Source organism: Cynocephalus volans, chromosome X (genome assembly GCF_027409185.1).
Source record: "Cynocephalus volans isolate mCynVol1 chromosome X, mCynVol1.pri, whole genome shotgun sequence".
Classification (NCBI taxonomy): domain Eukaryota; kingdom Metazoa; phylum Chordata; class Mammalia; order Dermoptera; family Cynocephalidae; genus Cynocephalus; species Cynocephalus volans.
Genome location: NC_084478.1, coordinates 26,331,420 through 26,469,558, shown reverse-complemented (window position 1 = coordinate 26,469,558; position 138,139 = coordinate 26,331,420). Strand labels below are relative to the sequence as shown.

The 138,139-nt window shown below is 44.4% G+C and overlaps 1 protein-coding gene across 2 annotated transcripts; it reads right to left on the bottom strand.

Annotated features, from left to right (window-relative positions):
• Nucleotides 1-39,194: 39,194 nt before the first annotated feature.
• Nucleotides 39,195-99,765, bottom strand: RAI2 (retinoic acid induced 2). Of its 2 annotated transcripts, none has more exons than XM_063083595.1 (2): nucleotides 99,571-99,765; nucleotides 39,195-41,194 (listed from the first exon to the last, which is right to left on the bottom strand). In XM_063083595.1, the coding sequence occupies exon 2, from the start codon at nucleotides 41,168-41,170 to the stop codon at nucleotides 39,563-39,565; it is 1,608 nt and encodes a 535-aa protein (XP_062939665.1). In that variant the 5' UTR covers nucleotides 41,171-41,194; nucleotides 99,571-99,765; the 3' UTR covers nucleotides 39,195-39,562. The 2 variants fall into 2 exon arrangements, with proteins under 2 accessions (XP_062939665.1, XP_062939664.1); XM_063083594.1 differs by lacking the exon at nucleotides 99,571-99,765 and adding an exon at nucleotides 98,980-99,331.
• Nucleotides 99,766-138,139: the final 38,374 nt, after the last annotated feature.

The window sequence follows — 138,139 nt, the reverse complement described above, 5'->3', positions numbered from 1 at the left end:
CCTTTGTTAAGTAGCTGGCAGTCTCGAGCATACATCACCGTCCTAATAGCAGCACATAAGCCATTGATACCTCCTTTAAGGTTGTCAATTTCCTCGTGACACCCCACTTTCCCCATTACGCTCACATACTTGGCTCCTCTTACCCTCCTTCCCTGCTTCATTTTCTCCGTGTCACTTAAACTATAGTGGTTGGTTATATTGTTTGCAATAATGGACTCTTCCCTGCAAAGGATATTGCATCCTCTCCATGGCCGGGACTTGCAGTTCTTCCCTGAAGGGACAGTCTATTGCCTGCCCCATCGTTACGTTTTACCCTGAACCCTGCTTTGGCCCATGGGACATGAAGTGGACCTGAAGAATGACATGTCCGTGTAGAAGCTCTGCAGTGGCAGAGATCATCTCTCTCATTCCTCTCCTTCTGCTATGAGAATGGCAGGCACCGAATTGGGACTGCTCCTTCAGACTGGACCAAGAAGGCATGTGGGGCTGGGCCCGACCCATCCTATCACCTCCTTCTTATGATGTGAGCAAGAACAGATGTTTATGGTTGTAACTTCTGGGATCTGGGACTTACTACCACAGCTCAAAAATGTGGTGAGTTGTAACTGATACGCTTCCTGATACCGCATACAAGTATGTATTTGCATATTGGATGTCTTTTCCCACTAGAAGGAACTGTTCGTAAGGGCAGTGAGTTTCACTAGCTTGATTCCTGCTGTCCCCAGTGTGCAGATTGGCACCTAGCACATAGTATGGCTCAGTTATTTGTTGATTGAGTCAGCATCCCGGGAATCAGATGTAGGTAGAGTTTTTGATTGCCGAATACATTCCTGTATCTTTCCACAAGTATGAGAGTTAATGACAATTTGCCGTTTGGCCTTTGGATGGTTTTCTGGTTGGTTTTACTTCTGTGTTGTCAGGCATTGAAACTATAGGAAGAAAGGGTGAGTTACTGGAGAACACTGTGGCTTCAAGAGAATTAAAAACTAATGTCCCCAGCCAGTCATCTGGTTTCACGTGTCATCTTTCTGGCAGCCATTGAACCACTCCCTCTTGCCTTCTCAGTAAATACCTGTAAGAAATGAAAATGATGAAAATACATTGTACCCCTAAAACTAAGATGAGCAGGCAAGCTTTTGCTAGTCTGGGAAATATTTCTACTACCTCTAAGGTTCTTGAAGCTGGATTGAGGAAATACCTACATCATCACTCTAAGATGTACTCCCCCGCCCCGTGCATGAATATGTTTCATTGCTGAAGATGTTTTACAATCCGTGGCATCCTCAGATTCCATGAAGTACAGTCATTAGCGGCTCGGCTTCACCTCTTGCTTTTTCCTTCAGGTTCTGTTGATTCCAAAACAGTTAGCAAATGCTAGCCCGGGGGGCAGATGAGACTGATGCTGTTCTTGGAGGTGGCGCATGGGAATCATACATCTGACCCCACAAGTGCAGCGCCCCAGGTGGAAGCCGAAACAAGAACGGCTCTGACAGGAGCAAATGCTGCGAAGCATGTTTTTTTAAAACAGTGTCAAAGAACTAGGAAGTGGGATAGGAGAAAATGCCCCCACAAAGGTACTGAATAGTGACAGACAACTGGGCATGGAAGACTGAATAAAGTAGGTAAGATCCCTGTCCTCAGGAAGCTTACAGTCTATATGGAAAGGCAGCATTAAAAAATACAAATACCTAGGTAATTTATAAGTGTACAAACTGGCAAAGTTGAAGCAGCCATGAGAGAGACACCAGACGACCTTTACCTGGTGGAGAAGATATGAACGGCTCACTTGATGAAGTGTCTTTTTTGCCAAGACCAGACGGATGCCAGTGGCAGGAGTGAAAGGAGGTGTGTCTTGAAGGCCAAGGACACTGAGCAAGAGTGAGAATCTGTCAATACTCAATGGTCTCTCAACTTGTAGGTGTTGTCAAATACATCTGGTGATCATTTTACTGTAAAGCTCCTGTCTTTTTCCCACATGGCTACCCAATTGTTCCTACATCATACACCGAATAAGTCAGCTTTTCCAAGTGGTAAAAATGATCACCTTTATTACATATTCAACCACTATAAAGTACTTTAAAAACATAATGTATTTATTATTTGTGTGGAACCAAATTAGCCCCAAACTTAGCAGCTTAAAACAACAAACATTTGTGATCTCACATTGTGTGATGGTCAGAAATCTGGGAGGGGCTAGGCTGGGTGTTTCTGGCTCAGGGTCTTATAGAAGGTCATATGCAAGATGTTGACTAGAACTGCAGTCGGCTGGAGACTTGACTAGGACTGGGGGATCTGTTTCCAGGATGGTTCACTTGTGTAGGGTGACCAACTCATCCAGTTTGCTCGGGACTTCACTGGTTTTGGCACTGAAAGTCTTGTGTCTTGTCTAACCCTTCCGTCTCGGAATGGGTGGTGACCCTACTCATATGCATGTCGGCTGCAACCCTCAGCTCCTCACTGGCTGTTGGCAGGAGGCCTCAGTTCTTCTCCATGTGGGCCTCTCCATAGGGCTGCTCACAACGTGGCAGCAAAGTCCCTCTAGTGCAAGCAATCCAAGACTGAGGCAGAGGACAGTCAGAAGCGATGCGAGAGAGAGGCAGAGGCATTCACAGAACTTTCACAAAACTGAGCACATATTAAGCTACAATGAACGTGTGAATCATACAAAATAAAAAATGTCTTGTAACCTAAGTGTCAGAAGTGACAGATGACCACTTGTCTGTATTCTACTGGTCATGCAGATCAGGCCTGATCCACAGTGGGTGGGGATTACACAAGAATGTGAATACCAGGAGGCGAGAACCATTAGGGACCATCTTGGAGGCTGAAGACTCTTGGACACATGAAAAATGTCAGACTTAAAGAATTAAGGAAATACGAAGCAAAACAGGATGTATGTAATTCTTCACCTTTTATAAATGTAGCAAAGGTCAAAACCAACAATAAATGTTCATACTAATAGGACATAAATTTGGTGTAACATGTCCAGAACGCAGTTTAGCATTACATATAAAAAGCCTGAAAAATGCACATGCCTCTTGACTTAATAATTTCACTACTTCAAATGTATCCTGAGGAACTAACCATCTGCTAAAAGGATTAATGTTTTAACAAGCCTATTCATCACAATATTGTTAGTAATAGGAAAGAGTTAATAAACGAGTCCACAGTAGGTGAACTATGTGTTGAAATTATGTGTTTAAATTATGATTCATCCTTTCAATAGGATACATTGCAGGCGTTAAAAATTATACATGAGAAAGTTATTTATTCGCATGAAAAGGTATCATATGATATGTTGATCAAAGCAGGTCTCAGATGCAGATGTGTAGCATTACTTCTCTAGTGGATTCTATTTTGTGTTTATATACAGATGTGTTTACATGTCTAGAAGATATACATGAACCTGTTTACAGTGGGCATCTCGGAGTGGGTGAGATTCTGGATATGTTTCACTTTACTTTCCTTATCTTTACTTTCTGATTTCTCTGCAGTGTATTGCTTTTATAATAATTGTTTAATTATAAGGATACAGGCCATATCATGTCCTAATCACTGTGGAAGATAAAAGGAAATAAAACATTGCCTTTTAGCAGGCAGCAGAAACAGCAAAAACATAAGGGAAAAGGCATATGTCAGAAGACCAAGTTAATTTAATGACAGTACTTATATTTATAAATAGATTAGACACCCACATTAGAAAGACTGAAGGATCGATTTGAAAAAACAGTTATATAATTTTACCTGATGTCATTTGCCTTAAACATTAAAAATAAAGGGCTGGGCAAAAATTGATCAGCAAGTAAACAAAAAGTAGGCCACAGTGATAATACTTACCCAGGCAAGGTGGAATTGCAGGCAAAAAGCAGTCAATGCATCAAGACTCATTACATGGTAAGAGGTTCAAGTACAGATCAATAACTTATGTATGATCAATTACATTGAATCAAAAAGTAGAAAGCAAAACCAGGTAGACCATATGGATAATTTAAGGGAAATGCAGCAGAAATGAAAGACTTTATTGTAATGTTTCAGCCTTTGGCAGAAGTAAGCAAAATTAAATGACAAATATTGATACAATTGGAAAGGCATTATTAATAGACCTCACATTCAAAAAGGGAATATACTCTTATCAGGAATCCATAAAACTTTCACAAAATTAAGTACCCACTACTCTACAAAGAATACTCTGGGTTACAGAAGACACAGCATAGATTACAGTCTGGGACATAAAGCTAGAAGTTAATGAGACTCTTTTGTGACACTAACAATACAATCAACGATCACCACCAGTACCTTCCTAGTCACGGTTTCTTTCCTGAACTTTCTCCTTGGGTTCTAGGCCTGTGGCTGCAACTGTCCACTTCTGCCTCCACCCCTGCCCATGCAGGTGTGTGCCGCTCACCTTGCCTGAGTCTTCCTGTCTTCACTTCGCCAGTCTGCCCCTCACCAGTCCCTGCTTTGTCACTAGCACCCTTACCTACTTGTGCATCCTGTCACCTGACGTAGTGACTGCCAGTATGGGCCTCAGGTCCTTTACCACAGCCTGCACACAGTCCTGAGGTCACCAGGTCTCAGGCACCTCACCTTCCACGGAGCTCTCTGGTCTTAGGGTCCCCCCGGTCTGTTGTTCCTGGAGCTTGTGGCCAGATTGACATTACAGAAATGGTAAGTTTCTTCCCTGTGAGCACATCGAGGGCTGACATTTACTTACTTTTGTATTCCCAGGGTTTAGCACAGTGTCTCCTACATAGTAGACACTTAATGGTTGAATAAATAAAAGGACACAAAAGCAAATTTTCTTTTAAACAACATGGCCATTTTGAGTACATCTCCTATTTTAAAATAAAATAATTGTCGTTGATGTTTGCATTTCATTAGTCTGGTGTGGCTCTTCCCAACTCCATGGAGCATGTCTGATATTCAAACAGTAGTGGAAGACGGGGGATCAGAGGACTCCATGTCGTAGAATGGAAAGAACCCTAATCTTTAAGTGTGAATATCCTGGAAGATTTCGCAAAGACGTAAACCAAGTGCTCTAAATAAAGAGGTCAGTGTTTTGCATGTGTGGTTAAGTAGCATTTGAACATCTAAGTATGAGGTATAAAAACTTAAAGGAAGTTTTAATAAAGCTATCCTAGGTCCTATAGTCCATTTATATCTTATGTCTGCAGACAAACTGCTGGGTGATTCCACATTTATCGAGCCAACCTTTTATTCTTACCTGCAATTTAGGGATTGCCTTTTTCATGCTTTGGAATTGAAATTTAAAAATTAAAAAATAGAAGGTCAAAGTTGTGCTTGGTGTTGGTATCTACTGTAAAACCCCTATTTCCATGAGCAAATATTGGCTCTATCAAATATTCCCTTCTTGTTTAAAAGCTTTATTGTAGGATATTTTAAGCACATACAAAAAACAAAAAAAAACGAAACAAAAAAAGTAGTAAAAGGAACCCTCTATCCATTACTCAGCTTCAATAATGATCAGCTCATGACCAATCGTGTTTCATCTATATGTCTACCCACATCCCCATTTCTATGTGATTTTGAAGAAAATCAGACTTATAATTTAATCTGTAAATAAGTCAGTATGTGTACTTCAAAGATAAAGTTTTTAAAAAGTAACCACACCATTATCACACTTTAAAAATTTCAGACTTTAGGAGAATGAGAAGTAGTCTGGGAAAGTCAGAGTTTCAAGAGTGAGAGTCCCGCGACCTGGACGTGAAAGAGAACACACGTTTTGGAGGCTGGGAAGTTCACAATCCGGGGGCACATCTGGTGAGGATCTTCCTCTTGGAGGCAACTCTCTGCAAAGTCCCATGGAGAGGCAGCATATCACATGATCAATGAATCCAACGTCGGCCTCAATTCAGGTACAAGACCAGAAAATTTTCTACCAATTCCATACTTTCCTGTCCAAATATGTATTATTAAACTCTGCTGAGTTAACTGCAGTGAGTCTTTATTTTCCTGGCTGTATTTGTAAGCCAGGTCTTACCAGAAGCTTGGAACATACAAAGCAGAGTGCCTGAGTGGGTGTCAGTCCAAGATTGGACTCCATCTTCCAGTTTCCAGCTTCTCTGGAAGCTGATGCTGGGGAAGAGGCAGTGGCAGCAGCGGAAGAACCAGTGGCAGCGGAGCCGGCGGCAGTGGCAGCAGCGGAGGAACCGGCGGGGGCGGAGCCGACGGCAGTGGCAGCAGCGGAGGAGCCGGCAGCAGCGGCAGCAGCGCCCTCGACAGCAGTGGCAGTGGCGGAAACAGCCCCAGCGGTAGCGGCAGCAGCGGCAGCAGCGGAGGAACTGGCGGCAGCAGCAGCAGCGGAGGAACTGGTGGCAGCTGCAGCAGTGGAGGAGTCAGCAGCGGCGGCAGCAGCGTAAGCGGCACTGGTGGTAGCGGCGCAAGCGGCAGCAGCAGGGGAAGCGGCACCAGCGGTAGCGGCAGCAGTGGTGGGAGCGGAGGAAGCAGCGGCAGTGGAGCCGGCGGCAGCGGAGCCAGTGGCAGTAGTGTGAGCGGCGGCAGCGGCAGCACCGAGGGGAGCGGCATTGGCAGGAGCGACACCTTGCGGTACCACCCCGTCACCCAGCAGCCTGGCAGAGTCCAAGCTGACCAGAGAGGCGGTTCCCCGGAGAAGCCGAAGACCCGAGGCAACCACACACGCAAGGCACTAGTGGCCAACTGAATAGTCACTGAGGTAGCAATACCAAATTGGCAACCACAGCAACATCTTAGTCAATAGTGTCAAACCTGTGGACTGTGAAACCCCCTGCCACAATGAATAAACATCAAAGAAAAGATACCAGAAATATGAAAAATCAAGAAAGTACACCACCCAAAATAATAAATCTCAAGCTCTAGATCCTGTAGAACAAGAAGCCCTTGAAATGACTGACAAAGAATTTCGAGTGATAATTCTAAGGAAACTGAATGAGATACAAGAAAACTCAGCTAGACATCATGATGAAATGAGGAAAAGTATACAGGACCTGAAAGAGGAAATGTACAAAGAAATCAATGCCCTGAAAAAAAATATAGCAGAACTTGCCGAACTGAAGAAGTTATTCAGTGAAATAAAAAACACAATGGAGAGTTTAACCAGCAGGCTTGTCGAAGTTGAAGAGAGAACCTCTGAACTTGAAGGTGGGCTGTTTGAAATAACACAAGCAGACAAAAAAAAAAAAGAAAAAAGAATCAAAGACATTGAAGAAAATCTGAGAGAGATATCACACAACCTTAAGCGCTCAAATATCCGAGTCATGGGTATTCCAGAAGGGGAGGACAAAGGAGATTGCATTGAAAACATATTCAACAGAATAGTGGCAGAAAACTTCCCAGGTATAGGAAAAATCGTAGATCTTCAGATCCAGGAAGCTCAACGATCTCCAAATGTATTCAACCTAAAAAGGTCGTCTCCAAGACATGTTATAGTCAAGTTGGCAAAACTCAAAGACAAAGAGAATCTTAAAAGCTGCAAGAGAGAAGCGTCAAATCACCTATAAGGGAGCTCCAATCAGGCTAGCATCAGACTTTTCATCACAAACCCTAAAAGCTAGAAAGGAAGGGTATGATATATTCAAAATACTAAAAGACAGAGATTGTCAGCCAAGAATACTCTACCCTGCAAGGCTATCCTTCTGAAATGAAGGGCAAATAGTATATTTCTCAGACAAATAAAAACTGCGGGAGTTCATCACCACATGACCACCCTTACAAGAAATTCTCAAGGGAGTACTGGGTTTGGTTCCTGAAAAATAAGTACCACTGCCATAAAAACCCAAGAAAAATCAATACCCACTAGTATAATAAAAATGGTATTCATGAACAGAAAACAAACAAAAACGCTATCTACAACCTAAGGAACCAACAAAAACAGAAAACAAACAGTAAATAAGAAAGCAAGGAACAAAAGACACCTAAGACAACCAAACAACCAATAAAATGCTAGGAATAAATCAACACCTTTCAATAACAACTCTTAATGTAAAAGGCTTAAATTCCCCAATCAAAAGACACAGACTGGCTGACTGGATTAAAAGGGAGGACCCAACTATATGCTGCTTTCAAGAGACCAACCTCACCCATAAAAACTCACATACAATAAGAGTGAAAGGATAGAAAAAGATTTACCATGCAAACAGAAAAGAAAAACGAGCTGGAGTAGCTATTCTTATATCTGACAAAATAGACTTTAAACTAAAAACCATAAAAAGAGACAATGAGGGACACTACGTAATGATAAAAGGACTGATCCATCAAGAAGACATAACAATCATAAATATGTACGCACCCAGTGTTGGAGCAGCCAGATTTATAAAACAAACTCTATTAGACCTAAAGAAGGAAATAGACACTAATACCATAATAGCAGGGGACCTGAACACCCCACTGTCGATATTAGACAGATCATCTAGGCAAAGAATCAGCAGAGAAACACAAGATCTAAACAAGACTCTAGACCAATTGGATTTGGCAGATATCTACAGAACATTCCACCCAACAACCTCAGAATATTCATTCTTCTCATCAGCACATGGATCATTCTCCAGGATAGATCACATATTAGGTCACAAATCAAGTCTCAATAAATTCAAAAAAATTGGAATTATCCCTTGTATTTTCTCAGACCATAATGGATTAAAACTAGAAATCAATAACAAACGAAACTCTGGAAATTATCCAAACACATGGAAATTAAACAGCATTCTACTTAATGACATTTGGGTCCAAGAAGAAATCAAGCAGGATATCAAAACATTTATTGAAACTAATGAAAATAATGATACATCATACCAAAACCTGTGGGATATTGCAAAAGCAGTATTAAGGGGGAAATTTATTGCATTAAAGTGCTAACCTCAGAAGAATGGAAAGATGGCCACTGAACAACCTAACACTTCACCTTAAAGATCTAGAAAAACAAGAACAATCCAAACCTAAAGTTAGCAGATGGAAAGAAATCATTAAGATCAGAGCAGAACTGAATGAAATTGAAACCCAAAAAACAATTCAAAAGATCAATGAATTAAAAAGTTGGTTTTTTGAAAAGATAAATAAAATTGACAAACCATTAGCATGGCTAACAAAAAAAAGAAGAGAGAAGATTCAAATAACAAAAATTAGAAATGAAAAAGGCGATATTACAACTGATTCATCTGAAATACAAGGAATCATTTGAGACTACTATAAAGAACTATATGTGAGCAAATTTGAAAATCTGGAGGAAATGGATAAATTTCTGGACACGCACAAGCTCCCAAAATGGAGCCATGAAGAAGTAGAAAATCTAAACAGACCAATAACAATAAAGGAGATTGAAGCTGTTATCAGAAGGCTCCCAACAAAGAAAAGCCCAGGACCAGATGGATTCACAGCAGAATTTTACCAAACATTCAAACAGGAATTGACACCGATTCTTTACAAACTATTCCAAAAGATTGAAACAGACGCAAATCTCCCAAACTCATTCTTTGAAGCAAACACCATCCTGATACCAAAACCAGGTAAAGATATAACCCAAAAAGAAAACTACAGGCCGATAACCTTGATGAATATAGATGCAAAAATCCTCACTAAAATACTAGCAAACAGAATACAGCAACACATACGTAAAATTATTCACCACGATCAAGTGGGATTCATCCCAGGGATGCAAGGTTGGTTCAACATACGCAAATCAATAAATGTGATACACCACATTAATAAAATCAAACACAAGGACCATATGATCATCTCTATAGATTCTGAAAAAGCATTTGATAAAATTAAACACTCATTCATGACAAAGACCCTCTATAAGTTAGGTATAGATGGAAAGTAACATAATCAAAGCCATATATGACAAACCCACCGCCAATATCATCCTGAATGGGGAAAAGCTGAAAGCTTTTCCTTTAAGAACAGGAACTAGACAAGGATGCCCACTCTCACCACTCCTATTCAACATAGTGTTGGAAGTACTAGCCAGAGCAATCAGAGAAGAGAAGGAAATAAAGGGCATCCAGATTGGAAAAGATGAAGTCAAACTGTCCCTGTTTGTAGATGACATGATCCTATATATCGAACAGCCTAAAACCTCTACATTAAAACTCTTGGAGTTGATAAATGATTTCAGCACAGTAGCAGGATAGAAAATCAACACACAAAAATCAGTAGCATTTCTATTCTGCAATAGTGAACGTGCAGATATGGAAATCAAGAAAGCCTGCCCATTTACAATAGCCACCAAAAAAATAAAATACTTAGGAATTGAGTTAAGCAAGGATGTGAAAAATCTCTATAATGAGAACTACAAATCACTGCTGAGAGAAATTAGAGAGGATACAAGAAGATGGAAAGATATCCCATGCTCTTGGATTGGAAGAATCAACATAGTGAAAATGTCCATACTACCCAAAGTGATATACAAATTCAATGCAATCCCCATCAAAATTCCAAAGACATTTTTCTCAGAAATGGAAAGAGCTATCCAGACATTTATATGGAATAACAAAAGACCATGCATAGCCAAAGCAATGCTGAGCAAAAAAAATAAAGCTGGAGGCATAACGCTACCTGACTTTCAACTATACTACAAAGCTATAATAACAAAAACAGTATGGTACTGGCATAAAAACAGACACACTGATCAATGGAATAGAATAGAGAATCCAGAAATCAACCCACACACTTACTGCCAACTGATCTTTGACAAAGGCACCAAGCCTATACACTGGGGAAGAGACTGCCTGTTTAGCAAATGGTGCTGGGATAACTGGATATCAATATGCAGGAGAATGAAACTAGACCCATACCTTTCACCATATACTGAAGTCAACTCAAAATGGATTAAAGAATTAAATATACACCCTGAAACAATAAAACTTCTTAAAACATAGGAGAAACACTTCAGGAAATAGGACTGGACACAGACTTCATGAATATGACCCCAAAAGCACGGGCAACCAAAGGAAAAATAAACAAATGGGATTATATCAAACTAAAAAGCTCGTGCACAGCAAAAGAAACAATTAACAGAGTTAAAAGACAACCAAGAGAGTGGGAGAAAATATTTGCAAAATGTACATCTGACAAAGGATTAATATCCAGAACAAACTCAAACAAGTTTACAAGAAAAAAAAAAGCTACCCAATTAAGAAATGGGCAAAAGAGATCAGTAGGCATTTATCTAAGGAAGGTATACAAATGACCAACAGACATATGAAAAAATGCTCAACATCACTCGGCATCCGGGAAATGCAAATCAAAACCACACTGAGATACCATCCCACCCCAGTTAGGATGGCTAAAATCCAAAAGACTCTGAACGATAAATGCTGGCGAGGTTATGGAGAAAAAGGAACTCTCGTACATTGTTGGTGGGACTGCAAAATGGTGCAGCCTCTGTGGAGAATGGTGTGGAGGTTCCTCAAACATTTGCAGATAGATCTGCCATATGACCCAGCTATCCCACTGCTGGGTATATACCCAGAGGAATGGAAATCATCAAGTCGAAGGTATACCTGTTCCCCAATGTTCATCACAGCACTCTTTACAATAGCCAAGAGTTGGAACCAGCCCAAATGTCCATCATCGGATGAGTGGATATGGAAAATGTGGTACATCTACAGAATGGAATACTACTCAGCTATAAAAACGAATGAAATACTGCCATTTGCAATAACATGGATGGACCAGGAGAGAATTATATTAAGTGAAACAAGTCAGGCACAGAAAGAGAAATACCACATATTCTCACTTATTGGTGGGAGCTAAAGATAAATAAATAAATTCACACACACACACAAAAAAAACCCAGGGGGAGGGAAGAAGACATAACAACTACAATTCCTTGAAGTTGATACAACAAGTAAACAGAAAGGACATTGTTGGGTGGGAGGGGGGAGAGATAGGAGGGAGGGGGGTTTTGGTAATGGGCTACAATAATCAACCACATTGTATATCGACAAAATAAAATTAAGAAAAAAAAAAACGATGTAAGCTAGAATGTAATGAAGGTACGCCTTCCAAATTTTGAGAAAAAAATAAAATTCTCACCCAGAAAAACTAGATATCAAGGATGAGAGTAGAATAAAGATGTTTTCCCATGTACAAGTTCTGAATACTTTACTTGCTAAGCTCTCTTTCTTAGGAAGCTGTTGAAGGATGACATCCTCTGCCAAAATGAGTGAGTAAATCGAGAATAAGGAAGACGAGGATATAGAAAATACAGAAGAACTGACATAGGAAAGAGGTCAATGGAATCTCCAGGCAAAGTGAGACCCTGGATGACAATTGGAGAGGTGGTGTAGGGGACCAGCTCCCATAGGAGCAGAGCCAGAATCTCTGTGAGAAGTTTCTTTAAGTAAATGAAACTGACAGAGTAACTAATGCACCTGAAGATAGTGAATAGAGTTTTATACAATGAGGGGAGTAGAATGAGTTGAGTCCATGACAAGTCATAAAAACTACATGAAGATGACAAAAAGACAATTAAAACAAAAACCTGCAGGAGGGAAAAAAACTTATAGTAAACATTATTAGATTGTTGAATCATGTGACATTGCCGGTATTCAACCATTTTAAATACTAAGACAGGTACTTTATGTGGCTCAATGAAACACATGAGCCATCCGTTAACAGCATTTACAGAATCATAATTCTGTGAACATTGAATATTGATCTACCTAAAATTTTGATAAAATGGTTTTGGGAGATGCAGGTTTGAGACATGTTTATGTATTTGTGGGTTAAGGATGGACCAAGGTATGAAACAGCTAAATCCTCAACTGTCATTATGGGAAGTCAATAAATGATGCATATAATTAAAAAATCAAGAAATAATAATAAAGAAATATTATTTAGCAGTATAGTAATTTTTAAAAGCTTAAATGGAAATGAAGGGAGTTTATCATAAAAACCTTGCCAAACATTTTTGCTTTTTAAACTATGTTCTTGTGTACCTTGGAGAAAAATACAAATGAAGTTAAAAAAAAAAAAAAAAGTTGCCTAATAGCCTTTAACATGCTTATCCAGCCATAAAAATCTGATTGTGGAGATACTACCCTCAGCTCATTTGATGAACAGTTTCATGCAGAGTGCAGTGTTCCAGGCACATGATATGTACTCCATAAATGTCATTGAACTGGAATTTTTTCTGCCTCTTTGGTTTTCCACAGCTTATTTGTCTCTACGCTCTCCCTAAAGCATATGTATAAGTGAAAACTATTTCTCTTCCTTATTAGAATAATAGGATAATAATGGACAATAAGAAATTGGAAATAAAAATATGTTCTAAACAGTCAGCGAAATTTACATACATTTGCTATTTACATCTAATTAATAAAATGTTAGAACTTAAAAAAAATTTTTTTTTTTCAGACTTTAGTGGAGCACCAAACAATAAAGAGGTTCAATGTGATAAAATCATAATGGAAGACAAAAGTAATTTGTTTTATTCTTCTTGGAATACTACCATGTTTTTTAAATTGAACCAATTGATTATTCATATTTGTGGGATACAGAGTTGACTATTAGTATATGTGCACAGTATGTGATGATCACATCAGGATAGTTGGCATATTCATCTATTAATAAATTTCTAACACCATTCTCTAATAAAAGGAACTGGGTGTCCTTAGAGAAATGGCTGGTTCTAGGCCTGGGATGTGGAATACACAAGGTGAGCCTGCAGCATCTTCTAGTATGAGAGGGTTTTGCTCAAAGGAAGCACAGTGATGGGGGGATGTAAAAAGGACACAGGAGTTAACCCAGAAAGTCCCCAATGTCTGAATCTGGAAGAATTGAGCAACAAAATTAATGAAGCAGCATTGGATTAGAACCCAAGGCATAAAATGAATGTGCATGAGTCCATGCCATCATCAATAAATGACTGAATACATAAACAAATGACGGTGAATACACAAATCTGTGCAGGGAATTCCAAATAATTTATGTAGTTACTGTGCCCTCAAGGATGTGGAGCATAACTGCCCACTCCTTAAGTGTGGGCTGCCCATAATAATGTCCTTCCAAAGAGCATGGCATGTAAAATGGAAAAAAGAGTACCTTTAGAGTGTAGAAACCTGAGAAACACTGTGTCAGCCAGGTGATCAGGGTCAGCATCGACCACGAGAAGTCCTGTTTGACAGCCTGGATCTTTAATGTGATGTGATGAGGACACTTTGTGGTCTTCCTCCCCCAAACCCGTAACTAATCTAATCATGAGAGAAACATCAGACAGATCCCAGTTAGGGGCATTCTGCAAAATACTTGACCAGTCCTCCTCAAAACGGACAAGGTCTTCGTGAACAAGGGAAGTCTGAGAAACTGTTGAAGCCTGGGGGAGCCCAAGGAGACATGACGACTTAGTGTAATATGGGATCCTGGAAGGGGAAAAGGACATTAGGTAAAAACTAAGGGAATCTGAGTAGAGCATGGACCTTAGTTAATAATTATGTATCAACATTGACTCATTAGCTGTGGCAAGGGCACCATACTAATGTAAGATATTAATAATAGGGGGAAAGGGCTATGGGGTAAATGTGTGCTCTCTCCACTATTTTAGAAACTTGTGAATCTAAAACTATTCTAACCTTAAAAGTTTATTTACAATTTAATAATTCCTTGATATCATCAAACATTTGTGCAGTATTCAAATATCTAATTATCCCACTCATTTATTTTTCAGTTTGATATCCTACTTCTTTTCATTGTCTGATACAGCACTATTCAATAGAAATATAACGCAAGATGTATAATTACAAATACCACAATAGCCACATTAAAAAGAACAAATAAGTGAGATGGATTTAATAATACTTATATATTTTCTTTACGATATTTAAACTATTTTCTTTTCAACTATTTTCTTATTGATATAACATTTTTAGAGATATTTGACCATTTTGTGTTTGTGTGTGTGATGTCTTTAAAGCCTGATGTGTATTTTTCACCTAGGGGACATTTGCCTTCAGACCTACCCTCTTCAAGTGTCCATTAGTGCATGAGCTGGTGGCTGCGCTATTGTAAGGTCCAGGTCTAAGAGATCAATGTGGGTCTCACAATATGGTCCCTGTACCAGCGGCACCTGCCTTGCCTGGAACTTGCTAGACATGCAAATTCTCAGGCCCCACTCCAGACCTGTAGAATTGGAGAGTGGTAGGGGGCCCAGGAATTTGTGTTTTAACAAGCCCTCCAGGTGATACTGATTCACATGCAAGTTTGAGAACCACGGCTGGGGGTTAGAAGACATAAGAGATTTAAATATGTTTAGCCTTAAAAAAGAAGAAAATCCTGCCATTTGCGACAATGTAAATGAAGGTGGAGGACATTATGCTAAGGGAATAAGCCAGACACAGAAGGACACGTACTACATGATACCACTTACGTGCGTACGAGGAATGTAAAACAGACTCAGAGTAGCAGAGACTAGAAGAGTCATTGCCAGGGGCTGACAGAAGGGGGAATGGGGACGCATTAGTCAAAGGGATCAGAGTTTTAGTTATGCAAGATGAAGAAGTCCTGGAGATCTACTGTACGCCATAGTGGCTATAGGAGACAATTCTGAATTGTGTACTTCAGAATTTACTAAGAGGATAGATCTTAGTTTGTGTTCATTCTTTATTCCTTTTTCTCTCCAGCTTTATTGTGGTATCATTGATAAATAAAAAGAGGATATACTTACTGTGTACAATGTGATATTTGGATATATGTATACATCATGAAATGATTAGTGTTGTATTCTTTATCTCTTACACACACACACACAAATACACACGATTGAAATGCTAGTCTGAAACAACCAATTAGCTACTGGAGAGCAAACGCATATACAATTTTCTATCCTCTAGATCAAGGGCCACATGGAATTTAGAGGCAGAAAAAAAATTCTTTTAAACGGAGCAAGTAGGGTTTAAGTGGGTGGAGATGGGGAGCGGGCTTTATAATCTTCAAGAGAAAGAGCACAGAAGAGCCACACGGGGAGTGGGTCAGGTAGGGAAGGGCCTTCCTCCCCCAGTCTCATGCCTAGGAGACTGGGGAGTTGTGGAAGGAGGGAACTAGGGATGGAGGTCAGGAGACGGGAGGAGCAGCCTGGAGGACCATGGTGAGGAGGTTCAGTCAGCCCAGAGCCTGAGGAACACCTGTGGGGCACTTCTGGGGAACCGCAGTGCTATGATTTGAATGTGTCCCCAAAAGTCCACATATAGGAGTTTGATCCCCATTGCAACAGTGTTAAGAGGGTGAGAAATGCAACTACGGTATGTGGAAGGTGGAGTGTTTAAGAGGTCATTTGACTGTGAGGACTATATCTTCATGAGTGGATTAATTTATTCATGAAATATGGGTTAGTGGTTTAATTGGTTATCAGTGAGTAGCCTGGTGGCTTCACAAGGTGAGCAAGTGAGTGGGTAAAATCGTTCTTGCCATCTTTGCCAGGTGATAACCTGCATTGCCATGTGATAAGAAGGCCCTCAGCAGATGCACCCCCTGGACCGTGGACTCCCCAGCCTCCAAAACTGTAAGAAATAAATTTCATTTTCTTATAAATTACCCAGTTTCAGGTATTCCATTATCAGTGACAGAAAATGGGCTAATATTGCAGGAAAGCCATGACCCCATGGGAGGAGTCTTGTCGCGAGTGGGGATTTTCCATTTACTGCTACTTGCAGCACACCCGCAAATCATCTTTCAGGACACCTGGCTGAGCCCCAAGCTACCTGTGTTGACCTTCCCATTTTCTCAATGGCCTTGGAAGCCAAAATGCCCCTGGAGGGGCGGGGGTGGGGAGGGAAGGAGAGCAGGGAGTGGTGACACGCCTACCTCCTGCCTCCTCCCATTGTTACTGCAGTAGTTAGGATAGCCTTTGGCTACTTTGACAGAGAGACCCCAAATCTCAGGAGCTTCCAAAAGTGGAAAACCCATTTCTCTCTTGTTTCCCTGTTGGCAGTCTGAGGGTGCTCCACATAGAACAGGGATCCATGCCCCTTCCTCTTGTTCTGCTTTCCTCAGCTTATGGTTTCCATCTCATGGCCCAACACAGTTGCTTCAACTCCTGCCATCACATCCACATCCCTACTCAGTCACTCCTAGCTTCTGGGGGGTCTTTCAATGAGGTGGCCACATGCCCAGTGAAAAGGCTCTTAATCTAAGAAGAGGAGAACTGAATTAGTGGACAAGCACATTCTCCGTCACACACTTATTTAATTATCATACAGCAACACATGATGGTTGAAGCTTAACTGACGGGATGAAATCTGTAAGGTAGAAAAGGTGACAAGGACGAGGATTATCTGTGGATTCATGGTATGGGAGGCTGTGGGGAGATGTGGGGGAGTGAGAGCTGGAGAGGACGGGGATTTCCAAGGGGATACAAGGAATCGATGATTTGTGGCCCCTTCAATGATAACGTAAAGTCCAGTAGGAGTTAGGATTTCTTTTCTAGTATTTTTGGTTACAGAATGTTTCTGTGAAAACCTCACCAGGTTAACACTGGACATAATTGTGGGTTATAAACTAGAATGAGAAGAGCAGAGCGGCAGAGAGTGAATCTTGGGGGAATTTTCATAATCCAGGAGTGACTCTAGCCGAGGTGTGAGTAGAGAACAGAAGATATAAGAAAAACATCAGATTCACGAAATCACATCTTTCCTCCAGCTTCCATGCCACCAGTGGCACCCAAGCAACGGTCACCTGTGCCCTGGACAATGACAGCACCCCCCAGTGGTTTTCTGCTTTTGCTCTTGTCCACTGCACTCTGGCCTCCATAAAGTAGACCGAGGGATATATATATATTTTGAAATTTTATTTTGTCGATATACATTGTGGTTGATTATTGTTGCCCCTTACCAAAACCTCCCTCCCTCCTCCCTCTCTTCCCTCCCCCCCAACAATGTCCTTTCTGTTTGCTTGTTGTATCAACTTCAAGTAATTGTAGTTGTTATATCTTCCCCCCCACCCCCGTTTTTTTTTTTTTTTTGTGTGTGTGTGTGTGTGTGTGTGTAAATTTATATATTAATTTTGGGCCTCTCCAGGGAGCCCACCTCTGTGGTCAGCTTGGACTCTGCTGGGCTGCTGGATCACGCGGCGGTACCGCAGGGTGTGTGGTCTCTGCTGAGCTTCTACTTCCCGTGCAGGACTTCTCCCTGTTCCGTGCACTCTGGCCCGGGCTGCTGGATCACGCAGTGGCGGCCCCACAGGGTGTGTGGTTTCTGTCAATTCTCCGCCTCCCTAGTCAGACGTCTCCCCGCTCTGTGTGCACTGGGCTGGACTGGGACGTGTCTTCTGCAACCCTCGTCTATCAGCCGGGCCTTCAAGACCCTGCTCGATACCGCCTCGCCCAGGAAGTCTACCAGGTTTCTGCTAGGCGCAGACGACCGGTCGCTGTGGGTGCCTTTGTAGCACTGTGTAGATCTTTCTCGGGACTTATCACCTTCCTCTTGGTATCACGGTTATTTGTGTACTTGTCTTATCTCCCACACCAGAGCATGAGCTCCTCGGGGGAGGAGCCCGCAGCACACGGTTCACCTTTGAATCCCCCCGGCGTGGACCGACTCTGGTGCCCGCCTGCAGTCAGCTCTCTGGCAGGTTCACGCGAACTCGGGAACACTCTGACCACACTATTCCTAACCAGAAATCGGTTAGGCGTTTTTCCGAACTGGTGGCCACAGAGATGATATCTGCCTCCCGGTAACAGGAAGTTTACCGGGGGCCAGAGCCCAGGGTGCGGTGGAGTGACAGTTGGCCCAGCCCGTACTTCCTTGCCCTCCCGACGCTGGCCGGGGATGCCCCACGCCACCAGCCCCGCCAGAGAACCGCAGAGGGAGTGGGAGGGGAGGCCGGCCTGCAGGCCCCGGGAAGCCCTGCGCGGGGCTAGCAAGTGGGAAGGCTCAGTGAGGAGCTGAGCTGGGGGAGGAGGACAGGCCTGGCTGAGCCGGGCCGGAGCCGCCACCACCTGAGAAAATGGAGGCAGCCCCGGGGCCAGTGAGTGGCCTGGTTGGGCAGGCGGAAGCCAGGTGGGCATCCGCCCCCTGAGCAGGGCCGGGCTGATGGTCGCTCATGGGGCTGGGCCGGGCCGACGTCTCCCTCTCTGCCTCTGCGTCGTCGCCGTCCCCGTCCTCGGCCGCCGCCGCCTTGAGCTGCTCACTCGGTCCCGCAGCGCTGCTCGGGAGCTCCCAGGAATCTTCTTTTATGCCGGCCTGAAACCTCGAATCCTGAATAGGGCAGTTGGCCGCCTTCAGCACGGCCCCGTCCTCCGGGATCCTGGCAGCGTCGACAGCGGCCCCTGTGCCGTGTTCCCTGTTTAGAGACTCACTTTTGCAGCTAAGAAACAGTTCTTTTCCTGCTCCACACTTCAAAGCTGTTGCCTGTAAACGAGGCAGCCTCTCCTGCCAAGGGCAAAGTGGCGGTCAGCCCCCATGACCGGCCACCAGCAGCGGTCCTCCCTTACAAGATGGCAAGAGGAAGGTCCACAAGTTTCCTGGCTGCCTATGGCCCAGTGGCCACCTTTTCCACCTCAGCTACTCAGTGCCAACCACCGCAGCCACCGCCATCTTAGGATCCGCCGTGAATCATGATTCCCGAGGGATATTTTTTAAAGTAAACATTTCCTTTGCACTACTCTGCCCACCACTAGCTTCACATTGTGCTTTGAGCGAAACCCCAAATCACTCCTCATGGCCTACAACAACGTACATGATCTGGTACTCCACATCACACTTATGATCCACGCCCACACATGATCTGGTGAGTCTGCCCATGCCTTTCTGACTTACTTGGCTCAGTGCATCACTTTCTCTCTTCCTATGATCCATACTCATCTCCTTCTATCTCACTATAATCCATACCTACATGTAATCTGAACCCTGCCCCATCTCTTTCTTTTTCTGTGTATTCCATACTCACACATGATTTGGCTTCCTGTGATCCATACACATAAATGACCTGGTCTCTGTCACCCTGGCTATCTTTTTGTGGTTCGTATATATCCACACATGGTGTGGTCTTTGTCCATCTCCTTCAAAATTACTGATCCATATCAACACATGACCTTGCCCCTGCCCATCTCTTTTTATCTTCCTGTGATTCAAGCCCACACATAATGTACCCCTGCCCATCTCTTTCTGTGTTCCATACACAGATATATCTGATCTAACACACATCCATTTCTTCCTTCCTGTGATCCATACCCACACATATTCTAGCCGTATCCACCTATTTTTGCCTCGTTGTGAGACATGTTCACACATGGACTGGTTCTATTTCCTTATGTCTTCTTGTGACCTGTACCTACTCACAATATCATCCCTGCTCAAATCATTCTGTCTAATAATGATCCATAAACTCCTATAATCTGGTCTAACCCTACCCATCCCTTTCTTACTATGATCTGTACCCACATATAATCTGGCCTACACATCTCTTTCTGTCTCACTGTGTTCCATACCCACAGATGATCTTGCTCTACCCATCTCTTTCTGTCTTCCATACCTGCACGTGATATCATCCCAGCCCATATCTTTCTGTCTTACTCTGATATGTACCTACACATGTACCACTCCTTGCCCATCATTTTCTGTTTTACTGTAATCTATTCTTGCATATAATCTGGATCCTGCCCATCTCTTCCTTTCTTACTGTGATCAATAACCACACATGATCTGGCTCTGCCCATCCTTCTGTCTATATGTGATCCATCCACACACATGATCTGGTCTGTCCCTATCCATTTATTTCTTTTTGTTCTTACCCATACCCACACATAATCTGGCCTTACCCATCTATTTCTGTCTAACCATGATCCCTACTCACATATAATCTGGCTCTGCCATCTCTTTCTGTCTTCCTATGATCCAAAACTATATATTATCCCTGCCCATATTTTTCTGTCTTAGCGTGATTCACACCCAACCATTAGTTGACTGCTACCCATTTTTTTTAGTCTAAATGTTGTGACCCATACACTCAAAAGATCTGTCTAACTAGCCCATCCATTTTGATTTTCCTGTGAGCCATACCCGCACATAATACGACTCTGCCCATCTCTTTCTGTCTGACTAAAATCCACACCCACACATGATCTGGCTCTGCCCATCACTTACTGTCTTCTTATGGTCCACACCTAAACGTGATATCATCCTTTCCCATATCTTTCTGTCTTGCTGTTATCCATACCCAGTGCTATGGGTCAAATGTGTCCCCCAAAAGTTCACGTGTTGGAAATTTAATCCCCACTTTAATCTGTCTGTATGTGATCCATCCACACACATGATCTAGTCTATCTCTACCCATTGCTTTCTTTTTTCCTGTTACCCATACCCTCACATAATCTGGCCCTGGCCATCTCTTTCATGCTTCCTGTGATCCATACCCACACATAATCTGGCCTTGACCGTCACTTTCTGTCTTTCTGTGATCCATGACCACCTATGAATGGGTTCCAGTGCATGACTTTCTGTTTTACTATAATTAATACCACATATGATCTGGACCCTTTCCCATCTCTCTCTCTTTTTTTTTTTCTGTTACTGCGATCAATACCCACACATGAACTAGCTCTGCCGATCTTTCTTTATAAATGTGATCCATCCACACACATGATCTGGTCTATCCCTATCCATTTCTTTCTTTCTTTCTGTGATTTATATGCACACATAATCTGGCGCATCTCCTTCTTTCTTCCTGTGATCTATACTCACACACGTTCTGGCTATGCCCATCTTTTACTGTAATCCTGTGATCCAAATGTATAGGATATACCACTGCTCATATCTTTCTGTCTCAGTTAGATCCACATCCAAACATGAACTAATCCCTACGCATCTCTTTTGGTCTAAATGTGATCCATTCACACATATGATTTGATCTAAACTTATACATCCATTACAGCCTTCCTGTGATCCATATCCACACATAATATGGATCTGCCCATCTCATTCTGTCCTCCTGTGATCTATAGCTACACATGGTATGATCCCTGCCCATATCTTTCTTTCTTACTATGATCCATACCTAGGCATTATTGTGTCTCTGCCCTTCTCTTTTGGTCTTCCTTTAATCCGTACTTAGAAATGATCTGGTCTCCGTCACTTTCTCTCTCTTTCTCTCTCTCTCTCTCTTCTTGTTTTCCATATCCACACAAGGTCTGGTCCTGCCATTCTCCTTCTAAATTATTGTGATCCATACCAACACATGGCCTGGTCCCTGCCTATCTCTTCTGTCTTCCTGTGATCCATACCTGCACATGATCTGGCTCTACCAATCTCCTTCTGTTTTCTTGTGTTCCCTACTAACATATGATGACATCCCAGCCCATATCTTTTGGTCTTACTGTAATCCTTACCTACCCATGAACTGACTCTCGCTCATCTCTTTTTGTCTATCTGTAATCCATGCAGCCACATGGTGTGGTCTAACCCTACCCATGTCTTTCTTTCTTCCTGTGATCTATACCCACACATAATCTGGACCTGCTATTACTTTCTGTCTTATTTAATCCATACCCACATATGATTTGGGCCCTGCCCCATATCTTTCTTTCTTACTGTGATTCATACACATACATGATCTGGTCTAACCCTACCCATCTCCTTTTGTCTAACTGTGATCCATCCATCCAGTTGGTCTGCTCTTAACCTACCCATCTCTTTCTATTTTCCTGTGATCCGTACCCACACATAATCTGAACCTGCTATTTATTTCTGTCTTATATACCCTCACATGATCCAGCCCTGCCCATCATTTTCTGTTTTACTATAACCCATATCCACATGTGATCTGAACCCTGCCCCTTTCCTTTCTTTTTTACTGTTATCTGTACTCATATGTGATCTGGCTCTGCTCATCTCTTTCTAACAGTGATCTATACACTCATGATTTGGTCTAACCTTGCCATCTCTTTCTTTCTTCCTCTGATCCATTCCCACACATGATCTGGTTCCTTCTATTTCTTTTTGTCTAACTGTGATCCATACCACACATGATCTTGCTCTGCCCACATCTTTCTGTCTCACTCACTGTGATTCATACTCACCCATGTACTTGCCCACATACTCACCTGTGATCTGGCCAACCCGCACATGATCTGGCTCTGTATATATGTTTCTGTCTTCTTATGATCCATTCTCACACATGTTATAGCCATGCCCCTCTTTCCAACTATGATCCATACCCATACATGATCTGTCCTGCCTATCTCTTTCTGTATTCCTATGGTCAACACACACACATGGTTTGTTCCCTTTCTGTTTCTTATTGCCTTACTTTGACCCATACCCTCACTTGATATTGTACCTGCCCTTCTCATTCTCAGTCACTCTTGTCAAGCTGCACTGGCCATTTCTCTAGTCCTCCATATGTTAGGCTTTTTTCTGAATTCAGTCCTTGCCCTTGTTGTCCCTTTTCCTGGATTTCTTTGTCCCCAGGTATTGGGCCTTCTTCCTTTGTGTCATTCATATCTCAGTTCAAATATCACCTCTCAGAGAGGTCTTCTGTGACTGTCCAGTCTTAGTGTCTCCTCATTTCTGTATCATCTTCTCTTATTTTTTTCACAGTACTCAATACCACCTGACATAATTTTGTCCATTTCTTTTGTTACTTGCCTTCCTTGACCAGAATGTAATCTTGCTGAGGTCACGGACTGGTAGGTTTGGTTGACTGCTCTGTTCCAGCCTTACAATTGTGTGTGGCACTGTGGAGGTGCTCAGTATTTGTTAAATGAATAAATGAATTCCAGGATAATTACACAGCTAGGCAGGAGTCGTCACTAGCTTTAAAATCCATGGAGACACCAAGGAGGAACAAAACAGAGTAGCCAGTGAATGTGGAATTTAGACAGCCATTGGCTACCTATAGGCAAACTCTTATAGGAGGATGGAGGAAGTGGAAGGGAGTGGAGGAAAAAAAAGGAAGGACTAGGTGGTAGGTTCAGTGAGGAAAAGCAATTAGAGAATTTAGGTGGCCAAAAAAGAAGAAACATAGCCCTAAGGGGTGAAGTGAGCATTTGGCCAGGGGTTTTGTTTTCCTTTGGGGTAGGTTGGCCTTGCTCTTAGGTGCCAGTCAGGGCAGCGTGTCTGGGGTTTCTGGTGTGCAGAGGGATGGCTTGGCTTCAGGCAGCACGATCCCCAGTCTTTATACAGACAAGAAGGAAGAGCAGCTGGCCGGAATGGAGGTGTTTAAAGGAGAACATGCCCAGAGGGAGATTTAGAAGCAGGAGGATGGTTCAGGTGGAATTCACTAGTGACAGCCTTGAACTCAGAAAAAGGGTTGGGAAGCTTTGTGAGTGAGCTTGGAGGTAGATTTCCATCCCACCACCCATTGAGCCTTCAGATGAGACCACAGTCAGCATGACTGCAACCTCATGAGAGATCCTGAGCCAGAACCACCCAGCTAAGTTGGGGTTGGATTCCTTACCCATGGAAATTGAGATAGTAAGTGTTTGTTGTTATATAGCAATGCATAACTAAAACAATGGCTTCCTGCATTTTCTGTCTTATTTTTAAAGACAAAAATTGTGTTTGGTTATTATTCCATTTTCTCCAGACCTCACTGCCAAGACATTTTCCCCCTGATTCCCTCCCTCCACTGATAATAACTACAGAATCTGGTGGAAAACTGCCTGTTGCCTATGAGTGCATAGGAAATTCTCAATGGCTGGTTTCTGCTTAAGTCCTGATCTGTCAATCTGAACCGTGGAAATCTTTGCTTAAAGTCGTCAGTGAGATTTTGAAGGAGTGAACGCACTTCCTTGAAAAAGAAAATACACAATTTCTTCTTAGTGCATGAAATATTTGATACGTGCAACCTGCTCTGGTAGTTATTTTTAGATCTTCTCTGTTGTGGAGTGCTTGGGTCTTGTTTTCACTTGTCATTCAATGTTTGCATGTGACTGAATGAGGTCAATTCTAAGGAAGAATAAGGAATTACTGCACATGCTTTAGGGGGCAGTTATGTATGTACATATAGATTTATTTCTTCTTTTTCTTTTCCCTCTCTTGTTATTTTAAAATATTTTCTTGCTCTTTGCTTTTTCTATACGTGAGTATACATCTCAATTCTATATGGGAAGTTTAGCTATAATGTATAATCAGCATATGAGTGTCACCATTTAGAAATAATTCATTGAGCAAGGATTACTGGTTTCTAGTGCTGCATCTTGCTTTATTAATTTATGTATCAATATATTTCAGAAGTTAACATGGATGCTTGCAAAATCAATAGCAATGCTTCTGGTGGGAATGGGGCAGGTACGCCAGAAGTGACTGGTCAGGAAAGAGTGCCCTTATATAACCCTTTCTTGAGATACTTGCTGTAGTTGGTGACGTTTGAGCATCCCTCCGTCAGGAGACTGTTAGGAGACACTGGCCAGGGTGTGGAATGGTGGCAATCAGCATTGAGTTCTACTCCAGCCATTGACAAATGTTTGTATTACCTGCTAATTGGATGCACTCCTGACTATAGTGTAAAGGATTTGAAGCTTTATTTGAAGCCTGGTTAACTTGTGGTTTTGGTCAATATACTTATATTGGTCAGGATAAGCCATGCTATGCTGTGGTAACAAATCAACCCTGAAATCTCAGTGGCTTTGCTTGTTCTCTATGGCAAAGTCTAGTTCTCTATACCTGCTGCTTTTGTGGGGCTCTGCTATCCTAACACATGACCTCCAAGACTGTCACATCAAGGGAAGAGAGAAGCTGGATGGGAACTCAGGGTCTTTTGGTTGTCTCAGCCCAGAGGTGGTATGTGGCAGTCCTACTCAGAGCCCACTGGTAGAATTAGTCACAGGACCCTGATGAAGTGCAAGAGATGTGGGAAGAGTGGTTTTCCCAAGAAGAGGAAGAAAACTATGACAGATTTAGTGATACACGTAGCATTGTTTCTGCTACAAGGCTTTAAAACTTTTTCAGGCTAAAATGATGGCAGACATGCTTTTGGGCACAGGTGACTGGAGGGGGCTGCATCTGGCTGGAGCTTCCTGTTGCTCCTAAGGAGAATAGTAATCCTTCTAGTTTTTCCCATACAAGATTTTGAGCCTTATGTTACAGATCTCTCAACTTTTCAAACAAAAGTGGAAATGCAGAGTTTAATGTGAAATCCCCAAATTTAAAAATGTAGGCTTAACTATATGAGAATACAGGCCAAACAAAACATGCTTGCAGGACTAATTTGACCTATGTGCTGCCAGCATAAGATCTTAGCTCTTTGGCTTAGGAACTTGGGATCCTGGATGGCCCTTTATTTACCTGTGCAGGGAAGGAAGTCCCAAATTTCTCAGAAGAATCTTGGCTCTTTCTATGAGCATTCTCTCAGTCTACCTTGGTTCAGGTTCAAGTCCTTCATCCTCACATTACTCCATGCCCAGTTGACTGCTGGAGTACTTGGGGCCACACTTAAAGTTCAGCACAGATTTTCTACATTCCAGGTCATTAGGCAGACTGTGCAATCTAGAAACATTTGGGAAACCACAAAATGTTGAGAGTGATTGGAACACAGGATAGGTATTGAAGAGTCATTATGAATGTAGAGAACTGAGCAGGGCCTGGGACAGGATGGACCTTGCTTGGGACAGCTTTGGATGGGATCCCAAGAACTGTGGGAAGCAATTAAAAGATGATAAGTGGGGGGAGGTCACACAATCAGATGTGCATTCTAGACACACCATTGTGGCAGCTACTGGGTGTGGGGATGGAGCTCTCGGCAAACAGGAACTGAACATCCCCTCTGTACCCGGACATGTATGTCCCGTCCATGTGTTTTCCTTGGGGTCACCTCCAGCGATTTCGTCCTGCCTTTTCCTGGGCTATTCTCAGAAGTGGTGTCTCTGAGGGTAGCCCAGGTTGTTGGGTTAATCCTAGTGAGCAAACAGTTGAGCACAACCACCTTTCTCTTTAAAACAATAGAAGAAATTACTCTGAAGATCGCCTGAGGCCTGAGAAGCTGAGCTCTTGGCAGTGGTAATTTAAGCTGAACGTCTGAGTAGAGGGTTTTAACGCCTGTGTTTCCATTGGCTTTCTCAGAATTGAAATGTCAAGGTGAAGAATGCAGAAAGGCAACCAGAAGCCCTGATCATTTGCCATCTGGATTCGAGGCTGCAGACTTCTTGTTGAACCAGCCTCAGGAGCAGAAAGCTCAGGCCGGGTGGGAGGGGAGAGTGCGCTGCGGCCCCCCTCTTGGGGAGGTGAAAGGGTGGGATGGTGCGGACTGGTCCCCGCCCTCCGCCCCCAAATGGAGGCGCCCAAGGAGGACACGTTGTCCGGAAGATGACGGGGGATTCGCTTCACCACCAGCAACAAGGCAAGTGAGAAGCAGGTCCCAGAGCTGTGCACCTGGCAGCTATCAGTGGGGCCTGACACTATGAGAGGAGGTGACAGCTAAGGTCACTTCTCTCTGCACCTCCCCCCAGGGGTCTCAGTCCTAGACTCAGCCTGGGAGACGTGCAGATTCCCAGGCAATTTTACTTCATCCAAGGCGACCTTCTGTGTGTAATACAAAAATGGAGAGTTGTAAGCCTTTTACTCTGTCCGGTTCTCAGCCCCCATCTCTCCCTCAATCTCTCTCTCTCACACACACGTGCGCGCACATGCACACACACGCGCACACACACACACTCTCGCACACACACACACGTACACAGGTACACATGTCTCTGTGTTAATGAACCGATAGGATCCATTTTCTCAGCCACTAGGACATAACCTTGTGGTGTCCTATGGCCCTTCTGGGCCCTTCCCTGTCTTTACAAAAGAATCCCACGTTTGTTAAACATGCCCTTGGAGCCAAAAAGCCCCTCACGGACCCAGGGGAGGCAGCAAAGCAGCGAGAATGCAGCATCTCAGTCAAAGTGGGGGCTTCCCACCTCGGCCCTGCCACCCCGAGCTGCGTCCAGGGTTTCCGCACAGGCGGCGACCCTGATGCTTGTGAACTCGACCCCCCCGGGCTGCAGTAGTTTAATGGCGTGGATCAGAAGTGATCAGAGGACACTGCCCACGGTAAGTAAGCCATGCTCTGTGAAATGTATTCCTCATATGTCTTGTGGGCACACCTGGTTGCGATGCTGTAGGTTGCATATAAAATTGACTTCATCGCATCCTCTTGCTGGCACAGCAGGCACGGCCTGCTGGCTTCAGCTGCACGTAAACCAGGTTGATGACAGGAGGCCGCGGCAGCTGGTGTGAGAATTCAATGTTACGATCCCGTGACTGACATGCGTGGTGCAGAGAGGCTGGATCGCAGCCGGGCTGCCCGGGAGAGGCACCCGGAGCGTTTCCACCCCAGCGCCCCTGGCCGGGGGGGGGGGGGGGGGGGGGGGGGGGGAACGGGGGGGGGGGGACATGGGAGTCTCTGGGCTGGCGCTGGGCGTCAGGAGGCTTTACAGCTCCCTGGTGATCCCAGGGTGTAACCAGGGAGGAGCACCAGGCATCGGGCAGGGTGACCAATGTCCCCTGTGATATGGTGGCCCCTGACCCCATGTTCCCAGCCGCCTGTCCTCCTCCAGCTGCCTTGGGGAACGCGCCTTTCCCTCCTTCCCCTCCGTTGCACTCCAAGATCCCCTGCCACCTCTCCCTGCTCTGTTTCTCTCGTCCCCGGCATCACTGAGTCCGTCATTTCAGCTCCACACACTGCAGTGTACGGTGTCCTCCAGCTTTTGTTCTAGCCTGCATCGGGAGCCACGAAGTCGTAGGCCGGCGAGCTCTGTCCCATGCTGTGCTGTTACACGGTTTCCCATTCGTGAAGGGTGGGGAGTCTCCCTTCTGAACATTGGGTCCCTGCAGCATTTTCAATCTGGACCCTTCCCACGCATGTGCTAAGATGCTCACAGACTCGCTTCCTACAGAGGACCAAGATGGCTAGCCAGGTGCCTGTGTCACAACCACTATGTCGGGAAGTTCCCTGTGGTTGTTGCCAAGGTGTGGCAGCAGAGGGCGCTGTCTCCCAGCATGGATGGAGCCAGCTGAGGGTGGTTTCTCCCCAGCAGGTGGGCAGAGAAGCCTTGGCTGTTCTGATTTCTTGAAACTTCCTTTCCTGCAAAGGATTCTCTTCCCATGGCAAAGAGGTCAGCAGCTCTTAAACAGGATAAGCAAGGGATTCCTCTTCTCAGCTCTTTTCACAAACCCTTTTCTGCAGTTATTTCAAATGCAGTTGCCCCTAATTTATATAGCAGATGTATTCCTGAGAAATTGCCCACTTGCTAGACTGTGTTTAAAGTGCACTCAAGAAAGCTCCCTCATTTAAAAAAGAAAATGTTGTTATCGCTTGTAAGCAAGTTTTAGATTTCTAATTTAAATAGTGTTTTTTCTGCTCTCTAAAACAGCAGATTCTGATAAGAAGGGCATGAGGAAAGGGAGTTCAGCTCTATGGTTTACTTCTGAGGAAGCCCCCATCCCCCTGCACACCAGGATGCAGACTTCTGAGGCTGCACAGCCTCATGGGGTCAGCACAGAGCTTCCCCTGGGGCATGGCCTTCAATGGGCCTTGAGACCGGGCAGTGGCCTCTGGACAGGGGCCTGTCCCTCAGGGGAGATAGGTCCTGAAAACTCCATCCTCAACTGGGGATATCCCCTGCAAGCAAGAAAGGGAATCTTGGCCCGCGGGCGCTGGGTATGTGTGTCATCTCATCGATGCCCAAGAGAAAGGCAGCTGAGTGGTGGCTTGAGGGACGAGGGATCCAAAGCAGAGAGGGGCTTAAGGACATGCGTGACTTTGATTCCATGGCCAGTCTTGCCTTTGGATTTCTTTCTCCCAGCCTGTGTTTCTTTTTCTCCTTTTCTAAGTAGTCCATTTTCTTGCTGACAGCCAAGTATCAACCCCTCTCTCGGACCAAAAGGAAGGAAAACAGAATGACATTTATATTGTACTATTAGTAGTGTGGAGGAAGTCAAGAAAGTGCCTAGCTAGAAACTCATCTTTGTGGAATAAAGCAGAATCTAAAAATGTGCTAGTTGCGACTAAAGGCTTTTAAAAATCAGGAACGTTGGTGACCTTTGCTGGCCCTGCTCTTTATCACTATCTGCAAACCCAGGCATAATAAGAACAAGTGTATAGAGCACTCTGTCCTCGGCACCCCAAATGCTCTAACTCATGTACTCAAAGATATTTTATTACTTCCATTTTAAGATGAGAAAATGGAAGCAAAGAGGTTAAGTGATTTGCCCAAAGTCACACAGCTGGAAAGGAACGGAGGTGGGAATTGAATCCGGACTCTGTGGCTCTAAAATCAGCCCTCCTGACTTCTCCTACTCAGGGTCCCTAGCCATCCCATTACTTAGGTGTAGTGACATAAACTGTTTCTAGTTTCTGATGCAGAAACAGCTTGTGCTTGGGTATATTCCATATTTTGAGATAAAGGATGCCTCGATGTACAGGAGGATTTAAAGGTTCATTCAGCCAGTTGAAAGACTTAGAATATTCTCATTATAACCTACATACATAAGATGATAAATTGGGGTGTAGAAAAAATATTGAACCTATTTATATGTGTATTATTCTTTTAAAACATTGAGTTTTGCACATATTTTATAATGTACGCATTTGTTCAGTAGTCCATGCATGTCATTTATAAATAAATCCCCAAACTCTGGGGAGGTGAATGCACAAACATTTTCTTTGTGTGGCAGGGATGAGATTTTGACCATTGCTTGCTTTATGTTCTATGTATATTTCTATTAAAGTGCAGAAACCACTTTATCTGTCTTGCTTTGAAAGCACAGTGAACCATACGATTTAAAAGAATCCAGTAGTGCATCTTTTTTTTTTTTTTTTTTCATGATTTCTGTTTTGTACGTCTGGGTTTCTGTGTGCTGTATTGGTTTGGCTAAGAGGGGCACAGTTGTATTTTCCCCATGGGTTCAATCCAGTCCACACGCACTCACTGAGAGGCCCCCAAATGCCAAGCTCTGCACTAGGGTGTGAGATACAATAACCATGACCTTGGCCCTAGAGGAGTTTATGGTGTAGGGGGGAAGACAGAAATATACTTCTAATTGAATGAGATGGGTGAGATTATATATGTGTGCTCATGTTGCTATGGGAGGGCAGGAGGGGCTCCTAGCTTGTGCTGGGGCAGTCATGGAGAGCTTTGTGGAGGCGGTGTTGTTTTGAGCTAAATCTTGAAGGATTAGCCAGACTGAGAAGTAGGGGAGGGAGCGTCAGGAGGAAGGCACTGCAGGGTGGAAGCCTCGAGAACTGCTGACCCTTCTGTATTCCTGGAGCTTATGCATGGGGTGAAGGGGGAGTTTGCTCAGGGAGCCGGGAAGAGGGCGGCGTTTGAGGATGTGCACTGGACCTGGGGGAGGCGGGGAGCAACGTTTGGTTTTAGGAATGAGGAGTCTGAGGTGGAGACAGAAAGCGAGAGAGAGGGGAGAGAGAGCCGGGGCTGGAGATAGAGAGGAATAAACACAATAAAGATTTTGGAAGCAACTAAGAGAACATGTGAGGTCCCCATAGGGGAGCACGTGCAGCGAGAAGAAGCGTGGGCCTGGGACAGAGTCTCTGGTGGCAAGAGAGAGAGAAAGAGGAGGAAGAGGTGGCACTTCAGATTGCTGTCTGAGGAGAGCAAAAGGAAGAGAGACGACCTGAGGGACAGGGCATGTGGGGAGGGTCGTGCCAGGGAGGCCATGGGGGACAGAGGGAGGGAAGCACCCGGGAGCTCCCAGAGGCCGGAAAGATGAGGCCCAAGCAACAGCCTGGCTCCCGGGCAATTATGTCACGTGTAAAATTAAGCAGAAGCAGCACTTCTGGGAGGTTTTTTTTTTTTTTTAAAAAAAGAATGTTCTCACTCATAAGAGAGAAAGAAGGAAGGAAAGACAGACCACAGTGGTGCCTTGGACTTGCAGAGGGGAGAGCATGCCTTGGGCTACAAAGTAGAGTGGGGGGAGAGGGGGAAGGGGAGGGAGGTTGGGGGTGACTGGGTGGGGACACGGGGTACAAGCGCAATTTGTGGTAAAGGGGCATGCTGCCCGTATGGATCTGGCCCTCACATCTTGGGCACGAGGGGTGGCAGTCAGCTCTGTATCTCATGAATATTCATAACCAATAAAAACAAAGAAAAAGAAAAGAAAGAGGGAAGGAGGGAGGGTGGAAGAGAGGAATGGAAGAAAGAAAAGAAAGAAAATCTTCAGTAAAACATGAATTGAAACTTCAATAATTTGGCCATTTGTGACTGCTCAGACGGGCGCTGCTGGATTTTAACCTTCCTGGCCACAATAGGGAAGGGTCTAAAGAGTAAATAAATAGGACAGGTGGGCTATAGGGGAAATCTCTAAAACACCATGTCCTGTTCATCTGATGCCCATGCAAGTCATTTTTGACCAGGACCCCAAACAGGCCCAAACCAGTAAGACTTGACAGTGGCCGAGCATGGGGCAGGGGACAATACAGCCACGAAGTGAGACAGGAAAACAGAAAAGGCACTCTGGGTTTCAATTCAATAAGCAGTTATTGAGGCTTTACCAGCAACAATGTACTGAGGACCACAAGCTGAGGACACAGTGCTCAGTCCGACCACAGGGATCTTACGACCCAAGGGACGGAGACCGGCTCAGTCACACAGGACAGGCCTTCCCTAGCTGTGTCGCCCCCTGCAGCGGGGCTCAGAGAAGTGTGGAGAGGAGAAGGGCTGGGAGGCTGGGCCTTGCGGTGTGAGGGGGAGGCACTTACCAGGGTAACGGGGACCATTCCATGCTATGGGTCAGTTTAGGGATGAGAGCCAGCTGGCCAGTGATGGCTGTCAAGGCATGCCCAGGTGTCATGGAAGCCGAGAAGGGACAGGATTGGAAGAGATTTTAAAAAACAAAAAGGAAAAGAAGAAAGGCGCTAATGTGGAGTGGGCACTGGGGAAAGGAGAGCCAACACTGGCTAGAGACAAAGAGCCCCGCTTCCCTGGGTGGCCTGCAGGGCAGCCTGTCACCCCAGCCCAGGCCAGTCACCAATGCTCACAACAATGACAGAATCAAGAAAAGGTTTCCTATGCCGAGATGCTTAATGCACTTTGAAAAGATTCCCATTGAAAACAGTTGCAATAAAAGGTTTCAGAGCTTAAAGAATTAGCCTTCCATTATGTGGCTCTCCCAGTGCCTGCCGAGTCACATTCCCCAGCCACACAAAGAAAATAGACTCTTCTCACCCGCCCTCAAGTACCTTAGGAACACCCATTCACTCACCAACAGTTGATACCCTCTTTACAAATAATGTTCTCCATGTGTTAACACGATTTCCCCAAGGACTTCTGCCAGGCAAGACCTTGTTAGCTGGTTTCCATCAGTACTTGAAATCATAAAGCTGCATTTAAAAAAATCACTTGTTAACAAAAAAAAGCCTGTTAAGTTTGTATACTGGCTCTGCCCCCCTGAAGACTGAATTCCTGAGCACACTGCAAATCACTTCAATGTTCTCCATTGCTATTGTGGCCCCCTTGGGGCCTGACACCTGCTGACATCAGGGGGCTGAGTCTTTGTTTTGTGGGCACAGTGCTTGGATCCCTGACTGTTACTTTGGGTCCCAGCCCTCCTTCGGGGGAGGGAATAATGGTCGGGAACCTGGTCTCCTAATTTTGAGCCCACAAGTCATTAGACTCCGTGGGTCCTGAATGTCCTCTCTATTCCTGGCTAAGATGTAGGACAAAATAGCGGCAGGCACATTGCTCTGGTGTCCAGATCCCTGATGGAGAAGGTGGCGAGCGGCTGGCATAGAGCTGCAATACTTTATGTATACAGTGCCACCACTGTGTCATAGCTCTTCTCAAGCACGCTTGCAGGCCCTAGAGGACCAGGGGGCAGACCAGTGAACCTTCAGGCCAGAGCACCTGCTGTTTTGTGATTTTTTTTTTATACACTAGTCTTCTTCATGAGATTTTGCTTGAATTAGGAGGCCTGTGGCCGCATATAGTTTGAACCCTGATAGAGGAATGGTGAGGACCAAGCCGAAGGCCTGGGAAGTCCTGTTCAGGGCAAACCATTTGGGGGAAGGGATTCCAGATTCCAAGAAATGAGACACAGGGGATGATGTTCCAAGCAAAGTTCTGACAGTAAAGAAAAACGTGGGCAAGTGAGATAGGTGGGGCCCAACAGGAAAGAGGATGTATTAACATGCATTTAACCTATCAAAGATGGCGGGGCCCAATGGGAAGTGGAGATAGCATAACAGGGATACAACTGATCAAGGATGGGAAGTAACTACTCAGTGCCAGAAGGCTTTGCTGGAGCCCATAGTCAGCTCCCAATTTCTATCTGGGGTTCTTTTATTATTTTTTAAAAGATAACAACTTTATTGAGATATAATTCACATACCATACAATTCACCCATTTTAATGTGTACAATTCAAAAATTTTAAAGTATATTCACAGAGTTGTACAGCCATCACCACAACCAATTTTAGAACATTTTCATCACCTACCTGGAGTTCTTGACTCTACAAAGTAGATGGAGAAATTGGGGAAAGAGCAACCAAGATGACGGAAGGATTATAAAGTAGGAACTCGGAGAAAGTGAGAGGAGACTGGACTCTCGAGTTAAAGGAAAGGAGGCTGCAAAAGGATCTGGTGCTTAAATAGAAAATGACTAAAAGAAGGAAATTTGGCTTTTGTTTCCATTAAAAACAAAGAAAACACTGGACTGGATTACAGCAAAAGGGATTTAGGTAAAACATGAGGGAAAAAACCCGACTTCCTGGCAATGTTTATAAATTCCTGGGTTCTGCTGGGCTTGGAAATAAGATCAATGAACAGTCATCATGGGGTGAGTTTTGAATAATGGCTCCCTCAGTGGTGTTGGTAAAATGATGAGACATCCATCAGGACTGGTGAAGTGCCTGCCCTTTCTGTGAGGTGGGGCAGTCCTGCTGAACCCCGTTTACTAAAGAGAAACTTCTAGAGGGTCCTTAGCATGCCAGATGAATGACAACCCTTTGGATGGGTGAAAGGTGGAAACAAATAAGAGTTTCCTGGTCAGATCAGCCTCAAGGTAGTGAACCAGAAAATATGAGTGGGGCACCAGAGACCACAGCGACAAATCCCTCTTCCTCAATGTTCCTGGATTACGTCCATTCATCAAGGAATTTTGAGCCCCTGCTGTGGGCCAGGTGCCAGACGGGCCCTAGAGGTAAAGCAGTGGGTCTGGATCAGGGGTGACTTTGCCTCCCAGGGAACACTTGACAATGTCTGGAGGCACTTTTGTCATCTTGTGGGAAGAGACCAAAGATGCTGCTGGACATCCTACAATGCATAGGGCAGTCCCCCACAACAGAGAATCAACCAGCCAGCCACAAACATCAACAGTGCTGGGGTTGAGAAACCTTGAGATTAAAAACTGAGTCAGTTCCTGCTCTTCAAAGAATTGTCTGTTCATAGTGGCGTTTCTTAATGTGGCTTGAAATATGTCCTAATGAAAATTTCTGCACCTAAGAAAAATCTTCAGTAAGGTTCATTGCATTCTTACTAATTATCTGGCTTACTAAACCTTAGCTTTAAAAACTTATTTAGCAGAGGGAGAACTGTTTCCAGATAAACTTTATCATCTTCATCAGCAGAGGGCCTACAGTTTCATCTGAGTGTACATACGATGGAAAATAACCTACAAGTTGAGTTAATACAGTAAACCTGAACAGTTCATCTGTTCGTAATCTTGGACTTGTTCGTAATCTAGGCACGGCATAGCTAAAATCTCATGTTGCTTAGAAATCCCTGACTTAATAACAGTTGCCAGTGGATTATTTGCAATATTTTGGAACTAATTCTTTCAAGCATTCATATATACTACTTACTATAAAATCAACCAATCTGTTAATTAAAATAAATGATCAATGTATTAAAATGGCACCCTAAGGACCTCAAATACACCCTATTTTATCTCTCTGATGTGGGAAGTCAGTTATTTGACCTGGTAAGAGTGAGCTGTTGTGGAAATCTGCCTTTTTTATTTCATTTGGAGTCAAGTCTGCCAGGATAACCTCTAATGCTTTCTTCCCTGCTGTTAAAGTTTTCAGCTTAGCAGCTTTTGAGGGTGGCTTTTAGAGGCCTGGCGTCCCACACTTCAGCTTGAAATCTCCCCTTTACTATCATGCCAAATGCTCTGGGCATTCCAGTTAACTGGAGTGGTCTTGAAAATAATCAAAAACAAATCTGTAATTCAGACTCTTCACTAATTCATACTGGTTTTTGCCCCCAAAGGATCCAAACTCCTGCTGGGTTCATTGGGCTTCAGACCCAATATTTAAGAATACTGCAAAATACATACTTTTGAGTTGTTGATTCTTAAAAACTGAAAGCAGAAAACTCTTCCGAGCCTCAATTTCCTCACTTGTAAAATAGAATCTAAATCCTTTCCTGCTCTGTTTTATTAATTATGCTATTTCTCTCAGTAATTGGCTTCTCTCTCTCTCCCCGCCCCCCACCCTCTCCTTCCTTCTTTCCTTCTCTCTTTTTGTTTGGAGTTATCACCTGTACAAACGTAGTTTTTCATGCTAAAAGTATGAGAGTTTTGCCTTTGAATCTAAACAAATCTTTGATCTCACTTTAGCATTTTCTACTCACTGTCAAGGACTTCCTTGGTTAGGACATTAACTGGATCCTCTTTAAATATTTTTTTCTCCCTATAGATCAACTAGTTTTTACTCTACCAGGAGGATGACTACCCCCAAATGTGGATCTTCATGTTCCAATTTTTTATCATTTCTGGAGCCAGATGAAGCCATCTTGACGAGTCTGAGCAAATATCAACATTCTGACTACTGACATTTCCTAAAAGACCCTGAAAGGCTGATCTTTAGGCTAGTTGGCCCTAAACATTTTTGAAAAACGATGGGAAATTAAGTCATGAGAAAAAGCCTGATGGAAATCCTGCATGTCTGGAACCTGAAATTAGGTTAATCGGAGAGCACGTGAGGGGCGGGGATAAGAGTGACCGTAGCTGCCTGAATCAGACAGAAAAACGATGGGGCCTGAGAGCTGGCTGGTGGCCCACTTCATGAGCCCCCTGAGGATCATATGCCTCAGACCGGGAACCCCGATTCCAGGCTGATGGCTCTTAAAAGTTTGTGTGAAAGGCTGCAAACTTCTAGCTGGGGAAGAGGCATGGAATTGAACCCCCAGGGAACCCTAGGCTCACTCTGGCTACAGCAATGGGCCCTTTCCCTTCTCCTGATTCCCTGGCATGCATGTAGCCAAATGGATTGGGTTCCAGTTTCCATCAAAGGCTGGGAAGGGTGACAGGCAGAGGGTGTCATTGCCCCAGTAGCACAACTCTGGTCCCAGCACAACATTCCGTGTGCAGCCTTCCCAGATCTCAATGGGCAAGTCTCCCAAGTCTACAGCCAGTCCCCATAATAGCCTCTCCCCCAAAGGCCCCAGTGACGAATGGCAAGGACCATGGATGGGTATAGCTGGGGTGGCCTGTTCCAGGAATCCAGCCCTGGGCTGGGGGTTGGTCCACACTGGCTCAACACTCAGGGTTGGCTGTGGAGCTGGCCCTTCTCACCCAACCAGAGCTGCCATCTAATGAGAAAGGAAGGGTTTGGATCCCTGTATTGGCCAGCTGCCAAAACAATAAAAAATAAAAATAAAATAAGGAGAAAGGGGCATCCCAGATACAACAAAGAGAAATGTGTGGCTTGAGGTTTAGAAGGTAATTACAGGCTACAGATGCCTTCCTTTCCAATCGTATGTCGCTTGCTTTAAGCACTTGCTTCTACTGCAAATTCTGTTCCCTCAGGAGGAGCGACAGCCCTCCCCAGCGCATTGTGAAGACATGGGCCCTACTGGCTAGTGCAGAATGGGCAGAAAAGACAGCAGGCCAACGGCAAATGCTAGTCCTTCAGCACGTGTGTCTTATTTGGAACAAGAATACACTTGCCATGGAAACATGGCCAGAAACCCACACTGGGAATAAAAATGAGAAAAGACTGTACCATGTTCTGAGAGGATGGAGTCTGGGTGATGCTGTAGACTGAGACTAGTTAGCCTGACAAAAAACAGCTATTTGGTTACACTTTGAAAAAGAAATTTTAACAACACAGGAAAAGAGTAGGAAAAAGAAAATCCACTCTGGGTGTAGGATACAGAACCCGCTGAAACTGTAATCCTATACACGGAGTGCCTGGTAATAAAAGAACAGTCTCGCGACTGCTTTCCCTCCTGTTCATGTTCACAGTAACAGCTGGATACATACTAATTGCAAGAAGCAAAAGAAAGAGCTTTAAGTTTAAAAGCAGGCGTGCGGCAATCAGTCTCTCGCCAGCATGGTTTCAGACACAAGTGTGATGTGCCACCTAGCAGCTCTATTTTAAACGTGTGCTCACAGTTCCTCATTTGTGTGGGTGGCTTTATGCTATCAGGAAAGAGCGACACGCCGTTCTCCCATCCAGGTGCGCCGCTCCGGTCCATCAAGGAATGGCCTAAGCAGGGCTTCTTAGCCTTGGCACTATTGATATTTCAAGTTGGCTCATTCTCTGTGGTGGGGGTTGTTCTGTGCATTATAGAATGTTTAGCAGCATCCCTGGTCTCTACCCATTAGATGCCAGTAGCAACCCCTTCCCCAGCTGTGACAACCCAAAGTGTCTCCAGGCATTGCCAGATGTTCCTTGGGGGACATAATCACCCCCATTCGAGAACCACTGGGCTAAGCTAACAAGAAATGACTTTCTCTTTGCTCTCTGACCTCACCCCCAAAAGGCTGGGGAAATTTTGAGACGTCTCCCAATCTCCTGACAACTGACTTTCCTCTGGTTCGGAGTGGACTGCAGGAATACTTTTGACTTGCAAGATTTTCAGTCATTGAGAACATGTTCTTATTGCCCTTGAAAAGAAGACCCATTCCAGCTAAACTCTGGGGTGTGGGGATGAGGGTCAGGGGGAGGGAAGCAGGTTACTTTTTCTTTTAGAGACATTTTTCTGTTTTAGTCCAGGTACAGAATTCTACACACCCAACAACTGTGTGAATTGCAAGGGGCCTTGGGTACTTGAAACACCTCTCTGCCCCCTCTTTTTGCTACATTTTTACAAAGAAACAGAACAAAACAAAAAACCCGAAGCCTAGAGGGGGAAGTGACTTGCTCAAGGTCCTTCATATTCCTAATCCTCCTTTTATTGAGACATAGGGCAATATTTCCCAACATGCCTGAAGAGCTTAGATCTCTAAACACTGATAACTCAATAGCTCTTTACAGGCAAGCGTTTTGGCCAAATCATGCCAGCTAAGCAATGCAAATTTTATAAATGACAGAATACTGCAACCAATTAGTGCAAACAAACATTTATTGTGAAATATTCATCCTACCCTTTATTAGGTATTACATCATCAAAGCACTTTGTGGCAATGAAAATAGCTTTTTTACCCCTTTGATTCACCCAATATTCCATTAAAGCTGCAAAAAATGTGCAATCTGCTTGAAAAATAGGTTGCTCTTATTTACTCATTTGTGAAAAGTCAAAAATTAAAAAAGAAAATGATACTGGCTTACAGGGCCTCTAGAGCCAATTCACCTTTCCACTTCCCAACTACTCCCCAAAATAATTAACAAAGATAATTTGTCTTAAATGCCTTTTTATAAAACAAATGCACCTTTCCCCATATTATAATCATAAAAATTTTAAAAAGCCATTATTTACTTTCTAGGAAAAAAGGTGGCCAGCCGTTGTTTTTTGATTGGGAGCATGTGTATTTCCTGGGAGTTCACTTTCTTTAACTTTATGCCCCGGTTTTTGACGGGTTTCCTAAGGGGCTCCGAGTTTCCCATGGATTCTTCTCCTTGGCTGTTGATGTCGTAGCCCTGAAGCATGGAGTCTTCTCTTTTGAAGGAGAAGTTTTTGGTGGACACCCCCGAGAGGCCTTTGATCTTGCCACAGAATATGGTAGGCACAGCGTCTTCGACTGAGACGATGACCTTAGCTGCCTGGGACTCGCTCCCAATCTCAATGTTATTTTCAGCCTTGACCTCGCCGCTGGGGTGGCTGGGGTGGCTGGGGTGGCTGGGGTGGCTGAACATCTCGGCGGTGGCGCTGCTGCTGCAGTGGCTATCCATTGTGGCTGAGGCCTCGTGGGGCGTGGCAGGGGTGAAGGGCATTTCCATGGCACTGGGTAGTTTCTCCATCACGGTGTGACCTGGGCTGTCGGCTGACCCACTGCTGTCATACAGTGTCTCAGGGGTAGGCTCAGATTTCCGGTGGGCTGTCAGTGACAGGTCTAGGGCCGCATCTTCCTGGAAGACTGGAGGACTGACTTCACCAGCCTTGAGCCAGGGCACCGACTTCATGGAGAGGTCCAGGGCTTCGTTGTCACTCCCCATCTTGATGACAGTGTGGCGGCTGAGCTGGAAGTACTCCTTGGGCTGGAGGATGTCGAAGGGCTTCAGTTCATCCTTTTCCAGAGGAGTCTGGGTGCCTTTAAAGGAGTGCAGGCCGAAGGAAGACGGAGACTTGGAGAAACTGGGACTAAACTTGGATTCAGAACTCTGAGGCACTGGGATGGGGATGGGAATGGGGACTGGCACAGGCAAGGGGACAATCACAGGGTAGGGCACCAAGAGGGTGGCCGGTGGGACCAGGGGGGACAGAGGGGAGTTAAAGGGCTGGGGAGGCACAGGGGCATATCCAGGAGGAGGTTGGCAGGGTGGGGGGCCAAGAGTGCCCTGGGAGGGAAACAAATTCTGGAGCACAGCCTCAAATGGCAACGTGGGCTCCTGTGGCTGGCTGGGGATCCTCAGGTCCAGGAGCTGGGGCTGAGCCTCAGAGTCCTCGGCTCCCTGGAAGAGGTTGTTGTGGATGGCATTGGAGGAGCATGGGGCCTCCTGTGGCAGGACCAGGGGGGAGTTGAGATGCTGAAAGACGTGCTGCTCTAGCACCACGGGCAGCTGCACGGGGCCCTGTGTGGTCATGACGTAGGTGGCATTGCCGTTGGGGTTGAGCTCCGGTGGGGAGCTTCCCTCCACTTGCATGTGAATGGGCATCACCACCGGGCTCTCCCCGAGGCACAGGGGCTGCAGCACGGTGGCCGCCACCTTCAGAGCCATGCCGCTCTGGGACTCGGCAGGAGGGTTCAGAATGGACGGGGCCGGCACGGTCACCAGAGCCTTCTTTACCAGGTCGGTGGAGTTGATGTTCCAGGCCTCAGTGGTGATCAGCTGGGCCATGCCATTCTCCAGTCTGTTATTGGCCAGGGCGGGAGGGGAGTCGGTCATGTCCATGGGGAGGTTCTGGGACTGCAGGTCGTCCATCACTCGGCTCTGACGCCCCTCGGCCTGCAACACAGAACACGCAATATGAATCTTCCTTAAGAGGCTACTTATAATTGCCTTAGGAGTGCTGTCCACATCTTTAAAAAGTTTCCATATCTTAGTTAAAACCAGGAGGTGCATATGAATATTCTATGAACATGGAAGGGGACATTTTAAAAACCTTTGCAGCAATAATTATGGAATTATTTTAAAATTATGGAAAATTCCCAAAAGCATTTAAAAAACTCTTTGTAGCAATAATTCTTCCAAAAGAGGTTTGGCAAGAAGGGCAGTGCATTTACACCTGGGTCATTAGAGTTGTCTGTCTCCTTCCAACCAGTGACAGCCCCTTTCTCCCCAATAACAGGAAAATCTACTCCCTGGAGCAAGGTGAAGATGAGATGATGTATATGAATGGTCAGTGGGTCAGGCATCACTCCCAATCAGCTCATCTGTGTGACCTGTGGCCTTTCCTAATACCTGGCTGCAAGAGGAGGGGACATCAATGAGTCTAGGGCTGGGGAAATGAAACACTTGTTGGCAACAGACATCCTCAAAGGTGAGATACGCTTTCTTGATGTCCCCCGCACCTCCCTTCTGAGAGGCCGAAAGAGGCCAGCTCGTGTGCTTCCTGGAGGAAGCAGGGCTGCAGTTGCAATGTGGCTCTCCATGGAAACACGTCCATATTTAGCCTTGTTACCATGGAGAAGGCAGGCACCATGTCTAACTCAGGGATCTGTGCAGCCCTGGAGTCTGGTTGGGCTCAGTAATAATTCAATAATCCTCAGTTTTGCTGGGCAGGCCTTGGGCAACTCAGATTCTGGACCTCACCTGTCCCAGCTGTCTAGACTTTAGTCCTGTGGTCATCTTGTCCTCCTCTCCTTGCCCCCAAATTACCAACATAACCTCCCAAACAAGAAAGAGAGGCAGCCCAGCACACCATGGGGTTAGGAATAAACAAATGACATCTCACTACAGGAAGGCAGCTTTAACAAATGAGCAACTCCGTGATAGTTCCAGGCGATCAAAATGTGTCAAATGCACAGAACAAGGAGTTTCTCTGAGGCAGGAGGAAGGGAGGAGAAGGGGAAGATGCTGTCTGTGCAAACAATTTATGCAGAACGACTGGAGGGCCATGCCCTTGGCAGGACTCCAGAGTCTGTCTCCCTACGAGTAGTGTGCCCTCTGGAAACCACCAGGTGACCCAGTAGGCTGGCCAATAAGCCCCTTGGGGCAGAGTTGGGAGGCAGTCTGTCCCCAGGGAGGCTGAGGGGCTTGGCCCTGCTGAAGGGCCTGGTTTTTCGTGAGATGAGTCTCCCTGATTCAGCCCAGCAAATGCCACGTCTCTAATACACCATCCATTCCAGCAGGCAGGCGTGTATTCATTCATTCATTCATCCAAACAATTAATTTGCTGAAAGCCCACTGAATGCCGGCACTTTGCTGAAGGCTGGAGAGGCGGTCGTGAGCAAGACAGACGAGGTTCCTGCTTCCATGGAGATTCCAGTCTAGTGGAGGCGTGTGTCTCTGGTCAGACAGAGATTAGCTGGCATGAGGAAGCATCAAAGTGATGCTAGGGGTGGCATCCCTGGTGAGGACAAGGACAGCAATGGTCATAGGAGGCAGAATCCATTCGAGGTGGATTCTGATGCCATTCCTGGGCTTCCTGTGGGGTTGGACTATCCAGCTGTGAGGCTGCTTTCTCCTAGCGGCTGCATCTGTCCACCCTTCCAGAAATGGCGGCCTCCCTCCCCCTCTGTCTGTTTCCCTCAACCCCCTCCCAAGGGAGAGAAGGCAAACTTCCAGACCTCCTCCACCTGCTCCTCACACACACCTTCGGCTCAGGTGCCAGCCCCGCCTGGCCCTGCTCTAGGCCTGCTAACTCCCCCAGGGCCCTCGTGCTGGGAGTGTGAGGAGGGGACCTTGCCAGGGCGGGGCGCCTCCCACAGATGGCAGGAGCTAAAACTCACCAAGAACTTCCCAAGCATTACCTCATTCCATCCTCAGAACAACTGTGCCACAGGGCTCCTATAATTATGCCCATTTTGTTGAAGGGAAAACTGATTTCCACAGGGAGGTTAAATAACGAGCTTCAGGGTACAGTCGAGGCTAGGATTAGTTCAGGGCCAATCTCAGGCTCCCTGTCCTCTGTGGGAGCTGTGAGGGCCACACCCTTCCATGCATTTGGTTTCCTGGCAAGAGCGGTCCCACAGCCTGCCCTTTGCCACCACATGCACGTGCCTGCAGAGGCGTGCAAGGAAGAGCGCCCAAGCATAAGATTTGCTCAAAGTGGAGGCCGGGTCCTTTCCAGTAAATTCATTGAAATGCTATTCTTTCTTTTTTACTCCGCTGTCCCCCTTGTCAGCAGAGTTCCTGTGCTCGGAGAGTGCAGCCCGAAGCAGCTGTGGTTCTGTTACAGGAGGGCTGGGGGCCTCCATCGCCACGGGTGGGAGGGCACCCCAACACCCATGAGTTACAGGGGGGCCCTCAGGTCCCCTACTAGGGCCTCCCAGGCTCTGGGAGCAGGGCCAGGGCCTGACGGGATGCAGGCGGAGGGGAGCAGTGTGCAGTATCTCAAGGATGAAGGGGAAAGGAAACCCCTACTCAAAACATCACTTCCACCTCCTGTGACATGACAGCTCTGGGCCCGCCTGGCTGCTCAGCTGAAGTAGGCTCATGAGCACCCCTTCCCTAGAGAGCCATCAGCCCGCTGTGACAGGCTTGCAATCTTCCACCCGCTCCCACCAGGGATGGTGCCAGGCCCAGGGATACCCAGGCAAAGGAAACACGAACTGTGCTGTCATCGAGCACCCTTCCACCTCCCAGAGAGGCCCTTTCCCTCTTTCCCTCTCTCTGTAACCCCCCCCCATGTTCAACCTGCCAGCAGCAGGCACCTCCAACCCTGGGCAGCAGCTGGGGGGTCTGGGCGCACCTAGCACGGGCACGGTGGGCGTCGTGGCTGCAGGGGCCGGTACTGGAAGCCCTGAGATGCCTTGAGAATAAAAACCAGCTCATGGAGTGAGGGTTCAAAGGGTGCATCTCTGACCCCCCAGGAGAAGCCAGGTAACAGCTGGAGAGGTAGAGACCCGTTCTTCCGGCTCAGCTAAGCTGCTGATTGGCGTGGACAGAGGGTGGGCTGGGGACCTCTTCAAATCAAGGAGTATACAGGAGCCACCAACTAATGCTCAAGTAGATGGGGCATGAATTGCTTCAGAGGTGACAGGGAACATTTTGTTTGGGTTTTACAAAACATCATTCTCAAATGGATTTAAATGAGATTGCCCATCCATTCTACCCATGACCATTATCACTGGGGGTGGAGATGGGGTCAGGAAACCATGGCAGTGTGGCCGGGTGGGAAGTGGGCTATCTGGATCTGTGGGTCCTTGAAGACCTTCTCTCTTGGCCCTCAGCCAGTTGCCAGGGCCTCTCCCTAGAGTAGCCCATGTGACCCCCAGATGGAGACTTTCGGGGAAAGCCTCAGGGTGCAGGGCAGCTGGGGAGGTGGGAGGGACAGTCTGGGCTTGGAGACTTATGAGGTCACAGAATTGTTATCTGAACTCCTCAGCTAATTATTACAAAGATCTAATTACACCAGAGGCTGTTCTCCCTAGATCTGTCCCTCAGCCTGGAGCCTGCTCTGGCCTCTGCCTTCACCCAGCCAACTCCTGAACATCTGTCAGACTTTGGGGGCTCAGCCCCTAAGTCGTGTCCTCTGAAGTCTTCCCCCACCCTCACTGAGCCCCCAGAGGACCCCAACTTAACCCTGTCTAGTCCTGCCCTCGCCCCCCACCCATACTGGGATTGCCTAGTTATTTGTTTCTCTAGGAGCAGGGGACTGTCCCCCTCCTTACACCTGGCACCGTACCTGGTGAATAGCAGGTGTTTTGGAAGCATTTTCTGGATGAACTGGTGCATGAATGAATGCCCAAGCCTTACCTCAGCCTGCTGTTCTCAACCTCGTCCTCTTGTCGCAGGCATGCCAGTTATAGAATCATGGCATGTCAAGGCAGGCGGGGGCATTAAAGCTTACATCTCCTCTAACCTCTTCCTGACCCTTCTTTTTACAGATGAGGAAACTGTGACCCAGAAAGGCTGACTAAAACTCACCCAAAGCCAGTTATTACAGAGGTCACCAGACTCTTGTTGTGGGAAGAGCAGAGGGGTGGGCCCCACAGGCTCCATGGGAAGAAAACATGGCGGCCACTTGCCTTCACCAGTCAGTGGGAGACTCTGACGAGACAGTAGAGGTGAAAGCCCTTTGCAGAGGTGGGGTGTGGATGAACCCATCCTGTGTTTCTCTGCCACACCCAGGAAAACAAAATCAAAGCGACTGCTTTCCTTATAAGGAGCCACATTGGTGAAGAAGCCGACCTTGGGCCTAACTCCCTGGCAGTCAGGCAGTGACCTGCCCCATGTCTGTGTCCCACACTCCAGCCTGCCTCTCAGACCTCCTCTTCCAGAGCTTTGCACAAAGCACCCATTTCAGCCTATGGGCTTCCGTACACGTTGACGTTTTTACAACGAGGACTCATTTACGGCTTAATTTAAAAAGCAGAAACACTTGACCACTTAGAGAATTTAAACTATTCAAAAGCCCATCTATTTCCTAGTTGTGGGCATTTAGCACTAAGACACACACACACACACACTCACACACCCCATAATAACCTCACCCCTAATGCCCTCAGCCACATCCTAAGTGATCCTAGCGGGGAAGGAAGCTCAGCATGTGGCTGTGAACTCCACACTGACACAGAGCAGCGTCCTTGCAACCACCTCAGGTTGAGCCTAGTTTCTGAGCCAGGAGTTTGGACGAAAGCCCTGGGCCATGCTGGGAGGCCCTCTCAAAGGCCCGATCACCTTCTAGAGAGAGGTTTGATTTTATTTTGTGAATTGGAAGCATTTTCACTACAGAAGTAGCTATCAAGATGGCCACAAGACCCCTGGTCTGCAGCAAAAAGCACCCCTGAGCAAGTGCTTTAGGAGCGTACAGGTACCCCCATGTGGTGGGGAGGTGGGGAGGGGTTTACCTCATAGTAACTCAAGCCAGGGGCCATTGCTGCTTGAGGGCACTGTGAGGCCCCTGGGATTACTGGAGTGAGGTCACTGGGAAGGTCCGCTCAGCTTTAGGAAAACCGACCTTAGTGACCTGGGCTGCCTTGGGCAGATTCCACCCCCAGGACCAGGAGGCTCTGGTGCGGGCTTCAAAGTCTCTTGCTCAGGCCTCCGTCCCAATTCAGGTGTTCTGGAGGAGCCAGGACCCTGGCCCCACTCCTGGGGATGCCCCCTTTGTCCCCAACAGGCTGCAGATGTGACCTGCTTTGCTCTCCTCTTCCACTAAAGTAAGACTCATCTAGATTCTTCTATCAAGATAAGTTTCTTCTCCTAAAAAATCATTTAAAAATATATATCTTGAAAATTCTCTCAAGATAAGTGTTCCAACTGTAAAATTTTGACAGCTTTGCTTTTTATGGAGCATGCAGACAGCTATCAATTATTTCTGGTCAAAACTGGATTGTCTATGTCCTGGTTGCTCAAAGTGGGGCCCTTGGAGCAGCAGCAGCAGCAGCAGTATCACTTGGGAGCTTGCTAGAAATGAAGAGCCTTAGGCCATAACCCAGACCCACTGAATCAAAATCTGCCCTTCAACTAGATCCCTGTGTAATCTGTGCTCACATTAAAGTTTGAGGAGTGCTGGTCTACCAACTTGGTTGTGCTTTAACAAATATCACTGCCTGGGTCCCACCCCCAAGACTCTGATTCAGTTGTCCTGGGATGCAGCATGGCAGTTTTAAAAAGCTCCCCAGGTGATTCTAATGTACAGTCAGGCTGGGAACCCTTAATCTAAAGGCCAGAGCACAGGGCCTTCTAAAAAGGTCAGCCAACTTTCTTTTCAGTGGCTGATCTTTCTTCTTACTTCACAGAAAAGACTGAAACTCAGCACTCTTGTTGGGAAAATGTAGGAAAATAGTCAGGGCCCCTCAGATGTTCAGAATTTTGTGGAGTACTTGATGTAAATATGCACGGGCACCCAGGTGTTCCTTGGCTATTGACTAATGTAATTGCGCATGTGCACCCAGGTGTCCTGGGTTATGACTTAAGTATAAAGGACGAGTAGCTCTGATCCACATGGTCCCCCCACCCCTGGGATGCCCTCTGTGGGGGCGCATAGGGAGGCCGCTGCTACTGCTGCTAGTGGAGGCTGTTGCTGCAAGCTCTTACTGCCAGTGTCCCCAGGACCCTCCAAGAGGCTGCTGCCACTGCCAGACCTGTATGCTACTGCTGCCGTTGCTGAGGACTGAGCTCATGTCACCTGCCAGCAGTTCCCAGGAACTTTCCCAATTACTTGGCATGGACCTGTGCGTTAGGGGTCTAGTGACCCCAGGTGGCATGTGAGGGGTTTGTGACCTGGTCTGTACAATGGGTGTGAAGGGTCTGAGCCCTAGCCCGACAACTGGCGTAGTTGGGTAGCTTTACAACCCTCAACTCCCTCAACTACCCGCCAGCCCTCACAGTGTCTGCCCATGTGCCTTCACCCAAGGAAGAGGTGATATGTCTCTCCCCCTTGCAAGACTGACTTCCCAGAGACTTTTGCTAAGAATCCTGCTCGCTTCCCTCCTCTGCACCCTATTCTAAGTCTATTTTCTCCTTTTGATCTTGTACTTAAACCACACCCTCAATGACTGACCTAATTCTGTATAAAAATCACTAGCCACTCACTGTGAGCCAAATGAGAAAAGAACGATTTTCGTCCTTTAACACAATGTGGATGTAGTTTCACCATTCAGGACCTGAGATGCATTAAATATCTAAGAAATAATTCCTACTGGATAAAAAATGGTTCTTCTCTCCCCATAGGGTGTAATAATTGTCAATCACTTGCCCCAATGATTAAATTTTCTGAGCTTTAAACATCAGCACAGGGCCTTTTTACCAAAGCTGTGAACATAATTACCACATGAATGTGTTCCCAAATTGGCTAAAATACGAAGAATACATGAAATAGTCACTCGTCTTAACGGTTGATCGCCTTTTACATCAGAGATCTACGCATCCCTCCAAAAGAAGTGCGACTACCCAGATGAGCTTTGGAAATGAGTTCCCCAGCACTACTTAATTTATTAAAGCAGTGATGGCTGTGCAGATTACAACTGGGACTAACCCTCATGGGGATGGGCAGTGGCTATGGGAAAATGTCATGACTCAGCAGGAGGGATGGAGCTCTCAGGGCCCAGTGAGACTTCCAGGGTCCCCTGCTTGAACAAGTCTTAGGGTCAGTGGCTCAGTTCACCCCTCCTGTTTTGCAGAGCAGGAAGCTGAGGCTCAGAGGTCAAGTGACCTGCTTGAGATCGCACAGCATAGTGTACACTGGCTCCCAGACCTCTGTTTCTTCCTCAAAAGCACACTACCTGACCCATTGCCTTTGTTTCAGATTTCAAAGGATGTTGAAGAGCACTTGAGTCTAACACACTGACTATAGAGTCAGCAGTCAGCCAGCTGGGATTAGAACAGCTCTATTGTGGCCACCATCTAACACCAAAGTGAGATTAAACCGTCAAAATGTCAAAAAGAGTTTGATGGGCGAGTAGCTTGATAAAAAAGAGGGAATACCCCCTTGAATTGGTTATACCTAGTAGACAAGTCATTGAAATAAAAGGAAGAGATTCAAAACACACACAAGCTTTTCGCGACTATAGGAAAATCATCTCTTACTCGTAGGACTCAGTTTCCTCTTCTGTAACATGGGGTATTGCCCTACTCTCACTGAGGCCTGCTGGGAAGGAGTCAAACCTAGCCTTTTGGGAGTTGCCAAAAGAGGGACTGCTGTGGGCCCTGAAGGATGGCAGTTGAGGGTGACCAAATAGAACTGGAGGGAGGAAGCCAGCCGCTCACAGGCCTGCAAACCTTTGCTGGGTTCTACCAGAGCACAAGCGGGAGCTGGGAGAATGGTTGGGGTGGACACCAGGGAGCTGCTCTGCCTCCTTTCTCGCCCTGAGAATGTCAGATGTCTTTGCATTTATGATCTCATTTTGCATTCCCAACTACCTTTAGCCTGCCCACAAAGGACCTACGGCGGCCCTTGGGACCACGAAGGCCTGAGTGTGGGGCTGGAGTAGGGAACTAGATTCACGCCCATTCATTTATTCATTCCTTCCAAAACGATCTGGGCATCTACTGTGTGCCAGGCCCGCATTTCCTGTTCCTCCACCCTGGCACCTCTTTCTCCATAGGCATGTTGCCTTCTTTTCCAGCTCATTTCCCATATTCTCCCAGGGTTATCCACTTTTAACAGAGCTCCTTCAAGGTCCACATTTCTTTCTTTCTTTTTTTTTTTTTGGCAATACACTTATTTTTATTTTTTACTATACATACATGTGGGGTACAATGTTGATTTTCAGTAAATGTGTAGAACGTGTGGTGGTTAGATCAGTGTAGTTAGCTTACTCATCATCACAATACACAATCATTCTTTGTGTCCATTGACCAATTCCTCATTGGCCCCCCCACTCCCCCTCCCCTCCCCTTTTCCACCTCTAGTTTTCTAAAAGTTCAACGTATTACTGTGATTGCTGTTTCTTTCTCTCTCTCTGTCTCTCCTTATTGTTCATTTGTTTATTTATGGATTCAGTTCCTGGTTATGAGTGAGAACATGTGGAATTTCTCTTTCTGTCCCTGGGTTGTTTCACTTAGAATAATTTTCTCCAGGCTCATCCATGTTGCTGCAAATGGTAGAATTTCACTCTTTTTTATGGCTGAGTAGTATTCCATGGTGTAGATATACTACAATTTCCTTATCCAGTCATCCATCGATGGACATTTAGGTTGGTTCCTTTGCTTGGCTATTGTAAATAGAGCTGCAATAAACATGGGAGTGCAGGTATCCCTTCGACATGATGTTTTCCAATCCTCTGAATATATCCCCAGCAGTGGGATTGCTGGATCACATGGAAGTTCTATCTGTAGTTGTTTACGAAACCACCATACTGTTCTCCATAATGGCTGCGCTAATTTACAGTCCTACCTCTCTCCACATCCTCGCTAGCATTTGTTTTTCTCTGTCTTTTTTATAATAGCCAATCTGATGGGGGTGAGGTGATATCTCAAAGTGGTTTTGATTTGCATTTACCTGCAAATCTATATTCTCCCAGGGTTATCCACTTTTAACAGAGCTCCTTCAAGATCCACATTTCTTGAAAAGGTAGAGGAGTAAGTCTCTAAGGGAAGAATGCCAGTCCCTAGACAGCTACAGGAGGCGCTGTTAGTGCAAGGACCTCTCCGAGGTGGAGCACAAATGTGTGTTTTCCAGAGAGGGCTGCCTCTGACACTAACAGGAAAGAAGTGCCTTCCTCAAGTCTTGGCGAAGATCAGTGGAATGTGACAGGCGAACCTCAGCATCGCAGGGAAAGTCATGAAGAACTGCTGTGGGTGGAGGAGACACCTGGACAGTGGACTGTGACAGTCAGCAAGTGTTGTCCCTGCATTTAGCCAAGGCCCCACAGCCTTCCGCTGAATACCCAGAGCCCCACACGCCCTCAGGTACCAGTGCTGGGGCGGCCGCCTCGTGCAGGAGCACAGGGCACACTGAAGGTCTCGGGCCAGAGTCTAGCATCTCTTTAAGAGCTATGGTTTTTGGAAAATTTTCTGGCAACAAGGAAACCTCTTAAGTTTGGAACAAAGAGGGGGAGAAAAACCTGCCTCTGAAAGAGAAAATACTTCTAATTAAATTGAGATACAAAGGTTAAATTTTTGTTCTGGGAAAAGGACTGTTTATAATACCGTGTCATTAGCAGGACATTTTCCAGAGACCAGTGTGCCAGAAATAGACCCTCTGAGGGTCACTGGAAGAAAGGGGTGCAGATTTCTGAAGTACAAAGGACTGGAGTTCAGATTTTCCTCTTTTCCTAATGCATGTGGGTCCCTCCCCAGCCATTGGCATGGAGACAATGCCACCCTAGCCCTGGACCCTGGGTCCCCCACGAGAGTAGTTAGGAGTACAAGCTTTGAACTCAGACAGGTCTAAGTTGAAGCTTCAGTTCTGCTTAACTCTGCTAGGTGTGTAACCTTGGACAAATCAGTTCTACGTCAGTTTCTTTCTGCGTAAAATGGGGATTAAAAAATCCTATCACATGGGGTGGTCATAATAATGCAAGGAGCTAATCCAAGTACTTGGCACAGTGCCTGGCACATGGAAAGTGCTGGGTAAATCATGGCTATCATTACTGTCATCGTTATCATCACTGGTACCATCACCATCATCGCCATCAGTTGTCACCATTGTCATTGCCATGATCATTGTCTTCATCTTCATCATTCTCATTGTCATTGCCATCATTCTCATTATCGTGATCCTCATCACTGTGGTCATCTTGCCACTAGCATCACTGTCATCATAATCAGATCCACTGGCCATCTTTCCTCTGAGCGTCTTGAGCAGTATCACAAATGCTCTCTTTGCATCTGAATGGGTTTGTGCATTTATAACCCCGTTTGTTTCAAGGTTCATTTTTAAATGAGCTGCTAGGATCTGGGAAGGCACCTACTGTAGAATTAGTGTGTGCCTGATGGTAAGATTTCCAGGCCAGCCCACAAAACTCCACTTAACCACCAACATAGCTGACAAATTGAACATTTCAGTACAAATAGAAAACAATGCTGTTGCAGTATCGGAAATTAAAGATGGTGGGAAAACAATTACATAAATACAGTTACTGTTGATTGGCCGTGCATAATTTCACTTTGTGTCCTTCAATTTTCCTTCTCCTTTGTACAAGGGCCTAAGTAGCTCTCCTCCCCTATTTATCAGTGGCGATTAGGAACATTTTCTCTCTCACAAAAACAAGGGAGCAGCAGAGGAGGAGAGGAAGAGGGTAAGGATAAGAGGGAGAGAGAAAGCAAAGAGATTTTCTGAGATAACCAAGCAAGAGTTGTAGGAGAGAAGATTAAAAAGTAGTATAGATCCAAATGAGGAAGAGATAGCTCCCCTGGAAGAGTGATAAAACAGAGAAACTGAGTAAAGCCGTCAGGGAAACACCGAGTGAGAGTTCTTCAACTGGCCACAAGGTGGTGCTGTTAAGCTGCACAGCTTGGTAGAAAAGGTGCGGTGGAGGGAGACGTGGGACCGGAGCTTCTCAGCACAGTGAGGATACGGTAAAAAACACGATACTGTTCACAAGTACAAGTGCTAGAGGTCCATTCTGGCCGAACTTCTCCCATACTTTTATAATTACCAAGCACATTCACTTGTGACTTGGTTGTACTGTCAGTCCTAGAAAAAAAATGTAAATGTATATTCTTTTGGTGTCTGATCTTTATTTTTGCCTACCCTAATCCCAACCCCTCCTTGGGCAGTCAGAATTGGGTTTCCCCCATCCAAATTGGGTTTTCCAGAAAGAAGCTGATAAACTCATTCTCAATGAGGTGTATGACTGATACGTCTCAAGTATTATGTTTTCTTTATTGGTATAATAATCATAATCCAGTCAGTGATAAAGCTATGGACAAAGAAATGAAACTCTAATCAATGAGTTCTGACACCAATCAGGGGCAACAACCTTCCTAACTGTCTTGAAATCTCTCCACAGAGACAAGAGCCTACAACTATGACCAAGTTTCTGGCTGCATTAAAAGGCACCTGAGTTTAAAAAAAGGGGAGGGAGACATGGCCTCAACCCTTAAGCGCTCAGAGCTAAGAAAGGACTGGAATGTGAGTCAATTATTCATTCCTTTATAGATTCAACCAGCAAACACTTGTTGCTCACCCAACAGGAACCCTGTGAGGATGTGCCTCCTGGGTGCAGAGATTTTAGCAGTATCCAGAATTGTCTTTGCCTTGTGGTAGGGGGCCCTGTTACTGAACTGGCCACCTCCTGAAACTCCAGTTTCTGTCTTACCAGGTTTCCACACAGAAGTTATGGGCTCTCACAGGACTGTACGCCCATGCACGACATGCTATTGCAATGCAACAGGCACAGTGGAAACTTAATGACCATCCCCAGTAGTGATGAACATGGTGAGAGAGGTGAAAAGGGGAGGCAGCTGGTTTTCGGTGAATGCAGCTGGCTAGTTATCTTAACTTGGGTTGCCCCACAAACAGGCCCTAAGGCAAGGATTTGACTGAAAGTAGTTTATTTGGGAGAAGATTCCAGAAAACACCACTAGAGGAGTGAAACAGTGAGACGGAGAAAGGAAGGAAACCAATTTATCAAGCAAGTTACCACTGCGGGCAACTGGAGCTCAATTCCACTGGGGAAAGCTGCAGGACAGTGTACAGCACATGCCTCAGAATTATCTCAACTGAGAGGCTAGGAAGTCAAGTGTTTCTTCACCAAGCCCCATCCATCACTGGTCAAGGGCTGCTCCTGGAGGAGGTGTTCATCCCTCGTCACGTCTAGGTAGCCCAGCATGCAGGCCTAGAGGCTCGTGAGATAAAAAAACAAACAACAAACCCTCAGACACAGTCATGGGTATTTGCAGGGAGCAGCCTTTGGTGCATGGAGGCGAGTCTGAGGGGACATGGCAGGGCACCAGCAGTGTCTGCTACACCAGCCAGGCCCTGGAAAGTTCCAGTGCTTATTATGTGAATACATAAACGTCTCTAATTGAGGCCACTGTGACCAGGTGTTTCCCCGGGGGATGGGACCTTCTATCACCCCTGTGAAGAAGACTCTGTTATACTGACACTGTCCATGCCACAGAAGAATCAGCTTATGAGGAGTGTGACTCAAGATCTCATAAAATCAAGGAACACAAGGAGGCCAGAGATGACTATCTTTCCAAAAGCAAAATGTTTAAGAGATGGTCAGCTTTGCTAATGTGTTCCTTTGCTAAAATATAACTGGGGCCCTCCAGAAAGTTCTTTTAATCATATTTGTGCTGGCTGGAATGCAAGATGTTCCTGGGATGAGTCACAGAGGGAGTTTCTTTTCTGGTGATCTTGTGTTCCAACTCAGGGACCAAAAAACAATAAATAAATAAACACTACTCCACTTCATCAGCTGCACACTGCCTAAACATAATAATAATAATAACCTCGACCCACAAAGTATGCAGATGTTGCAGGAAAAAGAGGGTGGGTCGTGCTCATCTCTTAAACAGGGAGACTGCTTTCTGTTTTGTCAAAGGCACCCCTCTGCCTGCAGGCACGCTTTCTCAAGAGCAGAACAGAACTCTGTAGAATCTTCAGGCTGGTCAGTCTTTTGAAGTCCCTCAAAATTCACTATATTTGTTTTAAAGCAAGTATCGTGGTTGGAGCTAACATGGCATAAACAGTGCAAAGTTGGAGTGGGGGAAAGAGAAAGACCAACCACATAACATCTGGCTAGTTGGGAAGATTATAGGTGTTATTTCCTATTTTCTTTAGAGGAAGAGTTCTTCTGGAATGCATGTGTACACACACACACACACACACACACACACACACACACACACACACACACACACACACACACACACACACACACACACACACACACACACACACACACACACACACACACACACACACACACACACACACACACACACACACACACACACACTGGCCAAGTTGAAATGAAGCCACCTGTTGTCCCTCTAATAGTCAAAGAGGATCCTCAAACCGGGATTCATGTCAATTCCCTTCTTCCTCACCCGCTCAATCTCTGGTATTTTCCCTCTGAATTCCCCTAATCAAAACTTTAGTACTGCAGGTGACATGGGAACTGGGCCTTGCCACATGGGTAGGATTTCAGCAAAGGAGAGGGTGGAATGGAGGAGAGTTTTCCAGATGTGCAGGACAAGAGGAAAGGCACCAGAGGGCAGGTGTGTCTGGGACAGGCCAGCAGGTTGGGTGGCTGGAGCCCAGGGCTGGTGAGGGCTTGGGGGAGAGACCAGGATGCTTCAGACATTGGAGGGGTGTCCAGCTCTTCCAAAGGGTGTTCAGAGTCGCCCTTTGGCAATTACCTTCTGCCCTAAATAACTGCCAACTCAACCAACACAACAGTGATGTCTTCACAAGTCCCGATGAGCAGAAGGCCGGCAGTCCAACAGCCAGACCAGTAGGAAAGGAGGAAAAGAGGAAGGAGTCGAATTTGCAGGGCTCTGCCAGCTCCCTCTTCTCTTTCCCTCTCCTCACCCCCCCCCCCACAGACCATGACGATAATAAACCATTTACTAAGCATTTACTTACGTACCAGGCACCCCACTAGGTACATTCCATTCATCTCTCATCTCAGTTTCTCAGCAACCCCAGCAGATCGGTACCACCTTGGTGTGACTTGGTTTGTAATTTCCCATCCCCAAGAACTGAGCTGTGAATCCCTAGGGTATAGCTGTTTGGATCGGAGGGAGGGACAGAGCTTTCCAGAACATGAACAACATTCACTGCAGGGTCTGGGGGAGGTGGAGAAAGAGGGAGCAAAGGTTCCTGGTAGCATGTGTGGGGGCATGTGGGGGTAAGGAAAGGCAGGAAGTGAGGGAGAAGTGGCATGCGTCCTCTGTCTTCACCCAGACCTAGAATTCCCTGGCCTGCCTCCGTGCCCCAGGCAGGCCTGCCTAGCTTTGCTTTCTGGCCCAGTCCTGCCTGAGCTCCCCTCTCCACCATTACCATCGCATCTAGTGAGTATCGGCCCCTGAAGGTCATGGTCTGGGACAGATGCTCCCTTTTCTTTTCGGATCTCAACTCTTGCTTCCCATGCCTCTGGACCCACTTGCAGATAGGGGTTCATTCCTGACCTTCCCAGGAATATTTCATCTGTGGCTGACTGGCCAACTGTCCACTGAACTCTTTTCCTCTTCTTCCTGGACTGCATTTCCCAGACTCCCTTGCAGCTGGGTTTGGCCACGTGCCTGGGTTCTAGCCAATGCCATGTGACTGAAAGTGCTGGGCACCACTTCCAGGCCCGGCTCCTACAAACCTTCCTGCCACACATGATGCTCCAATCCCTTTCTCCTTTCCTCGGCTTGATGCACCTTTTGGAGGCCACCTGTTGAAGATGGTGGAGTCACAAGATGGAAGGGCCTGCATGCTTGAATCATGGCTTAGACAAGGGTCACCTGCCATCAGAACATCCATTTGGGGCTATATGTGAGTGAAAAATCAACTTCTATTGTGTTTGAGCCATGACACACTTTCAACTTGTTAGGAACAGCAGCTAGCATTTCTCTAGCTGACGCAGTGCTTCCTGGGACACCCCCACTGCTCCCGCACACTGTGCCAGGGGCAGGTAGCCTTGTCCCTGCCCACTGGGAGCTCCTTCTCTGTTATTTCCTCCATGCTCAGAGCAGCCTGAAACCCACTGGCTGAAAAGCAGCACTGCAGAAGCAGCCCGAGTACCCAGAGCCCAATTCCGAACTCCCACATGCTGACTTTTCTGCAGTAAAAGCACCGAGCACCCTTGGCTACTCTTCCTGACTTGAATCAATTTATTAGCACCGAGCACCCTTGGCTACTCTTCCTGACTTGAATCAATTTATTAGCATGGGTTCAGGGACATGCTTTGCTCAGTAACTGCATAAATATCTACTGAAAGTGTCCATTTCCTCGGCATTCACAAAGCTGGTGGGGGCAGGAGAGCAGGCAAGACAGGGCTTTCAACAGCCTTACTCCCTGGGACCCCGCAGCTCCTCAGGTGGCCCTGGCCTGTGTGAGAGGGTGGGGGTGTGGGAGGGAGCAGTGGACGGTCTCTGGCACAACACAGACAAACATACCTGGGAAGCTTCTGGCCAGAGCAAACTGCTAGGGACACAACACCCCCTTCTCTCCTTTGCTGGTTTGTTGGTTTACAGAGCAGGAAGGCCTCGGATTGCTGCCCTTTCCCCATGCCAAAGGTCCCTCTGGATTGTCCTTTGGGGGAGTTCATCTATGGCTCAAGGGTCTAGGGCCAGCTTTCCCTTGGTATCCTACATAATTAATTTTCTAGGCAAAGATTGCCCATTCAAACATATTCCACCTCTCTGCTGACCACTGACATCCTACCATAGCAAGCCCTTGACTTGTCTTCAACACAATTACCCTCTTTCTGTTTCCTGTCCAACAATACCAATTCTTCTAAAGACACTGGGTCCCTGCCATAGGGGCACGACCAAACTGATCAGAACCCTTTTTACACAGTGGGGGCTTTTGTGTGAAAAGGGCTCATCCAAATATCTTTTTTTTTTTTTTTTTAAACAAACAGCTACTTTATTTATTTTTTTGTCTTTTTCGTGACCAGCACTCAGCCAGTGAGTGCACCGGCCATTCCCATATAGGATCCGAACCCGCGGCGGGAGCGTCACCGCGCTCCCAGCGCCGCACTCTCCCAAGTGCGCCACGGGCTCGGCCCATCCAAATATCTTCTGCCACCTTCACAACCACCTCTGGAGGTAGGCAGGGACCATCCCCATTTTATAGATGAGGACGCTCAGTCTCACCCCAAGCCCCACAATAAATATCACAGCTGACTTGAACCCAACCCCTCTACCACCCCAAACCGAGGCTGATAAAATTCTCCCTGGATCCAGAGATACTTGACTCAGGACCACGATGTCTGTAATTTACCGTAAAAGACACCAGCACCTACAGTGGGGCACTAACCCAGTCGGCCACTGTTCTAAACAGCAGCACCCAGTCCAGGGAGGGGCAGCTCAGGTTCTGACCGGGAAGCCCCATCCTGAGGCTGCTACTTGAAGTTCCAGTTCTCTCCTTATCTCCACTAGTACTGGAGGCACCTGGAATGTTTGAGATTTTTTTTTAAATTTAATTTTATTTTGTCAATATACAATGTGGTTGATTATTGTGGCCAATTACCAAAACTGTTTTTTTAAGTGGTGAAATTGGTGGCTTGCTAATTAGTGTGATGACTCTAAGAAAAGAATAAACAGTGATATTCAAGCTGTATAGATTGGCTGAAATATTTTTGAGGCAGCCCCCACCCTGTGTGGACAGGGTTGGAGAATCTAGAAAAGCAGGTGGCTGGCACCTGCAGGGATGGTTCCAATGCTTGTCACCTAACTGGTCCCCTGCTTGGCAACTGGTTTTGGAGGATTTCTGGTTGCCTATGCCAACTAGAAAGTAACAAAATTCTGCCTTGGAAATGTTGTCATATCTGCCTTGAGTGGCCACAGCCACCAAAAGGAGAGCCGCTGGAACTCCCTAAGCAGGCTTATGAACTGGTCTGTGCACGCTGGCTGTGTCTGCGTTAGATTATTGGTGTCTGTGTGCGGCACAGTTTGCCCTGAGCATTGTCCTGTGGCTGTCACAGCGGGATTCTCTACTCTGACTCTCTTGCCTGCCTCCTTCCCCTTCCCTAGCTCCCTTCTCTGGGGCTTTGACCTTGAGCTTGCCCTGCAGCAGCCCACAGACAGCCCTCGGGGCTGGAAAGACTCTGCTTTAGGGACGGGGATGATGAGTGGAAACCTCCTGCCCACGAAAATTTAACACCCGGTTTTCCTCCCACAGGACCTTTTCAGGGTATGAGCTGGCATTAATTGACGTGCTTGAAAATTCTTAAAAATGTCCTTTGAAATTAAAAAACCCCAAAAACTAAATGACCATACCACATCCATTAGAATGACTAAAATTAAAAAAGACTATAATACCAAAAGTTGGTGAGAATATGCACCAACTGAAACGCTTGTAAACTGCTGGCAAAATGGTACCATCTCTTCAAGAAATGTCTGGAAGTTTCTAATAATGAAGTTACAATAAATGCCTATTCTATGTTCAGCAATCCCACTCCTGGGTATATTCCCAAGAGAAATGAAACCATGTATTCACAAAAAGTCTTGCACACAGATGTTCATAGCAGTTCTATTCCTAAGAGCTGCAAACCAGGAACAACTCAAAATGTTTGTCAACAGGTGAATGGACAGCTAGGCAATGGAATACCACTCAGCAATAAAAAGCAACAAGCTTGGGCTGCAGGCAATGCTATAGATGCATCGCAAAAACACTGTGTCGAGTGAAAGAAGCCAAATACAAAAGTGTACATACTGCAAGATTTCATCGACACAAAATGGAAAAACAGGCAAAAAATATTTATAATGCTAGAAATCGGCAAGTGTTTGCTCTGGGGAGGGAGAAGAGGGAATGGATTGGAAAGGGGCCTGAAGGGCCTTTCTGGGGTGATGGGAGTGTTTTATAGCCCCTTCTAGGCAGTGGTTTTAGACAGGTGCTTACAACTGCCAAACTGATCCATCTGACCACTTTCAAGTCATTTTATTTTATGTCAATTGTCCCTTGATTTAAGAAAAGATATTTAACACGCTATTGAATAACTGCAGCAAGGAAAAAAGCCCTCAGTGGTTGTGTGCGTGTGCATTGTGAGTTTCCACCCCTCCTGAGAGCCACGTGGAGAGGGGAGATGAGCAGAGGCAGCTGGTGGCAAGGGGGCGGAGACACCTTCCAGGACACCTGCCAGGGGGCCCTCTACCTCAGGTACAAAGAAGGCAGCAGCGTGAGCCGCCAAACACAAACGCTCAATGAAATAAAGTAACAGAGGCCCCAAGGAAAGCTGGCCCGAGAGTGTGGGCTAGATATCAGGCTTTGAGCCAAAACCACTTTCCAAGAAATGCCAATATTTTTTGTGTTTGGGAAAGGAGAGGGAGTATTAAGGAGAGCAAGAGCCAAAACGTGTTGGTCTCTGGACAACAATTGCTGCTCAGCTGAGGGGCCCTGTGGGAGAGACTTCAAAGTGCTGCTACCGAGACTCCTCCCAGACGGACAGACACGGCACCCATAACCATAAAAGCCCGACTGGAGTGGAAAGTCAGAAGTTCCTTAAAGGCAAAGATCTCCTATTTTGCATGGTGGAGAGGAATCTTCTATTTCCTTAGTAAGAGGCTGGCCACAGTCACACCCATTCACCGCATTCAGCCCTCAAATAGCCGATGGAAGTTTTATGACCTATTGGCACAGGCACGAGCTTGCCAGTCACGCCTGCGCACAAATCTTGGTTCTGCCCCCTTGAGAACTGTGTGGCCCTGGGAAAGTGACTTGGCCTCTCTGAGCTGCAGTTTCCTTGCCTCTTGCCTGTGAAATGTGGAAAATGACACCTACTGCTGGCAAAGTAGAAACAGTCTGATGCCTAGTGAATGCTCGACATAGAATCATGAATGGGCACCAAGGGCCTTTCCAGATTGTCTATGCCAACCTCTCAGCTGGAGGAGGAATCTCCTCCAGCCAAATTAGCATCCTTTTCAAAAAAATTTTTGGACCTCATGTGCACAATCATAATCATAGAATTTGCATCATCATAATCCTTGGCTCATGTCACTATTCCATGCATGGCCCACTTTTTTGTTTTATTTAAAAAACTTTTATTTTTAATATTATAAAATTTAAAATAATACAATAGACCTTTGTAAAGCCATCCCCCACCCAACAGCATGTGGGTCTGTCTCTGGGCCATTGGTTCCTTCATCTACCCCTGCGCCAGTGCCACAGTGTCGTCTTGTACTTTCTGATGGCACTAAGTGCTAGGAAGAAAGTAAATTATGTCAACAATGCCGTGACTCGGATGGGAAGAAAGTAAATTAGGGCAAGTGGATTGAGAGTGACAGGGAGCAGTGGGTGGGGAACGGACCACTTCAGGGAGGGTGAAGGCCCCTCTGAGGTGGTGTCATTTGAGCAAAGACTTGAGAGAAGTAAAAGAGACATCATGGCATGACGACATTCCAGCGCTCCAAGAAGATGTGCACGTGTGCGTGTGTGTGTGTGTGTGTGTGCGTGTGTGTGCTTGTGTGTGTGCGTGTGCGTGTGTGTGTGTGCGTGCGTGTGTGTGTGTGTGCGTGTGCGTGTGTGTGCTTGTGTGTGTGCTTGTGTGTGTGTGTGTGTGTGTGTGCATGCGTGTGTGTGTGCTTGTGTGTGTGTGTGCGCGCGTGTGTGTGTGCGTGTGTGTGAAGGACGGGAGGGAGCAAATTCCAGAGTGGGAGGAAAGAAAGGCAGAGGCTACATTACGTATGGGCTTCTAATTTGCATTTTGTATAGACACTCGAGTAGAACCTCTAGTGTGGATGAGAAAACAAAGTCCCAGAAAAGGTGATTTGCCCCAGGCCATTGCATCGAATTAGGAGCGGGGTTATGGTCAGGATTCAAGACTCAGGGCATCTTCTGCGACACCACGTTGCCCCTCTGGGCCCTCAAATGATGTGAATTTCATAAAATGCCTCCAAGTGGCTTTCAGGTAATGAGGTGACGAATAGTATATTGAAATTGTGTTCTTCCAAGCAGAAGTTCTTTATCTCGAAAAAGATTATTTGAAGAGTAATTAGGATTCTGACATTCTTTAATGGCTAATTCCTTAGGGCCATGTCCAAATCCATGCGAATATTTCCAAATTATTTTCTTATCATAGGTGATATTTATGCTGAAGAGAAAAATCAAAGATATGCCAGTGATGTTCTCTGAAATTTGAATTGGGTACTATGATCACGTAAACAGAAGCAAGAATTTGTCTTAACCTACAAATAGCTGAGAAATATACAAGTAGTAGTAGATGGATCATTTTCCATGTATTTTAATACCATCTATTCAATTCAATAGAAGACAAGAGTTATTCTTCCTAACAATGTGGATGGAAATATTAAGGTCAAGGGTTTAAAGGTTCATCTACCCCCTTTCTTTTGAAATTCTGAGCTGGGTACAAGATAAAAACAGGAGAGAGCCCCGTGACTAAAGACATTTGAGTAAGTCTGACCTGCATTCCCTATTAAATCTTCAGGGTAAATGGATTTCTCAAATCTGTTTTCTTCTTTGGCTGGCTAATCCCTTCCTTCCAGGAGGAGATTTCAGCCTCTCCAACTCTCCCACTCGTCTACGGCAACAGACCCACGTGCTGTTTCCATCTTGCGTCCCCACACTGGGCTCTGATACAACTGCAGAAATTATGACTCAAGAGATCACAATTACTGACTTCCAAGAGCCTCTGGTTTCTCCCAGGAGAATAGGCGGATGAGAAGTTCTATGTATTTTCAAAGACAGACGTATTCAGGCTGTTTCTGAATCACGCCCCGGCTTTCCTCCGCCTCTCCTTTTTTCTGGTGAGGACGATTCTGAAAGTACGCAGATGTGAGAGTGCTCATGGCAGAGGGGCCGCCGTCCCTTGGCACAGGTAGGAACCATCTGCTTTTAGTTACTTACGCTGTGTCTCCACAAGACCAAGACAACCCAGTCCAGTGGATGCAACAGAAGTGACTCAAACTGTTGGCTGATAATTCTCTTCCTGAGCTTTCTGTCCTAAGCCACTCTATCATTGTGAGCATAGGATCGATGGCAGACCTCAGGGGTGTACACTCACTCGACCCCATAGCAGCTCTAATTTAAGGGAGAAAATACAGTGCAAAGGCATAGCAAGTCCAAGACAAGTCCTTCCGACTTGTAGAGAAGAGGCCCTACTTAATGAAATGAGAAGGAGATGCTCAGTTCAGCCACTGATAGGCTGAGTGAGCACAAGCAAGTCCCTTAACTGCTCTATGCTTCCGTTTCCTCATCTGTAAAAGGGGGATGATAATGGTGTACGTGCTGCAGGGCTGTTAAGGGGGGTAAATGAGTTAACTGTGCAAAATGCTTAGAACCTGGCACGTGGTAAGCACTCAATAGAGGTTAGCTATTGTTATTATAAGGAAAGACAGGAAGCCAAAGGACCCTCGCTGTGGAATGCTAAATAAATAAGGCGAGAATTATACTTGAAACGATAAATAAACAATAAATAAGATGAAAAGGAGGTGCTTTTTCTTCTCAGCAGTTTTTCCTGTGGCAATGGTTAGTTTAGTCAAATGTTCCCCTGGGGTGGTGCTGGCCTTCCATGGCCCACAGTGGGCAAGGTGTGTGGAAGAATGGTATCTACCATCAAGTCTCAAGGGACAAGTGTACGGTCAAGAGCAGAGGCAGCGGGGACCTGATGAAGGCTTTTCATGATGCCAAACTCCCCAGGATGAAGGGTGTGAAGGGACAATCAACTCTGGCTGCACAAGAGACTCGACTGGGGCACTTTGAAAGATCCAGATTCCCAAGCCACACCCCAGACCAATGAAATCAGAAATTTCCACAGTCAGGCCTAGGCATCAGGATTTGTTAGAGCTCTCCAGGTGATTCTGATGTGCAGCCAGGAGTGAGGATCCTTCTAGAGTCTGGACCCCACCCTTCTCCACCACCTGAATGGAGAGCTAATTCTGGCCAGGCCTCAGGAGGCCCAGACAGTCTCGATTCTCTTCTCAGAAACAGAGAAAACCCACCAAGCCCCATCTAGGGCAGGAATTGATTAACATTTGTTTATGAGTCCACCGTTCTTGGTATTCTTTCTTGGTACTGAATCAATAAGTGAATGAATAGATAAATAGATGGATGGATGAATGAATGAATGGACGAATACAGCACCATAGCAAATGCCTGCTGATAAGGAAGTAAATTGGTTAAAAACTTTCTGGAGGGCAATTTAAAAGCATTCATACCCATTGACCCAGAAAATATACTTCTTGGAATCACCCCAAGGGAATGCAGGCCTGGCTTTTTTTTCTCCCAAGAGCCTACAGTTCTGATTAAAGAGAGATCCGTGGGCTATAGAAGTGAGGAGTGGACACTCTGGGGCAACCGTGCTCTTGCTATCCCACTTCCATGGGCAGGCGAGAGGAAGGCACCCTCGGGCAAAGCCCATGTTTTTTTCTTTCATTAGGGTTTGGGATTTGCACCGAATTTCAGATAAGAACTCAGTGTAGATACCAGATTTCAGTGGCCTAAGCACAAAGGAGCCTCTTGTAGATAGGGGAAAGCTTATGGGAAGGTCCTGCCAGCTAGTCACCTAGGCCTTAAAATAAACCACAGGAACGCAGGGCCCAATGTCTGATTTTGAGCAGAGCAGCCCTCTATCAGCCCCCGAGGATGAGTTAACTGCAAAACGTGCCCGTGTGGTTAATGATGTGACCTGATCCTGCCAGCTAAGAACAAAGGTGTCAGCATTTTGAAGCCTTGTCCAACACAACACAGAAGATGGGTTTTTAACTTGGGGGAGTTAGAAACCTTCCCTTTCTGAAGATGGGACGGATTTGCCTTTGAGTCCATCTTGAAAGCACTACACCTTAGGGCAACTTCCCTTGTCAAGAACCAGGGCCTGCCCCTCGGGACGGGATCTCTACCGTGCAGGTGATGAGGGACCTTCTCCACTGTGTATGCAACAGCATTAAAATGATGGGACTTTGAATTAGGGGCTGGAATCAAGAGGAACAAATTTTGTGGATATGCCTTTAAAAAGTCAAACTCTCCCATCTGAAGCTACGAAATGTATTTGTATGTGTATGTACTACTTGATACTTAAGAGAAAATAGAATCATCTTTACATTTAAAAACATTCCCCGGGTAAGACCACTTATAAGAAATTTAGTCCAGAAAAAATATTATTCTTGTGTTACAAAATCAAAGCACTGGGGAGAAATATCAAAGGGAACGATCAGTCAGGAAAAATGTCTGCGTTCCAAAATGCTGCGGGAGACCGCATGAAAAGCTCGGTAATATTGAAGCTTGTGATAAACAGACTTTTTTCCTACAGTCACTTTTCACCAAGTGTAAGTTTATATATGCTTTGTCAAACGCCTCTGTAAGGATTTATTCTGAAGGATTTCCTACCATTTGGGGGCTTAATAGTTCAGGCAAGGTTAGGGGGCTGGGTAGACTTTGGAAGTGAAAAGATAGCCATCAGAACATGCCACTGAGGAGGCTGAGGTCACCTCTCTGTGCCCTGCCTGGCCCATGTATAAGGGGTCTGGGTAGTTCTCTTGAGTCATAGGCAGCCCCCAGCCTCGGCCTACAATGAACACAATGAACTGCAATGAACACGGGAAACGGGTCGCATGGAGGCCCAGGGGCTGTGTGTGTGTGTGGCTGGGCTGGTACTGTCTCGCACTGGAAAATCACCAAAGGGGGCTGATGGTGGGCACGTAGTGACATCTTGGATTTCAAGGATGACATCATCACTACTAGCATCATTGTGACCATTACAGTAAGTCTTTTAGTAAAGAAAGAAGAAAATCAAGTAACTCCCTGAAAACAAAGTAGTATCAAGAAATGTTACTGGATTATTGGCCCCTATTCCTTGGTGACACTGTACAAGGGGTCTTCAAAAAGTTCATGGAAAGATTCTTATCTTTTAATTCTATTTTCCCATGAACTTTCTAAAGTCCCCTCATATATTCTAAAACCAAAAGACAGGGAGAGCAGCTGCTCTGCACTTTTCCATTGAAATTGTTCTTGTTAAGGTCATGGTGACCTCCAAGCGGCCAGATCCACTGAGAGATTCTCTTGGCCCTCATTTTACTCATCTCAGCAGTGCTTGACACGGTTGACCATTCCTCCTTCTTTTAAGATTGTTTTACTCATCTGCATAAATTCCAGTAGCATCTCATTGTACTTTAAAATAAAAGCCAAGTCCTACAAAAGTCCTATCTGAGCTGGGCCCACTATAACCTTTTCCAATCTCATTTCTTATCACTTTGCTCCTGGATCAGAATGCTTCTTTTCCTAGAAGCTACCAAGATCTTTCCTGCCCCAGGATCTTTGTACTGGCTGATTCCTCAACTTGGGATACCTTTCCCATAGCTGGTTCCTTCTCAGCCTTTAAGTCTCAAATCAAAATGGTCTCCTTAGAGAAGGTTCTATGACTATCTGTAATAGCCACCACCTCCATCCCAGTTATTCTCTCTCATATCAGTTTCTGCGTGTCTTTCCTACAGCACCTATCGTATTCAGAAACTATCTTTTTTCACCCCTGTTTTTACTGTTTATAGTCTGTCTCCTCCACCCAATCTGGAACATAAGCTCCTCGGGGGCAGTGACCTCATCTGCCATGTTCATTGCTGTATCCCCATCACCTAGAATAACACCTGGTTCATAGATGGTGCTCAATGAATATTTATTTGGAGGAAGGAGGAATGGAGGAGGGAGGGAAGAAGGGAAAGAGGGTGGACAATGTTCCCAACTAGTGTACCCAAAGACTGGTATACTTCAAATTCCCCACAGAGGTGCCACTAAATATTGAATAATGGGTTCAATTTATTTTGACTATAGCTGAAGATATATAGAGTTGAGTCACTGTCACATGAAATGTTGAGCTGAAGTACTGCATGGGGGCGCTAAGGCCAAATGACCTGTACATTGGGGTATAGAGGACTTGCCTTTGAGACTATATAGGACAGCATAGCCAGGGCAGTAAGCTCTGCTCCTGCAGCGCCCCCTAGAGCTGAGAGGGAGTGAGTGAACCCTGATGATAACCCGAACCCTAACTACACCTAAGTTACTGTTGACCCATAGCCAAACTCGGATCTCCTGGAAGGTAGGTGTGGGGCCTTGTTCAGCACCCAATAAACATTTATTGAATGGCTACATTTAACAGAGCTTTTTTGTTGAGATCATTTATATTCTATTTACAAAACACATACACAAAGTGCTTCTTATGTGCCAAGTACTCTTTTAAATGTTTGCAAATATTCAATCCCCACAAACAACCCATAAGGGAGATGCTATTATCATCACTACTTTACAGATGAGGAAACTAAAGCATGAAAAAGACTAGGGAACTTTCTACTAAGTGGGGGAGCTAGGACTTGAACTTATTGTGGCCTATGCTCTTACCTACTAGCCTGTGCTATCACGCGTCTCAAGGGCCACAGCACTGTGTACTGAAGACAGGCGGGAGGGATGGCAGCATGGAAAAAGGGTAAATGGGGAAGTTGGGTAACTTACCCTTTAAAAGAACCCTGGGTGGTCTTTATACACCACTTCTTGGTGCCACCTCTGCTGGCTGAAGGGAAGGTGGGGATGTGGGAATTTGGGGGATCCTGCCAGCATTTCCAACCCAGTTCCCCTATCCCCACAGCAGATTTCTTCTTCCCATCCTGTTTCTACTATAGTTTTAGGCCAGTGATTCCCAACCTGGTGCAATTTTGTCCCTGCTGCCAAGGGGACATGTGGTAATGTCTAGGAACATTTTTGGTTGTCACAACTTGAGGGGGGCCTCTATTGGCATCTAGTACTGCTGTTAAACGTCCTACAATGCACAAGACAGCCTCCCATAGCAAAGAATGTTCCAGTCCCAAGTGTCAGTAGTGCTAAGGACGAATTGCCCTGGTCTTGGACCAGAGATCACCTTTCAGAAAATTAATGAAAATGGTTGTAAGGGCATCAAGGGCAGGCCTATCTGTGAATTCCTGAGAAATGCCAGCCTGGATTCTGCTGCACCTCTACAAAATCTGCAGGGAAAAGGCAAGGACCTTCCTGCTTGCCTCCTTCTCTCTCCTGGTTCCTGGAACCACAGCCGCTCCCTCCTGCTGAGAAGCTAAGAGCAGCCCTGGCCCACATGGCACATAGCAAAAGCTGCTAATACCCACTTCCTTTGGCAGCTTCTTAATGCTCTTGGCTTGGAACTTGGTATTCCTCGAGCCTTTTCTCTTAATTACATTCTAGAGATGAAGGGAAACCTATGTATAATTCAGAAGCAAACAGTCCTACCTTTGATTCCTCTCGAACATGCCAAATCAGAGTAGAACTGTGCTGCTCCTCCTAATAGGTTACAGAGGTCTCTGGAGAAGTGAGGGGACCTTGAGGAGCCCAGCTGGGGCCAAGCCACATCTCCAAGCTAGACCCCAGGACAGAACCCAAGACAATTTAGAATGCTCTTTATGGATGATGAAAAGGAGAAAACAGGATCAGACACAGGGTGGAAGAGAGTGGGGGGACTGGGTGATGTGGCCCTGAAGGCCTGAACTTGACTGCCAGCTCTGTTCCCAAGCTCTGTGGCCAGGGATCATCATTCCACTTTTCCCATGTGTAAAATGGGGCTTGAAACACCCCGATAAAGATGCTGTGAGGGTCAGTGTGCGAGGCTGTAAAAGGGCCTCACCCTTCGTATGGATTAGAGCTTCCTCACCAATGCTCATCCTTTCATTCACTTAGCCCCATTATCCTTTTGACCATCTTGACACCCCCAGGGATCCCAAAGCTTTTTATGTCTCTAGCTCACCAACCCAAGAGCAGTTGGATATCTTGAGCACTCAGTAGAATCATAACAAACAAAAATAAACCTTGAGAAGCATTCGATGGGACTTGATTTGTCGTCATTTGAAGGAATCATACAGTTGATTGGATTTTAAATTTGGACTTCGGCAAATGAATAAATGCACAGTCCAGAGTCACTAGCATGTACTAAGACCCTATTTCAGGGCCATCTGTATGGCAAAAAATTGTCTAGGATGATGTGGATAGGATTCCATCCAGAGCAATGGAGCAGGCCAGCAGTTCTCAAGCAAGGCTAATCATCAAAATCACCTGGGGAGCTCTCTGAGCACACAGATTCTCCATCTGACCCCCAAGAGCCTGACCCAATACATCTGATGAGGTCCAGGAATGTGCAGGTCCAAAACTCTCCCCAGATGATTTTAAAGTCAGCTGGATTTAGGAACTTCTTGATGAGGTTTCTATCTTGTGTGGAGCAGTTTACCAAGTTACCACGCACTAACTAATGATCCTTAAATCTCTTCCAAAATACTTAACCAAGATGTTTCGCAAGCATTGTTTGAAGCTGTATTTGCTTTTACATCTGAGAACATTTTTAGATATGAGATTTGTTTTCCTTCCAGCAAGATGCTCCACATCTCTACCACCAATTAGGCAAGTTCATTTAAAAGCTTTGAATCCATACTTGTAAAATTCCCTCTTTGCTCATCCAACTTTATGTCTAAACAGTGCAGCTGATGGCTGTACAGTTCCATTTATGAAATCCACTCTTCTGAATGTATTTCCAAAATTGTTTCAGAATTTCTTTGTCTGGGAAAGCCAGGACTGCTGGTTTTAATAAGAACGTGGTTTAAACATAGTTATCCAGGTCACTGATATTTCATGGCTTCCCAGAACACAGGCAGCACCCAGTACCCAGAGAGTACCTTCTCTTTTTAAAACAGAGACTGCCCCCACCCAACTCTATCCTTTCCTCTTACAAAAGGACTCCCTCCCCACTCCCCTCTCACACAATTTTTTTCTTTAGAAAGAGTAAGATGGCTTAGTAGAATAAAAACTGAGGTTAGGCCAAGTCCTGCCTCTGGTTTAGACTCACTGACATCACAAAGAAGTCCAAAAGTGTGTCTAGCAAAGTGCCTTGCACCCAGTAGGTGCTCAAACACTAAATGAATGAATTCAATGATTTAATACAACTCTTGCACCTCCATCTCAGAAAACCCAAACAAGAATTATCTGACCAACTGCAACATTCCGTAACGTTCACATCTGAGAACATGTTCTGTTATGTAATCAACAAAGTAAAAAGAACTTTATTTTTAGCTACTGGACTTCACAGGGACAGTCAGAGCCCATTTAAACTTCTCTTTCATCCCTAACCTTCAAATGACACTCCTATGATTTGCTTTTTTAATATGTATTTTTTTAAAAAAGAGACTCAGTTAAAGATGGCCTCAGGCATATTTAAAACAATACAAAACAACAAGAGAAATAAACCAGATGGCAAAATATCATAAATCAGGACAAGCCATGCTGAACAAACTACAAAGGAAGGCATAGCCAAACTGTAAAGAGGCTCTTCGTTCCTCATGGATAAGTCTCCATTATTGCTTCCTTGCAAAGGAAAGCTCAGAGGTCATCCAGTGGAGGGTTGTGTCGTCCCTCCTGAGCCTGTCACAAGCTAGGCTGGATAGAGCCGTATGATAGTTTGGAACTCCCAAAGGGTCAGTACTCAGAGAATGTAAGTGGGGCATCACCTCCCACATGACAGAAAAAAAATAGTTGGGGAGGACCCCTGTCTTAATTGTGTGATGGCAAAGGAAGGGAAAGAAAGAAAAAAAAAATTTGACCCAGTGTATCTGCGTTACACATAATGAAAACTCCCCTCTAGATAAGCCAGACATCCCTATGTTTTCTACAGACATCAATAAAAGGACACGTGTTACAGAAACCTCATTAGCACCTTCTAGGCTGAGGAAGACAAGAAAGAGACTCTAAAATTCAAGACCAGTCCTGCTTGGCTGTGTCTCCAACACTGGACTGAATGTTTGGACTTTCCCATGGAGATAAAGCTTTAGTTTTGGGGGATTTGTTTGGTTTTATTGGATCTGTGTGATGGCTGGGTATTCAGGGGTATTTTATATATATACTCTTGTGTGTGTATATATGTATGTATATATATGACACACACACACACACACACACACACACACACACACACACACACGTGTATATATAATAGATATCTGTTAACCTGCACTAGGCTGGCCTTTCAGCTCTTACAACAGCTGCCATACATTTCTAGTGCATTGAAAAAAAATTTTTTTAAGCCAACGATATCCAGGCCTGTTAGGCAAGGGTACATATCCACTAGTTTTAGATACTTAGAAGTACATGCTGTTCTGTTGTAACCAACACGCAGAAAACCTGGCTCTAACTTTTCAACCCTGGAGTCCTGTTTACTAACATACTGAATTATTAACCCCAGTACATCATCCTTGCCCCTCTCTCATTTTATCTACATGACCCGAAAGGAGGCAGAAGTTGTGTCAGGGCATACTTATCCATCTGAATTTACAGGCACGGACAATGCCAAGGACTCCTGTTCACTCCACACCGACCACTTTGCACCACCCAATAGGGACTCTGAGTGGGAGAAGAACTGTGGCTACGTAACTGGGGATCTAAGCAGCTCAGAGAAATGACATCAATGGACCTAAATCTGTCTACTTCCTTATTATCCCCACCCTCTTTGTTCCACAGCCATCATGAGTGCATCAGAGTTTGCTGTAAATTGCTTTTCTGAGCAGCTCTAGAACTTTGCGGATATGCTAAGAAGATAAAGAACCGGTAGTGGATTGTCTTCCCCACCTGTTTCCAGAGCCTCTGGTATTTTCCTCATTAAAGCACTCATTGCCCTATCATCCCTGTCAAAGCAAGCACTGCACTGTGTTTTAATCACTTCTTTAAACCCCACCTTTCTCCCTAGAGGAAGTACTCTGCAAAGGCGGCAGGGATCTCTATGATCTTGTCGGTTACCACCCTATCTCCCAAACCTTGCAAGGTGCATGGTCTGTAATAGAAGGTCAATAATGCGTTAACTGAATGCACAGACAAGTGAGTGAAAGGGCTCTCTCTTCAAGGGTGAAAAACTGTGCCAGTTTGCTCAGGACTGAGGGGACTTCCCAGGCCCTAGGACTTTCGGTGCTCAAAACAGGACAGTCCCAGGCAAACCAGGATGGTTAAACAGATTACCTTGTTCTTTTGTTTCCACACCACCAGATTCAGCTTGCAGGCCTGCCCCTCCTCTCCCAGGAGGTCCCAACCCTGTTGCACCTGTACATACAGCTGCTCATTTCACCTATCAGCTGGAGGGAAGGGGAGGTCTTCTAAGGTGGCGTCCTCTTGTGCCCTGTTTCTGTCCACTGGCAAATGCCTACTCTGGCCACACTGCCTACTCTGCTTCTGTATGAGAGACAACAGTGGTTTATTTCCCAGATTCAGAAAATGGGAAGGGGTCAGAATGATTAGGAGAGATGCCTAAATTTGAGCTGTGCCCCCAAGACTGCACAAGGGTAGGCATGGTGCCAGTTACCTGTGCACTCCAGATTAGCAATTGCTCCTCTCCCTTCCAGGCTGCCTGCATAACCCAGGTACCACCTGCCCAGCTGTTTCCTAGGCTCACTTCCCTTTCCCCGATATCAGGGTTGAAAAAGGCGAGGTGCAAAAACCCTTCCTTATCCCACAATTTGGTTGGGTGTGTGGTAAGAGAACATGCAGCTGGCTTGAGTCTTAAGGGAAAGACAACCCAAGGCAGTCCTGCCACTCAGGATCCAGAACGCTTGTTTATGCAGTGGTGAGTGGATTTTGCCACCAGTCTGGAACATGTTCACCTAAAGGCGTATCATTCTTGCCTTATTTCTAGGATGCCCTTCTATAGACTATCTAGAAAATATGTCAAAGTGGAATGCAAGGAGAAAACCAGAAATAACCCAAATGTCCATCAATAATCCATAAACTATGTTTTCATATAATGGAATATTACAGAGCAATAACAGAGAATGAATTATTGATACATGCAATAACATGAATGAATCTCAAATATATTACATTGAGGGAAAGCAAACAGACATAGAAGTACATACAGTACAATATATTTTATACGGAGTTCAAAACCAGGCAAAACTGATCTTTGCTGTTAGAAGTCAGGGTAGGGGTTACCTTGAAGGTGGGAGAAGGGGCCTATAGTCATTGGAAAGTAAACTTTGTGGGGACAGCAATGTTCTATATCTTGATTTGGGTGGTGGTTATACGAACGTACCATTGGCAAAAAGTGATTAACTTGTACCTTAAGAGGAGCTCACTGTACTTATTTTATACCTCAATTTCAAAAGTAAAGCAAAACCAAACAAAAATACAAAAGCAACAGAATAGATACATGCTTTAATCCAGATCCGGCAGCCATGTCGTTTAACCCCAGGGAAAGCATTCTTACCTCCTCTCTAAATACATTATTCTCCCTACCTGCTTTGGCTGTCAAATTAAATTAGATAAAATTGAGTGGGTCGGTTGCTCAATCTCACTTGTTAAATGTATGCTCGACAAAGGCAGTGCTGTCAATCCCAATGAAATTAGGGTTTGTCAAATGACGGAGCTAATACGTGTGTGTGTGTTTTAATAAAAGACAGATTTCTGCATTTAAGACTCACTTTCAAATATCTTTCTAGCAGCTGTATCTCTCAGCCTATTAGTCAAGGGCAGGCACCCAGCCAGCTGTTTGCTAGATTTGACTTCCCCATACACAATCATTTCAAAGGTCGTGTATATGTTAATTTACTACCAGGTTGTTATTTAAGAGGATTTTATTACATCATTTTATGTTGATTTATTCTCTCTCCTCCTCTAGGAACTTCTGGATTCTAGAGCACCAATGGTAGGGTAGCTCTGGGGGAGCATCAGACTTCAAAGAAATCCTTCTTGTCATTTTTCAAACTAAATATGAACATACACAATCATTACGTTTTGGTCAGACATGATTATGATCGCCATTGTCTGGAGCTAGAAGAAAGAGGTGGGTTTAAACAAAAATTGTTCATACTTTTTTTTTAAAAAAAGAGAGCAAGCAAGAGAGACGGCCACAGCATGTCCTATCTAACGATAGCAATGTCCATATGGGTGAATTTGACAATGTCTAGGTTTTTATAATTTGACTCTATTCACTGCTTTTTCCTTGGGGGCAACCTAAAGGCTTACCTATTTTATTAGAAGGCAACAGTTTCATTTTCCATGGGTTCTGTGAGGCTGACAATATCCTTAAGCTGGAATAAATACGGGAAGCAAATAAAACACCAAGAGGGGCAAAAAGGAGAGTCAGGAGAAGGCAGGATAAGAGAGGTGGGATGGCCACTCCAGGGCAGCTTACAGGAGGGGAGGGTGGTGGGTTTATGGAAGGAGATTCTGTGTGGGGGGCTATGCCACATGGCAGGAGCTGCAGAAAAGGTTCCTGGGCTGGTGGCCCAGGGAGGAGAGTTATGATGAGCCAGGCAAATGGCAGAGAGCAGCGAGAGGGGGTCCTGGAGAGAAAAGACCCTGATACAAGCACTTATGTGCTTTCAAATGAACATCTCAGTGCCTCGCTTCCTTTCCCCAGCACCGGTGGGGAATCGGTGAGACCTCCTTGGCACGTGTTTATGTTGGAGAAAAGAATGACTCAAGCGCAAAATCGTCAGTGAGTGATCACCATTGTTCTTGCGCTCCAATGTCACATTCGGGCGCCTGTACGCTGCCATTCAGAAATCTGTTAGCAACACAGCAAAGTAAGGAACTTCTGTGACCTACTTTTACCAGACAGTGGATGCTTCTAATTCTGCAATCAGTGAAACAGCAAAACGATTAGAAAATGTGTGTGTGGCACTGCACCGGATCAGACCAGGCAGTTACAGCCGCTGGGGAAAGGTTAACAGACTGTAACTTAAACAGCTTGTGTGCTTCTAAATTTGCCCCAGGCAGCGAGGGGTACCAGGCAAAAGGGAGTGCTTCAAAACCCATCCTGACCCTTGTATAGCCTGAGTTTCTCTGTGTCCTCAGATCACCGCCCCCGTCCCCTGCCCTTCCTGCTCCAACTGTACGGTCCACACTGATGAGCCAAGATCCCTATCTGCAGTTTGACATCTTGCCCTCTTCACATGCTGCAGGCCTCCGGATCACCCCGGCCCCACTGAGACAGGTCCGTGTGTTTATCCTCCCAGAACCGCAAACTCAAACTCGAATCATTGAATGCTATAGCTAATTATATCCCTCTGCCCTAAGCCACACCTTCCTTCTCTGTTCCCTTTCTTAAGTTATGTGGAAAAACACCCCTCCAAGAAAAGATTAAAAAGAAACTGGACAAACTGCTTTGTGCATTACGATTTTTCTCCCCAAAAGGATTCATCTTGGAATTCTTCTAAAAATGTTCACACCTATATCATAACTGCATTTTGGAAAATCAAAAATAAAACAAAAAATTCATTCAGTAGTCTTATGCTTCCAACAAATCAAAACTATTTCTTTGATCTTATTCTTTTATGTTTTTAAGGAAACAACCTGCTGTGGCAGAGACATAACTTTGGTCTTTTCCTTTTCTCTCTGTATTTTATTTACGATGAGCCATTTTCCTCAGGGCTACAGAGCAGCTGAGAGTCCCCTTAGAGGGCAATGTCCACTCCCAACCCCCACTCTCCCCACCCCCTCCCACACTCGACCCTCATGTCTTAATGATTCCATTTCCCCACACCTTTCTATAGTTAAACGTCCATCGTGCACAGTATTGGGGGCGACAGTGACAGAGAGCAAAGGCTGTCTGCCTTCATTGCAACTGGAAAATTAAATACCGTTCATTATTGTCTGCTCCTGGGCCAGCTCCTGATCCCAAACTTCTCCACAGCAAAGATGTGGCTTGGCTGAACCCTACAGTGGGCCAGGCAAAGGGTGCCACAGAATTTGCAAAATTCCCAAACAAAATTAATGTCTGTGCCAGACAGCATTTTTCCTTGGGGAGGAGGCTGGCTGAGTTTGGGGTCCCCCCCAAAGCAGACCCTGGGACCAAGATCCGAGCGCAAATAGTGCATGTGGGAGGCGATCCCTGGCAGCAGCCGTGGGGGTGTGGGGAAGTGAGTCAGGAAGAGAAGGCAGGCACCGCAGGATGCCCCGGTAAGCAGCTGACTGCTGGGGGCAGCCCAGCTCAGCCCACTGGAGTTAACCTCAGGGTCATCCCACTGAGGGAAGGAAGCTGGGGCATCTGTCTTCCAGTTCCCTTGCAGCAGCGACTGAGGGCTGCTCCTGGGGACATAAGCTCCAAAGCCTCTTGCTTGCCCCGTGCCTGGGCCAAGCGTACTCCCAGGGCCAGCATGGAAGTCTTGGAGCGGAGAGCCACAGGGGTTCACGGTAAGCACACAGATGGGTGGAGGTAAGTGTCTGGGACATAAGGGTTGGCCCGGATAGCTTCTGCTATAGAGAGGGTCAGCTGAGGGCTTAGGTGCTTGGGTGTGACATCTAGAAGTGTGGCAACACCACTGCACAGGTGCAGGCCTGGGTGTTCCTCTTTTTTCACTCCCTGAAATCCTTCCTGGTGTCCTGTGGACAAGCAACAGGCTGAATTTTCCCAAGGTCCAAGCTCCCTGAAAGTAAATTGGTTGTCTTTAGAAGTTGTCTGCACCCAGGCTTATGGGGCTCCTAATGGGAACACCTTGGCGTTTGGAGCCCAATTCACAGCCCACAAACACTGAAGCAGCCAGTGGCTTTTCTAAAGACCCCAATTTGCCATCAAGGAGTCATGTGATCACTGGGAAGCCTGGCTGTAAAAACACTGAAATACTCAGAGATGATGTCTGTTTGGCAGCGGAGCTCTGCATCCCAAAGAGCCTGCCACCCTCCCCAATGCATAGCTCTCTTGTCCCGGAGGAGAGAAGTAGTCAGATTTAGGGCGGGCCTTGTGCAAGTCGACTGCTTTATTCTTCCTGGGAAGCCTGCTGGGGTAAGTTGGGGTTCTGTTGTTGTTGTTGTTTGATTTTTGGCAGGGGGTTATTTTTTGCAAGCTCTATCTTTGTCAAACGCTATCACAGGCAACATTAAGACAGCTCTACATATGGCCACCAAAAGATATGTTCAAGAATATTCGTAGCAGCTTTATTTGCAATAGCCCCAAACTGGAAACCACCCAGCTGTCCGTCAGCAGGAGAATGGATAAACAAACTGGATACATCCATACAATAAGATACCACACAGCCTAAAAGAGAAGGAACTACTGACACAAACAGCAACATGAATGTATCTCATAAGCATTATGCTAAGTGAAAACAGCCAGACGACATATTGCATGATTCCATTCATATGAAATTCTAGAACAGACAAAACTCATCTATGGAGACAGAAGTCAGGATAGTGTTTGCCTTTGGGAGATGTTGACTAGAAAGGGGCTCAAGGGGGCTTTGCGAGGTGCTGGAACTGCAGTCTGCTTTGATCTGGGGGGTTCTGTCATGGGTGAATACACATGCGCTTACAACCCATTGGCACTTCAGACTCGTGGGCTCTGCACACTTTACTGTATGTGTTACGTGTACCTCAATAAAAAGGTAAAATAGAGTAATAGCATAGCAAGTAAAAAGAGTAATACAGTGAAGTAAGGCAGCGCTAGAGAACACTGTCTCCCTCTCTCTGACCAGGGGAAACTGAAGCCCTTCCCTAGAGCTTGGCCTCCTGAGGGAGAAACGATCGAGAAGCTTTTCTAGGGTGAAGCTGGCATTTTTGCCACAGCAAACAGGGAAGGGAGGAGAAAAAACTCAAAGTGAGCATGGAGTCTTTGGCGGGCAACATGAGTGGTTGGGGGATTTAATTAGCACCCCTTTGAACACACTGACACACAATGCACATACGCACAGCCCAGTATACCACACACTCACACATCACATTGCATCCACACATACCCCTTGCACCACCCCACCCTGCAATGCCACACACAAACACCCCACACTACCACCACACACCCCGCACCTCACACAGTCACCCACACACCACAGCACACGATTCACATTCATTACACACCACACATACGAAACACAACTACATAACCACATCCCACTGCACAGACCCGCGCACACACACACAAACACACAACATATGCTCATACCACAGGGGATCTCACTCACACACACACACACACACACGCACACACACACACAAACACACAACATATGCTCATACCACAGGGGATCTCACTCACACACACACACACACACACACACACACAAACACACAACATATGCTCATACCACAGGGGATCTCACTCACACACACACACACACACGCACACACACGCACACACACGCACACGCACACACACACGCACACGCGCACACACACACACAAACACACAACATATGCTCATACCACAGGGGATCTCACTCACACACACACACACACACACACACACGCACACACACGCACACGCACACACATGCACACGCACGCACACGCACACACACGCACACGCACACACACGCACACGCACGCACACACACACACACACACACACAGAGCAGCAGCAGCCTCACTCCTCGCAGGGTCAGCTCTTAGCGCTCCAGCACGGTCTGGGTAATCATCTCCTTCTTCCTGCTGCCAACACGGCCACTGTCATTGTCATTGTCGTCGTCGTCATCATCATCATCATCATCATCATCATCATCATCATCATCATTATCATCATTCCAGGAACATCCCACATAGACAGGGACAACTCAGAGCATTCACAGCTGTGCCTGCAAAGACATCTGCCTGGGGCTGCTGCTCACCCCGAAAGCTGTGCAGGCACATCAGGTTTACGCCTGGTTCTGAGCAGTGAGTGTCCCACAACCTTCAGCTTCAGCCCCAGCAGGAACCTTGCAGCGACATCTACACACCCTCTTTCTCCCCCTCTGTCCACTGACCACTGTCCCTTTCTCTGTAAGGAGCCTTGCTTTACTTCTTAGTGCAGAACAATGTCTTCCCTGAGCCCAGATCAGACTTGACCTTCCAGACAACACTGATCGCATTGGCAGGAGGACGCAGAAAAACCAGCCAACCAACAGCCGGAAGGTGCCACCCTCTCCCTTTGGGATGCCAGGGCCTCCTCCCTGTTAGTCTTTGCCACGGGCTTGGAGCATAGCTGCGGCCTTCTGATATTCTGGAAACCCTTTATTCTGCTGTTCTTTGTTACCTTAACTTGAAGAACTAAATCCATTGAATCCATTTCAATATCTGCTGACCATCTGCACGTTCATCAGAAATAGGTCTCCACACGTGAAAGACAGTGAAAAATGCCCGTCTGTGCCCATAATTTCCCTCTTAGGAATCTACCCCAAAGATATATGCACAAGCATGTTTATCACAATTCTTTTGTGTTATAGAGACTGGTAACAACCTAAATGTCAACCAAAGGGAATTAGTTATCACAGATTATTACGCAGAATATTACCCAACCGTTGCAAAGGATGACACAGATTGGTATGTCCTGACATGGAAACATGACCAAGGAAGTTATTTAAGAGAAAAATAAGTGAAAAAGTCACGTGGTGGGAGAGAACATAGATTTTTCTATATATATAACATGAACTAATTTTTGTTGAGAGTGTGTGTGTGTTAAGAACTTAAAGAATAAAACCAAGCATGTACTACGTTTTCTCTGAAAGATTACAAAAGGTTGTTCATTTCTTTTAGATGTCTATGTTTTCATTTTTTAATGTTTCTTTTTCCAATCAGAAATACAGGATAAGAGACTAAAACATTTTTTGAAATGCCCATCGCTGGTTCCCACCCATTCTTTTTAAAGTCTTGGGTTACTGATAATCAGAGGCAGCTGGACCTTGAAGCCAGGTAGACCGGGATTAAATAGTGAGTCCAGCATTTTCTTGCTGTGGGCCCTGGGCACGTGATTTTGCCTTGTTGAAGCTTCCTTTCCTCCATCATCAACAAGCCTCACAGAGAGCCTACTCAGTGCTACCCTCTGTGCCAACCTTGGGGCAACCCTGATTAGGCAAAATACTCACCCCCTGTCCACTTGGAGTTGTATTTATAGCTGTAAAATGAGGGCTATTGCAAGAATTGTTATTAACATAAACAATTCCTGGCAAATAAAAGGCCTTTGAAAACTGTCAACTACATTTTTAAAAAAAAATTAAGGAGTATGACTTAGTTAAGGGAGGTTAAGCTGCCTAACAAATAGCTCCAGACTTGTAATGACTCAGTAATGGAAGCTTACTGCTTGTTTATTAACAGTCCTGGGTAAGGGCTCCAGAGCAGGCAGTTCTGTTCCATGCGATGACCCTCCCTAGGCAGAGAAGGCTCTGCCATCTTTAACTGTGGCTGCCAAGGTGACCCTGGGCTTCCCTTCATCCCAGACAGCCAGTGGATAAGAAAAAAGCTTGAAGGAAAACCTAGAAAGCTTTTATGGTTGGACCTGAAGTGCAACCACTCACATCCTGTTGGCCAGAACTCAGGCACGTGGTCACACATACAACTGCAAGGGAGGCTGGGAAATGTAGTCTAGCTGGGGGCCTAGGAAGATGAACAAAACAGGTTTGGGGGCCTAACCAGCAATTGCTGCCACAGAGAATTAGAGAAGGAAACATATCACAATGACTCTGAGCGTTTGTATGTGTTTATTTGTGTCCAGTCTGCAAAAAGCTGATGCTCAAGGAAGGCTTTGCTCTGGGAAGTTCAGAAACTCTTTTTTTGCTGAACTTTTAGTTTTTTTTGGAAGAACTCTAAAAGGACATCTTTTTAAGCCTCTCTTTTTTATTATCAAGGTTGTCCTGCCACCATCTGAGATATTACTAAAAAACAACGCCAGCCCTCAGCTCTGACTTTCACAAGATTTGAGATGCTGTCAAAAATAAATGCCAGCTCATCAGATTCTGTGTGAAAGAGATGCCAACACACATATAACTCAAACTAAAAGCTGCAGACAAGAAGCTGTACTGTGCATACGTTGGCATTCCTTCTCTGCTAAAGAACCAATGAATCCATGGACTTCATCATGGCAACTAAGGACAAACATCATTGTTTTCCTTAAGGTGACACTTTGTAGAACCAATACTTACCTGTCTATCATAGGCTTACATTATAGATTCAGAAGGCTAAAGACTTAATTCTACAGTTTGGTTTGCTTTTGTCATCAGCAGATTGTAGAAAGTCCACAGGTGTGGTTGAGATAGGGGCAAGATGTGTACAATATACTATTCATTCATTCATTCATTCTACCCCATCCATTCAATCAGTATATTTTGAGTGACTCCTCAATTACTGTGGGTCCTGGGTCAAGGATGACAAGACGGAAGGCACATTCCCTGTCTCATGGGGGAGGCAGCTATGTGAACACACAATGACAATGCAGCAGGACACCTGCTGCAGAGGAAGCACGTGCAATAGCATTGGAAGCACAAGAATCAGATTATTATAAAGGCCACTCAACTCTTTGCTATTTCTGTGATTTATCTGGCACCAAAGCACAAAGTAATTCATCAGAAATCCTCCTATGCTCATTACATGAAATGACTGGAAATGAGGAGAGAAAGGCAATGCTCCAGGGCCCCAAGGGCTCTTTATTTATGCTGTCATTGGAGAGAGAGTGGGAAAAATACTAGTAGCTGCAGACAGTGGGTCCTTCTGTGTGCCAGGCATCGTGCATACTTGTCAGTCATCCTGCCAGACAGGTATCACTGGCACCCATTGTACAGATAGCATCACTGAGGCCCAGAGAGATTAAGACACTTGTCCCAGTAAATAGTAGTTGACAGACTCGGGAATTCAATCTGTTTGACTCCAAAGACTGGGCTCTTTCCATTGCCGCCCCTCACCGTCCTGTCCCCCCATGGAAAATCAGGGGAAGCAGGCCCAGCAGACAGCAGGGGGGACCTATGGCTCAATCCTCCTGCTAGGGAGAGGCAGCAAAGGATGGTGGAAAGAGGTCGGCCTCAGGAGCCAATGCTCACCTCCTGGAAGTAATATGAGGATAAGCTGTTGTCATCCATTCATGGACTCAACAGTATTTACTGAGCTACTGCCAGGTGCCAGGCACTGTTCTAGGTGCTGGGGGGATACAGCATTAAACAGGACTGGAGGATGGGCAGGGGAAGAAGGAAAATAAATAGGCTAAATTTTTTTGTCACATATGAGAGAGGTAATAAAGTAGATTCCTTTTCATTCTTGACGTTGATGATTAGAGGAACGTATGTGAACAGAGTTGTGAAAAAAACCAGTGTAAGCACAAAAAGACTGAATGGTGGTATATCCCTTCCAAACTCCCGGAGAAGATAAAGGATAGACATATAGGGAAAAAAGGCTCTGAGGGCATGAACTCAAAATGTTGGTAGTGCCAGTCTCTGGGTGGTAGGATTATGAATGATATTTATTCTCTTCTTTGTAATTCTTAAAAACTTTTTTGTAAATTTAAAACAATAGTATATCTTACCTTTATGATCACAGAAAAACAAAATTTACTAAAAAGGGGAAGGAAATAAAAATCCAAAGAAGCAGAAAAGGAGACTTCCTTGTGCTCCATCCCTTCCTCTCCTGGCATTTAGGCAGTAACTGGCGAGTCAGCCAGACAGGGCGATGCCTCACTCCTACAGCAACACCGAATGGTATCTTATTTCAACACACCGCCTGAGTATTTCAGAATTCACTCACAGGGGCAGCTGCAGGAGGAAATACACCCTCATTACTGAGATATTAGGGACCAAATCCTGAAGCTTGATTTTTCATTAGGGCATTGTGCCGTTTTTCGATTAAGACAGGTTCATCTTTTTTTGTTTTTTTTTTTTTCAAAAGTGCTGGTGTGTAAAACCTCATTTCCTTCTTTAGCACACTTGCCTGTGGATTTTATTTTGAATTTATTTCCATGTGTTCCTAAGAGTGGCAAAGAAACTGAGCTGGCGAGCTGTGTTGCCACAGTGCTCCTGGCGCTGGAAAGGAAACTGCAACTCTATGAGAACAATGCTCTGGAAAATCTGTAAAACCCAGTTGAACACACCTAAGGTTTGTATGAAAGAGCAGGCATTACTCATGGCGGCTTTGACAGCGAGAAAGGAGACAGAAAAGCCATCCAACCCTTCAGCAGTGAATGTGTCTGGATAAATCAGTCAGGTCTAATCTAGAAGCCAAGGCAGAATTGTCTGATGTTTCCATATAGTGGATTCATTGCATTAGCTTTTTATTAAAAGTATTTTCCACGTTCTTGAATAAAAGAAGATTCCCACCCCGCTCCCCAAGTATTAGATCAAGAAATGAAAATATCCTCACTCAAACTAACAGGGTCTGTAAAGGGCTTAGGTTCTTAACATAAGATTCTGTTTCCTGCTAGAAATATTGTTTCAGAAAAAATAGAAGCGATGATAGACGGACCACAGGAAACATCTGTGTATACAAACAGGCCAGCTCACTAGGAATAAAAATGCATTATGCAGCACAAAAGTCTAAATATTTTTATTAACATAGTTTGTTAACCAAGAACTGAGAAATAAGGTTCCCTAAGAGTCCCCCATCAAATGCTTTCTTCAATATTTCATTTTATTCTTAGGAGAGAGGTAACTCTGAAATCTTATCTTAGATTTTAGCAATGAGTTTTCTATTAAAAGTTATTTCTTTTCCATCTCAGGCTAAGCAAAGCTCTGGGCCAAGGGGGTTAGGGAATTTGTTTCATAAAACTGACAGCTTGGCGAGCATTCAATCACTTAGCACTCCACAGCCCAGGAGAACAAATAAGTCCTTTGCTGATGCCGCTCCAGACACGTTACGATGTATGTTCTGTAGCTTTATTCCCGCCTTCCTACTATTTGCCTCCCGCAGCAAAAAGAAGAGGGGGCAGAAAGCACATCTACAAATACGACGAAATCTAGGAGGAAGTGAAATTCATCAGCCTTACTCTCATCTGGGAGTTGGAGAGAAATGTCCACGTTAGATATGCTGTTTGAGTGGCTGTGCCTGGCCTTACTTTCCAGCAGGCCAGTACGTTCAAGGGACTCTCGGCCATTTTGTTGTCCTGTCCTCAGTGCTCCTGGACATGTGTCTTTGTAAGATCCGACGGAGGCTTTCGTAAGGTAGATAAGGCAAGCTTGGCGGCTGTCTTTGACAGATGTGGTGCCAAGAGCTGGTTACTGGCTTGCAGCCTGGGCATTGTCCTGGGCAGCAGAGACCAGCCTGCCCCAAACCCTACACCTGCAAGAACCCAGCTTGGAAACTTCCTGTTTAACAGGCTTAACTCAGAGCAGCCAGGGAAAGGAAATGAGCACAAAATGTCTGTTCCCTGTCCACCCTAACTCTCCTAAAAAAAAAAAAATTACAATGAGTTTTTTGGGGAGCACTCACACACAAAGCTACGACTTACAATTCCTGTATGAGACAGAACTCATCCGTGCTGTTGGGAGATGGTGGCTACTGTTGGTGACAGTAATGAAGAGGGCACAGGAGTGAGGGGCTTCTGGGGGCTGGTGTGGTCTGTGTATCCATCAGGGTGCTGGTGACATGGGTGTGCCGTCTGTGAAAATTCTTCCAGCTGTACACTTAATAACGTGCACTTTTTTGTATTCATGTTAGGATTTTAGACAAAAATCCAAAGATAACAATCTGTGATGGATACTCTTTAAGACTTCTCCCATCCACATAGCTGGCTTTAAAAATCAAACATTACCAAGAAAAGAATAAAGCATGCTGGCCCTACTGCTTTAAAATCCTGACCTCCTTAAAGTGTATGTGAAATAGAAAACCTTTTTAAAATGCTGATGCTATTATTTAAGCTTTCACTCATCATGTCCTTTAGGCCTGGGAAAGAATATACTGTGGGCAATTTTGCTCTAACTGCTATCCACTCCTCATACAGTGACGCAGAAGGGCACAGATAAATGACAAAGCTCACTTTCGCTCTCAGACTCGTTTCAGGGCAGGGTATTGTTGGGGGCCCTTTCCAAAGACCCAAGTCCCATTTGAGGCCTTTCTTGCCCTTTACTCTCTGAGCCATGTGGCCAGAGGACTCTCATTCTTGCTTTTTTCACACTTTCTTGTATTTCTCCCTTTCCCTTTTATTTCCCCCAACTGAACTCCTCTTAGACCACCCTCCTTATTTCTACTGCTGAGGGTTCAGAGGCCACCACAAAAATGGACACTGAGTGCTTTTCTCTGTCACTGGCATCCTAAGATGACCATGTCACCTCATTCTGCATTTCCTGAACAGGAAAATCCCTTTCATTAGCTTCCTCTTTCAAGTGCTTTTCTGTCCCTACCATTCACAACATGCTGTCTGCTTATTTACTGAGGTTTATTTTGCAAGAGAAGTAGTTGGGTTGGGAGTGGGGAAGCGAAGCTTTTGAAGACTTAAAAAAATTGTAATTTGGTTTCAAAAGAGTTATGAATCATGGAGGGCTATGGTTGCTTTGCAAATTAAGATCTGAATGGTCTACTGCTGCAAATGATTCTGCATTTTGCCATTTCTAAAAAAGATAAAATGTCTTTTCTAATGATAATTTTAAGGATGTAGGAATGCATTGTGTAAAGAAACTTTTTTCCTCACCTAGGACCTAGTTTAAAATATTCATTCCCACATCCAGTTAAGGACTTACAAGTCTCAGATTCCGGCAGGACCAAAGGATTTGTTCACTCATCTGACATTCACCTGAAATGTCCAGACAAGACCTCAGATGGGTGAGATAACAAGGTCAGGACATGGCACAGCCTAGTTTCCAGGACAGCAGAATGGAGTTCTCAGGATCCTATTTTAAGAGGAGCATTTCATTCGGAACCAGAGAAGCTATCCAAAAGGACTTGGAATATGTTCTTGCCTTCTCTATTCCCAAGCTCATTTTTGCTCTGGGGTGGCATCCCCATACCGAGTCCCCAGGCTGAACTGAGTCTCCACTGCTTTGGCCCCAACCAGCTCAGCTTTCAACGTTGCAATGCCTCCCCTGGCAGGTGGGGTGACCAACCAGTCGAGGTTTGCCCAGGACTGCTCAGGTTTTAAAGCTGAAAGCCCCATGTCCCAGGAGCTGTTTCAATCCCGGGCAAACCAGGACAAGACAGGTGGTCATGCTAGTGGCAGGCCACCAGCCAAACTTCTGTTCCCTAGCTGGGCCCAGCCAAAGCTTGAACCAGCAGGATTACCCGAGTCCCCCCACGGCTTCCAGATTCTGACCTATTTAAAGTGTATGTATTTGTACAGTGTATTTAAAGCTGCTGACTGAAGGAGCTCCTGGCTGTTGACTCTGTCTGTCAGATTTTTTTTTTTTCCCAGTGTGGTTTTAAAAGGCTCTTCTGACCCATTCATTTGTTTTCATTGTGTTTCCTTCAGAATTAGGGGCTCAGAAGATTATACGGGCCACACTGAGATTTTCTGACCACTCAGCTAGGCCTGGACTGCCACCACCCCTGGCTGCAAGAGAGGGTGGGGCACAGGTACCCACTCTCTCCCTTCTTCTGAGTTCCCTGGCCCACCATGAGGCCTAAAAAACCAGAAACCAGGTTGTCATCATTATAATTTACTCTGTCTACCAGCCATTACCAAGTCCCACCGGGTCAGCCTCCTAAACCCTTTTCGATTCTAGCTATTTGCCTCTCCAGCCACCATCACTCCTCTGCTTCAGGTCTTCTTCATCTTTCTCCCTGGATTAGTGCAACAAGGCCTTTTTGGTCTTCTTTCCCCCAAACTTCCCCAGCCCCAAACCCCCAGTTCATTCTCCACTGGGAAAAAGACCAAACACATACATTAGATCAAGTCACTGGCCTCCTTGAAACTGCACAAGATGAAATCCGAGTTGTTTATCAAGGCTAACAAGATCCATTATGATCTGGGCCCTGTCTACCTTTTCTACTCATCACTCAGAACCTACACCTCAATCTCCTCGTCTGCAAACGAAAATAGCTGTTTCTAGAAATTAGGGTGTGGTTTAGGTGGAAGCACATATATTAAATTCCTGGCCAGGTGCTTCAGCTCCATCTTGGATTTGGAGAACGTGGAGTCCTTCGCACCCAGCCACAGAAGTGGTAAAAAGGGATGACAGATAAGGGTGGAGCACTTGTCATATAAGTACCGCGCGCTAACCGATTGCGCCACTGGAGCTTCGAGGGTGGAGCACTTGTGATTGTCCTCTACAGAAAGAAAGGGGGAAAGCCACAGATTTGAGGCAGCGAAGAAGTATCCCATACGGATGGTGAACGAAGAGCTTCATGTTCCAAACGTCTGTGATGGAGTTGAGCACAGGTTCAGTTGACGACAGGAAGGTGACTTTGGCAATAAAGCTCTCGTGGGTAGATGGCACAGAGCTAAGCAGTAGGAAAGCACAAGAATCTGACATTTCACCACCGATTAAGGGGGCCAGAACCCCTATAATAACAGAAGAGAGGCCATGAGTTCATGCTTTTGGAAATAGACAAACTGGGGGAAAGTTGTATGTTTGCACTTTTTTATTCCACATGGTATCAGCATCTAAGTGCTAGAGTGCACTGCCAGGAGCCAGCGAGGATGGACTGTCATAGAATGTGATCAAAATGAGCTTTAGGAAGTGCTGCCTGGCTGATGAGAATGAATATTGGTTTGAGACCAAGCCACAAAAAAAGACACATGATTTCTGCTCCCCCAAATCATAAAACAAAAAACCAAAAAAACAACAACAAAAAAAGAGGGAGAGACAGAGAGAGGAAAGAACAAAGCATAGTTCTGTTGGAGATAACACAGATTTGTGCACACTCAGAAAAAAATGATTCCACGTTACAAATATTCATAAGAAAAACAGCTTCCCAGCTACTTTAATGAGTAACCTCAGCTACTTCTTTCCACCTGTATTTTGTTAAACACGAAAAACATTCTCAGGACTGTTGAAATTAAGATCAAGAGTCAAGGTGGCCAACGTCACAGTCCTCTTTCCAGGGACCTTTCCAGGCCTTCGCTTGTCTTCTGGCCACTCACACTCCCTCACCTCCAGCCTTGCCCTGAAGTGTCTGGCTTTTGCCCTCCAAATCGGACAAAGACGTTAATTAGGGTGAAGAAATAAGAGAGGGAGGGGTTCATCATCTGTCTGTCTCACCGGCTTCACTTGTTTTCTTCCTGAGTTAACTTTTCTCTCCCCCACCCCACCCCCGTTTAATTACAGAGAACAGCAGATCAGACAGCAAATGGGCCTCTGCTTGGGCTCACTCTAAATCACCAGGGTGGCCAGGCAATGCCTAGAGACCATGCCTCTTCCTTAACCCCGCCTCTGGCTCTCCATCCCCTCCCAAGGAGCCCCAGGTTAAAATGAATGCATTTGAGAACACATCTCACACACGGCAGAGGGGCGGAATGGCGTCATGGAACTGGCCTAGTCTAGAGCTGTGCTGTGCGATGCGGTAGCTACTAGCCACGTGTGGCGATTGAAATTTAAAATCAACAAAATTAAAAATCCAGTCCTCAGCCATACTAGCCACATTTCTAGAGCTCAATAGCTACCCCTAGCTAGTGGCTACTATAGGGGACAGTGTAGGACATTTCCACCATTGCAGAAAGTTATAAGAAAGTTCTACTGAACCAGACTGTATAGAATCCCAGTTCCACCTCCTATAAGCGCTGTGACCTTGTGTAAGTTACTAATCCTCTCTGAGCCTCCTCCTGCTCCCCAATTCCTCCTCTGTGAAATGGAGCTCATAATACCCACCTACCTTGTATGGTTATTATGGAGCTGGAAATAAAATAATATATGTAAATCACCTGTTACAACTGTCCAGCCTATGGCAGGAGCTTGACAAATGACAGGTAATATTGTTGCTTTTATGATTTTATGAGCAGTCATTGGAGACGTTTCCTAATGGAATGAACAGTCTGCATTGGCTTGGATGGACTCCTTCTACTACATTTCAAGTGCAAATTTCAGAGCTTGCATAAATGGTTCTGTTTGCAACAGGACAAGCCAGCAGGGCCATTCCAAAGTAATACCAATTTGCTGGCAGGCCAAAACGGTGGCATTGTAACCCGGAGCAGTAAGAGACTTGTAGTAAGGCTACAATTCCTGAAGCCAGAAAGCCTCGTTTTATGTGGGGATCTTTCTTTTTTTCTATCTTTCTCTCTCTCTCTCTTTCTCCATCCCCCTCCTCATTTCTTTTTAACTACTAATGTCACACTCCCTGGGATGATCCTTTATATTAGACTCAAGGCTCCAGTTTTCTTCACCTAGGAAGAAGCCCAAGAGATCTCATAGCCTTCTTGTAAACCTCTCCCCATATAAGAAAGCAAACAAAGCCCAGCCCAGAGAATTTGCACAACCTAGAAACCCAGAGACACCCTCCCCTGATGCCCTACTGAAGGCTAGTCTGGGCTCCAGGAGGAGGAGAATGAGCTGGGAAAATGGAGAGAGCGCTTCAGACTGGAGATTTATGCTAATTCATTAGAAAATAGGGAGTCACTGAATGTTCTTGAGCTAGACTGGCATGACTAGACGGGTGCTTTAGCAAGAGGAAGCTGATGCAGGCAGGTGGAATAGCAGCTGGGGGAGCAACAACATGAATCGGGCAGAGTAGTGAGGAGACTGGGGCCACACCCAGGGGAGCTGTTTGGAGGCCTGTGTTCATGGCAGCCATGGACAGGGCTGAGGAGAGACAGAAGGGGGTTGAGCCCAGGAGAACTGGCAGTGACGTGGACATCGGAGCCAGAGATAAAGGGTCAAGGCTCTCAGCATGGAGGCTGCATGCTTGGACATTAGTGTTTAAGAGCTTGCCCCTTAAGCTCCTCTGAAGAGGCAACTCCATTCTTCACGTGGCTTTGGACAAAGCCAGCTCTCTGTGGGTGCAGGATCAGAAGAGTCGGGTGAAGGACTCAGGGCAGCAGCCCCAGGACCCTTGCTCAGGTTGGTTTTCCCAGTTTAGGAATCATAACAAAGGCTCCCCTTCCCTATCTACTCAGGCCTCCTGGGTGAATCCCAGGCTTTCTAATGTCATGGATGAGTGACATTTTAAAAAATGGAGGATCCAGTATGAATTGGCCAACTTTGACTTTGTCAAATAAAGATGGTAAAATACAAATGCCGCCTACTGTCTTGATCAGTCAAAAAAGATACTTTAACACCAAGAAAAGTGGGAAAGACCATTTTAGAATAAAGGGCAGTTTTGTAAAATGGAAAAAGGGTTAGCTTCAAAAAAATAAACTCACAGCATTTTAACTTTTCTTCCACTTTACTGTGAACAGGCAGAAATCTTGTCCCATAGAGGCAGTGGTCCGCAAGCCTGGTCCGTGGGGACCATTGGTTTAAGTGACATTCCAAGATGGTTGCCCATGTGGTTTGGGCTGTAAGCTTCCTCTCTGATGACTGCAAATCCAGCTGCCCAGCACAAACAAAGCTTGAGGCTTCTGGTGTGGGTGCAACCGCCATGGAAGGGCAGGGCAGAATCGGCCTTTTCTAACTTCCACAGAATGCCAGTGATCAGCCACAAAGGATCTTAGAACAAATCGTCTCATATTGACATTTTCACATTCAATAATTTCATATTTAGTCTAGAGGATTAGTGATTTTTTTTCATAAAAGGAAATTGCAGCCAGAGCTAATTGCTCAATCTGAAATGTATCTGGACATTGTTTAGATGTTGGAAAGGAAATGATAATGTGGCAGGGTTTTAGCAAAGAGGAAAGCATTATTTTAGGAAAAAATTTAAATGTATATTAATAAGAAAGGCAGCCCTGTATGGTTTTCAAAGCTTTGATGTATATAGTCAAAAGAACACCCTTCTTTTGAGCTTTCCTTGACATTTTTTCTCATTTATAAAATGCAAAAGGAAATTCATCGGCACAGGCTCAATCCATTCCCATCCATTGATTTGTTAGCCAATCAATGGCCATTGTAATCTGAAAAAAATAACACTGGTTTCTATGACCCTCTCCAAGCGAGGCTGTGTTCAGCTAAGCTTAATAAAGAGAAAAACAGCGAGGACCATCTGCAAAACACTCTTCCGGAGTCACGAGAGATAGTGGCAGCCTTTGCCCAACCTGCTATAAATAAGTGTCTCAGAAAAAAAAAAAAAAAAAAGACAAACCAAAAAACACCCAATTTTCAAATCTGTTTCTACTTAATACAGCTGCAATAGAGTTTATTTAGCTTTTCCCTATAGCAGGAAGACTGTTTGCATTTTTATGACAAGGGTCTAAATGTTTTTCACGGCCATTTCCATTGCCATTATTTTGAGGAACAACATACCACTTGGACTTGTCTGTTTGCTTCTGCAGCACACAGTGGTGGCCCTAGTGGCCTCTGCATGAAAGTGGCCTCCAAAGCCCAGATTTATGATTCTATTTCCTCTCCCAGTGTTGCAACCATCACCCAAATCCTGGCCTGCAAGGGGCTGGCACCTTAGAATGACCAAGTGTCACGTGCTGCAAATCAATTATTTATCTGCCCAGGCCCAGCACACTGCGGCTCCCTGTCAGCTCATTGCCTCTCCCTTCACAATGACAAGGAAGACTCAAATGATCCTTCAAGCGAGGCTAGAATTCACCAATGAAGGTATATTGCTGGACTGGCAAACCCCTAAATGCTCATTTTTCTATATTCCTCACTGGCTAGGCCTGCAAGGGAATCCCCGTGCACCGACACTCTGAACTCCTGCACACTCTCTTTGGAAAAGGTCAGCCTGCCTTGGACGGCTGCAAAATGAAGCAGCCTCCACTGATCTCTGCACCGAGCGCCTGCCCCTGCCCCTGCCCTCTACCAGCATCCCCCGATGCCCATCCCACTCTGAGAGACTGGCAGGACAGGGTTGACTGGGGTACACTTTCCCCGTGTAATGAGTAACCCACTTCTCTGTGACCCTGCCCCTCCTGCCCCCCAGATGCCCGTTCCAGTTCCATGTGTGAACCGGGCATGGTTTACTCCCATGACACCTTCCCTATGTAACGCGTGACCCTTCTTTCTAGCCTTTCAAGGGACCACCAGAAGGAAGATGGCTGAGGGCTTGTCCCAGTGGCAACATTTCATCTGTTGTTGCTGCCTGTAGGCACTGCCACGTTCGAGCTGCCTGAAGGATCTCTGATGATGTCTGCCTGGAGGATTTTCCCAAGCAGAATTGCTGCAAGGCAACAAATGTGTGTAAGAAGAAACTGAACTTGGAGGGGTGGTGGGGGCCACCTGAATTCGAATGTCCAATAACTGCAAAGAATGCTCCATCTACCCACCACTGAGTCTCTCTCAGAAGTACTGGAAAACATAGAATTTAGTGGTGGGTAAAAGGGCTGCCACAATCTGAAATGAGTCTATCACAATATTACGAGCAGAGCTCTCACAAGTACACTAAAGGGCTAAATTAATTGGCTCGGGCTTAAGATGCTGCAGGAGAGATGACAGTGGGGAGGGGGCGGGGTGGAGGAAGACGGCTGGTGGCTTTGAAGTCATGCCTGGAATCAGGTGCACATGAAAAAAAAAATTAGGGAGGAATAAACCTGTTCTCTTTATGAAAAACCAGAGAAGCTTCTAGTTCTTACAATGTGCCCCCCAATTACCTATGACTTATTCAATTGTGTGCCTTGAAAAAAATCTCTGTGCTTATACAATCTTATAGATCCTTCCACCAACCTTAGAATTAAATCAGGCACATGACCCAGTTCCAACTGTTAATTAATCACCACCATGAATTGTATATATAAGAGAGGAGGAAATTGTGTCTTTTATTATTTCAAATTAAATTTTCCCCAAACCACAAATTACTTATTAAATTTTGGTCTAGACCAGTGATTCTCAACCCGAGTGATTTTGTCCCAGAGGGGACATTTGGCAAGGTCTGGGGTGTGCGTGTGTTGGGGGGGGTGCTACTGGCATCTAGCAGGTCAAGGCCAGGGATGCCGCTGAACATTCTGCAGTGCACAGGACAGTCCCCCACACCGAAGCATGATCTGGCCTAAACACCCACAGGGACAAGGGGGAGAAACCGTGCTACAGATAAAGCCAAATATGCTTGACCTTCAGCATTCATAATTTTGGCAGTCACCAAAGGGAAAAGGCCTCATCTTCTTTGAAATCTAAGGTGGGTTTACATATATGTCGTCTAAGGACATATTTACTCCTTTTCCACATAAATGAAATAGGTTCTCTATCTGAATCCAGGAACCTTAAAGAAATACTACGATGGTAGTAGGGGTAGGTTACGGTACATTTTGAATGCATATTTCATCAGTCTAAATGGATGGAAATTAATATCTCGTAAAATAAAATTATCTAGTTATGTTCCATACAAAACCAAAATCAATACACTGTATCTTACTTAACCTGCAATTAGAGTTTTAAAAAAACTAAAACAAGGAAATGCCATTCTTTCCCATTTCTTGCTAGCTGGGTACACACTTCTGAACATGAGGCATTAAAAAACAAACAAGTAGACAAAACCCTTTTTTTAAAGCAGATTTTTCCAGAGCACAAAAAGCTTCCTGAACCATTCCGTTTTATTTACTGTAGATTCAATCATTCTTTAGCGAGCAAAACATGCAGCCCATTCTCTTGGTTATGCTTGCCTGGCTTTCCAAATGCCCTCAAAACTGGGATGATGAATCACATACTTTGGCCCCACTGTGCCAATTAATAGTAAGCAAAAGAATTCCCCACAGCCAAGCTAGGACTTTCTGCCTGGTGTGTGTGTGGTAGTGTGTGTGGGGGAAGGGGGGAGAATCCTTCAGCCAATTGCTTTCAGTGGGTCTTAAGAGCAGGTGCTGTGATTCCCTAAAATTCCTGTAGTTCTGGAACATTCTATGTGGCTCAGCAGTGCCCCCAGCTTGGGGGTGGGCTTTGGTCAGGAAAAAACCTGTGTTCCTAGAGTCAGCCTAGAGCTTCCAGGCTTAAACCACGAAGGAAAGTCGGGCTAACAGCTACACTGTTTCGACCCGTCCAGGCCTCCGTTCCTCTCTCTGAATTGTAAGGCAAAAAGTGGCCGTACGCACAAAGGCAAAAATAACAACAACAACAAAAACGCCCAAACACACCCAGTCTTGGCTGCCAGCGAGGCCAATTCTGCTGCTGAAAAAGAACAGTTGCTACAGTGCAGCTGGAGGAGCTTTTCCAGGGAACTGGTAATACCCTGGCTGTTAATGAATTATTTTTCGCCAGAATGTCGGATTCTTCCTGTGCTCCAGTAAACAGTCTGCTTCTGCCATGGGAAACAAAATCAGCTCCTTCCGAGGAGCCCAAGGAGGTCAGCCAAGGGTCCCCTGTGGGGGCAGCCCCCTCAGGAGTGAGAGCCACAGGCGCCTGACCTATAAATCACCGCAGTCCCAAGTTCATTATCCCATCCCTTTCTGTCTATTCACGCCATGCCCAGTGCCCAGGGAAGAGCCCAGGAATGCAAGGCCTTGGCTGTAATGCCAGCCCAAATCCATCTCCCATCACCCCCCGAACTTGCCTTTGGTTAGGTTTCCTTACCTGCGGCACTGCGCGTGCGTGAAACTGGCTTTCCTTGCATTTATTCTGCGCCTGCCCCCCCATCCCCAGAAATCTGATTTATGTCCTTGCTCTTGTTCTCATTGAGATGTCAGGAAATGCCTGTGTGCATCCTCCTTCCTCCCTTCTCTTCTTTAAGGTTGGCCCTGGCCCTGTATAACCCACTCTCAGCATAAGGGTGTCTACCTGGGACGTTATTCTCCAAGCACAAATCCCAGGGAGGGACAGGACTTTAAGCTGCTACTAGAACAGGTGTCAAGGAAATCACTGGGGTCAGGCAGGAGACAACTCTCTAACGGAGAGGACACCGGCCTGGGGTGGGCTAGATGGGAGGAAAGGAAAAGAAAAGGGGCCACTTTGGTCAAGCCAGCCCTGTGTTTGCCTCCCACCCCACCCCTGCCTTGCTCTCACCATTAGGTTTCTGAAGTCTGCATTCCTCACAGAACATGACTGAGCAAACATGCTCCTGGCTAGGCTGGATGGGGGATCCCCCAAAATGGCACCTTAGCTATTGAAAATCAAAATCGCCTGACACCAGACTGTTGTGGCTACTCAGTCCCATGCCTCCCATCTGCCATCGAGACAGAAGACACAGAGTTTATGTCCCCAACACATCTGGAGGTGCTACAAAGTTGATATCACAAGGTTGGTGGTGGTTAGTGTGCTCCATCCAGAGCAGCACTGTCTAATAGAAATATGTATATATGTAATTTTAAATTCCTAGCAAGCACATTTAAAAAATTAAAAGAAACAGGCTACATTCATTTTAATACCATATCTTATTTAACTAATACATTCAATATATTATTATTTTACCATGTTATCAACATAAAAATTATTAACCAGCTATTTTGCATTCTTTTTTGTAGGAAGTCTTAGAAATCTAGTGCATATGTCATATTTATAGCATATCTTAATTTGGACTGACCACCTTTCAAGTGCTCCATAGCCACATGTGGCTAGTGGTTACTGCGTGCCACAGTGCAGATATAGGACATTTTCATCATCATAGAAAGTTCTATTAGACAGTGCTATGATGAAAGACCGAAAAGCTGTGGGAAGAGGAGTGATAGGTGTGAGTGGGGTATGCTCCAAAATCTTCTAGAATTATTGAGTTGGTAGAGCTAATAATTACAGCAGAAATAGGAACTACAAGGATTGGGATGTTCTAGGAGTCCAGCCCTAACTCTATGTGGAGATTAAAATGAGCTTTTATGAAAGGCCCTGGGACCATGTGTGGTCTGAATGTTTGTGTCCTCCTCCCTGCCCCCTGGCCCCCTTCCTCCGAATTCATATGTTGAAATCTTCATCACCAAGGTGATGATATTAAGAGGTGGGGCCTTTGGGAGGTGATTAGATCTAGAGAGCTAAGCTCTCATGAACGGGATTAATGCCCTTATCAGAGAGACCGCACAGAGCTCCCCTGCACCTTCCACCATGTGAGGACGCAATGGGAAAGCACCATCTATGAACCAGGGAGCAGGCCCTCACCAGACACTAAATATGCTAGCACCTTGATCTTGGACTTCCAGCCTCTAGAACTATGAGAAACAAATTTCTGTTATTTATAAGCCACCCAGTCTACGGTATTTTGTTGTTGCAGCCCGAATGGACGAAGACAGACCATGCCTACACCGGGAGGGCGGCCCCACACAGTGAGAAGGCCAATGAGTTTGATCATTACTCAAGGCATCTGCTGGTGGAGCCACCTCCATCTTAGCTGTTCTGGTCTGTTCAGGGCAGGGGCTGGGACAGAAGATCACCAAAGTCACGTACTTCTTTCAATAACAGTTTTGGGTTTGCAATCTAATTTGGTGAGGCAGATACAGAAACATGATCAAATTATGTGCGCCTGTGTCTGTGCATGCACGTGTACGTGTTCTTGGCTGGAGAGAGAAGGAGGGTCATGTGTGAAATCCAGAAGTACTAACGTGGCCGCCAAAATCACCCTCTCACCAGCTGCCATCAGAGCACAGGGGGTGGTAGACTCAAGAGGCTCATCAAAAACTGCGAGCCACGGAGGAGAGGCCTTGAGTCCGGAGAGAAGGAGATGATGGGCACCCGGGCGGACGATGAGGTGGGAGGGAGAAGTGGTAATCAGAGGCATTCTCCAAAGACAAGAGCTGCCAACTCCACAGCAAGGATGTCACCCTGATCCCCAAATCAAGCTTAATTCACAATCCCACACAAGCTTTTTGTGCATGGGAAAAGTGTAATTAGCCATCTCTCCCCTCCTGGAGAGCCTCGTTCTCTGAGGTCCCCCTCATATTCTGATCAGGGAGGCAGCACAATCAAAAGCACCTCATATATGGATTCAAGTCCTGGCTCTCCCAGTGGCTCCAGAATTTCTAGGAGGTTAAAGGTTACTGTCTGGCTGGAAGGGGGCTAAGGAACTTGCTTTGATGATGCATTTGCATAGCAAGTCCCCTCCTCATTTTTACTGAGAGTGTTTGTTTATTGAGTCAGTTATGAGTAAAAAATACCCCACCCACCCTTTGATCCCACAATGGACCTTGGGCTAATTACTTAAACTATCTGAGCCTCAGTTTCACCATCTACAAGATGGGAATAATACTGCCCATCTCACAGGGATGTTGTAAGGATTAAAATAGGGCTTGTCAGCATGGAACTACCAAGAGCTAAAACTGGAGCATGACACCAGGAATTTCAAGTCCCCAACCAAACATATCAATTTCTCCCTGCTGGGTCTGCCTTGACAGTGATTTACAGCTCCCTGCGTACATCCATTCATTCCGTCAGTTCCGTCATTTAGTCACTCAACTCTCATTTATTAAGGAACAGTTGGGTGTTGGGGATTCCGAGCTGGAAAGGCACATCTTTCCATCTGAAATAGTTAGGGATGATTTTGGCTCTATCTACTTGGCACAAAAGCATGCACTGTGGGTGACTGGGCTGCCTCACTGGTGGGCTTCCCCCTGCCCTACACACATACCAGTTAGGTACCATATTTTGTGAAAGGGGAGGGGCTGAGGACTCTGGCCTTTGGGAGACTTGGAGCAGGGATAAGGGACATTTGCCCCCTTTAAATCATAAGCACTGAAGTCTGGAATTGGACTCACAACTGGAAATTTCTCTTGAGTCTCAGATTCCTTATCTGTAAAATAATGCTTCCATCACAGGGTGCCTGAGAAGGTTTCCCACATGTGAAGTGCCTGGCAGACAGAGGGCAACAACAAATGCTAGTTTCCTCCCTAATTTATTTCCCTCTACTGCCCTCTTCCCCCAAAATCCAAGGTTAGGGGAGGAGCCAGAGAACAGACACTTGCTGTTTTCTTACTGTGGCTTTGGAGCACATCGTGCGTGGCTATCTGCACATACTGAATATCTCCATTCTGGGTCAGCGGATTTGGGAGGCCAGTCCTACCCTCAGTTTCAGGGTCATTACAGCTAGAGCTCCTTGGCTGCTGACGCTAGAGCACTCCCGGCAACACCTCGTCTCACACCTCCTAGCCTTCCCTTGTTCTTCTCTGCAGTTCAGATGGCCCTGTCTCAGTGGCTCTGTTTTCTGGATACAAGATTTTGATATTTCTTTTACAGTTCTTGCCCAACTGCTCACCGACCAAGTTCTCGCAGCAGCAATTGGCATCACCTGGAAAACGATTTTCTTATTTATTCCTGAGATGAGCAGGTTTTCCTGGGTCAAACCTCATCGCTGGAGGTCTGGGCTTCTTTGCATAATAAAAGAACCCCCCCCCCCCCGGGTGGCTGAATGATCCCCCTGGCTGGTGCCGAAGCACTCAGTACCCTAAGTTCCAGTCTGACTTGGCTCAAGGTGCCCGGGCCGCCTTAGGGATGCCTCCAGTGGGCATCTGTCAGGATGAGAAGTGAGTGCCCATTGGTAGGCTACTGAGTGTTTGAGTGTGTGTGTGTGTGTGTGTGTGTATGTGTGTGAGGAGGTGTGCTTCTTTGGGCTTCTAACTGGGATGCCACCAGGCTTATGTTTCTGTGCCTTCCAGCCCACCCCCAGCTTCTGCAAGTGGCACAGCTCCTCATGTTCCCCTTTGAGAAGAAAATGTGCAGGAAAGACAGTGGGTGGGAGCAGGATACCGCTGGTGAGTGGCTCCCACACACTAGCCTCCCTACTGTCCCCTTCCCACACCGCCACCTCTCTCCTGTAACAAAGGCACACCCACACCACATTTCCAAACTTAGCAGAAGTCTCTTGGTCTACCAACAAACAATTCTGATGACTCGAAAGGAGCAAACAGAGACATCTAGAAACCAGTGGGAAAGATTCGCTGGGAAAAGCACAGCCAACCTTGCCTGATGCATTCAAGGCTAAGAATTGTTTTCTCCCTGCTGGCTGCTTTTCTCTCTGTTCAAAAGAGAAGCTTCCAAGAATCAGCTAAATAAAGGGATCACACCAGAGGATGCGAGATAATGCTAAACCAACAAAAACAAAGACCCAAATGAAACAGAGCGAGCCATGAGAATACACGGTTATCAAAACTTTGTTTGGCCGTATCTATTTATCATCGCTGCACACCCGGGCTCTGCGGAATATCATTCTGTTGATGTCACTTATCCTCAGCAAAATATTTACACATCCTTAAAAACGCCAGATGAGGGGGCCGGCCCACGCACTGCTGTAAGCCGCCCCTCAAGCCCCGTCGCCGGGTTCTGAGCAGCCCAAGAGGTGGGGGCACGACGGTGGCTGGCACCAGCGGGCACAGGTAAAGCTACCAACAGTTCTGGGAACGCAGCCACCCAGGCGCTGCGCCCTGCCCTGCCCACCTCTCCCCTACCTGACTCTGCAAGAAGCAGCCACATCCCCGATATGGTGTCAGCGCCTCCTCCCCTGCCTTTCTCATTGATTAAGTTCTCAAACCATTGTTAAAGCAGGGCTGCTTTTCCTTGGAAAACTGGGCTAAATTCATGAAGCTTCCTCTTGACAGAAGAGGAATATTCATAAAAGTTTGGCAGGCGGAAAGGGAGGGCTGACTGCGTGCCATGGGGTGGGTGACAATCCGCTCCTTCACAGCCACCTTCTTCCTCCGTGCCCCAACCCTCTATCCATCCATCCGTCGTGCCCCAAACCTACTCCAGGGACTTCTGATAGGGAAACACAAAGCAGCAGCTGTTTGGCAACATTTCGACCCCTCGCCAGCAACTGTGGTGGGATGCCATTTCCCCACCCAGGCGGAGCTTCTCCTGAACAATAGTCGGGCTTTACACGGCAAACAAGCAAACACACAGAGCACAACCCCAACCCCGAAAAAGCCAACGCGGAGACAAGCAATAACTCCCTCCGCAGCAAAAGGCGCCACTGAAACGCACGCGAAAAGGCAGCCAGAACGCTGCTCGGTGCTTAACATGGCAGAAAGCCCGAGCTGGTGCGGCCACCCGGTCTGGGCATTGAGGGCACCCGGGCTCCCGGGGCGCCGACGCACACTCACCCGGCTCCGGGGGGATGCGGGGCTGGCCGAGCGTCACAAAGAGGAGCCCAGCGCGATCTGGCAAAACCCAACTTTCCACCCGGCTCGCCAGGGCCGCCAGATACGTCAACAGAATCCATCTTTCGAAGGGCCTGGAAGGCGCCGGGTTTTCCGGGCCGGGGCAGAATGGCAGATCCGGAGGCGGCCCGGTGCGGTGCCCGGGCGCGGAGTCCGCCGCGCGCCGCCCTCTGCGCCCGGTGCCAGCGCGGGTGGCGGCCCGAAGCCCACTTCGGGGGGCCCCCCGCCCCGCCAGCCGGCGCCGCCTCCCCGGCCGTCCCCGGCCCCGCCGGCCAGTGCGCGGCGCCGGGAGCAGGAGCGGGGCCCGGGCGCGCCGCAAGGGTGGCGGCCTCGGCCCGCGTCCCCGCCCCCGCCCGGCCCTCCCCGCTGGCCCCGGCCTCCGGGCGCCGTCCTGCCCCCGGGAGCAGGCCCCTCCCCGGGCGCCGGGCCCCGCCAGGCGCGCCCAGCCCGGCGCGCCCCCTGCGTCCCGGTGGCAGGTCCGCCTGGGGACGGCGGGGGCGACCCCGGCCCGCCTGCGGGCGCCGCGGCCGCTACCTCGCAATCGCGGCCGCCGCCTCCAGGAAGCCGCGGGGTGGTCGCGGGTGCGGGGACTCTCCGGTCTGGTCTCGCTGCCCGCCGCCTGAAGGGGGTGCGCAGCGGTGGCAGCCGCCGTCGCCGCTGTCACCGAGCTGCTGTCGCCGCCGCCGCCGCCGCCGCCGCCGGTTGTGCGTGAGCGTGTGTGCGCGCCTGTGTCCGGGCGACTGTGTGTCTGCGTGCGGCGCCCGGCCTTTACTATATACACCGAGGGGTGGGAGGAGGCGGGGAAGGGGAGGGCTCGGGGGAGGTGGCGGAGGAGGGGGAGCAGGAGGGGGGCGAAAGGGTACCCGAGGAGGCGGCGGCAGAGGAGGGACAGGTGATCTCGCCCACGGGGAGGGCGTGCCTGTGGGCAGCACTTGGTGGCAGGAGGAAGGGGCGCCCGGGGCGGGGGGGTGGGAGGGGTGCGCGATGGGGAGGGCCCGAGGAGCAGGGACCCTGCTGCTGCCTCCCGACGGGCTGGGGACCATTCCAGACCCTAGTATGAAGAGGAGAGAGGAACCGAGCCCAGGAGAGAGGCAGTGCTTGGATGATGGAGGGGTTGGGGGTGGGGTGGGGTGGGGAAGGGCCCTAAAATGCCAGTTGGGATACGGCTCGAAGCTACTTCTCACAAGGTGGGAGATTAGGTAAGATAAAATTAGTCCACGGAAATAATCTAATTTTCATCCAAGAAGTGATTCATGTATTAATCTAACATTTATTAAGTACCTAGTGTTTACCAGACACTGGTAAGAACTGGACTGACAGAGATAATGAATATGTATATGGTTGCTGACCAGTAGGTAAATAATAGGTATCGTTAGTACTATGGATCATTTAATTTTTTTTATTTTTTAAAGAGATTTAATTGTACATAATTTGTGGGGTACAGTGTGTTGCTTCAATACGTGCATATACTGTGCAGCAATTCACTTAGGGTAGATAGCATAGTTTTGTACCCATTAGTCCACTACTAACCTAAATCCTTAGAATGCTTTAAGAGAGCAAAGGAAGCAACTACATTGTTTTAATCTCTAAAGATTTTTTTCTGTTAATCAAAACACGATGAATATATTGGTGACAGAATGGCAGAGCAGACATTACTTTAATCAGGGCAGAGAGCAGTATGAATCTAGCAGTTCTTTGCACGCTGAAACCCCCTCAAATCCCAACACTGTGTGTACTAACCATGACTTCCCTCTTGTAGAGTTTGGGGTGGCCACACAGAGTGTGAAATACCTAGAGAGCAGCCTGGCTGGTTTATAATTAGTGCATGGGAACCTGAACTTGTGTTTGAAAGGCTCTATTCTAACCATGCTGTGTTGCAAGCATAACATGGTCACCACCAGGGCCGCACTGTGACTTTCTTGGGCACTTCTGCCTTTGCGAACCTCTTCCTCCATAAAATGGTATTAAAAGTTTCATTTTACATAGGGTTGGCCGGTTAGCTCAGTTGGTTAGACCCCAGCTCATACACCAAGGTCTGGGGTTCAATTCCTGTACTGGCCAGTCAAAAATTAGATTAAAAAAAAAAGTTACATTTTACAACTGCATTGGTGTAAAGATGAATATATTAGTGATGGAATTTGGATGTGTTGTCCCCTCCAAAACTCATGTGGAAATTTGATCTCCAACGTGGCAGTGTTGGAAACTGATTGATTCATGGGGGCGGATCCTTCAAGAATGGATTAATGCTCTCGCTGGGGGAGAGGGGATTAATGAGTGAGTTCTCGTTTTATTAGTTCCTGTGAGAGCTGGTTGCTTAAGAAGACCCTGGCACCTTCTCTCTCTCTCTCTTGCTTCCTTTCGCCATGTGATCTGCTTGTACCTGATGGCTGCCTGCCACTTTTTGCCATGAGTAGAAGCAGCCTGAGGCCCATGCCAGGTGCAGCTGTCCCAGAATTGTAAGCCAAATAAACCTCTTTTCCTTATAAGTTACCCAGTCTCAGTTATTTATGTTATAGCAACACAAAATGGACTAAAACAATTAGTATTATATATTAAAACATTTTCTTCAACCTAAAAGATTACTTTTATCTTCTGATTTTACGAGAAATTCAAAGATTTATATGGGCCTGTAAGGTACTATGGATCCCTGGCACTGTGTCTACAGTGCCTAATGGAGAGGTCAGCCCTTGCAGTACCATTTCTTGATACTGAACTTCCTCTTTTGAAAAAGAAATTAAATTAAGAAGCACCCAATCGACACGGGGCAGAAAGACACAATACGAGTTTAAGAATAGGTAATTATGAATATCAACAGAAAGTACCACTTCCTACTTTTTTTTGGTCAGGCCTTTGGGGTTTTAAATCAGCCCCTAGTAATTAACAATATCTGTGGAAATATTTTTCTGTGAATGTGTCTCCAACTATGTCAGTAACCAAAGACTTCCTCTATAGATCTCATAATTGCATCAGGATGAGTTCTTGGATCAGGTATGTGAGGTCTGGGTTGCCAGGACATAACCTGAATACAACTAAAGACACAGCTGAGCCATTATAATTGGACAAGTTCATGGATGAAAGATCCATAAAGGTTTTGTGCGCGTTGAGGTGGTGTGTGTGTATATGTTAGGGCTCGGCATCCTGGAAGGCAATTACTAGCCTGTTTCTTTTGTTGGCCTCACCACAACCCTGGGTTAATGTTTGATCTTCACTGGCAGTTGTGATTCATATTTGCTGCCCTTCGAGGTGCTTTTGTTTTCAGGAAAGAATATATTGATTCAGATTAATGCATAATAAACAGGTATCATGACCCCCATTCCCAAAGAAATGTACAGTGGCACCCGTCTGCATTTTCGTTGTGGTTGCCCTTGCAGAGGGAGGGAAAAAAGAGGGATTCATTAAGGACAGGTCTGGATTAGTGGGGGCAGGAGCAGGGGGTGCTTTGGAACAGACATAGGACATTAATATAGAAGAATTGCGTTCATACAGTTAAAGGGGTGTCTAATAAAATGGAGGGAAGAAAGGACATGCCCAAGCAGCAGGAACGAACAATAGCAAAATCTTCCAGGGTGGGTCAGGGTCATTTTTGAGAGCTGTAATTCTAATACTTGGCGATTTTAAATAAGGAACCAAGTATCTTCTCATAATCTATTTTTCGCACAGTTGCCAGATGGATGATTCATTCATTTATCCAATAAACATCTATTAAGTACCTACTGGATGGCCAGTCACTGAGCTAAGGACTTTTATTAGAGACGTGGTTAATATATGGTTGCTGACCCCAATTTGCTCATTGACGAATAAGTAAACTGTTAATAATGCAATGTGATCCTATGTGTACATATGAGTTATAAAATGGGCTAGCTGAACACCTAAGGAGTGGGCCTATCCCTGTGCTGGGAAGGTATGGAGGATGGCATGGGGCAGGGAAGTCAGAGAAGGTTGCACAGAGATTGTGACAGTTGCTGAGCGCTGAGAGATAAATAGGAGTTTTCCAAAGTAAGGGAAAGGCATTATAAGTGAAGGGAACAGCAGGCACCAAACTTGGATGCAGAGCATGTTCTAGAGGCTGCAAATATTTTGTGAGTCTGGAGTAGAGGTGGTGAGGAATAGCAGAGGAGGGGGAAAAGGACCCTAGGGGTCACTTGAGGTCCCTGGTCTGTCGGTAAAGGAGCTTTTTCTTGTAGCCAGTGGGAACCATTGAAAGACCCTAGGCAAGGGGGTGACCAGGAAAGATTTGGATTCCGGACTGATCACTCCGTTGGTCAGCATGGAGGGCTGATCAGAGGGAGGTGAGATTGGCACCAGGGAGACCAGGTAAGGGAGGCTGTTGCAATGATCAGGATTTGAATCAAGGTAGTGCCAGCGGAGATGAAGAGGTGGAACTCAAGTTAAGTGGTACTCAGGATACAGACTCAATAGGGCTTAGTGATGGTGAAAACAGGAGGAGTTAGAGTGACTGACACTTGGTTTTCCAACTCAGGTGACAAGGTGGGTGGGGGTGTTGTCACTGAGATAGGGGTTCCTAGGAAGAGAAGCAGATTTGGGGCTGGAGATGATGAAAGTCATAGGTTCCTACAGAAGCAGTTTCTGAGATAAGGATTTGAGTGCTGACGGTTGACTTGGAAGGAGACACTGGTAGGGTTGTGGGGATGACAGCCAATAGGGGGTTTGTTATCAAGGACAGTTACCACTGTGGGCAACTGGAGCTTAATCCCATTGGCAAACTCTTGGCCATGATACAAAACACCCACTCTAAAGGAGAAGAAGCTCGTTGAGGGCTGTCCAGGGAGCGTGGATTTTCTGGCGATTCCGACCTGCCACCCAGTTCAGGCAGAGGGTCCTTCCTAAGTATGGAGAGGATCCTGGCAGCTGGATGTCTGCAGAGCACAGTGAAATGGCAGCGCCCAAGGGATATGGGTGGAGCACTGTCAGTGTCTGCCCCAGGGAACTCTGATTAGGACATCTTGAATTGGAGGTAGCCGCCTAGAGATATCTAGTGGGAATTTGGAAGAGCAGGTCTGGAGTTCAAAATCTAAGCTGGAGACCTAGATTTTGGAGTTGTTAAGGCCCTGGGTGTTGGTTGAAGCAGTGGGTATTGATGAACATTGCAGAAGACATAAGCAAACTGAATAGCGGCTGAGCCCATCACCCTGGGGCACACCAACAGATTTGATCCGACTTGCATGAACATTGTATGGTTATCTCAAGGGGTTCCTGAAAGCCCTAAAGTTGTAGATGCCAGTTTAGTGCTCATGGGTGTGAATGTGTCTGGGGAAAACGGTCTATTGCTTTCAAGAGATTTTTAAAGGGTCTCGATTTTACTGAAGTTGAATAGTGTATTTAAAATGGAAATTTTGTTTTAAAAATGTTTTAGTGGTTCATAATCTTTACTGGGTGATTGAGTGATTGAACGAGGGGGCATTTGAAAACATAATCATGACGCAAAGGATAAAAAAAGCAATGCAAATGGATAAATGCTGAAGAAAATGCAAGGATAATTGAGGAACAGAGGGCTGCAACCAAACCCAGGCTTAGAGAAAGAGGATGGAAACATGCACAGAAACAGTTCTGAGTGAATGACATTTTCACCTGAGTTATGTTCAGAGCCCACGGGGGAAGTGAAAGGTTTTGACTATTCTCATAGAACGGACACATCTGGACATCTGGTGTGGTCTGAATGGGGGCGGGGGGCTTCAGTGTTCTTCATTTGAAGATTCCATGTGAACTGTATTATGCCCTTTGGATAAAACTAGCAAAGACTGAATCCAGGGATATGTGAGTTGGTCCTTAAGTTAGGCAATCAATAAATATATACTGAACAGCTATTACTTTACAGTACTAAGCTACATGCTACAATACAAAGAATGATAAAGTACCATCCCTGCCCTGCATTGAAGTCTCTGATAATCCAGTTGTAACTCTGTTTAGTCTCACAATCAGTAGAGCATTTCATTTCATAGAGAATTTTGAGAAATTATCATGAATAAGAAGCAGGCTCATTACAAAGGGCTTTGCTTGTGGCCGCTCCATTCTGTATTCCCCATTTCTCTTTCCTAAGAGAACACAAATGTTCAGATACATATCCCTCTCCTGTGAAACCTATGTACCTTAGAATTTGATCCTATCTTTAGGGTGGGTCTGTTCGATCTAAGAAAAATTGCATCCGTCCTGCTATAGTTTAGGCCAAATAGATGAGAGGAGAGATTTGCTGGGGGCTCATGGGTGAGTTCCTACTCTCTAGAATAGCATCCCTCCCTCTCCTGATGAATATGAGGATAACGTAACTCCATTTGCAACTGGCAGCAAAAACATGATGCAGTTGACCATATAATTGATCATCTAAACCAGGACACTACTGAGGGTGAAAGGGGTTGCTAGTAATAATTATGTCAGGGCCAAAGGCAAAAGCAAGGTCTTCCCAGGAAATCAGGGTGGATGGTCACCACGATGCTAGGAACCAGGCCTAGGAGGGAGCTGATGCTCAAGGCAGCACAACAAAAATAGAGAAAGAACCTGGGATTTGGGACCATGACTGTGTTATTGAACTACTAGAACAACGAACTCTAGAGCTACCTAACCTTGCATTTCCTGTTATGTAAATTATTACATTGCTTTATATATAGGTTAAACTTTTTTGAGTCAAGTCTCTATTGCTTGCAATTGAAAGCATCCTAAGACATATATGCAGTAACGGAATTGTCTTTGTTTTGTTTTAGTCCAGTTCCAGGGATAAGGCCCATTCTGGAGTCAAGAGATCTACCAAAAACAAGTGTAGAGAAGAAGTAGGTCAGGAATTGGTATCTTGATCTGACTTTAGGAACAAGTGAAGGATATCATCTAAACTAGAACATGATTGAAGTACATGGCTCTGTTTAACTTGGAAGACCAGCTGCGCATGTGGTGGTTTTCATTCTAGCAGTGCCTTAAAGATATGCTTCTGCCACTGACAAAGGGATGAGACTCCCGTGCCAGGGGCCAGGATAGTTCAGTTCTATCTCCTGCTCTGTCATTGCTCTGGCCAAGTGGCTTTGAACAAGCCATCTTCTCTCTCTTGGATTCCTTGCAGCAGTAGTAGCCATCTTTCCCCTTACATCTTGTCTTTCTGACTTGATTGTAAACATCGTGGGAGGACGTGTGGCTTATATGTGTCTCCCACAGAATCTACTTTAGTTCTCTTCGTGTAGGAGGCCTTCAATAAGTAGTAGTAAATTCATTATTACCTCCCCTCATGTTTGTGCTTAGTCTTTAATTATCCTTAAGGAGCTTTAATATCTATTATCTCCCACAAGTATTATAACCATCAAATGCAACTTCATTTTTTCCTTTTGGAGGGTGGATGTGGATGGAGTGGGTTTGGCATTGTAGTCGTGTGACCATCACCTGAGGCTATCAGAATTTGCCCATATCAGCAGAGAGCCCTGTACAAGCCAAGTGAGAAGCCAGGATGCATGAGATAGAGCAGAGTCCATATAAGTCACCAAGAAAGGGCCAGAAAAGATTATAGCCAGGATAGAGAGTTGAAGTCAGGGGCATGTTATAATAAGCCAGTGGATTTTAGTTAAGTGAAAATTGACCCAGATTTGTTTTGGGGGAAGCGAATTATTTTGCTGCATGGGATACCAGTGCCAACTGTGGCATGAGTGTGGTTGAAATACTGGTACGTAAAGGACCAAGGATAGGATAGCTCAGAGAAGACCTTGCAGAAGCCAGCCTGCCGACGGTGGAATCGGGGATTAGAGACGTGTGCACAAGCAAATCTGGACACATACGCACACCTTTACATGTGCCAAGTTTCAATCTTTTTCCAGGTTGTCAGACTTACCTTTTCCTTTCTTAAAATTTCATTCACAAATGAGCTTGATTGATCCCTGAGTAAGAAAGAAGAAATCAGCAGAATTGCCCTGGAATAATGAGCATTAGTAATTAGAATATTATCCAAAACTGATCATAAAAAGTAACTGCTGAGACAGGAGCATTGTTGTTAAAGAGGACAACAAGCAGTGGTTCATAATTATCCGCAATCACCCCAAACCACAGTCTCCTGGTGCCTGGCACTGTGGTGAGTGCATTCTATCTTTGCAATAGTCTCTTGGGAGAAGAGCTATTGATGACTTTCTCAGCCATCAAACACATCAGCTGTTGGAAGCGATTAGTTTCCCGATAGATACAACCTGTCTGACTAGCTAGCATGCATTTCATAAACAAATGAGAGTGTGGCAAGCAGTTTCCCAAACGATCTATGCCACAACCTGCATTGCATGGTCCTACCACCCTCAGTGTGTCCACGGCCTGTTAGGTTTGTCCTGATTCATGCATTGCAAGTGTCTCTAATGTAATTGACAAAGAGGTTTCTGTTGCCATAACATCAAGAGATGAAAGGAGCTGCAAGGTCATTAATTTTTGAACAGGACTTCAAGGACTTTAATCATTTTATTTTTTTCATCTAGGAGAATATCTCAAATTATAGAATTTTATGAATGGAACAATTTTATAGAAGGACGGAAAGAAAGCGAGTGTCAAATCTCTCTTGTCTAGGCTGGTTAGCATTTCTAATTGTCATGCTTCGCATTCGTGACTTCTTTGTGCCGGGGTCAGTATCTAAACGATCTCACAAGATTGCTCACCATCAGCCCTGTGTATCTTGGCCTCCCCTCAGGCGAATTCTCTGATGCTCTTCACCCCTCAGCTTATCCTTGCTCAGTTTCTGAGCCAGACCACCAGTGTGTTGGATCTGAGTTGAGGTTGGCTACTCTCATCTAAGCTCCTCATGTTCCTGAGTGGAGTGCACTGGGCGTCACTCAGCCATTGGAGCCACAGCTTTCCCCAGTCACCATTTCACTGACCTCTTCCCACGTTCGCCCCATTCATAGAACTAGGCTACTGGGTCTGATTCTCTGCAGAGCTCTCAAACCTTCCACTGGAGATGCAGCTCCACTATCCAACCCAACTTAACAACATGTCCCATCAGTCTCTGATGTCCACATGGGATTGAGTTGGTGTCTCATTCACTGACATCCTGCCTTAGAGGAACTGTCCCAAAACTTGACAGCAAGGTTGCATAAATTGCGAACCATCACCATCCTGGATAATCTCTTTCACTCCTTTTAGGTAGGTCTTTATTTTTTGACAAGGAAACATTTTAGAGGAAAAAGAGGTGACCTTTTGAAAAATATGTTTTTGCTTGAGAAAATATTCACAATTAATGTAGAAATACTGTAGAATACATATAATTTATGCTTTTGAAATTAATTGTTCATTATAATATTCATCTAAAAATTAAATATAAGTGTAAAAGGCTATTCTATCTTCAGCATAAACATTTGATCATAATTGCTTTCAATGATCTGCATATTTCTTCAAGTTTTTCTCTTTCTAGTATTTACTCAACTGAAATAATATTATGTATTATTTTAGTCCTGCTTTTGTCTCAATATCTTCAAATAATAAGCATTTTCTCATGGCATTAAAATAATATTACATAATCACGATAAACATTTTCAATGGCTGTATACAATTTTATTAAGTGGATTTATCACCACATACTTAGTTTTTCCCTTGCTGTTGGAAGTGTAGGCTATTTCCAAATTCTGCTGTTATAAAGAACACTACAATTAATATCTTAGTGTATATCAATGTTCCCTATTAATAGTTATTTCTCAGAATAAATACACAGCTGTGATAATTATCTCAAAATAAAAAATTTTATTAAAAAATAGAGAGACAGAGCCACAAAACAGAATTGACAGCCCAGAAACAGAATCTATTAAATATTAGCTTATTATTTGTAAAATAGAAAGCACAAATCAATGAAGAGGAGATTTTATATTAAATAGCATTGAGACAATTGGCCAACTACTTGGGAAAAAGTGATACAATTAGAGTCCCACCTTACAACACACACCAAAAAAATCCAAATAAATAAAAATGGAATTATTTAGGGTAGGTGTGTTTTTACTCAATAATAGAAGACATAACACAGAAGATCGATAGATTTAACTTTACAAATTTAGTGTTAGAACCATTTTTATTTTAGCCATTATAACAGATGTGTAGTGAAAGCTCATTGTGGTTTTAATTTGTACAGTAGTCTCCCCTTATCTGCAGTTTTGCTTTCTATAGTTTCAGTTCCCCAAAGTCAACAGAGGTTCAAAAACAGGTAAGTACAGTACAATAAGATACTTTGAGAGAGAGAGAGAGACCACATTCACATAACTTTTATTATGGTATATTGTTATAATTTTTCTATTTTATTATTAGCTATTGTTGTTAATCTCTTACTGTTCCTAATTCATAAATTAAACTTTATTATAGGTATGTATGTATAGGGAAAAAAAAGTATATATAGGGTTTGGTACTATTTGTGGTTTCAGGCATCCACTGGGGGTCTTGGAATGTATCTCCCATGGATAAGAGCATTTCCCTAACAGTTAATGATGCTGAAAATCTCTTCACGTGCTTATTTGTCATCTGTATATCTTCTTTGGTTAAATGTCTGTTCATGTCTTTTGCCCATTTTATAATTGGATTGTTTGTTTTTTTACCTTTGAATTTTGAGAGTTCTTTATATATTCTAGATACTAGTCCTTTGTCAGATATATGGTTTGCAAATATTTTCTCTTAATCTGTATCTTGTGTTTTCAAAAAGCCAAAGATTTTATTTTAATTAATTAATTAATTTTGCCTGTGGATGTCCAATTGCTCCAGCACTATTTGTTAGAAGGGTTATCCTTCCTCTTTTGAGTTGCTTTTGCACCTTTGTCCAAAATCAATTGACCATATTTGTGTAGGTCTATTTCTGGATTCTTTATTCTGTTCCATTGATCTGTGTGTTTATATCTCCACTCGCACACACGGCCTTGATTACTGTAGCTATATAGTAAGCATTAATATCAGGTAGAGTGATTCCTCCCACTTTATTCTTGCTTTTCAGGATAGTTTTAGCTAAACCAGTTCCTTTGCCTTTTCATATAAATTTTAGAATAAGCTTGTCTATGTCTACAAAAACTTTTACTGGGATTTTGATAGGAATTGATTTAAATCTATAGATTAATTTGGAAAGAAGTGACATTTTCTGTATGTTGAGTCTTCCAATTCATGAACATGAAATGCATTACCATTTATTAAGGTCTTTGATTTGTTTTATTCGTCAGCCTTTTGTCATTTTCAACACTCAAATCCTGTATGTATTCTGTTAACTTTAGCCCTGAGTGTTCTATTTTCTTTGGAGTAATTGTAAATGGTATTGTTTTAAATTTTGGTTTTCATATGTACTCAATTATTAGAATCATTTGTTCTAGGAGTTTTTTTTTTTTTTTTTTAGAGATTCTTTGGGATTTTCTACGTAGCAATAATATTGTCTGAAAACAGAAACAGTTTCATTTCTTTCTTTCCAATATGAATACTTTTACATATATTTTTGCCTTATTGCAGTTGCTAGGACTTCCAGTACTAAGTTGAGTACAAGTGGTGAGGGTAGACATTATTATCTTGTTCCTGATCTTAGTGGAGATAATTTCCCTCTATTCTTAACTTGCTGAGTTTTTATCAAGAATGAGTGCTGAATTTTGTCAAATGCATTTTCTGCATCAATTAATATTGATTATCTGGTTTTTCATCTTTAGCCTATCAATATGATGGATTACACTGATTTTTAAAATTTATGTATCTATCATATTCTTATTTATTTATTTATAATTGAAACATAATTGATGGTACCTATCTGTGTGATACAGCATTGAATATCAATACCTGTGTGCAATGTGTGATCCTCAAATCAGGATAATTGCTATATTTATCATGACATAATGTAATCATTTTTTGTGGCCCTTTACCAGTTTCTTGCTAATCCCCCTGCCCCTCCTGCTTTCCCACATCTGGTGGCCTCAGTTGCCGGCCGGTTAGCTCAGTTGATTTATTTTTGAATGTTGAATCAAACTTTTATATCTGGAATAAATTCAATTTGATCCTGGTGTATTCTTTTTATACATTGTTGGATTTGATTTGCTATTTTGTTGAGGATTCCTGTGTCTGAGTTCATGAACAATATTGGTATGCAGTTTTCCTTTTTTGTACTATTTTGCCTAGTTTGGGTATCAGGATAATATTTGTCACATAATATAAATTGGGAAATTTTCCTCCTCTTCTATTTTCTGGAAAAGATTAGGTATAATTGGTATTAATTCTTCTTTAAATGTTTGGTAGAATTCTTCAATGAAACTGTCTGGGCCTGGAGATTTCTTTTTTGGAGAGTTTTAAAATTACAAATTCAATGTCTTTAGTGGTTCTAGGTTATTCAGATTGTCTATTTCATCTTGGTTGAGTTTTGTTAGTTTGTGGTTTTGGAGGAATTGGTCCATTTCTTCTAAGTTGCTAAATTTAGTAGTGTAAATTGTTTGTAGTATCCCCTTATTATCCTTCTAGGATTTGTAGTAATATCCTCTGTTTCACTCCTGATATGCGTGACATTTCTTCTCTATTTTCATTTTTATCAGATATACTAAAACTTAATCAATTTTATTTTATTTTTTGATGAACCAGCACTTTATTTCATTTGTTTTTATTATTGTTTTCCTAGTTTCAATTTTATTGATTTCTGCTTTTTATTATTTCCTTTCTTCTGCTTGTTTTGAGCTTATTTTACTCTACTTTTCCTAGTTTCTTGAGGTAGTAACTTAGATAATTAATTCAAGATCTTGCCTCTTTTCTAATGTAAGCTTTTGGTGCTATAAATTTTGCTCTCAGCACTCTTTTAGCTGCATCCCACATATTTCGTTATGCTGTATTTTCTTTTTCATTTGTTTCCATGTATTTTTTTATTTCCTTGGAGGCATCCTCTTTAACACACGGATTATTAAAAAGTGTGTGGCTTGATTTCCGGGTGTTTAGAGATTTTCCTGTTCTTCTTTTCCATTATTGACCTCTAGTTTGATTTCATTATGGTCAAAGAACATGCTGTGTGTGATTTCAACTTTCAGATTTATTGAGGTATGTGTTATTGCTCAACACATAGTGTATCTCAGAGACTGTTGCATGGATGCTTGAAAAAATGTGTATTCTGCTGGTGGTGGTAGGGTGTTTTATATATGTCAATAGGATCCTGCTGGTTGATTGTGTTGCTCTTTTACACCATCTCTGATATTCTATCTAATAATTCTATCAGTTCCTGAGATGAAGGCATTGAAGTCCCTAATTATAACTCTGAATTTAGCTATTTCTCCTTTCAGCTCTATTTGTTTATGTTTTATTCATTTTGAGGCTCTGTTGTTGGGTGCATACATACTTACAATTGCTATAGCTTCTTGGTGTATTGATCCTTTGATCATTCTGTAGTGTCCCTCTCTGCTCTAGCAATCTTCTTTGCTCTAAAGTCTTCCTTATCTTATATTAATATAGCCTTTCCTAATTTTTTAAACTTAATCTTTGCATAGTATATGTTTCCAACCTTCTACTTTCAACCTATCTATGTCATTGACTTTCAGGTGCATTTTTTTTGTAAACCACATCTAGTTGAGTCATTTTAAAAATCCACTCTGTCAATCTCTGCCTTTTTATCAGTGTGTTCAGACCATTTACATTTAAGATAATTATTGGCATGTTAGAACATAAGTCTGCCATTTTATTGTTTGCTTCATGATCATTTCCTCTGTTTCTCATTCCTCTGTTTCTCTCTTCTTGCCTTCCTGTGGGTTACTTGAACTTTTTAAAGGAATCCATCTTGAGTTATTTATAGTTTTTCTGAGTTATCTCTTTGTATAGCTTTTTCAATGGTTTGCTCTGGGTATTATAATATAGATGTGTGATGTATCACAGTCTATTGGTATCACCATTTGCCAGTTTAAGGGTAGATACTTTACTTCTATTTAATCTCATGGCTTTCAAATATCATTGTCTTGAGTAGCAGGTGGTGTTATAACTTTTGTTTTAATCATCAACTATAATTTATAAAACTCATGAAGAGGATAGTCTTTTGTGTGCACCCATATTTCTGCACTTTCTGTTGCTTTTTCCTCCTTCTTGATGCTCCAAGATTCCTTCTTTTATAATTTCCTTTCTGTTTAAGGAATTTCCTTCAGCCAGTATTTAAGGGTAGGTCTGATAATGAAAAATTCTCTTAATTTCTCTTTGCTTGTGAATGTCTTGATCCCCACTTACTTTCTGAAGGATATTCTAGGTTTGCAGTTCTTTTCTTTCAGAACTTGAAAAATATTGGAGCACTCTCTTCTGGCTTCCCCAGTTTCAGATGATAAATCCACTGTCATTCAGATTCGTGTTTTCTGTTAAGTAATGCATCATTTCTCTGTCTGCTTTCAAGATCTTGTCTTTGCCTTCAGTTTTCAGAAGTTTAACTGTGGTGTGTCTTGATATGAATTTCTTTGGATTTATCCTGTTTGAGGTTTGCTCAGCTTCTTGAACCTGTGTGTTTTCTTTTGGCACATTTGGGGTGTTTCCAGTCATTACTTGTTCTAATATTCTTTTCAGCGCCACTCTTTCTCCTCTTGGTCTGAAACTCTGATATATGAATGTTAGATCTATTGTTATTGTTCCACAGGTCTCCAAGAATCTGGTTTTTTTTTTTTCCAGTCTCTTGTCTTTCTGTTTTTCAAATTGAGTAAATTTTATTAATTTGTCCTCAAGTTCACTGATTCTATCTATTGATGTATTTGCTTTACTATTGAGTCCATCCAGGAAGTTTTAAAATTTTTGGTATTGTATTTTTCAGTTATAAGAATTCCATTTCCTTCTTTTTTATAATTCTTTTATAAGATTTTCTATTTTTTCATTTATTTTGAAAGAATTTCTTATTGCTTGTTGAAGCTTTTTTATGATGGTTGCTTTAAATTCCTTGTCAGATAATTTTAGCATCCGATTTGTCTCTTTTTTGGCATCAATCAATTGTCTTTTTTCATTCAGGTTGTGATTTCCTTGGTTCCTGATATAACGGGTGACTTTATTGTATCCTAGACATTTTTCCTATTATGTTAGAAGACTTTAGGTCCTATTTAAATATTTTATTTTAGCAGGCATTCACCCTATTTATGTTTAGCATGCAGGTCCTGATCTACTTTTGTGGACTGTGGCTTTAATGAGAGTTTAATTTCCAGAGCCTTTACAGTGCATCTTGATGTGCTTGATTTTATCTGATGCTGCTGGGACTCCCACTAGTCCCTGGTGGTGCTGCCTGGGGGAATCAAAGGGACTTCCCCAGGCAGGGCCTCCCGATGTTTAAAGGTGGAGGAAAGGAGCCTCTGGCCCACAGGGATGAAGAATGCTTCCTGGACCAGGCAGCTTATGGTGTGTGTCAGAATCCCTCTGGCCAGTGCCGACCTGACACCCAATGTCTCAGAGCAGGAAAGGGGTGCCTCAGGTCTGGTAGGGGAGAAGAGAACTTGCCTTAGATGCTTGATTTTAGTGGGGCTCCTGATCCATCCCCCCTGACAGCACTGTAGGCTTACCTGGTGTTGTCAGAGGGACTACCATATGATCTGCTGAAGGATTGAGCCTACCTGGGCTGCCTTGTGTTGCTAGTTTGAGGATTTGGAAATGCCAGGCCTGGGTTGCCTTCTTTTGTTGGGTAGGGTGATATAAGACACCCTGCTGCTATGTTTTTCCTCCAGTCCAGTCATCCAAAACCACCTCACCTTCCTCTTACCACTTTTCAGAGTGTTCCTTTGGTTGCCTCTTGAGTTATTTCCAGGGGTTATGCTGCTTGTACTTAGCAGGTAAGAGCAGGGAGAAATGGATCTAAGCCATCCTGTCCAGACCAAAACTTTCTTAACATTGTTAATTGTTCCTCTTCAAACTAAAGGACAATTCAAGGAAATGATTATGATTATTACATGATTGATACTAAAAATAATTTTGAATAGAAAGAAAGCGCATTTTAAAAAATGATCTGCCCTAGATGTCAAATATATGCCACTGAAAGTGGACAAAGCAAAAGGAGAGATTAGAAAGATTGTGAAGAATGGCCTTGAAGCCAAGGGTGAAAAGAGTGTTAAGAAGCTGAGAGGGGTTATTATTACATTTGTTTTGTGATGGGATTAGAAATGAGAGGATCTGAAGCATTAGGTTGCTTGCCCAAAATTGCTTGGGCATTTGGCTGCAGGGTGGTTGCAGAATTCAGGATTATGACATTTCAAGACCACGGTAACAGCACACTGTTTCCTAGGGCACTGCTTTCAAACTCCTAACTCAACATTTGCTAGAAGATATACTGCAACAGTGAAATAAACCTTTTGTCTATCTGGCAAATGAACAAAAAGTTTCAATAGAAACAAATGTTTACTAAATTTGCCTAGTATTAAATGTCTGTTGTTAATTGTCTCTTAATCATGCTGCTTGGAGGGGACTTAATTAATGTTCATGAATTTATTTTGAGATAATAACTACCAAGTGGAGTGCTTTCTCTTAGAGGGAGAATATTAAATTATTATTGCAGTTGGATAAGTCTGTGAAACCATTACTTATGTCTTCCCTTAAGCTTCTGACTTCTAGAATTTATGCATGACAATTTCTAATAAGTCATATTTCTCTAAGTTTCATTTGCCCACAGTCACTTCTATATAAGCTAAATATTTTTGTTCTCAATACAGTAATCCCCCTTATCCACAGTTCCACTTTCTGAGGTTTCTATTACCTGCAGTCAACTGCAGTCCAGAAATATTAAATGAAAAATTCCAGAAATAAACACTTCACTTAAGTTTTAAGTTGAGTAGTGTGATGAAATCTCATTCTGTCCTGCTTCATCTCACCTGGAAGTGAATCATCCTTTGCAGTATATCCAGTCTACACTACTTGCCCAGTAGTCACTTCATAGCTGTCTCAGGTATCACATTGACTGTCATGGTATTGCTGTGCTGATGTTCAAGTCACCCTTATTAAACTTAATGGCCCCAAAGTACAAGAGCAGTGATGCTGTCATATTGTTATAATTGTTCTATTTTATTATTAGTTGCTATTGTTAATCTCTAACTATGCCTAATTTATAAATTAAACTTTATTGTAGGTATGTATCTATAGGAAAAAACATAGTATATATAGGGTTTGATACTATCCGCGGTTTCAGGCATCCACTGGGGGGTCTTGGAACCTATCCTCCATGGATAAGGGGGGATTACTGTAGTATATACAGGATTTCAGGTAGAAGTTGACCATTTTCTGATTAAATGTGTTTGTGTCTTTCATTGGATTTCTAAAAGTTGACTCTGAAAAAAATATAGACAATGTATTTAGATTTTTTTTTAAGGGAAATTCTTTTTTAAAGAAATTCAAGACAAGAGGCTCCTGGCTCCCTGCTGCCCCACAAAAAAAAAAAAAAAAAAAAGGCCCTCCAAGAAAACTACTCCCAGATGAAGCCAAACTGCAGGAAGAAGCCATAGCATCCTGGATGAAAATTAAATTTGCTTTGGTACCCAGTACAAAAAGTCTATGCGTTTTGGTGATGGGGCTGTGATTATTTTTTATATTGATCCATGGGAAACTACTCAATGGAAATAGATTAAGATGTCTTTGAAAAATCTGTTACTTTTAAAACATCAGGATGCTATTTCCCCTACCTCAAAAATTCCTCTAGGAGATGAATGACTTCCCAGCATCCTGAAAATATGAACCAAGCTTCCAAAAGTGTGTATCTTGCAGTTAGCTGATGCTTCTGCCTGAGGTGCAACTGGTTTCAGGGGTCTTAGCTTCCTCCTGCATGTCTTATAGTGTTCATGGTAAAAGTTATGATGCTTCGGTAATTTGAGACCTCACCTCACAGCTGAGCTATTAAATCATGACCGTATGAGGAGGTGAGATGGCAAGGATTTGGGTGGGAATGATCAGATTTATAAATTACAGTGCAAGAATTAGTCTGTTAGTATAAATTATTGCTCAACTTGGAAGAATCTAAGGGTCAGGTCCACAAAATATCATTCATGTGATGTACAAATGATTCACCAAGAGGAGTGATGCACTCATTTATGGGGCAGGCTCTAACATCTATAATTCTGCAACCCAGGAGCAGGAAGCAAGTCTGCTCTTGCAAACCTGCTGAGAAGAAGCACCGTTTTTATTAGTTATCCTGCTCATTTGTTCTTCTACATTGTATCATCATCTGATGCTTCAGAATGTTCCCTTGCACTGAGTACTGCCCTAATGTGAAGTGTACAGCTAAAAAGTCATTGTTATTTTATCTGCAGCGTGGCCAGCTCTGCAGTGCCAAAGCAAAGTGGAGAAATGATTATTTGTTATTATATAATCATTTGCTTATTTGATAGTAGAAGAACCCAAATGATTATTGTAACCCAAATGTCTCTTTGGGAATACGAATGAGGTCAAATTAGTTAAGCCAAACTTCCTAGCTCTTAACCCCACCTGCTTATTCAGAGTCATCAGCTTTCTGGAAAAGTCCTCCCTCTCCCAATTGAGTATTCCTGGGTGTCCCCGGCAGGATTTCACAGGGAGCTCATGAACCAGCACGACAGCTGCAGGCCCCACACATTCACCACGATCAAAATGTCCTTCTCTCCTGCAATGACTTACCTTGTCAGTGTTATCTGCTCAGACGTGGAGTAAAGTTCTCTTCCCAGTGCTGGTGCTAATGGTGAGAATTCCAACTTTTCACCCAAGTGCACTCTCTTGCCATGCACTCTGAATAGTTCATGATGCAGTAGCAGAGAGGCATTCTGTTTTGGGCAGCAGTCCAGAGAATGTCTCTCTTTTCCACTGTGTGAGATTCATTGTCACCTGAGCCCCAAAGCAAAAATACTTGTGTTCAGTCTCACCAAGTGGCTCACAAAATGGTTTCTTCCATGTCAGATACCTTTCTTGGCATCAAAAGCATGCTGCGCAACCAGACAAGAGCAAAAGTCTTGCCTTCTGCTCTCTTGGCCTCATATCTAATTTCTTCAGTTTTCACTAACTCCACACTTCATGCATCTAACTCTTCTTTCTTCCTTCGGACACAGGACTAAAGAACTCAAGGACTCATGGACAGCAATTCATGGAAATACTGCCCACCTTACCACACCCCCTTCAATCCTAGTGGTGAGTGAGTTTCTGTGAGCTAGTACATTTTTTTTTGGCTTCAATCCTCCACTTGGCTTTGGCTGTTGAGATACAGCCTTTGATTCTCTAAAGCAGTGGTCTCCAAAATGGGGTAACCACACCCCAGGGTGAATGAGATAATAAATTGGGGTATAGGGAGCAAATGTTAGAATGAATAGATAGATTCAGTTTTACTACTATTGAATATATAGATTGCCACCAGTGCCCTCCCTCTGTCTGTATGAGAGAGTCATATGTTCCATGTGGTTTTTGAGATGCCCTGGGAAAGGAGGGAATGTTCCACACTGGGAAAAGTTGACAGTGGAGCCCTAATGTGATTGCTGCTTTGAGCATATTTCAAAGTATTACAGTTTATGTGTTCCTGTTAGGTAGCATTACAAATCATTACAAATTACATTATCCGGTAGTAACTAATAACCCTCTCAAAATAGGTATTATGTACCTTAAAAAAAAAAATCCCTGCAGAGAAACCATAAATCAAGATGCCAGCACTAATGCAAGCTTACAAAGCCAGAAGAAAATGACAGCACTGACAATTCTACCCTGGTTGTAGCTCAGCAGCATCCATATTACATAATGTAATGACGTTCTAATCAGATTACTCATAAAAATAGAAATTATCAAGGAGACCATTTAAAATATCTTAATAACAATTATCTTAGTTTGGGGTCCCCTCAAAACAGACCCCAAGACAAGGATTTAGATGCAAGTATCTTATTTAGGAGGTGATTCTGGGAAGTACCAGGGGAGAGTAGGGAAGAGCCACACAATGGCAAGAAAGCCAAGAAAGGGTGTGTTGATGAATGGGTTACCACTTTGGGCACCCGATTCTCTATCCTGCTGGGGACTCTCTGAGAGACTGTGTGGAACTGAATTGTCCCTCTGAGGTGTGAGGAAGTTGGGGTATTTATTCACTGACTCCCAGCCCTTATTGGTTGCGAGTCATTCATTCTTGGGGTGTTAGGTTCCTGGCGCTTCAGGCCTCTCCAGTGCATACTTAATAGTTAGAGAATGCTTTCGTGCAGAGAGACACAGAAGCTATCGCTTGTGCAGGAACCTCCAGCAGATGGCTGCTAGGGTGGGCCAAGGGGATACAGGCTGGGCTCTGACAGTGTCTGCCAGTGCAATGAAGCTTTCGGAGACTGCATATCATTTCCTAAGCTATTAGAAAATGATACTAGGAAGACATCACAATTGGAAAGCTCTTGAAGAATATTCATTGTCTTTTCCCCCTACCCTTTCAAAATATGTTTTTGTGTATGTTTCATTATACACAGAATACATTAGAGCAGTAATATGCAAATATAATTTAGAAACAAATATATGTGTATTGGCAGTTTATGCTCGAAATATTTTTATTGATGTAGATGTCTGGATCACAAAAGTTTTGGCGTTCACTCCTCTGGAGGGGGTTAGAATCTCAGAATGGTTTATGAGCACTAACTACAAATCTTGTTGAAACATTCCAGGCTAGGGTAGAATCATGGAATAAAAACCATAACCTCCCCCCTCCTTTTCCTCAGAGCTGTCTTACAAAGGACTCTCTCCCTCTGTTTTCACAAGGCTTCTAGCAACTTGGTTGCTTCTTAACTCCTTTTTGGATGTCATGGCACTTAAAAGCAGGTTGTCTTAAATATGAAAATGTCAAAATGTGGGGTTTATGGTGGGCAGGGAGGGGAGGAAATAATAAAAGAAGATGGTATTGAAAGGGTAGGGCCCTGATGGTCCTGCCTGTGGCCCTCAGTTTATTGGTGGATTCTGAGAGAGCATGAGCCACTGCTCATGACGGTCGGCCATGATGCCCTCTGTTGAGAAGGCTCACTTCCCTGGGGAGCGGGGCAGGGTGGGTGGAGAGCCACAAAGACATACTGGTTGATTAGACTGATCTTTCTGATTCACTATTTAGGGACCCTTTGTCTTCAGTAGCCTGACTGAATCAACACAGTTTGCTAAATCAAGATTTTTCTGGGACCTGCTTTAGTCATTGGTAATAACTCATCAGGGGTCTGTCTGTATCAACCATTTTTAGTGTCTCCAGAACATATGATATGTCTCCTCAAGAAGTGCTAGAGGAGTCAGGGCCAGAGCCGTCAGCCCTGGTATTCTGTTCCTACCATGGAAACTGAAGAATAAGTTTTGGGAAGATGTGTCTTTCTTGCAAACTTCAAGGTTAGAAACATACTAACAAAACGCATGAGCTCTGCTCAGCCACCTAACCACAGATACACACAAGCACAGTCAACGATCGCTGATTGTCTGTGCTAGTGCCTTTGGCAGACTAGGAAGGAAGGAAGGAAGGAAGAACAGGAGGGAGGGAGCGAGGGAGGAAGGAGGATAGGAAGGAGGAAAGGAAAGAAGGAAAAAGAGCAGGGAAAAAGGTTGGGAAGGAGGGACGGAAGGGGGAGGGAGAAAGAGGGAAAGAAAGAAGGAAGGAAGAAAGAAAAGGAAGAAAGGATGGGAATCACCCCTGGCTTCCTTAAAAGGTAACTAGCCACAAGCAAGGCTGTGCATGGTGATTGTTGAATGAAGTGGACGCACATGGAAGCACCTCAAGAACTTAGACAAAAGCTGTGACGATCAGGGAAGCATCCAAGAAGAGGTGAGGTCTGAGCTGAAAAGGGATTCTCAAGCCTGGAGACTGCTACATCAGATTGTGGCTTCCTACCACTAGATGTTCTGAGCCAGCAGGGCTGGGGTGGGGCCTGAGCATTTGAATTTCTACCAGGTTTGCAGGTGATGCCCATGCTGGTGGTCTGGGGACCACACTGAGAGAGCTACTTCTCTGAAGGATTTTAGATATGTAAGTGACAGGGCCCTCAGGGATTGAGATGGGGAAGATGTTAAGAGTAAAGGTAAGATTGAGATACCACCTCATCCCAGTTAGACTGGCTATTTTCAAAAAGACTGAGAATAACAAATGCTGGTGAGGACATGGAGAAAAGGGAACTCTTCTACACTGTTGGTTGGACTGGAAGTTAGGGCAGCCATTATGGAAAACAGTATGGAGGTTCCTCAAACAACTACAGACAGAGCTGCCATACGACCCAGCAATCCCACTGCTGGGTATATACCCAGAGGAATGGAAATCATCATGCCGAAGGGATACCTGTACTTCCATGCTCATCGCAGCTCTGTTTACAATAGCCAAGACATGGAACCAACCTAAATGTCTATCGATGGATGACTGGATAACGAAAATGTGGTATATATATACTATGGAATACTACTCAGCTGTAAAAAAGAATGAAATTCTCTCTTTTGCAGCATGGATGAGCCTGGAGAAAATTATGCTAAGTGAAATAAGTTAGGCACAGAAAAAGAAATACCACGTCTTCTCTCATAAGTGGGTGTTAAGAGAGAAAGAAAGAAAAAGAAAGACCACAGTAAAACTTTGAACTTGTAGGAGAGAACAAACCTATAGTTGCTAAAGGTGGGAAAGGGGGAGCAGGGGGAGAGTGGTTAGGGAGTAATTGGGTAAGGGACACAAAGAATAATTATGATTTGTAATAATGGACATGCTAATAATATTGATTTGATCATCACATACTGTACACAAATACTCATAGTCAACTCTGTATCCCATAAATATATACAATCAAAAATAAATTTAAAAACAAGAGTAAAGATGGGGAAAAGAGTAAGACATGTTTAGGAGGATTCTGAAGTGAAGGGATTGCATAGTAGAAGAGTGGGAGAAAATAAGGTCAAGGACTTGGGAATGTATCCTGTAGGCCAATGGGAGTCATTGAATGTGCTTGAGTAGCGCCACGACACGATGGCTACTTTATTCTAGGACTAGTTGGTCCTTCAGGAGTATGTTCCACGGTGTGGTGCAGGGCAGGGGAAGAGATGCATGAAGAAAGGATGTGCAAGAGCTTGTGCAATTATTGAAGTTGGTTAACAGAGGTGAGGAAAGAAGTGCTTCTTGGGGGGTTAAATTTTGGTAAGAAGCATGGGCCAGCATTCCTCTCGGGAAAGAAGACAGAGGAAAATAAATGGAGTCTGAGCTTTCGGTCTTCCATTATTCAAGTTTTCCTAAAACGTGACAGCATGAAAATCCTCAAGTCTGCTCAGAGCCTGTGCCAATTTGATGGGAGAATCTGCAGATTTCCAGGCAGTAAGCTGATCCCTGATGGTCTTCAACCCAGGAGTGAGGAATTTTCTGTTTATGGTTTTGACTCAAAAAGGATCCAAATTTGCCCCACCCTGGAAGTGCATCACTAAGGGGGAATTTTCAATGTTTAAAAATGGGTTATAATAAGATCACATTGAATTTTCTTCTTTTCCCTCTGTGAAGATAAATGCAATCAGTGTGACATTGATTCCACTTCAGGCAAGAGAATTGTGCTGCGCGCACACACACACACACACACACACACACACACACACACACACAAAAGCACACAACACCCCCCCCCACAAAAAACCACACAACACACACACACACAAAAACACACAACACCCCCCCACACAAAAAAACCACACAACACACACACACAAAAACACACAACACACACACACCCACCCACACCCACACACACAAAAACCCCCACACAACACCCCCCCACACACAAAAACACACAACACACACAAAACACACAACACACACACAACACACACACACAACACATACACCCCCCCACACAACACACACCCACACCCCCACACACAACACACACACACATAACACACACACGCACAACACACACACACAGCACACACACACAACACACACACAACACACACACACACACACACACACACACACCATTCAGCGTGGGCATATTTCTGCATGAAGTGAAATCACTGTGGGTGATCCTAAAAGCCATCTGTTGGGAACCTTTGGAAAGGTAGGCGGAAGAGGAGATGACAAGGGTAAAGACTGGGATAGTCCAAAGAAACTTCTTCAACGAGTCAAATCATTTGACATTGATGTAGCCATCTGTGAGGCACCAAAGTAAGCCCATGGGCCCTGCCCGAAGGAGCCTAGAGCCAACACGGGGCGGGTGAGATTGAAAACAAACATGTGGCATTTCCAAATGTCCCTGGGCCTCTTTTCCCCTCAGTTCCACCCCGCTGGGCAACCCCTCTTCTCCTCTGTGGTTTGTCTCCCATTTCCTACTTTTCTCCTTCTTTAGCCACCATCCAGCTCCCCATGGGTTGAATAATAATTTAGTACAAGTTCAATTTTTTCAAAATGTTTTGCAATAAAATCTTATTGCTTTTGTTCTCTGTGGTTAGAGGGGTGGTGGCCTGGTATGACTGCCCCAATTTTAAAGGCAGGAAAAATAGGGATAATGGAGCAAGTGATTTGCCAGGGATGAAACAAATGAGATTAGCCCCTGTTACTCTTTACCCCAGCAACTGAAATAAACACAAAAGCCGGATTGTAGCAATTATTTGGGGAAAAAAGTTGGAAAACATCATTCTTTGTGCTTTTCATGTAATGAATGTGGTAACAGAGAAGATGGCTATGCCAGTTTTTAATTCAATGGACGTTTTGAACATATTTCTAATTCCTTTGCCACATCCCCAGTTTTCTCATGCACAAAATGGAGCTAATACAATAATTATTATCTACCTTATAGGGTCATTGTAAAGATTAAATGATTTAAAACAAGTCGAGCATTGAGAATAGTACATGGCATCTAATAAGAACTCAATAAATTATTATTGTCGTTATTATTAGTAGTAGTATTATCATAGCAACAACAATTTGTTTTGAAGTGACACCTTCCATATTCAAATATTCTAAGAATTTATACTCCACATGCCTAGATGAAAAGGAATTGTACTGGTTTGCCTGAAAACCTTATTAGAATGACAAAATAAGGGGTGGAGATTTAGTGAATGAGTGGGTTCACCACTCTCCCAGAACATTTAGGAAATTCAACCCTTAATTTTAGGTTATTTGTATCAGGGCTGGGATGTCCCTGGGGAAATGGGACCCAAGTGTTGTAGGTGCCATTCCTTTTCCTACCTACCTGTACCCCATTGTAGCAGAAGCCATTTCCCAGTCACTAAGAAGCCAAGAGTGTACTGTGATCAGACCCTGATGTGACATCAAATTTATCTGTGACTGGTAAGGCAGTAAATCTTTCTTGTCACATCTGTCACCTCTGAAATATAAGCCCCACACATCATCTCTTCCCTTCCATTCTCTCAGCCAAACATTTCTTTGCTCTGCTTTTCACCTCTCTTGCTCTTCCTGTCCTTCCCAAAGCCTTTCACAGTATCTCCTGGAACTCCCATGCCCCCTTCCATAGCAAGCATCCTTGTGCACTCCCATTCCTCCATCATTTAGTGCTCATTCCAATCTGGATCTCCTGTGAAGTTCCACTTCTTAAAGCTCTCTTAGGCAGATGGTGTTTATTCTCCGGGGTTTTGGAGATCATTGTCATCATCATCCCCCTGTCCTCTCTCTAAACTTTTGCTCTTTCACCTTTATACAAAAACCTCCTGGAGAATTTCCACTCCCAGGACGATGAAGTAGATGTACTTTTCTCTATTCCTGCTGCTAAGTACAGCTAAAACCCTTAGAAATTATATAGAAAACAAATATAAGAAGACACTGAAGGGTGGAGAGAAGAAGGAAGACCAGCTAGGGACCTCAGGACCTGAGGAACATCAGGGTGGTGAATTCCCTGGGTTTTCTTTTTGCTTCATATATCCCAGACCTGGCCCTGAAAGAAGCTGGCAATCTAGGAACACCAACAGGAGCAGACAAAAAACCCCAACCCAAACAAAAGCCTGCTCTCTCTAGCCAAAGTATCAGGAAAGTGCCTAACAAGACAGAGCCTTTAGAAAATATTCACTCTACTCCAGCCAATCCCCACAGAAAGAACTGTGTGTGGCCTCACCCACCCCTCAGGAACACCAGCAAAAGCCAAGTAAAGAGTCTAGATTTCCACATGTCTGTAACGAGGCTTCCCTCTCACCAGGGTGTTGTCAGAAGAGGCTGAGTAGGGACTCAGGGCTTTCACCCCTGCTGGGTGGTAACAAACACATTCCCCTTGTGGGGAGCCAGGACTCCTACCCCCACCTTGCAGTAATGAGGCACCCCCTCCATCCCCACTGGGGTGGTGTCAGAGGTGGCCTAATGGAGAGTCAGGGCTTTCACTACCACTCAGCAATAATGAAGCAACCACCCCAGAGTGTCAGTAGAGTCTACATGGGAAGTTGGAACTCCCCTGAGATGACAACAGAGCTGGAGTGGGAAACCTGGATTTCTGTGTTCACCTGGCAAAGACAAGGAGGCACTCCTTCCCCTACCAGAGCAGTGTCAGAGGAAGCCAGCTAGAGCAGAAGGTTTAAATAAGACCCAGAGTATCACAGTTTGTGTCCAGGTTTCAATAAAAAAAAAAAATCACTCATCCTACAAAGAACAAGGAAAATCTTAACTTGGATGAGAAAGACAATGAATAGGTGCCAGCACTGAGATGGCAGAGATGTTAGGATTATATGACAAAGATTTAAAAGCAGCCAGCATAAAAATGCATCCATGAGCAATTACAAACATGATGGAAACGAATGGAAAAGAAATTCTCAGCAAAGAAAGAGAAGATAGAAAGAAAATCAAATTGAAATTATAGAGATGAAAATACAATAACCAAAATAATAAACTCAGTGGATGGGCTTAATAGCAGAATGAACAGGATAGAGGACATAACCAGTGAACTTTAAGAAAGAACAATAAAAATTACCCAGTCTGCACAACAGAGAAAAAACAGTCTGAAAAAAAGAAACAGAACTATAATAAAAGATTTACCATCTGGATCAGGAAAGTTCTGAAAGGAGAGGAGAAAGAGGATGGAGCTGAAAAAGTGCTCAAAGAAATAATGACTAAAGTCTTTCCAAATTTACCAAAATATGTTAATGTACAGATTCCAGAAACTGAGCAAACCCTAAAACAGGATGAACCCAAAGACATCCACACCAAGTCACATAATAGTCAAAGTTTTGAAAACTAAAGCCCAAGACAAATCTTGAAAGCAGTGAGATAGAAACAATGCATTACCTATGGAGAGAGAGAGAGACAACAATTCAAACAACAGAGGATTTCTCATCAGAAACCATGGAGGCCAGAAGGAAGTGGTACATTTTTCAAGTGCTAAAAGAAAAGAAAAGTCAACCTAGAATTCTACATCTAATGAATATATCTATAAGGAATAAAAAATAAATCAAGACAATCTCAGATGAAGAAAAGTAAGAGAATCTGTCATCAGCAGACCTACCCTAAAAAGAATGGCTAAAGAAAGTTCTTCAGACAGAAAGGAAATTATAAAAGAAGGAATCTTAGAACATCAGGAAGGAAGAACAATGAAAAGAGTAAAAATGTGGGGAAATACATTTTCCTTATCTTCAGTCTTCTAAATTATATTTGATGTTTGAAGCAAAAATTATAACATTGATTTATCTCTAACTGTATGCAGAGGAAATATTTAAGGCAATTGTAAACAAAGGGGGATAAAGAGACATAAAGGTAGGTAAGATTTCTATACTAACTTGAACTGGTACAATGTCTAGGAAACTGTGATAAATTATTTACATATAATAAAACACCTAAAGCAATCACCAAAAAAGTTATACAAGAAGATACATTCAAAAACACTACAGATAAATCATAATTGAATTCTAAAAACTGTTCAAGTAACCCACAGGAAGGCAAGAAAACAAAACAGAGAAATGTCAAACAGAGGACAAATAGAAAACAAAATTATAAAATGGCAGACTTAATCCTTAACTGTATTAGTCCGTTTCTGTGGCTTATAACAAAATACCTAGAACTGGTTAATTTATAAAAAACCCCAAAATTTATTGCTCACAGTTTTGGAGGCTGGGAAGTCTGAAGTCCAGGGAGCACACCTGGTGAGTGTCTTTGTGATGGCAACAGTGACCCAGGGGTCTCACATGCCAGAAAATGATGAAGCAGAGAGAGAAAAGGCTAACTTCCTCATTCACTCTCCTTTTAAAGCCCTCCGAACCACACCCCTGACCACCACTATTAATCCATTCACTACAGCATGGTCCTGCAATCTAATCATCTCTTCAAGGCCCCATCTTCTAATTACCATAATAGGATTTCCCACCCTCAACAGTTATAGTAGGGATTTAAGCTTCAGTGAGGTTGGGGAGGGCATCCAGTCTACAGCATTCCACCCCTGATCCCCCAAAAGCTCATGTCCTTTTTACATCCAAGTACCTTCATTTTGTCCCCCAAATCTTAACTTGTTGCAACTCAAAAGTTCAAAGTTCAGAGTCCCATCTGTGCAATCAATACAAGTTATCTACTTCCAAGATACAATGGTGGGACAAATATAGGATACATATTTTTGTTCAAAAAGGGAGAAATGGGCTAAAAGAAAGGTGCAGCAGGTCCCAAACAAGTCTGAAACCCAGCAGGGCAGGCATTAAATATCAAAGCTGGCAAATCATGTACCTTGACTCCATGTTCGATGTCCTCTGCCTGCTGGTGTGAGGGTTGGATCCCCAAGTCCTTGGGCAGCTCCACTCCTAAGGCTTTCCTAGTCTCAGACCACACTTCTGCTCTTTCAGGCTGGCATTGCATGCTGGTAGCTCCACAATTTTGGGGTCTCTATGTTGTTCCCACTCTCGTGGCTCCACTAGACATGGTGCTGATGGGGCTTGTCTGCTGCAGCTCTTACCCGAAATTTCTGCTTGGCATTGCTCTAGCAAAGTCTCTATGTAGTGATTCCACCCCATGACAGATCTCTTCCTTGGTCCCCAGGCTTTTCCATACATCCTTTGAAACTGGGGTGGAGGCTCCCAGTCCTTCCGAGCTCTGGCATTCTGTGAGCCTGCAGACCTAACACCACATGGACACTACCAAGTCTTCCAGCTTGTATTTTCCAAAGCTGCGGGTCCAGCCACACCTGGGGCCAATTTAGCCATGGCTGGGGTGCTGGTGCTGGAAGCAGCTTCCTGAATCGGCCCTGGGCAGCAAGTCCGTGGAGGGTGCCTCAGGCCTGTTACCTGAGATCATTCTGTCTCCCTAGGCCTTTGAGCCTCAAATGGCCCCAGAGGCTTCTGCAGTGCCTTCAGGGGCTTTTCCCTCTCTCTTGGTAATCTCTTTCTTTTGTACTAATCTTAGTACCATTGAATTTTTCTCCTGAAAATTCTCTCTGCTTCTCTACCACATGGCCTGGCTGCAAATTTTCCAATTCTTTATGCCCTGCTTCCCTTTTAAATTCTGGCTTTATGTCATACCTTTGCTACCATAACTCAGTGCAGGCTGTTACAAGTAACCATGCAGCATCCTTAATACTTTACTGCTTAGAAATTTCTTCCTCCAAATACTCTGGTTCACAACTCCTAAGTTCCATCTTCCACTAAGTCCTAGAGCATGGACACAATGCAGCCAAGTTCTCTGTCAGTTCATAGCAAGAGTGATCTTTGCCCCAGTTTCCATTTAAGTCCCTTCTCATTTACATCTGAGATCTTCTCAGAATGGACTTTACTGTCCATATTTCTATCAGCATTCTGCTCACCACCATTTAACCAGTCTCTAAAATGTTCCAAACTTTCCTCACCAGCATCCAAGCTTTTCCTCACCTGTTCCTCCAGATTCTTTCAGCCTCTCCTCAACACCCGGTTCCAAAGTTGCTTCCATATTTTCAAGTATTCGTTATAAGCAACACCCTGCTCCTAGTGCCAATTTTCTGTACTAGTCCATTTCTGTGGCTTATAACAAAATACCTGAAACTGGGTAACTTATAAAGAAAACAAAATTTATTGCTCACAGTTTTTGAGGATGGGAAGTCCAAAATCCAGGGAACACATCTGGTGAGGGCCTTCTTGCTCGTGGGGAGTCTCTGAAGAGTTCTGAGGTGGTGAAGTCTCACATGGCAGAAAGTGGTAGAGCAGAGTGAGAAAAGACTAATCTCCACATTCACTCTCTTTTTAAAGCCCTCTGACCACCATTAATCATCTATTTGCTACAGAATTGTTCTACAATCTAATCACCTCTTCAAGGCCCCACCTTTCAATTATCATAATAAGATTTCCCACCCTCAATAGTTACAGTGGAAATTTAAGCTTTGATGAGGTTGGGGGGTATCCAATCTACAGCACTAACATATCAATAATTATGTTAAATGTAATTGGTTTAAATGCACCAATTAACAGGCAGAAATTGGCTTAGGGGGCTAGAAAATATGACACAACTTTATTGTATCTACAAGAAACTAACTTGAAATATAATGATATAGGTAGGTTGAAAGGGAAAATATGGAAAAAGGTATATCATGCAAACATTAGTCAAAAGAAAGCAGATGTGGCTATATTAATATCAGATAAAGTAGACTTCAGTGCAAAGAAAATTATCAGAAACAGAGGGACATTACATAATGATAAAGGGGTCAAAACATCAAGCAGATATAGCAATCTTAAATGTTTATGCACCAAATAACAGAGCTGCAAAATATTGAAGCAAAAAACCAATATAACTGAAAGGAGAAATAGACAAATCCACAATCATATTTAGAAATAACAATACCCTTCTCTCAACAATTGATAGAACATCTACACAGGAGATCAAATATTGGTAGAAGAACCCAAGAACGCCACCAACCAAGAACAAAAGAATACGTCTTCTTCTCAAGTGCCCACGGATAATACACCAAGGTTTTTCTGGCCATAAACAAACCTTAACTCATTTAAAAGAATTGAAATAATACCAGAGTGTGTTCTCTAACCTCGATGGCTTCAAACTAGAAATCAATAACTGTAAGATAACAGGAAAATTTCCAAATAGTTGGAAGTTAGACAACACACTTTTGAATAATCCATGTGTCAAAGAGGAAGTCTCAAGGAAAAATTTTCAATAACATTGAACTGAATAAAAATGAAAATATACATATCAACTTATGTGAGACCCAGCTAAAGCTGAGAGGGAAATTTATAGCACTAAATGTTTACATTAGAAAAGAGGAAAAGTCTCAAATCAGTAATACACCATCTTAAAATACATCCACCTTGAAAACCTAGGAAAAGAAGAGCAAATAAACCCAAAGCAAGCAGAGGGAAGGAAATGATAAGAGCAAAAATCAAGAAACTGACAACAGGAAAATAATAGAAAAAAGTCAAAGAAACAAAAAAGCTGATTTTTTGGAAAAAAATGAGTAAAATTGACAAACCTCTAGCAAGACTGGTAAAAAAAGAGAGAACATACAAATTACCAATATCAGGAATTAAACAGGGGTTATCACAACAGAGCCTCAGACATCAAAAAAGATAATAATAAAATACTATGAAAACTCTACACACATAAATTTGACAACTTAGATGAAAAGGACCAAGTTCTTAAAAAGTGAAAACTACTATGACTCACCCAATGAACAATAGATAATTTGAATAGCCCTAAAACTATTTTTAAAATTGAATTTGTAATTTTAAAATCCCCCTAAAGAAATCTCCAGTTGTTAATGGTTTCACTGAAGGATTCTACCAAATGTTTAAAGAATTAACACTAATTCTACACAATCTCTTACAGAAAATAGGAGGGAACACTTCTAAATTCATGTTATTAAATTAGTATTACCCTAACATCAAACCAGACAAAGACAGTACCAAAAAGGGAACTATATCTCTCGTAAATATAGATACAAAATCTATAAGCAATATAGATAAGCAATATTTTAGCAAACAAATTCACCACTACATAAAAGAATTATACACCATGAGTAAGTGGGGCTTATTCCAAGGATGCAAAGCTGGTTCAAATTCAAAATTAATCAGTGTAATCCGCCATAATAACAGGCTGAAGAAGAAAAATCACAGGGTCATATCAAGTGATGTAGAAAAAGTATTTTCAATTCAACACCCATTATGATAAAAAGAAAAATCTCAGAACTAGGAATAGAGGAGGAACTTCCTCGACTTGATAAAGAGCATCTACTAAAAGACTACATCTAACATCATACTTAATGGTGAAAGATTGACCACTTTCTCCCTAAGTTCAGGAAGAAGAAAGATGTTTGTTCTCACTATTCGTATTCAACATAGCACCAGAAGTTCCAGCCAGTGTAGTAAGAAAAGGAAAAGAAATAAAAGGCATAGACACTGAAAAGAAGAAGTGAAACTGTCCTTATTTGCAAATTACATGATTGTCTATGTAGAAAATCTCAAGATATCTACAAAATACTCTTAGAATGAATAAGTGAGTTCAGCAAGGTGGCAGGATACAAAACAAAACACACAAAAGTCAATTGCATTTCTGTATACTAGCAATGAACATGTGAACACCTAACTCAAAAGCTAAATACTTATGTGTAAATCTAACAAAACATGTATGAGACTTGTATGCTCAAAACTACAAAACACTGATGAAAGAAATATATACTTAAATGGAGAGACATACCATAGCCATAAATTGAACTCAATGTAAAAAAGATGTCAATTCTCACCAAATTGATAAACAGGTTTAATGCAATTCCTATCAAAATCCCAGTAAGATTTTGTTTGCAGCTATAGACAAGATTATTCTACAATTTATATGGAAAGGCAAAGGTACTAGACCAGCTAAAACAACCTGGGAAAAGAAGAATAAAGTGGGAGAAATAACTTACCTAATATTAATGCTTACCAAATAGCTAGTGCTGTGGGTCAAATGGGTCCCCCCAAAGATCATGTATTGGAAACTTATCTCCATTGTAGCAGTGTTAAGAGGGTAGGAAATCCAATTATGGTATTTGAAAGGTGGGGCCTTTGAGAGGTGATTGGATAGGGAGGACTGTGCCCTCATGAATGGATTGATTCATTTATGGAGTAATGGGTTGATGGTTTAATGGGTTGTCACTGTGCATGGTTCTGATGTCTTTATAAGCAGAGCCAGTGAGAAGGTCAGCTCTCTTACTCAGTTCATTCTTGCTGTTTGATACCCTGGTTGCCATGGGACCCTGTAGAGAGTTCTCACCCAGAAGAAGGCCCTGGCCAGATGCTACCCCTGGACTGTGGACTTCCCAACCTCCAGAACTGTAAGAAATAAGCTTATTTTCTTTATACATTATGCAGTTTAAAGTATTCTGTTATAAGGAACAGAAAACAGACTAATACAGCTGCTGTAATCAGAATAGTGTGGTTTGGTGGAGAGACAGATACATAAATCAATGAAACAGAACAGAGAACCCAGAAATAGACACACATAAATATGCCCAACTGATTTTCGACAAAGGTGCAAAAACAATTCAAAAGAGGAAGGGTAGCCTTTCAACAAATGATTCTGGAGCAACTGGGCATCCATAAGCAGAGAGAGAGAGAGAGAGAGAGAGAGAGAGAGAGAGAGAGAGAGCACCTCAACCTCAACCTCACACACTATACAAAAATTAACTCAAAATGGATCACAAACTTATATGCAAAATGTAAAACTATAAAACATTTAGGAAAAAAGCATAGCAGACGGTTTTTGGGATCTAGAGCTAGGCAAGAAGTTCTTGACATCAAGAGCATGATATTATCCATAAAAGGAAAAATTGATAAATTGGACTTTATCTAAATTAAAAGCTTCTGCTCTGTGAAAACCCTGTAAGAGGGCCGAGCCCGTGGCGCACTCAGGAGAGTGTGGCGCTGGGAGCACAGTGATGCTCCCGCTGTGGGTTCGGATCCTATATAGGAGTGACCGGTGCACTCACTGGCTGAGTGCCGGTCACGAAAAAGACAAAAAACAAACAAACAAACAAACAAAACAAAACAAAACAAAAAACCCTGTAAGAGGAGGCAGAGGCAAGCTACAGATGGGGAGAAAATATTTGCAAACCATATATCCGACAATGAACTGGTACCTAGAATAGAAACAACTCTTAAAGTTCAATGGTAAAAAAGCAATTAATCCAATTATAAAATGGACAAAAGACATGAACAAACACCTCACCAAAGAGAATATACAGATGGCAAATAAGCAAATGAAAAGATGTTCACCATCATAAACCATCAGGAAAATGCAACTTAAAACCACAATGAAATATCACTATACCTATCAGAATGGCTAAGATAAAAAATGGTGACATCAGTATACTACTGGTGAGAATATAAAATGGCACAGCTAGCTTTAATAGAGTTTGGCAATTATTCTTAAAAACAAAGCATGCAACTATCCTATGACTCAGGAATTGTACTCCTGGGCACTCATCCCAGAAAAATGAAAACTTATGTTCATACAAAAACCTGTCCATAAATGTCCATAGTCTCTCTATTCATAATAGCCCCAAACTGAAAGCAACCCTGATATCTTAACACAGGGGAATGGTTAAACAAGCTATGGTGCTTCTCAGCAACAAAAAGGAATGAACTATTGAGACGCGCGTGCACGCGCGCACACACACACACACAGACGTGCAAGCTTCGATGAATCTCCAGGGAAATATGCTGAGTGAAAAAACAAAACAACACCAATCCCTGAAGATTAAAAGCTGTATGCTACCATTTATATGACATTTTTGAAATGATAAAATTTTAGAACTTAGAGAACAGAGTAGTCGCTGCCAGTGGTTAGGGTAAGGACGGGGTGGAGGGGTGGAAGAGAGGTGGGTGTGGTTATAAAAGAGCAATAGGAGGGGGTCCTTGTGCTGATGGAAAGTGTTCTGCATCATGACTGCATCAATGCCAGTATCACTGGTGTGATATTGTACTATAGTTTTGCAAGACATTACCATTGGGAGAAACTGAGTAAAAGGTACATGGGACAGCTCTGTACTATTTCTTGACTGCATATGAATCTACAATTATCTTAAACTAAAAGTTTAATTTAATAAAAACATTTAAAAAAAATTTCCTGCTTTGAGAATCATTATCTTCTGGCTGTACCACTCGCGATTTTTCTGTCATCTACCAGATGGGAGTTAATGGTGACTTGGACTAGGGAGCAAGTGGTGGAAATGGTGAGAAGTGGGTGGTTTATGAGTATATCTTGAAGTTTGAACCAAAAAGATTTGGTGATGGATCAAACATGTGAAATAAATGGAGGCATCCAAACATGACTCCAAAGTTTTTCCTGAGCCATCTGTATGATGGATTTATTATTTCCTAACATAGAGAAAACTGCAGGAGAAGCATGTTTTAGGGGAAAGTTGGGAGTCTGATTTTGGACATGTTGAGTTTGAGAATTCCTGGTAGACCTCTAAGTGGAGATGTACAGCAGGCAGTTGGATATATGAGTCTGGAGTTGAGAAGAGAGGTTAGATCTGGAGAATCAAAGTGAGGAGTCATCAGTACATGGATAGTATTTAGTCATGAGTTTAGATAAGATTGCCTAGGTGATAGGTATCGAAGAGAAGTAGCCTAGATATGAGCCTTGGGACTCCAAAGTTTAGAGGCCTGAGAAATGAGGAGAAAGCAGCCGAAACAGTGAGAAGCAATGACTGGTGAAATAGAGGAGAGCTGTGAGAAAGTGGGTTTTGGACACCAAGACCTGCCTCTCTGACCATCTCTCCTTGACCTTTTAAATGGATGCATTGACCTCTGGTTTTATCTTCAGCCCTTTTAACCATGTATATGAAGATTCGCCCCAAATTATTGTCTTCAGCATTGATCTCTCCCTTAAAGTTCCAACTTACAAACTCCATTGATTGTCGGACACTATTGAGACAGCACATGAGTACTTGTTCTAGTTATTCATTAATGCGTAGCAAATCACCTACAACTTAGTGGCTTTAAACAATAACTATAATTTATTATCTTTTACAGTTTCTATGGGTCACGAGCTCAGGATTGGCTTGGTCGGCCAGGTTTTGGCCCAGGATCTCTCAGATGGATGCAGGTGGCTGGGGCTGAAATCTTCTGCAAGCTCACTCGCTCATGTAGTCTGGCACCTGGGCTGAGAAGACTCAAACCATTGGTCCAGGTACACCTCATCAATCTTGAAGTTATACAATGCACAGTATACTTGCAAGGTATGGCATTTTCAAACATAAACAAAGTGGTATCCATCACCCTCCAACTCTCCAGGCTGGCACAGTCTGAATACATACCAGAACTCAGTGGTTTGGAACCAGAACCAGATGTTGGTTTTCCAGATATGGGACAGAATCTTACCAGATAGGACTGTGTTATCCTTGTGTGTCTATCGCAGACAGTCTGTCCTTCTAGAATGCTACTATACCACAGCCAAATCTGTTTACCTCAATCCCTAAAAATCATTGCATTCCCTGACATGACATACAATAAGCAAAATTTATCATGTGGGCAATCCCTACAAGCCTGTCTGTGAGCTTTGGAGAAGATTGCCATTGAATGAGCATTCTATGCATCAGGGTTATCAGATGTTCCAGTTTGCCAAGACAGATGTCCCAAGTTTTACACTTGTTGTCCCATCCTAATTTTTAATAGTGCCCCCTTTACTCACTCTCAGAAGTGCCCTGGTTAGATGACTGTATGATTTCTCCACTCCAAACGTTTTTCCTCTTTGCAATCAGATTGTTTCAAAATAGGGCTAGAATTTGCACATTATTCCTCCAGGAGACAATAGGCTAATGTTATCAGCAAAGGGTTCTAAAGGAGAAAAGAACCAGCCTTTCCCTGAGTATGGAGTTAGCGGGTACATAAAAGCCCAATACGTCCAGTGTCAAAAGGGATTCCAGAGAGACACTAATGTAAAGTCATCGCCCTCATAATAGTAATAAGTAAAGCATGCACAAGCTCTCTTAACCCATCTCCACTTACATATTCACCTGATTAACCAATGTTCTCCACTGGAAACAATACTGATGCCCGGGGCCTGCAACTGCTCAGGGCTAGAGGGCTACTCTGTAACATGCTAGAATACTCTATTCCCACTGGTTGAGCTGTACATTCAGCAGAGTGAGAGCTGAGTTTCTTCCTGAACCTGTTTATTCTTATTAGATGTGACCTAAATTGATGAAAAAGGACCATAAAAAGCCCGAGGGTTATTGGATAGACTTGATTAAGGCAAGTTGCTGGGAGCAAAAAAAATAAAAGTCTATTGGTTTGGAAGTAATAGATTCAGCTGTAAAAAATTAGATAGATGTTAGAAAATTCTAGAAAGTCTATACTCAGATTTCCTCATAAATATGAAGACAGTGTAAGTTGTGGCACTCAGCAACTTTTGAAAACCCTTCCTAAGTTTGGAGAATTTCTCTCCTCAAGGTAAAGCCAGAACTTATTTTCCCAGCATTCCTTGCAGCTAGGGAGCAGGCACATGACCTAGGCTCTGCCAATCAGGCTTTATTTATTTATTTATTTAGGTATTTATTTTTAACATTTATTTGTACATATTTGTGGGGTACAGTGTGTTGTTTATATAATGCATACACTATATGTTAATATATGCATATACTATACATTGATTCACTTAGGGTAAATAGCATAGCTTTGTATCTGTTAATCCACCACTTTCCCTCCCCCAGCCTCCCTCCCCTCCCGGCTTCTGGTAATCATGAGAACCCCTCCCCTTTTTTTTAGATTCCACATATGAGTGAGAGCATGCACTATTTGTCTTTCTGTGCCTCTGCCAATCAGGATTTAGGTTGAAAGTTGGCAAATATTTATTGAACACTTACCTGGTGCCAAGAATTTATCTAGACACTATGATGATAAAGCAGCTTACATTCCATTTGGGGTAGACAAACAAACAAATAAAATTATTACATATTAGGTGGTGATAAGAACTACAGAAAGACAATGTAGGTTAAAGGGATAGACAGCAATCAGGGATGGTCAGTAAAAGCCTCTCTAATAAAGTGGTATTTGAGCCAAAGCCTGAATGAGGTGATGCACTAAGCCATGTGGGATACCTGGTCAAGCATGTTCTAAGCAGGGAAAAGGCAAGAGCAAAGGCCCTGAGGCAGGGGCATGCCTGGAGTGTTCAAAGAACAGCAAGAATTGAGAGTTGGGTCAAGTGGGGTAAGCAATGAGAGCAGTGGTAGAAGATAGGTTAGAGGAGGAAGGGGATGGGCAGATCGTTCACTCACGCAGGCCTTGTAGGAGAACAGTAAGGACTTGGAATTATAGTGAGTGACCTGGAAAGCCACTGTAGGGTTTTGAACAGGATGACATGGTCTCCCATATATTTAAAAAGGTCTCCCTGGCTATTGTGTAAGCTATAGGGGGACAAGAATAGAAAAGTTGGGAGCCCATTTAGGAAACGAATGCAATAATCCAGCCAGAGATTAGGGTATCCTGGGCTACTATGGAAGCAATATACAAGACAGAGGTTGCACTTGGGATGTATTTTGAAAGTAGACCCAAGAGATCGCTAATGGATAAGATATAGAGGATGAAAGAGCGAACAGTCAGCACTGCCTTCAAGGTTTTTTGCCTGAGCAACTGGAAGGGTGCAGTTTCCATTTAACTGAGAGGGAGAAGTCTGCAAGCAAGGAGGTTTGTGGGAGATATCCGCAGCTCTGTTTTAGACACATTATGTTTGAGATGTGCATTTGATCTCCAAGTGAAGATGGCCAGTGGGCAGATGGATGTACAAGTATGGTGTTTAGAAGAGGTCTGAACCAGAGATACACATTTGCAAAACCTCAGTATACGGGTGGTGTTTTCAGCTTTGGGGCACTCCAAAGTTTGGAGGTTGGGAAGATAAGGAAGTACAGTGAGGGATAGTGAGAATTCAGTAAAGAAAAAGGCAAACCAAGAGGGGGTGGTGTCTCAGGGACCAAAGGGAGTTTTAAGGAAGAGATAGTGATCAACTGTGTCTCTATTCTTGATGGGTCAAGTAGGATTACGACTAAGAATGGACCATAGGATTTGGCAACATGGAGGTCATTCACGTCCTTGATAAGAGCAGTTTCAGTGGTTTATTTTGACCATAGTGTGTTCCCATTTGGGGACTGGTAGGGATGGTTGGCACAGCTCCGTCAGCTCCACACCAGTTAAGTGGGTCTATTTGTTGAAGCTCTTCCCCCAAGCTGGACGACTGTTGTCAAGATGGGCTCCAGCAGCCTGGTTGTTGAGTGGGCCAGAAGTCCTTCCTGGCCAGTTGACCCTCTGAGACACCAGGTAAATACAGCACCCCTGAGGGGCCCATGAATCATCCCAGATGTCGGGAAGCACCCTGTTCAAGCCCACCTCCTAAGTC

Bases quoted from the DNA above. Each gene is read 5' to 3' on its own strand.
- RAI2 (XM_063083595.1), bottom strand. From the start codon at position 41,170: ATGGACGACCTGCAGTCCCAGAACCTCCCCATGGACATGACCGACTCC.